General features: G+C 36.0%; 1 protein-coding gene across 1 annotated transcript; it reads left to right on the forward strand.

Moving 5' to 3' along the window:
- The first annotated feature begins 653 nt into the window (after positions 1-653).
- Positions 654-93,134, forward strand: LOC150093206 (aldehyde dehydrogenase 1A1-like). Its single transcript, XM_090413413.1, has 12 exons — positions 654-806; positions 17,225-17,329; positions 21,924-22,064; positions 23,945-24,071; positions 32,762-32,823; positions 47,109-47,351; positions 57,638-57,740; positions 69,957-70,141; positions 82,704-83,026; positions 87,292-87,366; positions 89,170-89,209; positions 92,935-93,134. The coding sequence occupies exons 1-12, from the start codon at positions 768-770 to the stop codon at positions 92,965-92,967; spliced, it is 1,476 nt and encodes a 491-aa protein (XP_090269539.1). The 5' UTR covers positions 654-767; the 3' UTR covers positions 92,968-93,134.
- Positions 93,135-144,179: the final 51,045 nt, after the last annotated feature.

Genomic DNA, 144,179 nt, shown 5'->3' on the forward strand with positions numbered 1-144,179 from the left:
CTTCTTTTACTGATAAATGATACGCGATATATAAGTATAACCATGGCTTATGTATTATATCAAAATCGCCAATACTCAATTATGTAATGAAAAAAATATACATATAAAGCAGTACAACCAATAATAAAGAACATGGGAAGTTTTTCTTTACGAATTCCACGAAAAACGAATGCTTATGAACGTTATACGGCCCACTTTTTACGAATAAATGATACCTCTAACCGCCAAGATTGAACCAAGATGGCGCCTGTAAGCGTACCTGTTATTTAGATCCATCCATCCTTCCAGAGCCTTAGTGCCAATGCAAGCTTTTTCAAAGTAGAATGTTTGTGAAACTTGGTATCCGTGAGGTTTAGCGTGACAGAAAGAAAAAAAAAATGCAGATAATAGCATCACCTCACATCCAATCATTAGCATTCAAATCAAATCTAATACAATGAAGAAATGAACACCGGAAGTTGGGGGTAGGGGAAGATTGTAAACCGTATTGTTATTATTATGACACCTCCAAGGACTCATCGCGGGAGGGCACTCTACTCCACTCCGCTACACACGTGTATTCGCCCCTCCCATTACTACTTAACTGGAACGTTTAATCGAAATTCCTGAGCGTACCATTCGAAAACCTCTTCTACCCGCAGTTATTGTAAAGGAGTTACGTAATCCTTGCGTGTTATCATCCAAACTTTGTATAAAACCCAGAGCAGCGGTCGCTGGCGTTCTTCTGGGTACAGTCTTCTCTAGGTATACAAGTGTAGACAACAGTGATGGCACCCAACCGAAAACCAGAAATTAAATATACCAAAGTAAGTAGTGCTTTCGTTAGTGTAGTGAAAAATATAATTTAAATTACTGGTGCGACCTTGAATGCGGTATACAAAACTCATGACGGCCTTTTAATGTTAAAAGCCTGAAGTTGTCAATCAAGTGTGATCATCCCACCTAAACGGCTGCTGTCGTTATGCGATCCTATTAATCAGTTAAGTCATTTGTAACTTTCAGCGTATTATTAATGAGCAAACACGCTTGAGTAATGCGCTTTCGGTCGTAAAATGAAATTGTCCGAAAGTAGCTATTATATTATATGTACAAGACGCATATGAAATGCCTATAAAAATAGAGATGTAATAAAAATATAACCACCCGAAGCGTTGTAATGGTACAGTTACATGGTGTAGGTTATTAATAAATCATTGCTATAGTGCTTTTGTATACGAATTTAACATAACCACCCGAAGCGTTGTAATGGTACAGTGACATGGTGTAGGTTATTAATAAATCATTGCTGTAGTGCTTTTGTATACGAATTTAACAATGATTTGAGAATGCATATTCTTCGGTCTTTCGACCAAAACTTGCACTTCTGAATAAGTGCTGAAGTCAGTATCATACTTTCAAGTATAAATATCTTGTAAATTTCTTAGCTGAAAGTAGGAATAAAAACAATTTCTGCCGATTTACGTGAAATGCCTAGTTTTAAACTTACTCTTATTTCCTGATATTAGAACGGTTTCGTACAAACCTGCGATTATTGGCATCAGCATCATTGCAATCAATATCGAAGAAAATGTACATGTTTATTTGCAAATAATTTTTTTTTTTGCGAATTTGGGAAAAAGTTTGGAATAGTATTTGATAGGAATGTTTTCTGAATCATGGAGCATATTTAACTCGCTCCAAGCTCAAACTGCAGTTAACCTTTTTTTTTTTTTTTTTTTTATCTGCCGTGAATAAACTCCATCCAAGCCAAGTAGTCTATAAAGAGCTATAGTATATGCAGGATGGATAATTGACAGTTTCCTTCACAGTTAAAGTGTTGGGAGTTAGTTTGAAAAGCAATAGTTTCTGCTCAAAGTTTGATGACTATTAAAACGATTTCTTAAACTTGAAGTCAAAAATAATGGGTATAACTTAGTTGCTACAGTCTTGGACTTTCTGCACTCTCACTATATCAGTAAATGATATTACTGACTTTGATTTATATATATCTCAATGTCAGTAATTGCTATGCAATACAATCTGGAAGAATAGTTGTTACAGCTTATTTTCTCAATTAAAAGAAATCCGTTTTTTTGAGGAAGTACAAGATGGTTTCTAGTGGATAGATGTGGAAAGAATATAAACTGCAGGCCAGAAGAAAAGTGGTAAGCAGAAAAAATAGAATAAGAGATTAGCAGGTCAAAGCAAGAGGAAAAATAATTATGACAAGTTGCACTGTTGGATAGTTATTGTAGTAGAGTAACCATAGCGATAATATAGCGGAATTATTTAACAAACACGTCATCTGCATAGCCAGCAAAGGTTGGTCAATTGGTAGAGCCTCTGCTACTAATGGCTCAAGCAAAAAGTTAAGCAAGTTTGAGCGCGGTTAGTAGTTGGAAGGGATCAATTGTTCGATGCTGTTGGCACACTCTCCCTCAATGAGCCTTGCGACTCCCTGGAGGTGTCGCATTATAATAATATAATAGTGGTGTGAATGATGCTGCGTAACATGTAGAGGGGAGTCTAGGATTAGGAGAGTTAAAGGCGAAAGAATCGGAGGTGTACCACATGTTGCTTGGGTTAGATGTTCAAGCTGTGGGAATTTATTATTATTATTAATGGAGGACATATCACCACCATCTATTTTTAAAGAATGTGGCAAAAGAGTTGGCCATGTTGTTGACCTGGCCTAAGAAGTGGAAAGAAGGCAAAATAATACCTCTTTACTGTGGCATAGCTGGAGGGAGGCGGTCTGCTCCGAGCGGTACTTTTCATGTGAGACACAATTTTATTTTTTGACGACTCTTATGTTAACTTAGTAATTTTTATTACTTAATTAGCTTTTTAACAACTATACTTACAACTAACATAAACATAGTGTTTTAATTTATTTCCCTATATGTTGTTTTGACTTTTTGTAGTATTTTTGGTGTGTATTGAGAAGGGTGGCAAACCTCAGGAACTGCCCCAGGCAGCAAAAGCTCTAGCTACACCAGTGCCTCTTTACAAGCATGGTTCTAGTACAGAAGTTTCCAATTAGAGACCTATAATATATAGGTCTATATCTGGTTGTGATCAAAGTGTTGGAAAAATTGGTTAGAAATAGAATACAAGATTGGGTTGATTGACACAAGATTCTCTATGATGGTCAGCATGGGTTTGTGAAGGGCAGGTCTTGTTTAGTAACCTGCTTATGTTTTATAATAAGGTGACGAATGTGTTGGATAAGGAAGAATCATGTATGATGATATTCTTGGACTTTGCAGAAGCATTCAATAGGCTACTACATGATAAGTTGGTGTACAAGCTGCAGAGGATAGAAATAAATAGTATATTGTTAGATGGATCGGAGATTGGTTCTCTGAACGATACTGGCAAGTTGTGTATGATGGAAGTGTCTCAGAAAAGGAAGGTGACCAGTGATATGTGCAAGGTTCTGTTCTGGGGCCCCATACTGTTTAGCTTATTTATTAATGATACTTCATGTGAATTGACTGGGAATCTTCAGATATTTGCTGATGGTGGTGGTGGTGGGCAGTAGATGGTGTAGTTGCTGTTTGTTTTAGTTGTGTGGGACAGCTGTGGAGTAGGTGCCCTCCCTCGATGTGTCTTTGGACTCCCTGGAAGTGTCACGTAATAATAATGATGCAAAATTAGGTAGAATTATTGGGAGTAGTGCTGATGTAAATTTTCTACATGAAAATTTGAATAGCCTTTTACCTGCCACATGAGTGGAGTTGCAGTGTTAATATTAATAAATGCAAGGTGTTACACTTTGGGATACAGAGTTATAAGGTTACGTACTGTATTGGAGCTATATTTCAAGTAATGGACGAGTTAGGCAAAAATGACATTAAAGCAATTGAAAAAGCTACAAGAAAGGAAATACAAGGATATAAGAATATAAGTTATCTACAAACTCTGCTATTAGCATGTTCTTTCTTGTGGTTATATACCAGTTTATTACTGTTATATAACACAAGTTTAAAAGAAATACCAATGGGCATTTTAGAATGAGCAAAAATAGTTTATTAGCTGGGGAAAAAATAATCTGCAAGGCTACATTTTGAAAACTGCACTTATGAGGGGGAGGAGGGGATCTGGAGGAACTACAACTAGTTTTGTTCTAGGTATTCTGATAAATACCTAGAACAAAAATGATATTAAAGCAACTGATGTATAACCACAAGAAAGAGCATGAGGATACAAGAACATAAATTACCTTCATAACTCTGATACTGGTATGTTCTTTCTTGTGGTTATCAGTTGCTTTAATATCATTTTTCATCTAGGTGTTTATCAGAACTTTCCACCCATCCCCTCCTCATACACCTCTGGAAATAATGAGTACTGATTCATTTAAGCATTAAATTACAGACTGGCATCTTTAAACAGGAATTGAGTAGAAGAAAGCCAGCTTAAGAATAGTGTCAGAGAATGGAATTGATGTAAAACCTTCATTACTTAAGTCTTTGAAAGTGATATTTTTGAAGTTTTTTTTTTAATTGGAATAATCAAATTTTAATAGACTCAAATATGACTCCCCCCCATTTTGGGATTCATGTTTTGAAGGAAGTTGTGGTGAGATTATTCTTTTGAATAAGAAAGCAGATGCTTAAAATACTAAGCCAGACTGGTTAGGGATGAAGCTGTGAGATTTTCTTGCATGATTGGTTGTTAAATGAATCTTGTGTGCACCAATGACCTCAAGAACTATGCTAGTAATAGTTAAGCTACTGGTAAGGCCTCCCTAGCTGGACAGGTTGAGAGGCAGGTGCTAGACTAAGATGCCCTGGTCCTCCAGTTTGGGGTTTTATAAGGCTGGTTACCTTTTTTTTATCATATAAAAAATTTCTGCAACTCGGACACTCAACTGGAAAATTTCATCAGACAGAAATAATGGAAAACGAAAGGATAATGGTAAAAGATTAGGAATCTTGGTCATTTTAAAATAGCCACATGGAATTTACAAAGCATGGCAACAAATTAATTAGAATTAACAAAACTAAAAATGTTTATATAGCTGTGAAAATGGAAGCAAAACAAATTTAAAGGGAACAAATATGTATAGGTAGTTTTACTTTTACTATGTGATATAGTAGAATGGACCAACATATCAGAACATCTGGTGGGGTGGAAATTTAATTGATAATAATAAATGGAACAATAGAATACAATGGTACAATTTTGAAATGATAGAATTATAACTGTTAAAAACAAATGAAGCTACTTAAATATCATAGGAGTATATTATCCTGAAGAAGGTAGAAAAGCAAACTCTGAACAATTTTATGAGGAACTACAAACAGTTAAATAAATGACTATATTAATAGCAGATCTTAATGCTAGAGTTTTTGAAATAATCCAATCCCAAATGTCGTGGAGAAATTTGCGTGAATAACAAATGGACAAAAACAGCTACTTCTGTATTTTCAGTAATTTTAAATTAACATTTAAAAAAAATAAATAAATATATACTTGGAATGGCAGAGGAACAAGATGTATAATTTACTGTATTATTATTATACAAACTCCTCGAGGGAGGCCATAGTAATACCTCATCTTAAACCTGTTCAATGCTTGTGCACTCACCTTCTCATTTGGCAATAAATTCTGCTCTCCATAGCAATTTATATTGCCCCTCTTTTGACTAGTGTCTGTAATTTATATTCTCTCAATCTGTCTTCATAGTCAGTATTCCACAATATAGATATTGCTTTTATTTGCCTCTGAACTTTTTCCACAGCTTTTTTTTTTTTTTACCTAGGAATGCAGATGACCAAATTGATACACAGTAGTCTAAATGTGTTCTAATCAAAGCCTTGTACAGCAGAATGACCACATCATTATCTATACTTGTCAGTGTTCTTCTTAGTATACTAGTATTTCTTTGCTGTTCTTATTATTTTTGCAATATGTCCCTTGAACTTCAATTCATTAATACAACCTCCTGTAATAAGTCTCCAATATGATAAGCAACTTTATTTATTTATTTATTTTTTTTTTGAGATCCAAAATGCAAAACCTTTTTCAATTTACTGGTATTAAATTGACATCCCACTTGTCTGCCCACATAGCTACTTTATTCTGAAGCACAAGTACATCTGCATCATCCCTACTAACTTTTCCCAGCTTAGCATCGTCTGCAACAGCTGAATATCAGCTTGTAAACCACTCGCAATATCATTAACAAACAAATTGAACAGCAGTGGCCTTAGAACAGGTCCCTGTGGGACCCCACTGGTAACTCTCCTCCTGAGAGGCATTGCACCTCTATATACTACTGTTTGATATTGATTAGAAAGCAGTTTGCTATCCAATCAACCGACTGATTTTCCAATCCCATTTGCCATAACTTATACACCAGTTTATTATGTGGTAGTCTGTCAAATGCCTTTTATAAAAATCCAGAAGTATCACTGTGTGTGAGTTGTTCCTATCCAGAACGGTAGTTATTATAAAATGTAAGCAAATTCGTAAAACAAGACCTCCCTTTAACAAACCCATGTTTACCTCTATACAAATTTTTTTTTCTTTTCTACCCAATCCTGTATTTATTCCTAACCAATCTCTTCAAGATCTTAACACCCACTCCAGAAATGCAAACTGGTCTGTAATTTGAAACATCTGTTTTGTTTCCACCTTTATGTAATGGAACAATCTTGCCCTCTTTCCACTGTTTAGGACACTAGACTCTCATTAAACAATAGTCAATGGAAGTGTCAGTTCCTTAGCACATTCTTTCATAAAGTGTGGTGCAATTCCATCTAGCCCAATAGCCTTATTCACATCAAGATGACTTAATCATAGCCTTCTACCTCATTCACCTTAAAGGAATTAAGTTGAAGTATTGATTCCTCAACTTCCTGTTTCCTTAGAATAATATCATTACCATCAGTGTGAAAAACCTTAGCAAAATGATCACTGAACAACTCCACAATAACCTCTTTCTTAGTCACTTTTGCACCATCTCTATCCAGCAGTTATCTTCCCATAATCATTCTTTCTTTTGCTGGCTGCATAACTGAAAAACTGGGATTTTTCTTAGCCTGTTTTACTAATCTTCTCCCACACTCTAATTTTGCCTTTCTTGTTATACTTGTCATGCCTGCACTTTAGATTTCATGCAACTGTTCACATTGTCAAAGTTTATATTTTCTCCATAATCTTCTTCTGCAATTCCTATTTAATTTCCCTATTCATCCATTTAATTCCTGTTTTGTTAATCCTTCTTGATTTAGGCATACAGTCCTGTTATTGCCATCAAATACTTCTTAACTATGACCCATGCTATATTAATTTCTTTTCCTTGAAGTTCTTTTTCCCATAAAACTCCTTCAAGTTTGTTTCCTGAGATTTTCCATAATCTTCTGCCTATAGTTCCACATGTACCCTTTTACTCTAGATGCCTCTGCATGCTTTCACACTTCCTAGGCCAGTACTACATTATCACAGCCACCAACGTGGCAATGTTGATATGTTGTTAATAATTATGTTATCCAACATTATTACTAAATCCAGTACATTTTGCTCACAGGTTCCTTCTATCACCAACTGTCTGAGATGGTGATCCCTTAAGAATTCAAGAAAATCTTTTTCCTTTCTCCCATTAGCTATTTCTTCTTTCCAATTTATATTTTGAAAATTGAAATACTATTAACATAACAATTTTCATTAGCTAAACTAATTAGCCTATACATTTTTCTCATCTCGTTCATTATTCCCAGGTCTGTAAACACATCCCAATTAAATATCTCTCTAGTAACACTTATTTCACACCACTTTCAAAATCAGTAATTTTTACTCCCTACTTCCACAGACCTACATGGACATAACTCATCTGCTATCATCAGTAATCCACCTTCCTCCTTTTATAATTCCTGTCTTCTCTAAAAAATACTATATCCATTGACTTCAATGCCAGTTAAGATATCATTTCCAGTCAAAAAATGTTTCAGATATTCCTATTATCTGAGGCTGGACTGTAATAACCAATGCTATAAACTCTTCTGACTTATTCCGTACTTTTAGCAGTACAGAGGAGGGTATTTTAAACTTTACCTTTGACTCTTCCTTTTTTCCTGCCTCCCTGATCTAATACCCACATTTTCATTAAACAGCAACTTTTGTAAACATTTATTCTCATACTCATTTAAATGCAGATCAGCAGCTAATTCCTTTCTCAGAAACTAGTTCTACATGAGAGAGATGTATGTGTTTACAAATGAAATTGGTTTTTTTTTTTTTTTTTCAAATCATTACATAATTTCTAAAATAGAAATACTAACAAAATTTAGGAAGGAAGTAAATAAGAATAAAAAAAATAGAAAAGTACAAGGGGAGAGACTGAAAAGTTTTGATAAACACTTGAACAACAAGGGGAAAATTTTTTTATTAGAGGATTGTAAATGATGCAGTAGCATTATAACAAGTGTATAACACTTAATGGGTATTATGTAGAATAATGTGTAAGTCACATGGTTCAACCTCCAATTCCTTCATGGTGATTATCACAACTTTTTTAGCACATGCATACAAAGTATATCTATTACAAGAAGAAAGCATTAGAATCAGGGGCGAATGCTGGTCTTGAAATTCATGCTTGCTCTTCTTATTATTCAGGGAGTGAGTGGTGCGATTGAAGTCTGATTAAGGAATAATGAATTACTGACCATTTAAAACTAAATATATTTAGAAATTTATGTACATTTATTTTACAAATTATATTCTATCTTTTTCAATTTAGCTACTCGAATACAAATTCTACCCTACGGTTCTTCTTTATGAACTGGTCAATGATGTCATAAAAAGTTGGTTGTAACTTAATTTTCCCAAACAACACTCGCACTCGTAAAGGCTGGCTGAAGCTTGCTGACTAGAGCTACATACTGTGTATGGCCTGTGTTTAAGTGACAGAGTGAGACTATGTGAAATGGCAACAGAAGCAAAGTATCTGAATTGCTGAGTGTTGGAGGCTTAATGGATTTTTTACAACACTCAAAGAATTAAAATAGAATTTAATACTTCCTATATTTCGTCCTAGTCACTAGGACATCTATGGGGATTACAAAAACAATTAATGTAACATATGCACAAATAACAAACAATACTAAGCCCAACCACGTGGGTGACACTAAAGTCCTATCTAGGTAGAGCGCCCTCTAAGGGCAGTAGTAGGTGACCTGGAATGTAAGGTGGGAACTCTGGTGATGAGTGTTTCCCAAATCTTCGGAAGCTTAATGCAACCATATTTATTGAGATTTGGTTGGTTTTTGAGAGCTGCTGCTGCTTCTAATTTGGCCTCATGGCCCAGACACGTTAGACTCCTTCCTCAGTCATCTCAATAGTCTACATCCAAGAATCCAGTTCACTATGGAAAAGGAAAAGAACAATTCTTACCCTTCCTAGACACCTTAGTCACACGCCTGCCTAATGATACACTTACCTTCACCGTATACAGAAAACCCACACACACAGGCAGATACATTCACAAACTCTCCCACCACCACCCCTCTCAACAATATGGCATTATTAAAACTCTTACCAAGAGAGCCCACAATCTTTGTTCCAGTGGAACCGCCCTCACTAATGAGCTTAACCACATACACAGCACTTTCCTCTCCAATGGCTACAGCGATCACAGTATCAAAAAAATAATCAACTCCTCCCCCATTCCCCTTCCTTCTCGTCAACAAGATTTTAAAAATGCCATCACCATACCCTACATCCGTGGCACATCTGAAAAAATAGCCAAGATACTAAAACAGTACAATCTACATACAGCATATAAGCCCCACCGCAAACTGGCTACCCTTATCCGTTCTATGAAAGATCAGCTCCCTCCTCTCTCTCTGCCTGGAGTTTACAAAGTACCCTGTTCCTGTAAGCTGGCGTACTTTGGACAGACAGGCAGATCAGCATCCATCCGTCTAGAGGAACACAAGTCTTACATCTTCAAACACAACTATGGCCATTCATGCTTGGCTGACCATGTTTTGGACACCACCCACAGAGTATCATGGAAGAAAACCACCATGCTCCACCACGGCAAATTCAAGAAAGAGAGACTTTTCTTAGAAGCAGCAGCAGCAACTCTCAAAAATCAACCAAATCTCAATAAATATGGTTGCATTAAGCTTCCAAAGATTTGGGAAACACTCATCACCAGAGTTCCCACCTTACATTCCAGACCACCTACTACTGCCCTTAGAGGGCACTCTACCTAGATAGGACTTTAGTGTCACCCATGTGGTTGGGCTTAGTATTGTTTGTTATTTGTGCATATGTTACATTAATTGTTTTTGTAATCCCCGTAGATGTCCTAGTGACTAGGACGAAATATAGGAAGTATTAAATTCTATTTTAATTCTTTTTGAGTGTTGTAAAAAATCCATTAAACCTCCAACATGATGTCCTCACAGCACTTAAGCCTCTACACACGAATTGCTGAGTGGTCATTTTGCCTAAGTAGTGATGTTACAATGCTAGATCTGACATTGACTGATAAGGAAAATACAAGTTAAAGAAATGGATATGCTTAGAATAATGCAATGCAAATACAGCTATGGGGTGGTTTATAGATGTGCAGAGTGAATTTGATGGGCATAAATACCTTTTTTATATGCCTGATGGATTGCACTTGAATGGTTTTGGAGTTAGATGCTTGGAGAAAGTGTTGTTCAGTGAGAGTATAGAAGTGCAAAACTAGAGATATTAAAGGGGAGGAAGCAATCAAGCATGTGTTTTAGGTGACTGTGGGACAGATGAGAGAATTCAGGAATGTACCTAGCTCTTTACAATCAATTTCTTTAGGTTTGGAATCTAAATAGGCAAGAAATAATTGTTATTATTACCTCATGGAATCAAAGACTCATCTGGTAGGTCCTTTTATCACACACACAGCTCATCATACCATGCCTTGAACACATGCAAACTCCTTGCAGACACACTCTCAGGCAAGGCATTCCAATCATTTACAACTCTGCACGAAAAAAACCTGCCCTCTCACACCCTCCATACAGTTTCCAGGGATGACCTCTGGTTCTCCCCGATCTTCCACTATTTTCTCTAGAACTTCTCCAGCATTGATCCTATAACAACCCCTTACCAACTTGTAGGTCTCTATCATATCTACCCTCTTCCTCCTGTCCACCAGACTCTGCAAATTACATCTTCTCAATCTTTCCTCATACTCGACATTCCAGAGGTCAGAAACTACTTTAGTCAGTCACCTTTTGGACCCTTTCCAACATCTCTTCATCCTTCTGAAAACCAGGTGACCAAATCTGGGCATAATAGTCCATGTGTGGCCTAATCAAAGCCTTATACAACAGAACAAGAATCTCCCTACTTCTACAAGTCGGTGTCCTCCACATCATTCCCAGAAGCCTTTGTGTTGTCTTCACAATTTTGGCTGTGTGTCCCCTAAATTTCAGATCCTTATCCACTATCACCCCCAGAACTCTTATTTCTTCCACCTCCAACAATATATCCTCACCAACCATAAATTCTGCATCCCATCTTTGTTTTCCAAATTTTAAAACCTTACATTTTGCAACATTGAACTCGCATCCCCATTCACTCAATTTATTCAAGTCTTCTTGTAAGGCCACACCATCTCTACTCTTCATGGTTCGTTCCAACTTTGCATTATCTACAAACAACTGAATATCCCCATCCAAATCTTCACCAATATCATTAATATACAAATTAAACAGTAATGGCCCTAAAACAGACCCACTCCACTAGTAACTTTCCTTTTCCTGGATATTGCTCCCCCATACACAACTTGTTGATACCTATCAGATAGCCAGTCTCCAATCCAATGCACTAATTAATATCAAACCCCATCTGCTCTAGTTTGACTATCAATTTATCATGAGGTACTCTCTGAAAAGCCTTTGCAAAATCTAAGTATATTACTGTGTATCCTTCTCTGTCCAAGGAAGCAGTCACCTTATTGTAATAAGGAAGTAGATTACTAAAACATGATCTCCATTTAGCAAATCCATGCTGTCCATCAAAGATAATACCATTGTTGTCAACCCAACTCCTTAGGAACTTGAGCGAGTGCAAGACTTGTATTAAAAAAATATGTCAAGGCAGGTGTCAACTCCCTGGCACATTCCTTCGGAATACATGGTGATATGTTATCAAGTCCCACAGCCTTATTAACATCTAGTTTACTCAACTCCCCATAAATCTCTTGCCCACTTACAGTCAATCTCTCCTCCCCATCATCAACTGCTTTCAATCTCTCCATGAAGTCACATTCACAAGATTGAAAGACCTTTTATGAACTGCTCATTAAGTATCTCCACCACACATTGTGCAACAGCTGTCTTTATACCATTTGTTCTCCTATCAATGTCATCCTTCCATTAATCATTCTTTCTTTTGCAGGCTACATATTGAAAGAACTCCTTAGGATTCTTTTTGACTTCATTAGCTAACTGCTGTTCATACCTCTCTTTAGCTACCCTCGCCAACCAAGTCACCCTCCTTGTCTGGTCTTTGTTGACCTCATGAAATTGGTTATTTCCACTTCTCTTATGCTGCCTCCACAATGCCCTTTTTCTGTGTATAGTATCGCATGCTTAATCTCTTTATTCATCTATCTCACACCTACCTTATTTAACCTTCTCACCCTTGGAATACATTTAGACATACTATCTACTAGATAGTTTTCAAAAACTGCCAAGCTGCATTGATCTCTTTTCCAGCTAACTTCTCATTCCATGCTACACCCACAAGCTGTCTCCTGAGCTCTTCACAATCACCCCACCCCCTGCAGTTCCACATATACCCTTTTCTCACAGAGGTCCTTGCACTGCTGGCAACCACCAAGGTAATCACCTCATGGTCACTCTCACCAATTGGTGGACGATTTGACACCCCATTTATAATTACATCCTCTGATGAGATGACCAAATCCAAGACCCTCAATCCTCGCGTGCCCTCTGTTATATACTATATGAGGTAGTTATTCCTCAAAAACCCGCTCATTTTCTTTACTTCCAGTTGCTATCTCATCATTCCAGTCTATATTGCCATAATTAAAACGCCTATAATGATCACCCTTTTCTTATTTGCTTGGCTAATTTGATTTATACATTTCATTATCAGTACCATCCAGATTACATTATGTAAGGGTAACTGTGGGCTTAAAGGGATGTTGAAATGTATTTACACAAATTCCCAAAGTATCAGAAATAAAGAAGAGTTTTGCCATTGGTCAACTTGGACTTGGCCCGAAATTATTGGCATCAGTGAGAGCTGGTTGTTGGAGAATGATGTTATAGGGATAGAATGTAATGGATCTTCTATTTTCAGAGAAGATAGAGGAAATAAACTTGAACCGACAAAAATAGAAGTTGAGGAACATTGTAGATCTGAGGGAAATGGTTCATATGAGCCTCTGTCACATTACCAGAGGCCAATAGGACAAAATATATTGTTACTTGTTGCTATTGACCTGAGGATCCAGAAGATTATGTATGACATGCATTGGCAGATCAGCATAATGAGTGTAGGTCAAGCAATTATCATGAGAGACTTCAACTTTGGGGTTATAGATTGGAAGGAGGAAAGGACACGTGGCAAAATGGAATTTATACAGTAACTAAGTGCCCCCTTTCCTCCTTCTAATCTATAACCCCAAGGTTGAAGTGTCTCATGATAATTGAAACAGCACATGATGGAGGAGACTAGGTGTTTTTGGATCTGGTAATAGCATCAGATTATAACTACAGTAGCAACTATCTGATTGGGGAAAGTGACCATGCAGTCTTCTTGGGAGGTTGCTCAACATGTGGAAATTTTAGTCATGAAAACATTTTTGGTCTACAAAGTTGGTGACTTGACAAACTTAGAAGGCAGTTTAGAGCAGTGCCATGGAATGATTGTCATTAGTGCGTGGGAAGTGGTCAGGGATTCTTGGAGTGAGGCTGTATCAAACTGCATATGTTTATCCTACTGGGTGTCAGGAAGATAAACGGTAAGGATTAAGTGGATGGGTAGCAGTATCAAGTAGGAGCTGCAAAAAAAGCAATGTGGAAGGAATATAAACAAAAAAAAAGTTGTCAGCATGCTCATGAGCAATATAAAGCACGAGCAAGAAGGGTAACAAGTATGGTAAAGAAGACTAAATCAGATTTTGAGAGAAAATTAGCTGCGTGGGTAAAATAAATATATAATTTTTTTTTTTTTCTATATAGCAAGTAAGAAAATGATTATGGAAAGATAACTTTACTCAGTGCTGATGGCAGGAAAGTACCAGAAGAAATAGTTCAGTTACCAAGTGATCACTTTGCTAAGGTATCATTCAGGTGGTGACCTTTGCAGTTACTCATGAGAATTGAGGTAGATGAACTAGAAGTACTCAGCATATTGAAAATTATCAATGTGAATATAGTAATAGTCCTGGATGAATTTCGGCTTGTGTTCTATGTGAATGTGAGAGTTATCTGACAGAGTCTCTGAAATTGTTTTTAATCTGTTTCATCTCTGGCAAGGCTCCAAGGAAGTTGAAAGAGAGCAAGATGGCTCCAAGACAGAAGTAGCAAATTACAGACCAATTAGTATCTCTGGAGTGGTGGTAAAAATAAAATTCAGGAATAGGTGGATCGAAATATGATCCTCTATAAGGGACAACATGGCTTTATAAAAGGAAGGTCCTGGCTCAGTAATTTAATCACCTTTTTATAATAAGGTGAGAGCAGAACTGGATAAAGGAAATGGCTACATTATGATACTGCTGGACTTTGCAAAGGCATTTGACACTATTTCACATAGTGCTCTGATAAATCAGAGCATTGGGGATAGATATTATTATTACTCAAGACCCCCATGGAGTCAGACTCATCTGGGAGGTCCTTTTATCAAACACACAGCTCATCATACCATGCTTTAAACACATTCAAATTCTCTGCAGACACCACACTCAGGCAAGGCATTCCAATCATTCACAACTCTGCTGAAAGAAACCTGCTTCTCACTCTCCTACTCACATCCTCCTTATACAGCTTCCAGGGATGACCTATGGTTCTCCCCTGATCTCCCACTATTTTCTGTAGAACCTCTCCAGCATTTATCCTATAACAACCCCTTAATAACTTGTAGGTCTCTATCATATCTCCCCTCCTTCTCCTGTCCACCAGACTCTGCAAGTTGCATCTTCTCAATCTTTCCTCATACTCAACATTCCAGAGGTCAGAAACTACCTTAGTCAGATGCTTCTGGACCCTCTCCAATATATGAATCTAGAGATTTGGATTAGAGGATGGATGATTGACATTATTTTTAACAGAGTAGATATTTGACAGTAGTTTATGGAGGAGTTCATGGCAGGTGACTAGTGGTGTATCATGGAGCTCAGTACTTAGTTCTCCTATTTAATTTATATATCAGTGGTATAGGAAATGATTTGACAGGAAATATTCTGTAGTTTCCCCGATGATTCTAAACTGGGAAGAGTGGTGGTAAATGAAGGTGATGCAGAAATCCTGCATGAAGACTTAGACAAGCAGTATAGCCAAAGGTGTAAATGGCAGCCAGTTTAATGTGGTGACTAAGTGTAAGGTGATGCAGTTTGGGAAGAGATCACAATCTGTGTATTATATTGATGGAACTGAATGTTTAGAGGGCATATTGCAAAAGTAGCCAAAACTATCAGATTATGTGGTGATTGAAGAACATCATAAGAAGCAGGGAGGCAGAAGTTATTCCTCCCCTTTTTTATTAGGCTTATAAGGGGGGGGGGCACCATCAGGACGTTAGGGAAAACGTTAGCTTCCTAGCTTCAGTCTCATTTGCTGTTATGTAGTACTTGTGTGCACTTGTCTTTATATTTAGTTCCCAAGAAGATGGCAACATGATGTTTGCCAAAATATCGGAAAGTATATATTAAAGTTTATTTAATTTATATTTCTAGTGTACGCTGTCAATTCCTTAAATATTAGTTAGCATAATTTATACCAACTTTTGTTGCTATAAATTAAAGATGCCAAAAAATTATATTCTTGGTTTCACCCTTTATCCAAGTATAACCAAACAAAGTTTGCATTTGCTCAGTCGTGAAGTCACTTCACAACTGGGCTAATGATTTCACATCAATTGCCTTAGTATCCAATAATGCAATGCACATGTCCTTAGACATATATAATGTGATGCATTACGGGAAGAGCCACTTCCCACACCAGTTTCTGCAATTCATGTGGTAATATAAGTATCCCAGTTGTGAAGTGACTTCTCATGAAAACTTTGTTTGCATACACTTAGATAAAGGATGAAACCAAGAATATAATTTCTTAGCATCGTTAATTTAGTATAACCAAGTGAAAACTTGGTTATACTAAATTAACGATGAAATTTAAAAGCAACTTTTGAACACAAAAGTTGCTTTTAAACACATCTAGTAAAGGTTCCAAATGTAGTAAATTGCATAACATTTGAATCCTTTTTTTTTTTAGGCACACTTGTAGGAGGTAGAAAAGAGGGTAAGAGTGTATGATAGTATAGTATATCTTAAGCAATGTATTTTTCCCCTCTAACACTAGATGAAACTTAAAAATTGGTAGCTATAGTATGCTCACAGATAGAAGATCCTTCGACACTTCTGTGCATGTCAGCAGAAGGAGAATCCATTCTGATAAAAGGGTAAGCAATCATCCCACAATCACTATTGTGGGATGAGTTGTTTATTATTACACGTCAGGAAAATTAACTTCTCTTTTATAATCATTGTAGTTTTTAAAGTGGTAACTATTTTGCTTGTATAACAGTTGGAAAATGTTACCTAATAAAGCATGTGATTTCGTGTGTTGTTGACGCATTTGTTCATTGCCTTATTTTTTTCTCCCCTTCAACATGAATTAACTCTTCTTGGCAGCCTGCCAACAAGCTCTCCCTTCTGTGGTCAGACTATATATGGCATATTACTTTCCTAAATAACAAGATTACCATGAGTTTTCAGAATGGCCGTACAAGAAATACAGAACAGGTATTGTACCTCAGGCCTCTGAGTTCCTGCATTTTCATCAGACAGACAAATAGTAATAGATTTCTGTCATGTCATTCCATTCCACATCACGGAATGTCAGTAGGATTTCGATCACTGGGGGAGGGGCATGTCTATTAAGGTAAAACCACTATCATATTCACTTTAATTCTTTTATTCTATGTATGTTCTGTTCAATCAAGTATATTAGATTCTTACATGCCTAATTTTTTTTTTTTGTTGCAGATATTTATTAATAATAATTGGGTTGATTCTATCAGTGGCAAAGTATTTCCAACTTTTAACCCTTGTACTGCAGAAAAGATATGTGATGTGCAGGAAGGTGATAAGGTAAGTAAGTATTTATTATTACTACTACTACTATTCAGGACTCCATGGAGTCAAAAGACTCATCGTGGGAGGTCCTTCCTAAGAAACAGTCTATCAAGACTCATCAAGGGGGAGGTCCCCCCCCCCTAAGAAACACAGTCTATCATACCATTCCTTGAACTCGTTGACCGTTCTCGCTCTCACCACTCCATCAGGCAATGCATTCCATGGTTCAGCCACCCTCTTGCTCACAGTTTCTTTTCGTAATTTCCAGGGATGGCCTCTTGTCATCACACCTTCCTACTGTTCAACCAAGCGAAAGAACTTCCCATTGTTAACCCTGTAACCACCTCTTAACAGTTTAAAGTCTCGATCATATCACCTCTCCTTCTTCTATCCACCAAACTCTGCAATCCACGCATTCCCTCAGCCAATCCTCATAACTATCATTGTACAGTCCTGAAACCATCTTTGTTATCTACCTTTGTACCCTTTCCACAATTAATTTATCCCCTTCAAATCCTGGGAACCAAATCTGAGAACAATAGTCTAAGTGTGGTCTGATCAGGGTCTTATACAACAGAATGATAACTGTTTTATCTCTGTAGGTCAGTGTCCTTCTCATTATTGCAGCAGTCCTCTGTGTTACCTTCACCAGCTTTTGCAATATGTCCTCTAAATATCAGGTTTCTATCAATCATCAACCCCCAGATCTCTTGTCTCCCCTACTTCCTCCAGTATAACTCCTCCCATAGAGTATGCAGTGTCCCATCGATGTTTCCCAAACCTCAAGACCTTACATTTTGCTGCATTAAACCGACACCCCATTCATTTGCTCATTTATCTAGCTTATTCAAATCCTCTCGCAGGGCTGCCACATCTGCACTATTACTAATAATCCTTCCCAGCTTCACATCATCCACAAACAACTGAATATTCCCTTGCAATCCACTGACAATGTCATTGATATAAAGGTTGAACATTGTAGGTCCCAGTACTTCCATGTGGGACCCCACTCGTAACCCTTTGCTTCCTTGAAACTGCCCCACCATACACAACTCTCTGATACCTATCTGACAGCCAATCCTGAATCCAGTTGACCAATCTAACATCTAGATCCATGTGCTGCAACTTAAATATCAGCTTATCATGTGGCACCCTGTCAAATGCTTTCGCTAAGTCTAAGAAAATGGCAGTATATGCCTTTCCCTCATCTAATGCTCTTGTAACTTTATCATAAAAGGCTAGCATCTTGCTAAAACAAGAGTGCCCCTTCGCAAATCCATATTGACTCTCACAGATAATATTCCCCTCATCTGCCCAGTGCTGTATACGGTCCTTCATTACTTTCTCCAAGATCTTACTAACTACTGATGACACACAAAATGGCTATAATTAGACACTTCCAGTCTGCTACCACCCTTCTGCAATGGCACTATCTTGCCTTCCTTCCATTCTGTGGACACCTTTCCCGCAGCAAGACGTTCATTGAAAACCCAGGTCAAAGGCACTGTCAGTTCCCTAGCACATTCTCTCAAAACTCGTGGTGAAATACCATCAAGTCCCACAGTTTTACTGACATCCAGAATACTCAGTATTTGAAACGCACTCTCCGCCTGTAACTCTAAACCTCGAACCTGCCTTATCCCTCTAGCATTAAAACTGATTCCTCCAGGATGAAATACTCCAATAAATTGTTCATTGAACAATTCCACTGTGTCCTCTGCATCAGTCACTCTATTCCCATTTTTATCCCAAATATCATTCTTCCACAGTAGTTTCTCCTCTTACTGGCCACATATCTAAAAAAAAATTCCTTAAGATTTTCTTTCGATTTTAGGGCTAATCTCCCATATATTCCAGTTTGGTCTTCCTTACAATACTAGTCACTCTTCTGGACTGTGTCTTATACTCTTCATGCATCTTCTCTTCACCTGTCTCCTTATCTCTTCCACAGCCTCTTTTTCACATGCAATTCCTGTTTAATATTGTTTGTCATCCACTTTACTCCAAATTGTGTCCTTGTTCACTCATGGTATACAACTTAACATTGCTGCTAACAAATATTCTTTCATAATTTCCCACGCACTAATGATATCCCAGCCTTCCAATTCCTCCCTCCATGAAACTTCCTCAAGTTGATGTCTTAGACTATTATAATCGCCTGCCTTATAATTCCACATACGTTCCTGTCTCTTTTGATACTCGTGCATGTCTATTTATTTTCCAAGTCAAAACCATATGGTCACTCTCTCTCCAACTGGTGGGATAGATGTCATCTCAGTTAGCATCAATTCTTTTGATGCTATAACCAAATCCAAAACTCTTGAACCTCTTGTTCTCTCTATTACATGTTGCCTAAGACATTTGTCCCTCAAGAATTCTAGAAATTCCATTCCCTTATTGCTACATGCATCTTCTTCTCCCCAGGTTATACTACTGTAGTTAAAATTTCCCATAACAATCGTTCTTCTTGCACTTGCCAAACTCAACTGTCTAAACATTTCCTGGTCCCCACCCTCTGTACTCCTGGGTCTGTAGCAACACCCCACTAAATATCCTGTCTTGCCCACCTCTACCTCACACCATATGCTTTCAAAAGCATTAGTGTCACTGCAAGCCTGAATGTTTACTTTTATTTTACTTATAAATGTTAGCATCTGTCATTGTTGGTATGAGTAGGAATGTAAATTTTAACGAGGGATTAGTCAGCAAGATTTGATGCACAGAATTAAGGACCCTAATTCTGTAAGACCAGACACATGAAAATATTTTATGTTCTTGAGGCAAGTGAATATGAATGACTAAAGCAGTAACTGTGTAGAGCGAATGACCTAGGTAGGTCTAAATATAGTGTACATGTGGGGGATAAATTCCTAAAATATTCAGAAAAAGAACATTGAATTATAGGCTACTGATTTGAACCAGAGAGATTACAGAAGATGCACAGCTGTACAAAAGCTTCAAAAAGTATGCATGCACTAATGTCCAATTCCTTGGAATAAGGAAGAAGAGTGTCTTGCATTGAGTACATTCTAGCCAAAATTGGTATTAGAAGAAAAACTTACATGAGTATACACACTACTTTTACCAACATGATATCCTTGCGACTGCTGAAAAATGGATTTGGTTTGGGAAACATCGATGGGATGCTGCATACTCTATGGGAGGAGTTATACTGGAGGAAGTAGGGGAGACAAGAGATCTGGGGTTGATGATTGATAGAAACCTAAAATTTAGGGGACATTGCAAAGGTGGTGAAGGTAACACAGAGGATTGCTGCAATAAGAGAAGGACGCTGACCTGCAGAGATAAAACAGTTATCATTCCGTTGTATATAACCCTGATCCGACCACACTTGGACTATTGTTCTCAGATTTGGTCCCCAGGATTTGAAGGGGATAAATTTATTGTGGAAAGGGTACAAAGGCGGATAACAAAGATGGTTTCAGGCCTGTACAATGATAGTTATTAGGATCGGCTGAGGGAATGTGGACTGCAGAGTTTCATGGATAGAAGGAGAGGTGATATGATCGAGACTTTTTTTTAACTGTTAAGAGGTGGTTTCAGGGTTGACACTGGGGAGTTCTTTCGCTTGATTGAACAGCAGGAAGGAGTCATGATAAGGGGCCATCCCTGGAAGTTACGAAAGGAAATTGTGAGAAAGAGGGCGAGGAGTGGTTTCTTTGCATGGAGAGTGGTTGAACCATGGAATGCATTGCCTGATGGAGTGGTGAGAGCCAGAACAGTTGATGAGTTTAAGGAGTGGTATGATAGACTTTGTTTCTTAGGAAGGACCTCCCACGATGAGTCTTGACTCCATGGAGGTCTGAATAATAACATGATCAGCAATAATGTAAAGGCTAGATTTTTTTATATCAAGTGCAGGTTGAATAAACTGTCTTTTAGATATGTGAGAAGAATAATTCTTTTTTTTTTTTTTTTTTTTTAACAAATTCTTGTATTCTTTAGTGTGGGTTCCCCACTTAATAGTAACTAATTAAATATTTAAGAAGAGCAAATACTTCAGCAGTTTTTGAGTAGTGACCCTAGTACAGAACTTTGAGGTACTCCTCTAGTCTCCCTCATTCTCTTTGGTCTCACTCCACCAGATATACTATCAAATATACTCTAAGATCCTGAATGTTTGTACACAAATGAGTCTTGAGTAATTCGGTAAACTTTTCTCACATTTTTTAAAATAATTTTCTGAATAAATTAATCTAATTATGCATTCTTCTAGAAGTTTAACATGCAAACTTCATGTACAGTATGTGAAGAAGCAACTATGATATATTTAAAACTCCATTTGATAAGCAAATGGAATTGCTGTCAAGTCAGCAAGTATTAAAACTAATGAAGCATCTACAAAACTTGACAGTAGCATTTTTTTTTATAAATGCTACATTTAATTCTAGTATTTGATTCAGTAGAGGTTCATTCTGGCATACAAAGAGCCACACGCCTTTTGCACACTAGTGCTAGGTCTAATGTGCTAGCACTCAGTGCTTTGTGGGAAGAGGTTATAGTATTTTCAGAATTACTGAATTGCTATGAAGATATGTATCAAGTAATTTTACTTTAGTTTCAATTTTATTTTGATTTTATCTTGTAGGCAGATGTGGATCTTGCAGTAAAAGCAGCCCGTGAAGCTTTCAAATTGGGGTCTCCATGGAGGACTATGGATGCTTCAAACAGAGGAGTTTTGCTCCATAAATTTGCAGATCTAATATTAAGGGATAAGGAATACTTAGCTGTGAGTAAATAGTTTATTGTTGAAACCTTTTTCTCCTTTGGAGGCCTTTTTTTTTATTTATAAGCACAGTACTTCTGTGAATGGTAAATGATTCTTGATTTATTATACTAGGTGATTCATATAGAACCAACCTCAAATTCATTTTATAAATCAGAAATGATACCATGATTTATCTTGAAGCGCTTCTGAAATTACCAAGCACTTAATGCTTAAACTATTAAAGGCATGAAACTAATCACTTTTTCTGTTCAGTTGTTTCCAATCTAGAACAAAAGCTTTGTTTTGTTCTATATGAATCTCCTTACATAAAAAAAAAAAAATCCTTGATTGTTAGTGGCACGTTTTGAGTAGCATTTTTACATGTACTCGCGTCCTTTTTTTTTTCCCATCATTAATGTTGGAAGCAGAGGATAATCAACATGGAAATTTCTTTTATTTCCATTTATTTTTTGACAAGTCTGTTCATGAAAAACTTAAGACTATCACTCTGGTTGAGTGCAAGATTTAGATATTTGAGAATTCTTCAAATCAATTTGATATTTGACTTCCAATATACATATTAACATTGGGAAATAAATTGCAAACCACTTAGTTTTGGGGTAGTAAATAACTGCCAGAAATTAATGAACTTTAAGAACACTTCAAATGGTAAAATTGGTCATAATGCAGCAAAGCTGAAGTGAGAAACATGCAAACTGAATCTTTTGAGACAGATATATTTTTTTTCTATTAATAATCCCTACAATCTATACTTCTCATATGTACATTTTGGAGATCAGATTATAATCCAGAAAATGAGGAACATGTACAATGTATCGTGGAATCGACGGTAGACTTGCTATAGCAAACTCATAAGCACAACAGAAATAGTTTGCAAATTTCATTTAGCATAACATTATACCTGTTAAGATTTTGGATTAATTGGTAAGAACTCATGCAGAGTTGGGTAGATGAGTTTAATATTTATGCAGGCCAGCATGGATTTGTTAAAGGCACTCTCATTTTAGTAATCTGGTTACCTTTTACAAGAGTGGTGGATGAAGGTAAGGCACACTGTCATAATTTGAATTTTTCCAAGTTATTTGTTATGGTGCCACATGACAAGTTGATTAAGTTGTATCATATGGATATCAGGTTTGTGGATTGTATTGATGATTTGACTCTGATAAATATCAGAGTTGTATATAGGGACAAAAGTTAAAAGTAGTTCTACAGGGTTCAGTCCTGGGATCATTAATGTTCAGTCTTTGTCATTAATATAGTCACAGGACCACAGGGAAATGTTCAGTTGTGCAGATGATGTGAAGCTTGGGAAGGTTATTAGTAACAGTGTTTGATATTTTTGGCTCTTCAAGAGAATTTGAATAAGCTGGAAGGGCATGGTGATGTCAGTTTAATGCACTAAATTTAAGGTTTAAAATTTGAAATCCAGAAAATCCTTGCAATCTTCTACATTGCAAGTTCCAAGGACACATTGTGAAGACATCTCAGAATTGGATCAGTGTTGAGGAGAACATTGACCATGAGAGATATGCTGGTCCCATTGTATAAACCTTTTGATCAGACCACCTCTGGATTTCTGTGTTCAGATCTGGTCACTGAGATTTGAAGGAGATGAACTAACTTTGGAGACAGTGCAGAGATGGATAACAAAAATGTCATGACTGTACAATGTTGATTATGAGAGAGATTATTATTAGTAGTAGTAAACTGATTTGGTTCAGAATATACTTTTTTTTTTTTTTTTTTGGAGTGGTACGTTGAATAATTTGAGTATTTCGTATATTAAATGTTTTTCTCCACTGACTTGCATAGAAAACTAATGCAATGTTAAAAAGACTATCAGATTTGCACACTTTAATAATGCCAGTTCTTTTCAGAGTCTAGAAGTTTTGGACAATGGAAAACCTTACAAAGAAGCTTTAGCAGAAACTGAATTTGCAGCTGCAGTTATTCGTTATTATGCAGGATACAGTGACAAGTTCCATGGAAAAACTATTCCTGCAGGTAAAGAATTTTCTAAAATTCTGAAAATTTTGCTTTGAGTAGTTCCCTGACAAAGGGTACCTTCAGTTTTGTCATATGGAAATTTTATCTTAAATTTTGCTCAGGTATAGGCCATAAAGTAATGTTACCATGCAGAATTTTAACTGCTAATACCAAATATATCTTGTTGAAAAAAATGCCAGAAGTGGAATTTTTGTAATGTGTAATAATGCAGCACTATGTGATGATATATATATATATCATCAATTTTTTTTTTTTTTTTTTTTTTTATCATATTTAGCTGAACAGTTTGTTTTGATGTTGATACTTCTAGTAATAGTAATTTTAGTATTAAGCTATAGAGTCTGAAGCTTCTAAAATTTTTTGACTTTTTTTTTCCTCTCCAGATAGCTGCATATTTTGAAAAAACAATAAAAAAAAATTTTTTTATAAATATGCTATAACTGAACAAAATAAAGATGGGATTTCAACGTGGTTTTGAGACCTAATGGAAAGCTTAAGTGTCTACTAAGAGAAAACGTGTTTTTAAGGTTAAATATAGTGTGGCTTTTTGTCACAAATTGTGCATCGGTTAGAAACAAGTGTCCTTCAGTGGTATTATTGTTTAGAACTGTGGTGTATATATTGTGTTTTCACTGCCGTTTGTATCACTATATCAATGTGTAAAGATGGCGTCCAACAAGAAACGTACGTCAGCGGCGCGCAGGACTTCTACTACTACACGAAAGGCTGGCTCATCGTTAGATTTTTCGCAATGGATGCGTTGCGGAAACTGCTACATGTATGCACCGAAAAACGTGAAGGATCTGTGGTCGGTCTGGCAAAATGAAAAGAAAGAAAATGTCGACGTATGTGAGAAGTGTCGGGATAGGCTGGAGCGTTTAGGAATGGAAGCTGACATCGGGACCGTAGCGGAAGAACTTCGGCGGGAGTTTATGAAAATGAAAAATGACCTTCATCTTCTTCATGAGGAAGTGGAAGTGATCGGTAAGGAGATACTGGAAGTTAAAGCTGAGTTTAATGTGTTAAACAGAGAAATTAGGACTATAGAGATTACTTTAGCTGAAGTAACTAGAACAGGATTACATATGGGTGAGTCTTTGGTGAATGATTCAGTAATAAATAGTATGGGAGTGATTGGGAGTCAACATAATAAAACCACAAGTAGCCAAGAAGAAATGAGATGTAGTGAGAGTGGGGGGGTAAGTAATAGAGAGTTGAGTAATGAAGCTGGGAGAGTCATGCTGAATAGTGTAGAGAATGAGTCCATGAGTGTGAACTTGAATGAAGTTAATAGTGGTAAAATATATGGTGATTCTATGATTAAGGGTATGGAGAGTGGTATGCATGAGGAGTGCTTGGCTGATGGTACAATAGAAAGAGTGGCTTTAGCAATAAAGAGAGGGCATGAAACAGACAAGATGATAGTTATGGTGGGTACAAATGACCTGAGAGGTAGTATAAATCGGGTAGGAAAAGATTTAAGAACATTATTAGATATTGTGAAGAGGAAAAGTGTCAATGGGAGAATAGTGTGTGTGCTGCCTCGTTTTGACAATTACGAGTTAAGTAGACGAGCAATGATAATGAATGATATGATTGCAAGAATGTGCAGAAAAAGAGGTCTGGAGTTTGTTGATGTTTGGAGTGTGTTTGAAGGAAAAAGGCAGTTGTATGCTAGAGATGGACTGCATCTTAACATGGAAGGACATAAGAGATTGAAGAAGTTATTGTTTTCTGAACAGGTTGAAGTTATTGGGCAGGGAAACTAATATTGAAAAGGTTGAGTGTAAGAGAGAGAAACTTTAGCACTGATTGTGTATTTATTGATCCTTATAGGCAGAATAAATTGCAGAAGAGAGGGGAAAAAAATCGGCATAGGACTACGGTAGTTAGTGACTTATATATCAGTTCTAAAGCCGGTACAAGATCTAGAGGGAATCTGCAATTTTTGTATACCAATGCTAGAAGCATTAGAAATAAGAGAGAAGAATTTTTGGCATTAGTCAGTGAAATCTCACCAAAAGTTGTAGGCATTAGTGAAACTTGGCTGTCAGCAGAAGATGTGGTCACTGGAATTGAATGTGATGGGTACAGTATTTTCAGGGAGGATAGAGAAGATAGAACAGGAGGAGGAGGAGTACTGTTGATGATAGCTGATGTGTTGCAGCCAAAGAAAGTAGTATATCATGATGATAGACATGTGAATGAGAGTTCATTTGAGGCAGTCTGGTGCGAAATAGTGACCAACGCAACCAAATATACAGTTGGATGCTGCTATAGGCCAGGGAGTACAGGGGGGAGATATTGAATTCATGCATCAGCAACTTAGTGCAATGAGTGAAGGCTTAGTGATTATTATGGGGGATTTTAATTATGGTGATATCAATTGGAAGGAGGAAATATCACGTAGCAAAAAGGAAATGGAGTTCATACATCTGCTACGAGATAATTACTTGAAACAGCACGTAACTGAAGGGACACGTGGTGTGAGAGTGTTGGACCTGGTTATTGGTTCAGAGGTTATATGCTTAAGTAAGGTGACCTCGTTACCTCCAGTTGGTGAAAGCGATCATGTGGTAGTGACTTGGGAGGTTGCAAAATCTGTGGATTTTTCTATTAAGAAGGGGTATGTACGAAACTACAGGTTAGGCAATTATAACAAGCTTCGGAGTGAGCTTGCAGCCATCCCATGGCAGAACATATTGCAAGGAAAGATGTTAGCAGTGCTTGGGATAAAATCAGCGGGTATCTGAGGAAAGCAATATCAGATTGTGTCCCCATGGTCAGGAGGTCAAACAAGGCAGGCATTAGATGGATGAGCAGTAGTATCAAGCTTGAACTACAAAAAAAGAAAATGTTATGGAGAATTTACAAGGAGAAGGGCGATCAGGACACCCATGAGCAGTACAAGGCTCAAGCTAGGAAGGTTACCAGCATAGTAAGAAAAGCTAAATCAGATTATGAGAAGACCTTAGCCAAAGAGATCAAGGGTAATCCCAAAGAGTTCTTCCGCTATGTGGCAAGTAAGAGGAAGAATGACTTCGGAAGGATAACCTTAGTGGGTGCTGATGGTATTGAGGTGACAAAATCAGATGTAATAGTCGAGTTACTGAGTGATCACTTCTCAAAAGTCTATCACCCAAGTGAGGATATCTCTATACCTATAGCAATACCTAATGTGAGAATTGAAGCTAAAGAATCGGAGGTATTAAATATATTGCGAAACTTAAATGCAAACACTGCGGTAGGCTTAGATGGAATATCAGCTCGGGTGTTGCGTGAATGTGCAAATGAATTGTCAACCCCTCTTACCTGGATATTTAATTTAAGTTTGAACTCTGGTATGGTCCCTAGGGAGTGGAAGTTAGGCAAAGTGGTTCCTTTGCATAAGGGTGGCTCTAAAACTGCAGTATTGAATTACAGACCAATCACCATCTCAGGAGTAGTGGTAAAAGTATTGGAAAAGTTGGTTAAAGACAAAATTCAAGAATGGGTGGATCAGGATATGATACTCTATAGAGGCCAACATGGTTTTGTTAAAGGTAGATCCTGCCTTAGCAATCTATTAACTATCCATAATAGAATAACATCAGAGTTGGACAAAGGAACTGGCTACACAGTGGTACTTCTGGATTTTGCTAAGGCTTTTGACAGGATACCCCATAGAACACTGTTACGCAAATTGGAGCAGATGGGAATGGATATTAAATTGGTGATATGGATAGGAGAATGGCTCAGGGAGAGATACCATAAGGTGGTGTATGGAGGAGCCGAGTCCAGAATGAGGCAGGTGACCAGTGGTGTGCCTCAGGGCTCTGTGCTTGGGCCAATGTTGTTTAATTTGTATATAAATGATATAGGAAACGGCTTAAAGGGAGATATTCAGTTGTTTGCTGATGATGCAAAGTTGTGTAGTGCAATAAAAAATCAAGCTGATGTTGAAAGTTTGCAGGAGGATTTAAATAAGCTGGTAAAATGGGCAAAAGAAAATGGATGTCAGTTCAATGTGGAAAAGTGTAAAGTCTTGCATTTTGGGATTAAAAGATTACCAGCTGTGTACTACATCGATGGAAAGGTACTCCAAGAGATTGATGAGGCTAGGGACTTAGGGGTATTGGTAGATAAGGAGATGAAGTTCAGAGGACACATTGCTAAGGTGTCCAAGATTGCACATAGGATTACTTGGTTGTTGAGGAACACACTGACATCCAGAGATAAAGAGGTTATTATTCCCCTTTATAAAGCATTGATACTTCCACATTTGGATTACTGTGCTCAGGTCTGGTCACCTGGATTCCTTGGAGATGAGGAGGCTGTGGAGAGGGTTCAGAGAAGAGTGACCAAGTTGGTGAGTGATATAAAAAATGCTCCCTACATTGATAGATTGAGAGCTTGTGGATTGCAGAGATTGGTTGATAGGCGAAGAAGAGGGGATATGATAGAAACATTCAAATTACTAAAAGGTTTTTATAGGATTGATGCAGGGGAAATGTTTCAGCTGTGTGATAGTGATGGAAGAACAAGAGGTCATCTCTGGAAATTAAAGAAGAGTGTGGTTAACAAAGGTGTCAGAACAAGGTTTTTTGCCTGGAGGGTGGTGAACGAGTGGAATTCATTGCCTGACTTTGTTGTGAGCTCTTCATCTGTAAATGAATTCAAGAAGAGATATGACAGATATTGTTTTGCTAGCTTGGGTCTCCCGCGATGAGTCTACTGACTCCATGGAGATACCCGTAATAATAATAATAATAATACTATTCATAACACCAGTATAAGCATCTAAAAAACAATGCATTAAGGTACTAATGTTATCTCTTCATCTTTTGTAGCTATTGGCTATAAAAAATGTGGAAAAGATGATGCATAACAATCCATATAAAACACTATATGCCCTCTCCTTATGTTTATCACACAATAATGCTAAAACTATTCCCATCTTTTTTTTTTTTATCTAGGTACATCTGAAAGGATAGCTCAAGATCTTGGCATCTATGCCTTTTTTTTTTTTTAAAAAAACAACAAATCCAACTAGGAACCTTAATCTGTTTTCTAGAAGACTAACTATCTTCATCCATTTCTATATCCTGCTGTGTATAAAATTTCTTGTGCACTTGTAGCATTTTTCCTTTGGACAGACTGGTAGTTTTTATGTTGAGCCCATACATGAGGTTGATTAACCAATTATATAGTACCGTATGTGGGTAGTGGGTTGGGAAAGGAGGAACTTGTTTACATGTGACTTAAAAGACTGTATATTGTATTCCTTGGGAAATGCATCACGGAGAAGACTGTTCCACAATGCAGCAGTAACAATGATGAAAGAGGAGGAAAAGAGACTTGCTCTGTTGGTTTCAGGGAGCACTGTGAAGGGATGTTGAGTAGCAACTGCATGTGTTCCAATGGGTTTGGTACTGAGTAGGAGAATTATTGAGGCTATCTCAGATGAACATTTCCCGTGAAAATATTTATAAGAATGCACATTGCAGAAATCAAATGTCTGTGCGAAAGTAGAAAGAGTGAGTTGGTAAGAGATGGGTCATTAATAAGTCTATTTGCTCTCCTCTGAATTGAGTGAAGCAATTTGATGGGTCTTTTAGGGACCCCACTCCAAATGTGAGAGCGATATTCAATAGCTGGGCAGATTTGAGATTTGTATAAGGTTCAGAGGTGAATGTCTTGAGTAAAAGAGAAATCGGTTTTTTAGAAGCTGAGGATGCAATGGTTGTGATGTGTTTATGCTAGGAGAGGCTTGATGTCAGGATAATTCAAGGAGAGAAGTACCACTTCTTCTTCTCTGTCTGAGAATTTGGGTGTTAAAAGTAATACTAGGAGAAAATTTTTGTGAGAAATAAGACAGAACTGAGTTTTATTAGCATTGAAATTGAAGAGGTTATCTGAACCCCCATTAGAGGATGGATTGGAGATCAGAATTTAGGGCAGTGGTGGTCGAGGTGAGTTGTGTAGAGTAAGGTTTATCAAATGAAAGGGAGGAATGCAATGTGTTGTCATCTGCAAAACTGTATTATTATTATTATTATTATTCAGGCCTCCATGGAGTCAAAAGACTCGTCGTGGGAGGTCCTTCCTAAGAAACAGTCTATCAAGACTCATCGAGGGGAGTTCCCCCTCCCCCCCTAAGAAACACAAAGTCGATCATACCACTCCTTAAACTCATTGACTGTTCTGGCTCTCACCACTCCATCAGGCAATGCATTCCATGGTTCAACCACCCTCCATGCAAAGAAGCCACTCCTCACCCTCTTGCTCACAGTTTCCTTTCGTAACTTCTAGGGATGGCCTCTTGTCATCACTCCTTTCCGCTGTTCAACCAAGCGAAAGAACTCTCCAGTGTCAACAATGAAACCACCACTCAACAGTTTAACAGTCTCAATCATATCACCTCTCCTTCTATCCACCAAACTCTGCAGTCCACATTCCCTCAGCCGATCCTCATAACTATCATTGTACAGTCCTGAAACCATCTTTATATCTGCCTTTGTACCTTTTTTCCACGGTTAATTTATCCCCTTCAAATCCTGGTAACCAAATCTGAGAACAATAGTCCAAGTGTGGTCTGATCGGGGGTTTTATGCAATGGAATGATAACTGTTTTATTTCTGCAGATCAGTGTAGCGTCGTTCTCATTATTGCAGAAATCCTCTGTCACGCTCGCCACCTTTTGCAATATGTCCCCTCAGGTTTCTATCAATCCCAGTAAACTTTTCCTGCTATATATATATATATATATATATATATATATATATTAGTACAGGGTAACATACTATATACCATGTTAATAGTTAATGCTTATTAACTGAATATCTAAAATGTCCATTTTTTATATTTTAATTCCATGCGGGAGATTGCATATCTTTATGTCATGTTGCTGTGTATGGATTAATGATTACTCAGCAAAAGTTACCGTGGTCCTACATATCAACACGTTCAAGAACAATTAAATCTTCAACGGGGTGATCACTTCAGAGCTATCCTTTCTTTTCATTTTTTCATAATGTATGACTTCAGAGCTATAATGCAATGCAAAATGGCTGACACAAAATGGTATATTATAACTCTTTCTTTGCCCTGCTCTTCAATACCCAGTAATCTCCAAAATCTGGCAGGGTTTAGCTAGAGAACATGTGTAGCTAACCACTCTGGTCTCAGTCTTGGTTATTTTGGCTGTAATTCAAAATGGCAACTCTTCATGGTGTGATCTTTAAATGTTTTTATAATGCAGCCTTCATCAAATTTCTTATAATACACCTGCAGCATATGCATGATATTGTGATAGTTTAGTGGATCTCTCACAGTGAGTTCTCCAGAATCTATGGAGATTCCATTAAAATTAATAATACTACATGAAAAGTTTGTCATTACCAACTTCCTTAAAATTAATCTGTTATACTGTCAAGACTCTAATCTTGTATTTTGAACTAAGACAATTTCCTATTGAATTAATCCACCAAGATCTTGGACTTCATCTCAGTCATTTTCTAACATCCTGGCAAATACTTGTTGCTAACCTCTCCTTGTCAATTTTAAGTGACAGTACTTCTTTAGATTACCTCTACTTTCACATTGTTGAATATTAGCATGTTAGCTTCCTATCTAATATCCTCATTTTTAATATAGTTCTGTCATTGATAGCCGACCTAGTATGCTGAATGGTTAATGTATCTGCTCTCCAACCAATAGACTGTGGATTCGAATCCCAACATGGATATTTGCAATTGCATTTAGATTCTGTTTTTCATGGGTCAGTGGTGTGATGGATAACATACCTGATTAGCTTAGATTTTTCTATCCTTACAAACAACTTCACCATATGCCTTCTTAGCTGAATTTTTTTTTTTTTTTTTTTTTTTTTTTTCAGTTTGCCAAGAAGTCTAAGGTTTGGTTTTTGTTCACACTTTATTTTTTTTTCTTGAATAATATTTGCATAGTTAAGTTTATAGTTCATTTCTGCATATCCCAACTTTAAATCATTTGAAGACATTCTTGCATCTTTTTTTTCTTTTCAGTGGGATATTGATTTTTATCCAGCTTAACTAAGTGATTACTTCAAATCCCTTGTATACGCTATCCTGAACCCATGTGACGATATCAGTGATAGTATAGTCGGCGACTTTACTTGTCTTTTCTTTTTTTGAATTTGTGCAGATATTTTTGTTAAAAAGTGGAATACCATCATGAACAGAAATCCATTATTAGTGTTGACCTTTCTCTAAATTTTCTTAGAACATTTTTGTATGCCTGGGATTCACTTCCTTCTTTGCTGTTTAGTTCTCAAAGAAAAATCGTCAGTTTTTACACTTTGTCAGCTGCTTTCTTTAGGGACTCAAAATTCTACTTCTTCCTCTGCAAGTCTTCTGCAAAAGTATAATTTAATGTTTCATTGTTCAGTTTCCCCATTTTGAAATTTCCTATATAATTTCTTCAGTGATAGACAATTTAAAGTTTCTGTAAATTTTTTCAGTTAATAAAAATATCTGTAATATTTTTCCACACAGTGTATAACTTCATACCTAAACATAAGTTTTGAGATTACTTCTGAGTTAACCACATATCTGCTTTCACTTTTTTAGAATTTAATGAAATATTTGACTGTTTTTGATGAATCATAAGTTCATTTAGATAGTACTTGAATTTAATTATTCACAACTACTTTTTTTTCTAAATTCTAGATGGAAATTTGTTTTCTTTCACGAGGCTAGAACCTAAAGGAGTCTGTGGTGGAATAATTCCTGTAAGTGTAAAAAAAAAAAAATTTTTTAAAGATATATTTACAGAATTAGTTAACTTTTTTTTTTAAATTGTGGAAGCAGGAGTGCTTCCATTTCCTTACTTCTCTTTCCTTGTTTTTGTTTTAATAGCTTTAAACATTTTCCTGTATATGAAAAAAGAATTTTGTTGAAATTTAGTGTCTTTTTACAATTGTAAAGGACAGGAAGTGGAAGATGGTGTTTGTGGTAAACTTTTCAATTTTCCTTTGAACTTATTAGTTTCTTGGCTAGCTTTTGAAATCATTAGAAGTCACTTTAGGGCTGTGCATTTTTCAAATGCACATCATTACTATCAAAAATCAACTATAGAAGTTTGACATATTAGATCTTACTTGATCCAAAAAGATTGGCCATTCTCAAAGCAAAATTGAAGATAAACTATGCTTGTTTTGGTTTGCATAGCAGTCATATCCTCAGTCGTGGAATGTTAGTACCAAACATGGACTAAAAATTAAACTTGGAATGCTGCTGGTAGTCACCACTTTTTTTAAATTGCTTCTGTATAGTGGTCTCATATAATAAACTGCTGGCTTCTCGGTTCACCTACTTCAGTAATATTCATTTAGACATGCAAAGGATAAAATGGTGCAATTTCTAGCAATATACAACTTACATTTGTTGATCATTTAGCATATTCATCTCATTTTGGTAATGTCCTCTTTCAAACATATGTGGTCTCCCTCCTCCCTAGAAAGATAAAAATCAAAAGAATCTTGTCCAAATAAGGATACCAGTCACCTGGTTCTGATGACTAATTGTTCTGAAGATGTGATTCTTGTTCTGTGTCACTTTATTCTCTCCCATTCCTAAGAAGGGCAACCTTTTTACTCACTTCAATTTCTTTTTAAAGCCAATAGAGGAAACCATTGAAAATCCATTTCTATTCTACTTAATCCCTCTCAATTAGCAAATTATTGCTATTATGGATTCTGCATCTCAACATGGAATATTCTTGTTTATTTTTCAACCACATTTGAGTAATTGCCAATGCAAAATTTGGGGAATTAATGTTGCCCTTGATCTGTAAAGCACTTGATAAGGTTTGATCTGACTTCTACATCTGGGTTGCCAGGTTTCTCTCTGGATACCTAATGGGAGATAGATCAGCATTCTTTTAATGCTAGTGTTAGCATTAGGCTCTGTTCTTTCATCTTGTTGATATATCAGTGACCTGCTGCAGTTGATTGCAAACCATAGTTTTGCTAATGTTAATGCACTACTCTCATTTGACAAACCTTCTACTACACAAATTATACATTCGAAATAGCAACTTCTGCATTCCTAATCTTATCTTCAACCCATTTTTGAAGAGTGCTGATAACCATGAGAATTTCATTTCTAGTAAAACTTCAGTCTTATTTCTCAACCTTCTTTTTCTTCTGGACTTGCTTTTGACAGCATCCACATCTCCATAGATCTGAAATTTCTTTGCTTGGGATGGCTAAGTGACTAAGAAGAAAAAACCCCTTGCTGATTTTTGAATAGCTAGAAGTTCTATTTCTTGAAAAACAGTTTGGGTAAAATCTTTTCTAAAGGATAAAGCTGGAATAAAAAGGAACTTCAGTAAATCTGAAGCTACTGCAAGTAGCTGGCCAGAGAGCAGATTATCACAAAAAAAAAAAAAAAAAAAAAGAGAGAGAGGGGGGGGGTAGGCAAAATGAGAAGACTGCCATGGTAAAATTTTGAAATATATAGGGTCCTCCTTCCTACACTAGAAGATATCAAGATGCGATTAGTCTTAAACATATTTGGTTATAGAAAATCTCTTAAATTCACAGTATTTTGTGCATTGAGTCTTCAAATGGAGAGAAATTTAGTGTGCTGCCATTGGAAACCGGATAGGATTTGATGTCAGTAAGAGGCCAATTTATTTATAGGAAAAAGAGTATGATGAAGTTGTAAAACTTGTTGGATACTCTTGCATTAATTTAGAGAGATTTGAGAAGCCATCTGGCAAGACATGTAATGAATGACAGAGCAAACTGACAGCCTAATTGCAACTGGTACAAGAAAGACCATATTCTAATTTATATTTCTTGCCTCTGCCAATTCCAACCAAACACATAAGTTTTAAAATTTAAGCTTCTGAAAATGTAAAGCACACTAAATAGAAACCAAGGAATGGTCCTTCACAGCAACCTCTTGAAGATGCTGTTTGCCATATAGACAGAGAAACATGTTGAAGAAATACACCTAGTATAAATTAATAAATAAAAAAAACATATATATGCACACAAGTTAAAACCTGGTTATCTGTTTATTGAAGCAAATCTACTCGTAGTCAATTGCATACAAACATATTATCTTGACAGGAAGACAAAGATACAGGTGTTTTCTTTAGAAAAGCTTAAATTGAAGAAGGTATTGCTTTCCAACAGACTTCATTTTTTGAGAAATTGCAGAGATAATTTCATAATTCCTGCATTTAAGTTTCAAAGAAAATGTACATTCTGCAAAAGCACGGAGGATATATAGAAGTGTAATTTTTGCTCTTTTTTTTTTTTTTTTTTTTTTTTTTTTTGCGAGATGAAATACAAAATGCTAGATCAGATTTGTCAAGCCTGTGTAGCTCAGTGGATGTGCCGTTTGGTACTCCACGGCGCTTGACCGCACGAAGGAAGACTTGCTTTCGAATCTAGTCAGTGACTAGAGGAAATTTTTCTAAGCCTTTTTTTTGAACAGTTCCCAAGTTAGTTGATCTCTGGCACAGGCAAGCGGGTTTTTTCTCCCAGAAACTCAGGTTTTTCGTCCCGTAAACTCAAGAAAATCGACCATAGAACCCACACTAATTTCAGACATTAAAAATATTGTGTTAGGGACCACGAGATGATGGCACTTGTTGAGCCACCTCTTCACTGCATGCTGTTTAATTAGTGATAGTCTTGGGTCAGCTATCTCTGATTGGCTACCAGTGGAGATTGAACTGCCCACTCAGTCTCCAAAAGTTAGATAGGGCAAAAAACGGCTTCTCCTACTCCCTATAAGGGAACAAAAAAGTATTAGCTGATTTTTTTTTAAATTTTTTTTTAGATCAGATTTGTTCTCAACTGAACAAAAAAGCATATCACTTCCATTGTATGCTAGCTAATTCAATATCTCCAAACATATGGAATGGTAAGGTCTGAAGAATAGACAGATTGTAAATATAAACTTCAGAAATATTCAAGCAACTATACAGTAGTTCACAAAAACAAAACCTTTCTGAATTCCAGTAAATTCATATTAAATTTTTCAAACTATAATCTTTCTAATATAGTAGCTTTATTTCTAAATAAGTAAGATGGAAAAATTATCTGGTTTATTCAAATATATTTACAAGAAATTTTTGTTACATATTACCACTAAAATGTATTAAAACAACTAAATGTCAGGAGAAATTTTGTTTTAAGACTTTGCACTGTTGATTTACCTTCAAACTTTTGTGTTGTAAATTTTTCAAACCAAAATCATCGCATGTAAAGAGCCCAATCTGTGTATCAGCACTTGGTTCTGTATGTATATGCTCAAGAACATACATATACGGGTATCCTTCAATTAATGCAGTTAATTAATCCCTCTATGTTACTGCGTATATCAAAATCACATTAATCAAATATAATAATCAATGGTTAAAATTAAAATTCGTCCATGATCGATTACTATATTAATAATTCGTTTTATATGGTATTCTTTTAGGAAAGATGAAAAAAAATGAATGCAAAATAAATGTTTATAAATACTTGTACCTACATTAGTTACTGCAATATTTTTTATCAAAAGAAGTTATCAAGAGTCGTTTGAACAGTTAGTTTTTTCTTATTGGCATAAATTGTACGATAACAAGCAAAATGACTCTCCAATCTCCTCGGCAAACAAGCATTCTTCGATTAACATCTGGATCCATATCCATTACTTGCTGCTTAAGCAATTCTAAACTAAGAAATATTCCACCCAGTTCTTTGATTGTTATCTCCTTTGGAACCTCATCTTCTCATTCCATTTGTTCGTTGTCTTTACATGCATGTTCTTCTTCAATTTCAAGAAGATCGTTGTCACTGAAATCTTTTGAATTTGAATCCAATAATTCTTTAACATCTTCTGCATTGAAACCAAGGTCTTCACCAATTGCAACAATTTCTTCAATCACGTTGTTCACAGGATTTTGAAAATAACCTACTCATTAACGCATTCTAGCAAAATGTTTTGACATGTAGCTAGAAGACACTTGCTCCCTCGAGTCACGAATGTTTTCAATTGCGTGTTTAATGTTAAATTTTTTCCGCAATTCTTGGAGCATAATTGTATTTTCTCCCATTGTTGTTTCTTACTGCCTTTTGAGAATGTCTTTTTATGAAAATAGGCTTTGAAAGTTGCGATGATGCTCAAGTCCATGTAGCAATGATGTCATATTTGATGGGGAAAATAAAACTTTCACATTCTCACACAGATCATTAAGAGAATTGAGATGACCTGGTGTGTGCTCTAAAAGCAAAAGAGCTTTGAAAGCTAAGTTATTTCTCTTGCAATAAGTTTCAACTGCCGGGCAAAAATAATACTTAAACCACTCTTCGAATAGACTTTGGGTAACCTAAGCCTTCTGATTCGCCCGCCAAATTGCAGGTGAAGAGCTCTTGTTAAATCCTTTTGAAGCCCCTGGGTTCTGAGTTCGATAGACAAGCAGCGGCTTCAATTTAAAATCTCTATTAGCATTCCCTCCAAGTGACAGTTAACCGATCTTTTGATACTTTATAGCCAGGCTGATTCTTTTTTTTTTTTTTGATATAAAAAGTTCGAGATGGCATTTTTTCCAGTAGAGGTTCCATCTACATTGAAAATTTGGTGGTAATTGTAATCATTTTCTTTGATAATTTTCTGCAGCTCAGCAGGAAATGTAGATGCAGCATCTTCATCAGCACTTGCAGCTTCTTTAGGTCCAGCCCTAGATTTAAAATTTTCAAGCCAGCCTTTACTAGCTGCAAATTTTGAATTGTCTTCATTATATTTAGTTCTTTAAGTCTTGAAAACAGGCTTAGAGCTTTGGCTGTGATATTATAGGCACTAATTGGAATTCTTTGATTGCAGTCTTCCAGCCAAATAATCAACAGATCTTCCATTTCAACCATTATAGCACTCTGGTTACGTGTGCATTGCATACTTACAGATGTAGATGCAATTTTACCTTACTCACAATACTCGTCAGCTTTGGATAAAATAGTCCATATTATAGAATTGTTAAAACCAAATTTGCTTCTAATCGTGCTTTTACTTTCACCACGTTTTAAATCTTTTAATTATATCAAGTTTTGTATCTAAGGTAATTGCTTTCTTCTTCTTTTTTTCACTTAATGACCCCGTTCCGAGATTGCTCTTATTCTTTGACATGATTAATGGGCTGTAAAATTTACGAAGAATGTAATTTGTAAAAATGTACAGCAGAACAACTGGAGCTTGTAATACACCCACTTTTAATGCTGGCAGCAAAGTAATTGGTTGGCACTCAGGCTCGTGGAGCATGGCTGCGTGGAAGAAATTACATCATCATGCTCATGCCACGAGGCTTGCATGTTTTTGCGTGGTAAATTTAAAGGCTCGTTAATCGAAACTCTTGCCATGTATATCAAGGGATTGTCGCAATTAATTTTCCCGCATTAAGTAAGGGATACCTGTACATATGCAGCAATGAGAAATTATAGTATTGTGAAATCCAAAGGTACTTTGATATTAAATTGAATCACTTCTCTTCATTTGGATTTTGTGAAGATGAATTTATTTTCTGGTGAAGGGATTCTACATTATATAACTGCTGTCAGCCATTTTTATATTAAAACTGTTATTTACATGACTGGCAAACTGATTTTGTCAGGGTTGATGTGATGTATTACTACCTCACACATGGGATCATAGAAAGGAGAAAACCACACTGTCCTTTTCCAGTTGATATATTCACACATCAGCACACCACCCCATGTAGAAATCTAGTATTACTAAATGCATTCTGTTAAGAGCCCATCCTATCTGTTCTTCATTCAAATTGTTTTAGAAAGAAATTTCAATCATTAACCAAACTATCTCCTTCCCAATAGGTACAAAATTATTAAAAGCTATTTTCTCCTGCTCGATTTAGTGATTTTCCTTCTGTCAGCTATTCTCCTGCTTCCACAATAAGAAATGACTCTTATATAATCTCCATCCCTTATATCAGAGGTATTTCTGAATGTATTTCTTGCATCCTTAGAAAATTTCTTCTTTCAATCATATTTAAACCTGTTAATCAAATCGGCTCTTTCTTGTTATCCCCAAAGGACAAATTCATGATAGCACTTTATAAACAATACCAAAAGGAGAAAAAAAAAATCAAAAACTTGCTAATATTTCACTGCCTTTCTACCCAGGATAAAGTACAGCCTTTGTTGCTACATAGTCTATTCATTTCTGTGTATTCCATATTTTTTGCCATTTAGCCCCACAGCTGTGAAACATTAAATACATTCCTAAGCCACCTGAACTAACAACAGAAACATCTATTTTATGGATATGTGTCTGAAGATTGAAAATAATAACTCTGTCTTTTTTAGACACACACGTCTTCCCTCAGGCTGCCTTTCATTCACGGTCTACTGCAAACCTACACACACAAGCCAATACATACAATAAAAATTCATACTACCATCTGGCACAAAAACTAGGCGTCATCATCACCCTCATACATAGAGCCCCCTAATAACAACTTGTTCCAATGAGCAGGTGCTGAATAAAGAATATGAAATTATTAGCCAAATTTTTTATAAAGTAAAAAAGAAAATGGCTACAACAAAAAAAGTTCACAATAATTCCATTAAAAGCAAAAAAAGATGACAAGAATGCCATACCATACATTAGGGGAATATCAGAAAAAATAGAACACTACATAAATACAACATTAAGGCAACCTACAAAATTAAAGTATACTCAGCTCATCCAAAGACCCCCTTCTCTACCTTACCCACCCAGGGGTTTACAAAATTCAGTGCACCTGCAACCTACCCTACATAGGGAAAATGGGGTGCACTATCCCAATAAGAGCAGACGAACATAAACACCACATTAAATTTTTCCACTATGGTGAAACAAGCCTTTCAGACCATGCACTTCAAACATGTCACAGAATCAACTGGAAAGGCACCAAGTCCCTACACTGCACCAAAACCTGGTGTGGAAGAAACTTCAAGGAAGTTTTGTGAGATGGTGAAACACCATCTGAATCTAAACAAGAATGACAGATTAGTAATTCCAACAATCTGGAGGACCCATCTGCAACCTATTTATCATCCAGAACATGACAACCCCAACACGAGAAAACCTTAATATAAGAGGACTATAGAGGTGTTTAATGTAATTCCATTATAAAACTTCATTTTTATTTGGAGATTTTTTTATCATCTGTATATTGTTATACTGATGTATAAAAAATTTATTTTATTTTGTTAAGTTATTTTTTGTATATATTTTATTTTTCACCAGTGGTCAGGCTAAGGTAAATGATTAATGCATTTAGATTTCTTACATTTTGTGTAATGTCATGTATCCTGTGCATGTGTGTGTATGTTTTAAGTTTTTAATAGTAGTAAGTAATTACTCCAATACATGTGGTTTTTCTCTCCATAAATTCTTCATTATGAATGACTTGCCAATATTAGCTGCAGGACCTTCTGGAATCATGCTAAATTTATCACAGGTGCTTGTACAAATTTGAACTTCTCTGCCACCCAAACCTCACCTTCAGTGACAATCTGTCTATTCTCCATATGCTTGCATTGCTGTCTTTTTGAATTTCCCATTTTTATTCCATTCTGTTGCACTGATGATTTAAGAAACTTCAATCAAATATTTTGGTTAAAGTTTCTTAAACCAAATATCTCTCCACTGTGTTCAAGTGTATTTTATGTTTTTATTCTATGAATTCAGCACAGTTTCTTCTTCATTGAAGTCTGTCTGATCAACTGCTTTATTTCTAACCCAGCTCTCTGAGATCTATAAACTAAAATTGGTTTGAACACTATCTTGTATATTACTCTGTTTGTGTTTTGGTGCATTTCTTTCTTAATTTACATACTGTTCTTTACATATTTACATAAGACTCCCCAGTACACTATTTTGTATAATATTTAATTTCCCATCTTCACTAAAAACTGTTAAGTTAAAATATTTTACTTATTATGTGGGTTTCTCATTTACAGTGCAGATGATGTTTTCAATATTTCTTCATATTTTCATAGTTTTGTCTGTTACTGCTGATTTTTCATACTAGATTTGTTATAGCAGTTATTCAATTTAGTTAATGAATCTTGGAGACTCCTGAGAATTAATTAAAAATTAATCGGGTTTTAAATTTCAAAAGGATGAATGTTGGAGAGGGTCCAGAGATGATTGACTAAGTTAGTCTCTGGAATGTGGAATATGAGGACAGATTGAGAGAATGCAAATTACAGAACTGCTAATAAAGCATTCATGCTCTTTGCTCTCTGCCTCTTTCATCACTCATACCTAGGCAACACACTGCCTACCTTTCTTATCACACTTATCCTATTATCCTTCTCAACAACCTGCTGATATCTAATTTTACGTGTTCCCAGTTAAGTCATTTGTCCTTATTACCACTACCAACTCTTTGGCTCACTTATTTCTCATATCCAATGCCTCAATCACTGTTCATCTTAACTCCAGGAAAACAAATCTTTTGCATCTTCTCGTTTGCCATACCTCTAATAATCGAATCCCTATAGAATGCTACTCACAGGTCTTTTGTTACCTCTTTCTTGCCAATATCATTCATTTTCTCCATTTTCAATCTTCCATACATATCTTGAATTCTTTTAGTTTCACTCCAGATTCGTTTCATCTTTTGCCTCATCATAACCAATGTAGCTTTCAAATCTTGTTAAATTTTGCTCATTCACTGTCTTAATTTTATTGCCAGCCATACACACCTTACGTTTTTAATTGCACTTTATTTTTTAACTTTTGCTACATTCATATCACTTTTATCTTTCTTACCTTTTTGATAAGTTTATCAGATTGCTCATTTGCTTTTTCAAAACTTTACCATTTTTTCACTCTCTTTTACACTGTCCCTCTTTTCTATCTAACGAGCACTCATCCTCATCATGGCATTCTTGCTACTAACACTTTCAGTTACCAACACATTACTACTCAAGTCCTCATTCAGATCACACTTTGCACATGCCCACCTTCCATCTGTCTTAAATATCTATAATTTATCTACATAATGGAAGGAATACATGTTGCACACCTCTCATTTCACGAAACGACTGAAATCGAAGTTCAATTCCTATAAAGTCACTGTCATCTTTCCTTTGCCAGTTATTATACTAAGCTCTAAGTTTAACAACTTTGTAAAAAAAAAAAAAATTAAACAAGCTTACACATTAGAAACACTGCAAATGCACTTTTACTTTTATAGCAACTCTTACTCATATATTTTCTTATTAAGTTTCTAACACTCTCCTATTCTAAGAGGTGAATTTTAAACTATTAGATGTAGATTCTTTTTTCTTTTGAAATATGCGGTTCTTTTTATGAATTCAAATCGGCTTTCAACTAGCATGTGATCATTATCAATTTTGCTCCCTCTAAAAACCCTTGTATTCTTGATTATTATTTAGTTTGTTAATAATAATGTAATCTATTATTGATTTAGTTCCTCTTGCTTCCCACATGTACTTATGTATATTTTTGGATTGTTAAATATGCAGAAGTCTCTTAATAAAATTCCATTGTTATTGATTCTCTCTCTGATCCAATGCATGCTGTTATTGGGTTACTTCCCACTCTAGCATTGAAATCTCCCATCAAGATTATTGCTTCATTTTTATTTGTTTCATCAATACATTCCTGAAGTTTTCTGTAAAAAAAAAATTCTTCTGTCTCTTCCTCTTTTCCATCTACTGGCACATAAATTCTGAAATGATGCATAATTTTCATTCTAACTTTGATATTTTAAGAATACTTGTGACATAAAGATTGTATAATATAAGTATGTACACACAAGAAAGATATTTAATTAGCCAAATATTTTGGTCTGAAAATTGCAGACCATCTTCAGTGGCAATAAGGAACAGTTTTAAAATACAAGGTGGAATATTAACAATAGATCATTTATAAATAGAACAAGCCACATGATGTTATATCACTAAGTATTAAAGAGAAATATTTTTAAGCAGACATGATTGAATTAAAAATATTAATTTAATTATTTCAATTTTAAATAACATAAAATTAATGAGTTATCCTGATTAGACTTGCCCAGATTTTTGATAGATATACAGTCATTCCGATTCAGGTTAGGACAATGGAGTAAGGCCTCTATGCTTTCTTTGAATAAACATTCAAATTTATAGCGGGATCTATGTAAGAGGAGAGTTTTTGACCAAAGGATGTTGTAGTTAGTTCCTATCCTGTGCTAAGCCAATTCAGATTTTTTGGGTTTGTTGTGATGAATGGAGAATTGATGTTTTTGGATTCTTTTTTCTAGAGAGCTTCCAGTTTGTCCAAAATAGGAGAAATCACAGTTGCAGGGAATTTGATGAACTCCAGGAAGAGACATAGTTGAGCATTTGTCTTTAGAAGAAGGAAAATGGGAAGATAATTTGTTAATAGGTGAATAAGCAGCTGTTAACTCGTATTTCTTCAGTATTCTTGAAATAGGTTCTGAAATCTCGGAGATGTATTGAATCTTTGTTTAGTGGTGGATTATAAGAATTGAAGATGTTGTGTACTCTTTTCGGAAAAGCCATTGAGTTTCATGTGTTGTTGGATAGTAGAAACTTCTTTCTGTAGAAAATTAGAAGTAGAACAATTAATTTTGGCTCCTCTGATTAGACATTTTATGATTCCTGTTTTTTGACAAGGATGATGGGCAGATTCTTTAAGAATATAATGACCTGTGAACGTTGGTTTCCTGTAAACTGTAATTGTAAGAGTATTGAAGGTGACCGGATGAGGAGATCGTCTAAAAATGATAACTAGTTGTTTTTTTCCATTTCCATAGTAAACTTTATACGATGATGTAAGGAATTGATTCTGTTTAAAAAAGAAGGTAAGGGGTCTTTGTTGTGAGGCTACAGTAAAGATGTCATCTATATATCTTACCCAAAAGGATGGTTGAGAGAATATAGATGAGGACTTTTTATAGATGTTCTAAATAAAAGTCGGCTAAAGCAAGAGAGAGAGAGAGGACTACCCATGGCTGTTCCTTCTACTTGGCTGTAAAATTTGTTTTGACATAAGAAATATCCAGAGTGTATTACGAAATCAGATAGTTTTATAATGTCTTCTGGAAAGATGTTTGCCAGTAATTTTAAAGTCTCTTTGAAAGGTACATTTGTATATAAAGATTCTATATCAAAGCTCATAAGATCTGTAGATTGCAATGAGATATTTTTCTAAGAAATCTGAGGAGTTTTTAAGAAAGGAACTAGAGTTGCCTATGTGAGATTTCAATAATTTAGCTAGATGTTTGGCTATACGGTAAGTAGGAGAATCAATAAAATCTACTATTGGACGAAGAGGAAAGTCAATCTTGTGTATTTTAGGAAGATCATAGGAGGTCTTGCAATATGAGTTTTAAGTCTTTCAATTGTGTCACTATCTAAACTGATGACTTCATCTAGGAGAGGATTTAATTTCTTTAGTTGTCTGTCGGTTGGATCATAATCAAGTTCTTGATACGTGGAGCGATCTCGAAGTAAAAGAGAAAGTTTTCTTCTGTAATTTGTGGAGTCCATAACTACTGTTGCTTTCCCCTTGTCAGCTTTGGTAATAATGAGGTGATTGTTTTTCTCAAGGACTGTAAAGATTTCATTTCAGAAGGAGATATGTTGGAAGGAGGAAGTTTGGCCTTAAGTAGAGAAGAAGCGACTTCTAGGCAAAGAGTATTAGCTTTATCACTAGTTAGATGACTGAGGTTCAATTCGATGTTAACTAGGAAATCTAGATATGATATCTTATTAGGAAAATAGAAAAATCGTGTCGTTTTGAAACGATGAGGGTTTCGCTATTAGTTAGAGGATGTCCGGATATGTTGATGATCCAATTATCTGGAGCTTTGAAGGGCTTGAATTGTTTAGAAGAAAGAGCTTCATATTTGCAGTTTAGATGTTGACTTAGTTTATTATATGCTCGTTGAGTAGAACATTTAGCTACATTTAGAACTATGTGTGAAAGATGTCGATCCAAGTTTGTGGAAATATAGGTGCGAAGATCAGAAATATGATGACTGTTAATAGCAAGATCATGTTTAGCAGCTTTAAGTTGATTGCAGATTAAAGATAAGCTGGTGTTCCAGTAAATATTATGAGCTCCACAAGATTTTATAGTTTCTTTAATCTTAGCGAAATTGGGAATAATCTTGTTATTGCGGCAATTTTTTAAAAAAATTGATCTTCGCTCGTAACCTACCTTGTATAACTGAAAGTTTTCCTAATTTACTGGTTATTTTGGTGGCATTTTCCCTGTGAAGGATTAAAATTTGATATTTTAAGGATACTTGTGACATAAAGATTGTATAATATAAGCACTGTTTTTAAAACTGTTCTTGCATTGCCACTGAAGATGGTCTGCAATTTTCAGACCGAAATATTTGGCTAATTAAATATCTTATGTGTACATGCTTATATTATATTATACATTCTAACTTTGATTATTCTGTCTGATACACAAGTGTAATCTAAAATTATGTTTTTCCATTGTTTATTAATCCAAATTGCAACCCCAGGTAAAGCCCATTTGTTTTCTGGAACTCTGGAGAAGATCATGACATAATCTTCCAGAATTAGATATCCCCTTTTCTCTTTTTGTCTTGGTTATTGCTACTATATCATTGTTTCTGTTTTTTAGTTCTTTGTTTAGCTCGTCAATTTTATGTGTGATTCCATGAACATTCCAAGTAGTTATTTTTCATTTTTCAAAAAGTCTCTGTCCATTAGCTGGGTCAATTCTGATTAAATCCATCCTATTTTTCTTCTTCAGAGCTTTGGGAGTAATTGTAAATTTCCCCTGGATAAGCTACCAATCTTTCACAGGGCGAGTTAGGTGGTGGGGCTGTCGCCTTAAGGCCTCTGAACCTGCCTTCTGAGAGAGAGAGAGAGAGCATACTTCTACTGTGTGAGATGGAAGAAAATAGTATAATAAGAAAGACTACTCTAATAGCATTGGGGGGGGGGCAAGAGGAGTAACGAGAAAGAAGAGTATGGACCAGTCTATAGATAATATACAGATGTATATTATGTGAAGCAAGTCATGGTCCAACATTAGGTACTTGGGTTCGTCGCTCCCATACCCACCAAAGTGAGCCCTTGAGGAACAATTAATTATTCCAAAAAATGTTATCCGAAATGGGAGTTGCCTTTTCACAAACATTCCAGCAAAACTCCATAATTGCAGAGCAATCAATTTTTTTCAACATATAACAAAGCATACATAAGTGTTCCCATAAGTATTCTTGGCACTGTTAAGTGCTTAATATCTGGTGAGAAAAAGATATAACCGAAAAAAATGCAAAGAAAAAAAAGTGTTTTAACATAAAATCCTCTTTTTGACCTGATTTTATTTGCTTCGTTAAACTTGATTGGCTGTAACAGTTTTAATCTTGATATGAAAACATTATTTTAAAATTGCTTTTGGCAAGAAGCATGTTCATTTGTATTTGGAGAAGCTGTAATTTTTATGGGAAGTAAACTTTAATAAAAGAAACTGTGGAATTTTGGTATTATGATGAAATAAAACTTCATAATGACTGCATATTGTGAAATCTTCCAAGGACAAATTTTTCCCCTCTCATTTAAACTGTTTTAATTACATTATATAGGCTTCTCAAGAGAGAACCTCCTCAAGATCAGTGTCTAAATAACTACTAAATCTTTGAAAACATTTAACAAAGATGTGCTTAACTTCTCCTGTAGCTCATTCCATATGCCATAAGAACCTATCTGATTTTTCTAATCATCTTGATTCAGTGTCCAATCAATTATAAAGTTTCTCCCAAACTTGCCTTTTGCTTATGATCAGTTATGCTCTTTCCAAAATAGTGTTTCTCTTAATAGGATTTTTTTTTCAGTTGGAGCTGTGTATGTGTGTTTATATGTATATATAAATTTCAGATCACTACTCGTAAAAACTTGTCACTTTACAGTTGTTAAAGTAGCATTTACTGTGTATTTGATAGAAATTTAGGCTCTTTAAGCTTATAAAACTAATCTTAACTTATTTACAGTGGAATTATCCTATACCAATGGCATCTTGGAAAATAGGTCCAGCTTTAGCTACAGGAAACACTCTTGTTTTGAAGCCTGCAGAACAGACTCCCTTGACTGCTCTCTACTGTGCCAGTTTGATTAAAGAAGCTGGCTTTCCTCCTGGTGTAGTTAATGTGGTGCCTGGATATGGACCTACAGCTGGTGCTGCTATTACAGAACATCCTAATGTCGATAAAGTTGCATTTACTGGATCAACTGAGGTAATCTTATTTTTGTAAGCCAAAATATAATCTCAGTATAAATTGCTTCATTTTTTTGTCTGTTTAATTTTATCATCAGATTATTTATTTCTTAAACTTTATTTTCATCCTCGCTCCACATTAACAGGTCTATAGCAACATCCAACAAGGGGGCAGTGGAATTTTATTTCCTCTTAGGACACTTAGACTTGCTATTTCTGAACTAATCTAAGTCTTAGAAATACTTGATAGTAATCATCTTAATTGGAGGAAAAGGTAAAGGCTTTGATTACTCTCAGTGCTATTGAGAAAGAAAAGAGAGAACACTTAGCCAGAAGTCATGCTGAAGTGCCTCAAGCTATAGTGAGAGATACATCAAGAATGTATCTCTCGCTACAGTTTTAGTTTAGAATGTCGTTTTAGTTTTCAATTGTTGATTAGTAGACATCCTAACATAGAAAGAAATACAGACATTTCTTTTACAGGCTGATATAGTATTTATGCTAAAATAAGTTCTTAATTTATAATGATCAGTTTCATTTTTATTCTTGAAAAATTGTAAATTATTTGATACAATTATCTTGAAAAAGAGGATTTGGATTTTTTTAAAAGAAAAGGAGCATGTGCTTTACATAATCTTATTTTTTGGAGAGTGGGGGAGGGTTACAGACCTATTCAGTCTGCAGATATTTCAGAGAATTTATTTTATAAATAGTTCGCAAGACAACTGTTACAAACATAATCACTTGGGAAACATGCCCATTTATTTTAATGTAAATAGTAGCAAAGGTTTTAGCTACTTCAATGCCACGTACTAGAAGAAAATGTCGTTATATCTGCTGATGTTAGAACTCTTACATAAATAATTTTTTCTGACATGATTTCTCTATAATAAATTTAGTTTAATCCTTTATCCAAGTATAAGCAAAACAAAGTTTGTGCCTGAAGTATCTTCAGGACTGAGGCAACTCGTGGTAAAGGTGAACCAAGCTCTCATCACTTCTTGTCTTAGTATCTCCCATAATCCTTGCAGACATGTATGATGCTGTGCATTAAGGGAAAGGCCACTACCCAGACTGGTTTCGACCTTTATTAAGGTCTAGTCAGTCGGAGCCAGACCCAGAGGTGGTGATACAAAGGTGGAAGCAATGGAGAAGTCATCTTTACCTGAGTTGCCTCAGTCCTGAAGATACTTCAGGCGCAAACTCTGTTTGCTTACACTTGGATAAAGGATTAAACTAAATTTATTATAGTCCAACCAAGTGGGGAAAAAAACTTCCAACATCTTTCTCTAAATCAAGAGTAATTTAATAATAAGGTGAGACCTTTTGGCAACTTGTACAGGTAAAGATGACGTCTCCATTGCTTCCACCTTCGTATCACCACCTCTGGGTCTGACTCCCACTGATGAGACCTCAATAAAAGTAGAAACCAGTCTGGGTAGTGGCCCTTCCCTTAATACATAGACATTATACATGTCTGCAAGGAGATGTGCTTTGCATTATGGGAGATACTAAGACAAGGGGTGATTAGAGCTTGGTCCACCTTTACAAGTTGCCTCAGTCTTGGAGATACTTCAGGTGCAAACTTTATTTGCTTACACTTGGATAAAGGATTAAACTAAATTTGTTATAGTCTAACCAAGTGGAAAAAAACTTCCAACATGATTTCTCTATTAGTTATAACGTAATCAATTTACAGATTTTTGCCTTCTAGCATTCTCCTATGTTATATGCAGTGATTTCTTCTTTGTACTATAAGAAAAAAAATCAGATACTACAAGAAAAATATGTAGTATTTTCTTTTTCATTGGGTAAATTTACAATGTTCTTTCTTTTTGAAAAGAAAGTACAAATGATTTTTTTCTTACTATTTTTGCTATTATAACATCTGATACAATTATAAGAGTGACATTTTACCGTTTTTCTCCCACTCGAGAAAAAGAAATATGACAATGTTGATTCTGTCGAACTTCATTGTAGCAGAAATTTTTATTACAAATAAGTAAAAGTATTACTTTCTGTAAAATTGGAGCATAATATCTGAACTAGCAGAAAATATATACGTATCAATTTGAATCGTAACTGTTACATTCATTTTGTAATGGCCAATTATACAGGGAAACCAAGAAGGTGAAAGTGCAAAGAACAGTAGATTACAATATAAGGGAAAAAAAATTAGTGATGTAATTAAAGAATTTAATGTTATTCTCTATAAATCAAAGTCGCTCAAGCACGTCCTTCAGGAAATCTGTGTAGTATTCTTAGAAATATGATTTTGAACAAAAATATAACATAATCTTGAATGTCGGCAGCCAGTTTTATTAAATAATATTTTAAATAATTATCGTGAATTAATTTCTTCGAGAACAAAAAAATATTTTGTGGAGTAAGCATTAGAAAAATTAACACAAAAAAAAATTAAAAATGAAATTGGTTCTCGAAGTAAGGCAATATTTAAGTGAAGAAACCATGCAAGGATCTTTTATTTTGTCCAGGCATTAAAATTTTATTGTACAATAAAAAGAGAAAATAAAAATAATTTCTATATTTTTAGTGTATCCAATATAATTAAGATTCAGTTATCCAGCATAGAACAAGAAACGGTGTCTCTTGTTATAGGATTATAGTGTTATAGATCTTGTTATGTTTCTTGAGATAATCTGATTAAGTGTTCTCTGCAGTGTGTGGGGGTTTATCACACCTTCTAAATGACATGATGGCCAAATTGCACTTCTTATCCATGTTCTTTCAACAGGTCCTCTGAATCATACCCAGATTTAGCTGGATGTCTATAGACATCCTCGCTGGTTGGGGGTTAATGTACTACAAATTTAGTCTTTTTGGATATTAACATCTCTACCAGCCAGGACCTGCATACAATCTGAAAGAACTTGGATAAGTGCAAGTTGACCCTTGTATCCATTACAAGGGTCAACTTGCACTTGTGATTAAGTGTTTACACTGAGGAAAACACTTAGAACCACTTAATGTGTTTATAGGCATAGATGTAACATTCATTGCTACGGCCTTATACCTAGAAAGAAATAACAAGAAATTCAGTTCCTCACTCTATGCTGGATAACTGGAATTTTAGACTAAATGTCTACAAATTATTTATTTAGTTTTTACTGCCAGGACAAAATAAGATCCTTTCATTCTTTCTTCAAATAGAATATTGTATCACATTTGAAAGGTAATAGCATTATCCATTTTTGTGCTAATTTTGTCTTATTTCTTAGTCGGCAACACGTTTGTTTATTCTTGAAGAACTTGATTCAAGATACTTTTTTTTGTCAAACAGCTAAGTTAATGAAAAATGTAAATTTTAAATGGGCCCCATACATTCCAAAATTTAGCTTGATTTTTATTCATAATCATAGTTTGAAATATACTTCACAGGTTTCTCAAAGGTCTGCTTTTAAGAATTCTCTTCTAGAGAACTACACAACAATCTCTAATCATATCGCAAAATGAATAATCTATATAATGTAATCTGCAGTATTCTTGTTATAAATTTAAATGATTTATGAAGTAAATTGTTGTGTGTGTGTGTATTTTCTATACCTAGTTTAGATATTATGCAACAATTTTGAAGTAGCAATACTTTCGCTATAGTTCATCATCAAATTCCTGCCATGTACCCTCAAGCGGTGTACAGGATATGACAGTACTACATGAAAAAATTACATCATTACTAACTTCCTATCTACAATTTTCCTCCAAATCAGTCTGTTACTTGTCAAGACTCCAACATTATCAGATCTTATATTTCTATCGTCTAAGGCACTTTGTACCATATCAATCCACCTATATCTTGGTCTTCCTCTGGGTCGTTTTCCTGCCAACTTGGCAGAGAACACTTGTTTTGCTAATCTTTCCTCTCCCATTCTATTTAAGTGACCATACCACCTGAGATTAGCTCTGCTAATGCATTCCTGGATGCTGACAATGTCAAGTTCTTTCCTAATATCCTCATTTTTAATATGATATTGCCATTGATGCCATCTGTTCATGCTACTAATCTTTCTCAGGACTCTCATATCTGCGGTCTCTAGTCTTTGGTCAAGTGTTTTACTTCTGACCCAGCTCTCAGATCCATAAGTTAAAACTGGTTTGAACACTGTCTTGTATACAGCTAATTTAGTGTTCCGACTAATTTCTCTCTTATTCCATATGAATTTATTCAATTGACTTCCCACCATACCAGCTTTGCTGATTCTGTTGTCTATTTCTATATTTAATTTAACATCTTCAGTAAAAATCGTGCTTAAGTAGCTGAAATGTTTTACTTGTTCCACAGGTTCTCCATTCACAACACAGTTGACATTTTCAATGATTCTGCTTATTTTCATTGTCTTTGTCTTTTTATTGCTGACCTTCATACCATATCTATTACAACAGCTATTCAATTTAGTCAGAGAATCTTGCAGACTTGTAGCGGATTTATTTAGAAGTATAACATCATCCGCATAAAGCAAAGAGCTGACATTAACATTTCCAATTTTGATATCAGGTTTAATACCACTTTCCTTCATAATGTGATCCATATAGATAATGAATAACAGAAAGGATAATGTACATCCTTGTCTCACACCAGATTTAACATTAAACCATCTTCCTGTACTTCCTTCAATTCTAACTGCTGACTTACAACTCAAATAAAGACTAAGTATCGCTTGATATAATGCCCCATTGACACCATATAACTGCAGCATATTGAATAGCTTCTCTCTTGGCACCTTGTCATATGCCTTTTCCAAATCGACAAAACTTAAAAACAGATCTTTGTTATATTCCCATGCTTTCTTGACTATTTGTCGTAAAGTGAAGATCTGATCCTGACAGCCTCTATTTGTCCTGAATCCAGCTTGTTCTTCACCAAGCTTTTCTTCCACAATTCTTCTCAACCATTTCTCAAGTATACTTGCATAGATCTTGCCAGGAACACTCAGTAGGGAAATACCTCTGTAATTCTCACATTCAGTTTTATTTCCCTTTTTTATATATGGGTACTATGAGAGCTCTACTCCAATCATTGGGAATTCGTCCCTCTGTCCAGGCTTTCTGAACTATGCAGTGCAGCCACTGTATGACTTTTATACCATCATACTTCAGCATTTCTGGTCGAATATCATCTACTCCTGCTGGCTTTGATGGCTTTTTCTACTTCAAGTATGGATATGTATTCCAGACTGCATGCCTGGTCAGTGTTTTTTACCACTGTGCTGTCATCACTGCTTCTTTCACTTAGTAGTTTTTCAAAGTAATTACTGCATACTTCAAGGATATCTTTTTCTTCTGTTTTCATGTCACCTTTATCATCTCTAACTCCTTTTACAGCACTCCTTCCTCCATTCCTAAGCTTCTTCAACAACCTCCAGAATATTTTGCCACCTTCTTGATATTTTTTTTTTCTATATTCTTGCCAAAGTCCTCCCATGACTTTTGTTTAGCTAGTTTTACACACTGTTTAGCTTTCTTACATTTGTCTCTGTATTCTGTAAGAGTAAAAGCTGACTTATTTGCCAGGAACTTTTGATATGCTTTCTTCTTTTCCTTCACTGCCTCTTTAACTTCCTTTGTCCACCAGGGAGTTGTGATTTTTTTATCCTTGCACACAACCTCACCACATGCCTCTCTGGCAGAATTGATCAATGTTTTCTTCAGAGTTTGCCACTGAATCTCCAAGGTTTGATTCCTGTTCTCAAACTCTTTCATTTTCTTTTCAATAATCTTTCTGTATTTTAGTCTACAGTTCACATCTGAGAGCTGCTCAACTTTTATTCGCTTTAAAACTTTCTTACATGTTATTCTTTTCGATATGAAATTCAATTTTATCCTGCTCAAGACTAAATAGTGATCATTTCCAATTTCAAATCCCCTGTACACTCTGGTGTCTTGCACCAGAGTGTACAGGGGATTTGAAATTGGAAGAAAACAGGGAGAAAACATCACTATCAACAATAACATAGTCAATGAGACTTTTCTTATTCCTAGCCTCTTCTCTCCATGTGAATTTGTGCACATTTTTATGTTGGAACATGGTGTTAGTAATAACCAGTCCATGTCCTGAGCAGAAATCCAACAGATATTTGGCATTATTATTATCTTTGCTCTTTTCTCCAAATTTTCCCAAAATATTTTTGTATGTCTCGCAATCATTTCCTACTCTGCTATTTAGATCCCCAACAAGGACCAACTTTTCCTTTTTCATTGTGTCAGTTGCTTTTTCTAAAGCCTCAAAAAATTCCTCCACTTCTACCTTAGTAGAACCTTCTGTGGGACCATGGGCACAAATAACTCATTGTCCAGTTCCCCATTCTCATACTCTACTTGAGACTGACTGCCATTCAAGAAGATTAGCCTCGTATTTTGTGTTGAATACTATGGCTACTCCTTATTTTCTTTGATTGTCATTGCCTGAATATAACATTTTGTATTTATTGCTCAGAAAGATCTCACCAGTTTTGGTCTTTTTTGTTTCAGTCACCCCTATTATTTTGATCTGGTACTTATCTAATTCCTCAGCTAGCTCCATTTCTTTGCCATTCAGACTTCTTACGTTGATAGTACCGATCTTTAACTCTGGTGATGTTGAGTTGGGGTTTATTTTCAGATTTATTCCAGTAGCTGACTTTTCGCTGTTCGCCCTGGTTCCCTGCCGAAAACAACGGGGGGCCTTGTTTAACCGGGCGACGCCCCAGCCGGCATGAAATTTTGTCATGTTGTACCAGCATTTTTTATTTTGGTTTAACCAATAAGAATACAATTTGATCGGCTAAATCCCAAATTGTTAGCCCATCCTCGTTCGTTCAGTATCCAAGTAGATACCCAACAGGGTGCACCACGAGAAGGTGAGGATTGGACATTAGGTCAGAAGCCCTGGTCGGTTTTCCGCATTCCTTTAAAGGCTATGTGGAGGTCTCCTCTCAGTTATACAGCTTTGACCCTTAAGCACCCCTTTCGCTATAGTTTATCATTCAAAATACATAAGTGCATATGTTCAAATAAATTCCAAATTTCTACACAATAGAACTATAGAAATGAGGGTTTTTTTTTTTTTTCCCCCAACCAGCAACTTATGGTTGGGAAAAACATAATTAATACTAGGTGGGTTTATAGGTCATAATAGTTATTTAATTAAGCCTACTAGGTTTGTAACATGTTCTAGTGGCTTTGTCTGGATTAAGAACAAATAAATATATGAAAGTGATAAATATGAATCGTTACATAACTAAAAACCAAATGTATAGGAACTGTCACACACACAAATTCATATTTATTGCTTATTGTATATTTGTTCTTCCTACCCCAGACATAGCCACTAAAATGTGACTTAACTAGTAGGTTTAATTAAATAATATTATGGACTATAAACCCAGTGTTAGTTATTTCTTTTGTTAGAACTATAGAATTGTTGGTAGTACTCGACTAAAAGTTGGATAAACATGTGGAATAGACGTTCTTTTATCTGTATGGAAATCGCTGGAATCAGTTGATTATCCATAATATTTTGTTTTACTGAGAAAGTAGGCATTTTACTCTTAAGAACTTGGTCTTTTTGACCATTAGGTAGATTGCAGCCATTTGTCATGAAGAAAATAAGAAATAGTTGGAACAATTTTGGACCTTACAGAGCATGCCATCACTTCTGCATGAGTACAGCAATCCTCTGATTAGTGTCATTTTTTTTTGATACCCAAATTCGATTAGTGCATCTATATACATCTTAAAAATAAATATTACAGATTTTAAAAGTTTTAGATCTATACATTTTTTATGGCTAACTATTTTAAAAAATCACTCGCCAGGATGAAATAATTTAGTTAGCGATTTGAAACATTTTACAAAGTTATTTTTTAATGGCGCACTACTCTATTTCCATATACACTATGTTCCAAATTTACCACCAAAATTGATGTCGTCTGCTTTGCATAGCATTTTGCTGATCATATCTTGTGCAATTGTTTTCCTTGCTTTTTTATTTTAAATTATTTTCCTAACGTTTAATCATGACTAAAAGAATTAGTGAGCAAAAAAGAGAAGTGTGAAAATGATTTGAAAAGTAATCTGATTGGAAGATAAACTTGAAATAATTAATAAAGAAAAATGAACAAGGAGAGTCCAGAGCAAAGATAGGACAAGAACACAAAAATGGGTGAATCAACTGCTGAATACAAAGAGAAAGGTAAGGCTGCTTCAAGTTCATCATGCATGCACTCGAAATCAAAGTATTATAATGATTGAATTAGAGTCTTCTTTTTACATCGATCGAAGATTATAACCAAAAACAGATCCTGCTAAACACTGACTTTATTAAATCAAAAGTCTCTTTGTAACCTGGAAAGAAAGGGCTATCAATGATGGAAAAGAACAATTCCATGTTTGTGCTAGGTGATTTGAGCATTTCAAAAAGAGAAATAGCCTACATATTGTTCTAATCACAGTCAGAGCTGCAAGTGCAGATAAGGAGATATCCAGAGATTTTGAAGAAAATTGTGTAAGGAGACTATTGTGATCAACAAATATTTAATGTCAATGTTTTTTTTTTTGAAGCGAATGCCTTCCAAGACTTTTCTCGCAAAATTAGAGAAATCTCAGCCTGGTTATAAAGTCACCAAGTCGAAGGAAATTATTGCTAGCAATATTTGAGCCATTTGGAAGCACATTCTTCTACATTGTGCAAATGATTTCAGAGGCTTTTCAAATTAATCTAATTAATTCTCATTCTGAGAAATGGGATGATTCCGACCTACTAAGATGCACACAGTGGGAAGATCCTGAAGAATATGAAAATTTAATCACTGACAAGCTCAAAGAGATTTCACAGAAACAATATGAAAATAGCAGAGATAAAAGAGCCAATAGGCTTCACTTCGGTGAAGTAAGTTTATTCAAATTAAGTGGATATTGAATCCAACCTTATTTCTTAGCCAAATAAGGAACTCAAAGATAGAAAATCTAAGGGTTTCATGCAGAATATAGAAAACTAAGTTCGGTGCGTCCAAGCATAAGCTAACACTTGGTACATGCTGGGGCAACTCGTAGTAAAGGTGGAGTAAGCTCCGATCACTGTCCTTAGTATTTTCCCATAATGTACAACACAACTCCTAGGAGATGTATGCTGTTATACATTATGAGAAGATCACTACCCAGACCGGTTTTGACCTTTTTTGAGGTTTCATCAGTGAGTAGGTAGACCCAGATGTAAATACTGAGGTTGCAGTAATGCAGAGCTTATTTCTTTACTGATGAGACCTCAGAAAAGATGGAAACCGATCTGGGTAGTGACCTTCTCTCATAATGTATAACAGCATACATCTCTTGGGAGTTATGTTGTACATTATGGGAATATACTAAGGACAGTGATCGGATCTTACTCCACCTTTACTACAAGTTGCCGCAGCATGTACCAGGTTGGCTTACGCTTGGACTCACCGACCTTTTATAGTTTTCTATATTCAGCATGAAACTCTTAGATTTTCTATCTTTGAGTTCCTTATTCAGCTAAGAAATAAGGATTCAATATCCACTTAATTTGAATAAATATGAAAATAGTTTTCGTACAATCAAAGTTCTTAAGTAGCAATGCTGAGAGACTGACTCTGGTGAAGAGAGAAAACCAGTAAAATTTGCAGAAGAGGCAATAGGGCCATACAGTCAGTTGTATGGGGAAAAAAATGAAACAGAATCCCACCAAACTATTAGCTTAATTCTTTGTTAAGAAGCAGAATAATAAATTTATATTCTGAATATGTTTTATTGTCTTTTAGCGTCATGGTTTTCCTTTAACTAGGCCCTGAGACATACCCTAATTCTTTTATAAAAAAAAGTAAGGTCAAAAAAGAAATCTGAAGAACAAATTATACTTTATCCCATATGTTTATTATATTCGATTAGTGCATTTTCGATTAATGTGCCTGTTTTAAAGAATGCATTAATCGAGGGATTGCTGTACTTTTTTCAAACACTATGTAAAAGTAGATTGCTTTATGAAAACAGTATCAAGTCATGAAACATTTTCATCCAACATTTCTCATTATTAATTCTTTTTTGATTTAGAATGTGCTGCTTTAGTATAGTCTGATACCATTTGCATTAAAAAGATGCTTGCCAAACAATGAAATAAAACGCTTAATCCATTTATAGTAACTTAACAATGGCATTTAAATAGGCACTGCAATAAGTCCTCTAATTTTAAATTCAGAGAATTTATTGAAAATTAACCCAAATGTTTATTGAACCACTTTAGTATATATATAGTCCTTTTTCCGTGTATTAAAAAAAAAAAAATTTTTTTTTTAGGTAGGAAAATTGATTCAGGAAGCAGCAGGCCGCAGTAATACCAAACGAATCACACTGGAAATGGGTGGAAAGAGTCCTCTGGTAGTTTTTGCTGATGCTAACTGTAGGTATTTCTCACTTTATTCTTTAAACTATTCTTCTAGAAATTCAAATAACTGGTTTAAAAAAAATAAAAGTTTCTGTTCCGAACTTTAAGTACAAGCATGTGTTCACCCAGGCCAACAAAACAAATTTTGGCTTTTGAATAATTACTTTCTGCCATATGAAAGCAATTAAGATGCAGATTAGTTAATTAAGATACATTAAGAGCTATACCAGCCATTTGAACTTTCAGTAAATTTTAAAGATCACTAGATCAAAATTGTGATGATAAAGAATACAAAACTTTCTTAAATTACAGGCCTCCATACTCTGGCATTTCGAACTGAGCTCTAACTCCTGATTGCTGGTTAATAAGCATTAATGCTGTAAAAAAAAAAAAAAAATTGCATGCAGTTGTCCTCTTCAAATGTTGAATTTTTTTCTGTAAATGTTATCATTTTATGTAAGGTTATTTACCAGTAATCCTATCTGGAAGTTTTGAATGTGGTTCAGTATGACACAAAATGCCACCTAACCCTGTAGCTAATAACCAAATTCTTATTTTGAAGCTTTCTATCATTTTGGTTTCCTTATGAGTTCTGTCAACTTGAGATTTGTGGAGAGAAGTTTTTCAATTATCTGTACTTTCACCTCTTAAACTCACTAAATTCAGCCAGTAGTAAGCAGGTGAAAAAAGACTTGGTTCTTTATTGGCCTGGTTGACCAATTGGTTTAGTATATTTGCTCTAAAATCAAGTTACGAACCCACCATAGGCATGGTCATAAGTTAAAAATGTCAAGAAATTATATTCTTGGTTTAATCCTTTATCCAAGTGTATTATAATTATGTGACATCTCCAGGGAGTCCAAAGACTCGTTGAGGGAAGACACCTACTCCACAATTGTCTCCACTCAGTACACCAACACCATCTACTGCCTGCCACCACCACTAATATTTCAGATAATCGCAAACATCCATGCCCACAGCAGGATTCAAACCCCACAGCCTTTTGGCTGGAGAGCAGATACACTAACTCCTCGGCCAACCAGACCGGCTAAAAATTGACAGTCTATTTTTCTACCCACTGCAGGGTGAAGGCCTCTCCCATTGTGGGAGGTTTTGGGTCTACTGCTACCATGGTGACCCAGTCCATATTGGGAGAAGACAATCGCAAGCATCCATGCTTACGTGGGATTCGAACCTGCAGCCTCTTGGCTAGAGAGCAAATACACTAACCATTCGACCAACCAGGCCTGCAACTTGTATATAGAGGCTAATGACTATCAGTTGCTTTAGTATCCTATAAAGCAAAGTAATTGATACTAAGGTAACTGATATGAAGTCATTAGCCTACAAATAGCCTGGTCATGAAGATACTTTATTCAAACTTTGTTTGCTTACACATGGATAAAGGATTTTTCTATGATCTGCAATTTTTTTTATACTAATGCAAGAAGCATTTGAAATAAGAGGGAAGAATTTTTGGCATTAGTGTGCAATCTCACCAAAAATTGTAGGCATTGGTGAAACTTGGCTGTCAGCAGAAGATCTGGTTACCAGATTGAATGTGATGGGTACAGTATTTTCAGGGAGGATAGAGAAGATGGAACGGGGGGGAGGAGTACTGTTGATGATTGATAGCAGAGTTGCAGCCAAAGAAAGTAGTATATCAAGAGATAGACACGTGAATGATAGTTCATTTGAAGCGGTCTGGTGTGAAATGGCGACCAACGCAACCAAATATACAGTTGGTTGCTGCTATAAGCCAGGTAGTACAGGGGGTGATATTGAATTCATGCATCAGCAATGAGTGCAGCGTTAGTGATTATTATGGGGCATTTTAATTATGGTAATATCAATTGGAAGGAGGAAATATCACGTGGCAAAAAGGAAATGGAATTCATACACCTTCTAAGAGATAATTACTTGAAACGGCACACAACTAAAGGGACTCGTGGTGTGAGAGTATTGGACCTGGTCATTGGTTCAGAGGACATATGCATAAGTAAGGTGTTCTCGTTCTCTCCAATTGGTGAGAGCGATCATCTGGTATTGACTTGGGAGGTTGCAAAATTTGTGGATTTCTCTTAAGAAGAGGTGTATATGGAACTACAGGTTAGGTAATTATAACAAGCTACAGAGTGAGCTTACAGCTGTCCCATGGCAGAACATCTTACTGGGGAAAGATGTTAGCAGTGTATGGGATAAAATCAGCATGTATCTGAGGAAAGCAATATCAGAATGTATCCCCATGGTCAGGAAGATAAACAAGGTAGGTGTTAGATGGATGAGTAGTAGTATTTAGCTTGATCTGCAAAAAAAAGAAAATGTTGTGGAAAATTTGATAGGTGATCAGTACACCCATGAGCAGTACAAGGTTCAAGTTTAGGAAAGTTACCAGCATAGTCTTCTTCTGGTTCCCATCTGCCATACGGCCACGGGAGGGTAGCTAAATGCTACCATTCTAGGGAGAGATGATTATGAGCAAGGTGGTTTCCCGTTGCCTTCCTTGCCGTAAGTATTTATGACTGTAACCTGTGTGTTCATGGGGCTGGTTTGCCTGCTTGCGGGATGAAAAACCCCAGATAAACTGGCAGAAAAAACCCTGCGGCCCACGCCCAAGACCGGCTAACTTGGCTATGGCTGAGGAAGATCCTTAAGCTCCTCACGTCGTGGACGGGAATCGAACCTAGGACACTCCTTCCCTAGGTATATGGTTGCGAAGCGCAAAACCACTAGGCTAACCACACGGACTTACCAGCATAGTAAGAAAAGCTAAATCAGATTATGAGATGACCTTACGCAAGGAGATCAAGGTTAATCAAAAAGAGTTCTTCTGCTATGTGGCAAGTAAAAGGAAGAATGGCTTTGGAAGGATAACTTTAGTGGGTGCTGATTACAGACCAAATGGTATTAAGGTGACAAATTCAGATGTAATAGTTGAGTAACGGAGTGATCACTTTTCAAAAGTTTATCATCCAAGTGCAGATATCCCTGTACCTGTAGCAATAACTAATGTATACTATGTTGCAGGTGCAGTAAATACAGTATATTGCAGGGTGGGCCTTTGGATGAGTTGAGTAAGCTTTTTAATTTTGCAGGAGGTTTAAAGGTGGCGTTTGAGGTTGTATTTTTGTAGTACTCTGTTTATTTTGTCTGATGTCCCTTTAATGTAGAGAATGGTTATAGTTTTACTGTAGTCTGGTTTGTCTTTGTTTTTTATTATCCTGTAGAGAATTTTGTTAATAGTGTTGTGGCTGTATCCATTTTTTTTTTTTTTTTGAAAAGTATTACTGATCACTTTAAATTAGTTTTTCAGTGCCTGTTCACTGGAGCAGATCTTCAGAGCCTTGTTTTTTAGGGTATTGATGACACCTAGTTTTTGTGTTGGGTGGTGGTAGGAGTTTATGTGTATATATTGGCCAGTATGTGTCTGTTTCCGGTTGGAAACAGACACATACAGACACATAAGGAAAGATTGAGAAGATGCAACTTGCAGAATTTGGTGGACAGGAGGAAGAGGGGAGATATGATAATGACCTACAAGTTAGTAAGGGGTTGTTATAGGATCAATGCTGGAGAAGTTCTACAGAAAATAGTGGGAGAACCAGAGGTCATCCCTGGAAACTGTATAAAGAGGGAGTGAGAAGCAGGTTTTTTCATGCAGAGTTGTGAATGATTTGGAATCATTGCCTGAGAGTGTGGTGTCTGCAGAGAATTTGAGTGCGTTTTAAAGCACGGTATGAGCTGTGTGTGATAAGAGGGCCTCCCAGATGAATCTGACTCCATGGGGTCTTGGATAATAATAATAATTATACATGTCTGTAAGGATATGTTCATTGCATTATGGGATACTAAGGCAATGTGGTCTAATATTAGCCTCTATATACAAATAACTCAGTTGAAGTGACTTCATGTGCTGACTTTGTTTGCTTACACTTGGATGAAAATGAGAATATAATTTCTTGGCATCTTTAATTTATAGTATAACCAAGTGGGGGAAAAAAAACTTTCAGCATAAATGAATCGGAGGAGTTTCCCTATTGAATGAATGTTCCTGGTAAGATTTATGCAAGTATACTTGAGAAATGGTTAAGAACAATTGTGGAAGGGCAGCTTGATGAAGAAAAAGCTGGATTTGGGCCAAATAGAAGTTCTCTGAATCAGATTTTCACTCTAAGACGAATAGCTGAGAAATCTTGGGAATATAACAAGGATTTGTATTTAAGTTTTATTGATCTGGAAAAAGCATATGACAAGGTACCAGAAGGTAAAAACTCTTCAAAATGTTATAGTTACATGGTGTAAATGAGACATTATATAGAGCAATATGTAGTCTCTATTTATGCCAGCAGTTAGAATTGGAGGAGGTACAGAACATGGTTTGAGGTTAAATCAGGTGTGTGACAAAGGCTACGTATTATCTCCACTTTTATCCATGATCTATATGGATCGCATTATGAAGAAAAGTGGTATTAAATCTGATATCAAAATTGGCAGTGTTAATCTTAGCTCTTCACTTTATGCAGATATTATACTTCTGAATAAATCAGCACAAGACTACAAGATTCGCTGACTAAATTGCATAACTGCTGTAATAAATTTGATATGAAAATCGGCAATAAAAAGACAATGAAAATAGGCAGAAACATTGAAAACCTCAACTGTATGTTGAATGGTGAACATACAGAACAAGTTTAGGCACAATTTTTAGTGCAGATGGCAAATTAAATATGGAAATTAACAACGGAATTAGTAAAGCTAATATGGTAGGAAGTCAGCTGAATAAAATTTTTTATGGAATAAAGAAATTTGTCAAAACACTACATTAGCTATATACAAGACTATGTTAAAGCCAATTTTAATTTATGGATCTGAGAGCTGGATTAGAAATAACACTTGACTCAAAGACTTGGAGACCTCAGATATGAATTTTGAGAAAGATTAGCAGAGTGAATAGATGGCATCAATTGCAGTATCACATTATAAATGAGGATAGGAAAGAACTTGCCATTGTTAATAGAGCTAATCTCAGGTGATATGGTCCTGAGAATTAAACAGAATGGGAGAGAAAAGATGAACAAAACAAGTTTTCTTTGCCAGTTTTGCAGAAAAACGACGAAGACCAAGATGTAGATGAATTGATACAGTAACAAGTGCTTTAAAAGACAAAGATAAAATCTGATAATGTTGGAATCTTGATGGACAACAGATTAATTTGAAGGAAATTTGTTGATCAGAAGTTAGTAATGGTTTAACTTCTTCATTGGAACTATCATATCGGGAATTTGAGGTTGACCTCTGTTTGTATAGAAAATAAGTAATCTCCGTTAACATTGAAATTTTCAGTTTGTCACTTTGTATTCTAATTGTTCTCAGAACCTATTAACTGTCATTCTTTTTTAGTATGCTTATTCTTTTGATTGTTAGATGTCTTTATCTAGTCTATTTTTTTTTTTTTACGCGAAATGGTCATATGATGCTATAAATCCATAGTAATGTTTTGGTTAACTATTAATCTAATAAAATTTAGCCAGTTCTTCTAACCTATGTTTTCAATTTGGTCGACATCTTTTTAAGATCATTTTTAAGCTAACCTGCACTCGCTAGCAACTCTCCACATTATCTACTCTTCACACCCTTCTTCACCACATCTTTATACAGCTTCCAGGGATGGCCTCTTGTTCTTCCTGTCTTAACATTCACTCTTTTTATAATTTCTTCTGTAGTAATCTTGATAGACCTTCAAGTTAAGTGATTCTATCATATCTCCTCTCTTCTTCCTATCCACCAACCTCTGTAATCTACATTCTCTCAAATTGTTCTTCATAACCAACACTCCAGAGTCCTGATATCACTTTGGTCATTCATCTTTGGACCTTCTCTAGTGTTTCCACATCACATTGAAAACCAGGTGACCAATGTAGATGCACCACCATCTCCTTATCCCTACATTCACTGTGCTTTTTATCATAGCAGCAATACGATGTGCAGTTTTTGCTACTTGTGCGATGTGCCCTCAGAACTTCAGGCCACTGTCTACCATCGCTCCAAGATCCCGAATCTCATCCACTTCCTGAAGTATAACTCCACCAATACAGTATGTAGCCTTATCTCTGTATCCCAAAGTTGTAACACTTAATTTATTAACATTAATAAATTTAAATTTGTCCAATCTAAAAATCTAATCAAATCTTCCTGTAGAGATTAACATGAGTACTACTGATTATTCTGCTTAACTTTGCATTATCAGCAAACATTTAAAAATCCAGTCAATCCACATGAAATATATCGAAACCGGTCTGGGTAGTGACCCTTCCCATAATGCATAGCATTATACATCTCTGCAAGGAGATAAGCTTTGCATTATAGGATATTAAGGAAAGTGATCAGAACTTAGTCCACCTTTGCCATGAGTTGCCCTAGTCCTGAAGATACTTCAGGCACAGACTTTGTTTGCTTATACGTGGATAAAGGATTAAACTAAATATCTAATTTATAGTCTAACCAAGTGGGGAAAAAACTTCCATCACTGCCTTCTATTTTTCACTTACTCTGCATTCATTAGCAACACTCTCCTGCTCTTCATATCCTGTGTATCCTCCATGGATCCACTGTACCCATCATACTAGTCCTGTAAGGATATCCTCTTTTGGTCCCATTTCATTTACTAACACTAAAAATTCACCACTTCTCTCTTCCCCTCCTCCAACGCTTCTGGAATTAGTGAGTGTGGCTGATAACATGCATCAGCCTAATTTGTTTGGTTCAAGTATCTGTTAAAATTTCACTGCTTCAAATAAGCAGCCAAACTTGATCAACTAAAATTCTTCCTCCAACTACTGCATTCACTGCTTTTCTTAGAAAAAAACTAGTTCCCCCCCCCATTCTAGGATCAAACAATCCTCTCTCTCTCTCTCTCTCTCTCTCACTTTAATGTATGTGTCCAAGCTCCTGGCATCTTGTCATACCTAGTTTTGCCCGACTGCCTATGTTCACTTTTACACTGAACCATTTCTCTAAGCATTTTATCATCAAAATCCAATGAAGAGCAATCCATCCTGCAATTAAAAAAAATTCCTTTCTCCAATCAAAAATGCTCTATATTATCCCATTTTCTCCTGCAGTCTTCATTTGAGATCATTAGGTCACTAATGATCTTCAAATGAAGACTGCAAACAGCTCTTAATCTCATCTTATGTCATACTTCGGCAACAAGTTCACAATCTTGATTCCTTTCCATTCAACAAATTCTTTATCTTTCCTCACACTGTACTTTAGTACAGGGTTTCCCAAACTGCCTTCCGAAGAAGGTGATTAAATGTTCCACGAGAAGTTCTCCTGGAATTTGTCATTTTAGTTTTCTTAGCATTTTTCATGAATAAATTTATGGTGGAAATATTCTGAGAAGAATAATATTCGTGAATATGTCAAAGCTCAGACTCTGAACGCCAATAACATCTGTGTAGCAAGCTAAACGTGGAAGTATTCATGAATTATCGTTAATTTTCACACATTGAAATCTTTCAACAATCGGGAAAGAGAATACCACTGTTTATGACCAATCATAAAAATTGCCTGCAAGCCAATTATAACAATGGCTGGCATATCCTATGTTCTCAAAACTGAAAGAAATAACATCTGTGTTGCAAATGTTAGTGACCAATCAGCAAGGAAGTATAAAGAAAATTTTTTCCACTAAAATTGAAGATCAAGGTAGTCTATATCCGGTTTTCAAATCTAGTAATACTGAATACTTTCTTCAGAAGTTCGTATTGTAATGTGAAAGTTTCAAAACCATAGTGCCATTATTTTTTTTTTAAAGTAATAAATAGGCTTGCAGATATTAAATTTTAATATGAATTGAGAAGAGTTGAGGGACTTTAATTTTGGTATTAAGAAATCTCTTATCGAAGGTGTTTTTGTGATGCAACAGATAGTGAGTCATCTGCCATCAGCCTACAAAGCGATCTCCAGGATGTACAAAAGGAGGGGAAAATTACCAGCACACAGGAGAAAAAGTCTGCATTCACATGTAAGTACTTATAATAATATAAATTTTTGGTGATCGGAATGGGATATGTCAATGAAAATCAGCACAAATCAATTTAATGATGTTTAATTAATTATTATTATTATTATTGTTCCGGGCAACTCCAAGGAGTCGACAGACTCATCGAGGGAGGCCCTAACATCATATCAAGAACAACTATTCAACATTCACACAGTATCTATCATACCTTGCCTTGAACTCATTCACGGTCGTAGCACCCACAACAGACTCTGGAAGCTTATTCCACTCATTCACTATTCTCCAAGTAAAAAACCTAGCTCTAACACCCTTGTCAACCATGCTCTTGCCCAGCTTCAATGCATGGCCCCTAGTCCTCCCACCACCAGTCATATTTTCAAAAATATCTTCTGGATCAATCTTATAGAAACCCTTCAGTAATTTGAATGTCTCAATCATATCACCCCTCCTTCGCCTATCGACCAATTTCTGCAACCCACAAATCTTCGACCTATTCTCATAAGGTTCATTCCACAGACCTGCTATCATCTTGGTCACTCGTCTCTGGATCCTCTCCACTTCCTCCTCATCACGAAGAAACCCTGGTGCCCATAACTGGGCACAGTAGTCCAGATGGGGTCTTATCAAGGCTCGATACAAAGGAACAACAACTTGATGTTGTTCCTTTGTATCGAGCCTTTACCGATTAATTAATGATCAATTATTAATTAATAATAAAAATCAGCTATATTAATTAATACATTACAAAATAACCAAGGTGTTCTGTGAAAATTTCAGGATTTATGAAGTTTTCCGTAGTAGAAAAGTTTAGGAAACAATGCTTTAGTCATTTGTTCTAACAGCTTGCATGTAGCCTCATTCCATGTCATGTCATTCCATATTTGCCCAGCTTGTATATTCCTGTACAAAAAATGCTATACATTACCATGTATAGAAATTTTAACTTTTTTTTTTTATGTTGAGACTTTTCTTGGCTTTGCTGATTAGCAGTTTTTTACAACCCTCATTTTGTACTGTGAAGCTCACTGGTACAATAAAATTGTCATGGTGCATTCCTTTTTCTCTCTTCTGTACTTCCATAATGCCTATTATGCTATCTGTTTCATTAGTTACTTAGTCATTTACCAAATCTTCCATGTTATCACTTATTTTAACTACCTTACCGTCCATTATGGATCAAATACGCATCCTCGTAAGCTTCGTATCCATCATATATTTCAATATAATATCAATTGAAAATTCAATATAATTATGAGTTCATGTCCTGGACGGGATTCAAACTTGGTTCTTTCAAAACCAGAGGGTACAATGGTGTTACAACTTTAATATGCACTTCGCATCCATGATAACCTTGACATCTAGAGACGTCTTGGCCGATAATGTGGTTAATTACGTTTATTCTCATCTGCACTCTGATGCTAGCATTTTTGCATCTGTTTTTAACAGGTGCAAAAACCACTTTTGCCACTCATTTATTCTTTTTCTCCAAATTTTCACAAACACTTCTGTATGCTGCCTGGTATTTAACAAGGACTTCTTTTTCAGCTGCCTTTTTTTTTTGACATCCTAAAAGCTATGGGACACCATAGGCACCAATAAATAATTTTCCATCTTGAAATTTGTCTATATCATCCTACGTTGGCTTCCATTCAAAAAGTTTATCTTCATGTTTAGTATTGAATATTTCAGTACTTTCCTTTCCTTTCCCTGATCACTATTGCCTGAATATATGTCTTTAGTTATTTAGTTGGAAATCAAAAACAGATGGAAAGAATACTGTGAGGAACTGTACAGCAGAGTGGATAAAGAAAATGTGGAGTCCTCCCACCAAGAAAATTTTGATTTGGAACCTTCTCCACTTAGGCATGAAGTTGAAAGAGCAGTTAAGCAGCTCAACAGCAATAAAGCCCCAGGTGCAGATGAAATCCCAGCAGAGTTAATTAAGGCCACAGGAGATGGAGAGATAAGAGTGTTTCATAGATTGATTACAAGGATATGGGAGACAGGATCATGGCCTAGACACTGGAAGAAGTCAGTTTTCATACCACTACACAAGAAAGGTGATATGAAGGCATGCAAGAATTATAGAACTATTAGTTTGATATCTCATGCAAGCAAAATTTTATTAAAGATCATGCTAAATAGGGTTGAGGCAGAAATGCCCGAGGAACAAGCAGGTTTTAGGAAAGGTAGGGGCACCAGAGATCAGATCCTTTGCCTTAGACAGATCATAGAAAAATATAAAGCATTCAGACTCCCTTTGGTAATGTTTCTTAGACTACTCTAAAGCTTTTGACTGTGTTGAGCATGTGAAACTGTGGGAGGTAATGAAAAGAATGGGTTTTCCTCAACACACTATCAGGTTGATAGCCAACTTGTATAAGGAGCAAGAAGCCACAGTAAAAACAGGTGTTGGATTGACTGACTGGCTTCAAGTTGGAAAAGGAGTTAGGCAAGGATGTTTACTTTCTCCTCACTTGTTTAGTATATATGCAGAGGACATCATGCGTGAAGCATTGGATGAGCTCAGGACAGGAATTACGATAGGAGGTAGATTGATCAGTAATCTGAAGTACGCTGATGATACAGTACTCCTTTGTAATGACATGGAAGAACTAGGACTAATTCTTGACAAAGTTAACAAGATCAGTAATAACAGAGGACTTCAACTCAATTCTAGCAAGACAAAGATCATAGTTCTCAAAGGAAAAACAAACAGAGAAGCTCTTGAGAAACAAATGTATCTTAATGGAGAAAGAATTGAGGAAGTCAGCAAGTTTGAGTACCTAGGATCCATTATTAATGTGAAAAATTGCTGTTCTGTTCAGAAGATGTCAGAAAAAGGTTAGGAATGGCTAAAACAACAGTCAGAGACCTGTCTAAAATCTGGAAGGATGGATCTATCTCTATGGGAACAAAGTTGAACGGGTAAAATATTAAACAAAGTTGAGGATTTTGGATGCAGTTGTTTTTCCAACAGCAACTTATGGATGTGAGACTTGGAACCTAAAGAAGTCAGATAAGAAATGGATATCTGCTTTTGAGATGTGGTGTTACTGAAGGCTGTTGAGGATATCATACACTGAAAGGTGTACAAATGAATGGGTGTTAGAAAAGATTAGTAGAACTTTAAGGATATTGACAGAAGAAAATTAAAATATTTTGGACACATAGAAAGGATGGAAGGAGGACTTCTCAGAACAGTAATAGAAGGTAAAGTTCCTGGAAAAAGAGGCAGGAGTAGACCATCAATGAGATGGATGGATGGTGTGTGTGGAGTGACTGATCTTCAGAGTTGAGGCTGCCAGAAGGGCAAACAACAGGACTACATGGCGAGGCCTAGTGTGGAACATCATCGAGCATCGGAGTGACCATACAGCGTCTGTAGATGCCCAGTGAACACAGTTATTTAGCAGCACTTATGTTCTGTAATTCTTCTTCTAGTTCCACTTATCATTGATTGATGCTTCTTACATTGACGTTTGTTCTAGTAGTTTCTCCTGGTTCTCTCACAAAAGCCACATGGACCTGTTTAACTGGAATTCCACCAGTCACTTTTTTTTTCACTGCTTTTCTTAGAAAAAACTAGTTCTCCCTCGCATTCTAGGATCAAGCAATTCTCTCTCTCTCTCACCTTAATGTATGTGTCTAAGCTCCTGTGCAGCTATCTTGTCATATCTAATTTCTCCTGAAATTGATCAGCTACTAATGAATGAATATGAAACACCAGCATTTTGTTCTCTTGGTATCCAGGTAAGTATGTGATAACAGGATGTACCATGAAAAAGGGTAATATTAAGTCAAAAACCCTGGTTGATTTTTCATATTTTGCAGGCTGTGTGGATGACCTCCACATAGCATGTAAGAAAATTCCTATCTGTATGATGAGATCTCAAAGGTTGCAGTACCCATCATGGCATTATACACATCTCAGGAAAGAATGTGCTGTGCATTATAGGATACTATGACAACCTTGTAAAGGCTGCTGCCTTTAGCCACAACTAGCCTAAGTCGGGTAAAATATTAAACAATATTACTTTCCTTCTCAGTGAGACTTTTACTAGGAGCACATTCTCTCCTAGTGAAAAAAAAAAAAAAAATCTGAATGTGCAATCTTTAGTTTCTTTCTAATTTTTTAGATTAAGTCTTAAAAGGACAATTTTATTGAAAAGAAAAAAAATCATGCTAGTGTTTCATGTTTGCAGTGGACGAAGCCGTAGCTGTTGCTCATGAAGCTGTATTCACTAACATGGGCCAGTGCTGTTGTGCTGGAACCCGTACTTTTGTTCAGGAAGAAATATATGATGAATTTATTAAAAGAAGTAGAGAACTTACAGCCAAGAGAGTTGTCGGAGATCCTTTCGATGCTAAAACTCAACAAGGACCCCAGGTAGGAATTCCTTACTTTTTTATTTTGATGTTTATCTCATTGAGGGAAGCAAAGCCAAAAAACTACATAAGCCAGGTTAAATTTTATTTAACCTGGCTTTTGTAGTCTTTATGGCTACATACCCTTTAAAGTATACTTATGTACCAGATATGACAGTCTAATACTGAGATTACATGACTAGTCCCAGTTCAAAATTATTGTTGAATTGGAACAACTGTGTTAAGTTTGGTTTTTACAAATTGAGAATTAGATCTGATTCTTAATTTTGTCAGGTCAAGGGAGCTGTCAGTTCTTTAGCACATTCTCTCAAAACCCATAGTGAAATCCCATCCAGTCCCATTGCTTTATTGACACCTAGAGTATTTATTTGGTATTTAAACTGCTCTTTCCTGCTTGTAAATCTCGAATCTGCTCTGTCCCTCTAATATTAAAATCTAATTCTCCTGGATAAAATGCCCCCAATAAAGTGTTCATCAAACAACTTCACTATGTGCTTTGCATTAGTCACTATTCCCATTTTTATTCAACAGTGTCATTTTATCATAATCATTTCTTCTCCTACTGGCTTCCTAACAAAAATTTCTTAGGATTTTCTTTGAATCTCAGGGCCAATCTCTTCTCATATTACAGTTTTGCCTTCCTTACCATGCTAGTCACTTTCCTAGCCTGAGTTTTATATTCTTCATGCTCTCCACCCCTCTCCTTATTTTTTCCATAACCTCTTTGCAGTTCCTGTTTTGATATTGTTTGTCATCCACTTTTTACTAAATTGTGTTCTTCACTCGCAGTGAAGAACACAAAAATCATAGTATACAACTTATTGCTGCTGCTAATAAATATTCCTTCACAAGTTCCCAAGTGCTGATATCTTTGTATATGTTAATCACCTGCCTTGTAATTCTGTATCAAAGAAAGGAGTGTATATGGAATTACAAGTAAAAACTACATGGTTGCTCTCTCCAGCCAGTGGCAAAGATGCAATCTCAATTATATTCAGATCTTCTGATGCTATGACCAATCTAAAACTCTTGAGCCTCATGTTCCTTCTACTACATGTAGAAGGCAACATTTCTGACAAATGTTGCCTTATACATTTTGTCAGAAATTCCATTCCCTTACTATTAAATGAAGTTTCCTCTTCCCAATTTATATTGCTGTATAATATAATATAACAATCTCTCTTTGCACTTGCTAAGCTCAACTGCCTAAACATCTGTTCTTCACTCTCTATGCTCCCTGGCTTATAGCAACATCCCACTAAATATTCTGTCCTGCTCACCTCTACCTTACACCATATGCTTTCGAAACCATTAGTGCCATTGCCTTCAAATCTTCTACTCTGAGAGAACATGTTATCAATTATCATAAGCAGTACTACACCTCTACATTTGCCCTCTTATCCTGTAGAAAAATACTATACCCCTGCTTCTTTTCCTTTTGAGTATGTCATCTTCTTTCACCCATGTCTCAGAGATCCCAATAATCTTTGGACAGACTGATGCTATCAGCTCCACCAATTCCACTTATTCTGGATACTCCTGGCATTGGTATAAACAATCAAGGCATTGTCACTGTTTCTATACCTGTCATAATCCCCTCTAAATTCCACTGGATTCAGCATTACGTGATTTATTTCCCCTTTTCCCCAAATGACTATTCTCACAAGAGGCTATCCCTGCTACCATCCACTCTGATAATTCTAGTTCCCCTGCATTGATATACTGACTTGTTCAGAGAAGAACATTCTCTCCAGATTCCTACATCCTTCCTCATTTAAATGTAAGCAGTCTCTAATATAAAGTTTCTTTCTGTCCTCAAATGCCCTCCAAACATCCATGGAATGCAATCCTATCTTTCAACATATTCTGGCTGTTCCTTATTGATGCTTTTTGCCATAGCTCTGCATTATCAGGCCAGGGTAACACACTTGCTATTTTTTTCTCTATCTTCTTCTGTACAGCTTGAAGCATGAACCTTAAATCTCTTACCACCCAATTCACACTACCTCTCAAGTCATTCATGCCTACCATCATAATCATCTCATCCACGCTTTCACCTCGCTTAATTGCCATAGTTGCACTTGTTCCTCCAGGCAAACACTCCTCTGGCATTCTATCTTGTACACCATGGATCAAGTCTTCATACATTGTATTCATCTAGCTTCCCACCATATACCAGGCTTTCCTCTTTTTTTTTTTTTTTCCCCCCTCCAAAAACTAAACTACCAAAGTAGCTAAAATGTATATCCAGTTCTATCACTTCAGTTGATTAAAGAGTGCAGTTTGATATTTTCTATTCGTTAATTTTCATACTAATTTTTCATCACATTGAATGAATTGCAACTGAAGACTTATACTAGGGTGGTCTGAAAAGTTCTTGCCCTCGACCATAGATAGCAACACTGTCGACAAGATTTCTTTGTTCTAAGTTTGTACATCTGTCATACACATCCATGTGAAATTGCAAGTCATTCTATCAAGTAGTTTGTTTTATATAGCTGTATGAAGCAAAAGTGTTTTCTGTATCCCTTGAAATGGATAAAATTGAGTATCATGCAGTTATAAAATTCTTTGTAAAAGGAGGTTTAATGCCAAAAGAAATTCATTCCAAGTTCATAAACGTTTATGGACACTCTTCTCCTTCATTTTTGAAAATTAAAAAATGGGAAACCTTGAAGATGATCCAGGTGAAGGACGTCCAAAAAGTAACACCAGAAATCGTTGATCAAGTGCACAATATGGTATTGGATGACCGGCGAGTCAAAGTGCATGAGACTATAGGCATTTCAAAAGAACGTGTAGGATATATTTTGCATGAAGAATTGCTTCAGACAGTTGTATAAAACAAACTACTTGATAGAATGACTTGCAATTTCACATTGATGCTTATTATTATTCAGGCCTAAATGGAGTCAAAAGACTCATCGTGGGAGGTCCCTTCTAAGAAACAAAAGTCTGTTAAGACTCGTCGAGGAAGGTCCCTCCTAGGAAACACAGTCTATCATACCTCCATCAGGCAATGCATTCCATGGTTCAACCACCCTCCATGCAAAGAAACTACTCCTCGCCCTCTTTCTCCCAGTTTCCTTTCGTAACTTCCAGGGATGGCCCCTTGTCATGACTCCTTCATGCTGTTCAACCACGCGAAACAACTCCTCAGTGTCAACCCTGTAACCACCTCTCAATAGTTTAAAAGTCTTAATTATATCACACCTCCTTCTTCTATCCACCAAACTCTGGAGTCCACACTCCCTCAGCCAATCCTCATAACTAACATTGTACAGTCCCAACACCATCTTTGTTATCTGCCTTTGTACCTGTTCCACAGTTAATTTATCCCCTTCAAATCCTGGGGACCAGATCTGAGAACAATAGTCTAAGTATGGTCTGATCAGTCTTATACAATGGTTGATAACCATTTTATCTCTGCAGGTCAGTGTTCTTCTCATTATTGCAGCAATCCTCTGTGTTACCTTCACTACCTCTGCAATATGTCCCCTAAATTTCAGGTTTCTATCAATCATCAAACCCAGATCTCTTGTCTCTTCTACTTCCTCCAATTTAACTCCTTCCATAAAGTATGCAGTGTCCCATCGATGTGTCCCAAACCTCAAGACCTTACATTTTGCTGCATTAAACCGACACCCCATTCATTTGCCCATCTATCTAGCTTATTCAAATACTCTTGCAGGGCTACCACATCTGCACTATTACTAATAACCCTTCCCAGCTTCGCATCATCCGCAAACAACCGAATATCCCCTTGCAATCCACAGACAATGTTATTGATATAAAGGTTAAACAATATAGGTCCCAGTACTGAGCCCTGTGGAACCCCACTTGTAACCTTCTGCCTCTTTGATATTGCTCCAACATACACAACTCTCTGATACCTACCGGGCAGCCAATCCTGAATCCAGTTCACCAATCTGACATCCAGACCCATTGTGCTGCAACTTGAATATCAGCTTATCATGTGGCACCCTGTCAAATGCCTTTTGCTAAGTCTAGGAAAATAGCATATATGCCTTTCCCTCATCTAATGCTCTTTTAACTTTATCATAAAAGATTAGCATATTGTTAAAACAAGAGTGTCCCTTCACAAATCCATGCTGATTCTCACAGATAACATTACCCTCATCTGCCCAATGCTGTATATGGTCCCTCACTACTTTCTCCAAGATCTTACTAACTACTGATGACACACCAACTGGCCTATAATTAGACACTTCCAGTCTGCTACTGCCCTTATGCAATGGCACTATCTTGCCTTCCTTCCGTTCCATGGGCACCTTTCTCACAGCCAGACTTTCATTGAAAAGCCAGGTCAAAGGCACTGTCAGTTCCTTAGTACATTCTCTCAAAACTCATGGTGAAATACCATCCAGTCCCACAGCTTTACTAACATCCAGAGTACTCAGTATGTGAAACACTCTCCTCCTACACCTCTAAATCTCAAACCTGCTCTATCCCTCTAGTATTCAAATTGACTCCTCCAGGATGAAATACTCCAATAAAGTGGTCATTGAACTTCCACTATGTTCTCTGCATCAGTCACTCTATTCCCATTTTTATCCCACAATGTCATTCTTCCATAGTCATTTCTCTTCCTACTGGCCACATAGCTAAAAAAATTGAAAAGGGGGACGACATCAGGTAAAGCTGAGCCCAGTTGAGTCTAGAAGGGATAATGCTGGGTATAGAAACAATGGCATTTTATGCTTTATACCAATGCCAATATGACAGATGTACCAACTTAGAGAAAAAAAAATCTTGCCAATACTACTACCAGAAATGGCACATGATAGAGGGGACTATGGGTTGGAGAGTGTTGAATCATCATTCAACAAGGTCTATAACTACAGTAGCAACTCTTGCCTGCAATCAGGGAAAGTGACTATGCAGTCTTGCCCTGGGAGGTTGTTCAATGTATGCAATTTTCAGTCAAAGGGTTTGTCAAACTACAAAGCTGTTGATTATGACAAACTTAAGAAGAAATTTTGGTGTAGAGCCATGGCATAAAGTACATGGAATGGCTGTCATTAGTGCATGGGAAGTGGTCAGGGTTTGTTTGAGTGAGGCTATATCAGACCATGCATGCCCAGGGTCATGAGGATAATGAGTAGAGATTAAGTGGATGAGTAGTGAAATAAAGTAAGAACTGGAACAGAGAAAAAAAAAACTTGTGAAAGGAATATAAACAAAAAGGTGATCAGCATGGAAGGGTAACAAGTATGATAAAGATGGTTAAATCAGATTTTGAGATGAACTTAGCTAAACAGGCCAAAATAAAGTTTTTCCTTGCACAGCAAGCAAGAGAATGTTTATGGAAAGATAACTTTGTGCAGTGCTGATGGTAGGAAAGTGACAGAAGCAGAAGAAATAGCTCAATTACTAAGTGATCACTTTGCAAGAATAAATCATCTAGATGGTGACCTTGCAGTTCTGACCTGGCAGACTGATGTAATAATGGAGGAGATGAACTGGAAGTATCTGGATATTGAAAAATATCATATGAATACAGCAGTGGGACTGGATGGCATGTTGGCTCATATGCTACAAGAATGTGCAAGTAAACTGGCGGTGCCTCTGAAGTTGTTTAATCTAAGTATCAGCTCTGACAAGGTTCCAAGGGAGTGGAAAGAGGGCAAATAGTTCCATTACATGAAGGTAGCTCCAAGACAAAAATAGCAAATTACAGACCAATTAGTATCTCTGGAGTGGTGGTTCAAGTATTGGAAAAGTTGGTTAAAAGTAAAATTCAGGAAAGAATGGATAGGAATATAATCTATAGGGAGGCAGCATGACTTTGTAAAAGAGAAATCCTGCCTCTAGTAATTTAGTCGCCTTTTATAATATGATGACAGAAGAACTGAGTAAAGGAAATGGCTACACTATGATATTGCTAGACTTTGCAAAGGCATTTGACAGAATACCCCATGGAACTATGTTACACAAATTAGAACAAATGGGGATGGATATTGTATTGGTTATATGAATAAGGTGACTGTTGGACAGATATCAAAAAGTGGTATGTGGAAGAACAGAATCCAGGTGAGAACTGACTAGCAGTGTGCTGCAGGATTCAGTGCTAGAACCACTACTGTGTAATTTGTGCATAAAGGATATGGGAAATAACCTGAAAGCAAATGTTCAGTTGTTTGCTGATGATGCAAACTTAGGTAGAGGAATAGTTAATCAAGGCAATATGAAAAACTTGCAGGACAACTTAAATAGGCTGTCAGTATGGGCAAAAGATAATGGGTGTCAGTTTAGTGTGGAGAAATGTCAAGGTTTGCATTTTTGCACTAGATTACAAGTTTGTGTATTGCATTGATGGCACTGTACTCCAGGAAATAGATGAAGCTAGAGATTTAGGAGTGGTGGTAGACAGAGTTTAGAGGATATTTGTTAAGGTTACCCTTGCAAATGTCCTTGGCTATTGAACATTCAGCAAGTAGAGATAAGGAAGTTGAAAATTTATTTATCACTAGGTTAGACTATAATAGATTTAGTTTAATCCGTTTATCCCAGTGAGAGCAAACAAAGTTTGCGCCTGAAAATATCTTCAGGACTAAATATAGTGTTGTACTATCTTATCCAGTAAGTAGTGCAACACCCCATAGGCACAGATGACTTGCTACTGCTTCTGCCTGGTATCTCCAGCTCTGGGCCTGGCTCCCACTGAAGAGACCTCAATAAAGGTCGAAACTAGTCTGGGTAGATGGCCAATCCCTTTAATGCATAACAGTATACATATCCACATAGGAAATGTGGTTTGCATTATGGGAGATACTGGGTTAGAAGTGCCTGGTAGCTTGCTCCACCTTTGCCACGAGTTGCCTTGGTGTTGCACTACTTACTGGATAAGATAGTACAACACTATATTTAGTCCTGAAGATATTTTCAGGCGCAAACTTTGTTTGCTCTCACTGGGATAAACGGATTAAACTAAATCTATTATAGAGATAAGGAAGTTTGTTATTTCCTTTATAAGGCCTTGGTATGTCCACATCTGGTCTTTTCACAAGTCTGGGTTCCTTGGGAGATGAAGTGGTGAAGAAGATTGAGGCAAGTGACCAAGGTGGTGAGTGATCTGTGGAATGTTTTCCTTATAAGGATAGATTGAAGGTGTATAGATTTTAGAAGTTGATTGATAGAAGAAAAAGAGGGAATATGAAGAAACTTTTAAGTTGCTTAAAAGGTTCTTAGGATTGATGCAGGAGAAATGATTCAGCACTTGGCTGGAGGGCCACAACAAGGGTTCATCCCTGGAAGTTGAATAAAAATATGGTTAGTAGGGGGTGTGAGAACTAGATTTTTTGCTGCGAGTGCTTTATTATTAATGGGCTCAAGGAGAGTATGATAGATTATGTGGATAGTTTGTGTCTCCTGCGATGAGTCTTCAGACTCCATGGAGGTGCCTGTATTATAATAATAATAATAATAATAATAAAACATTCACATCAGCCAAGGACAAATTCTCTTGCTGTGCTCTGCTTATGTATTTCTATATTTTAATTTCTTTATTGTTTTATTTTATTTTAAGCTGTAATATTTATTATGATCAGCATACGTGCTTTGACATAGTAGTAAATCACTACATCAATGATTTGTTGAAGATAACCAGACAATTTTTTACCTTCCTTTTGTAAAAGCTAATTTTGATATTTCTGATATGTTAACGACAGAAAAAAAAATTGTTTATTTGATTAGTTTCCTATTCTCTATGGCATACAGAAGTAATAAAGTGTAATTTGAAAAGGGAAAGGAGGAACTTTATGGTATACAGCAGGAATAAAGTTCCTCCTTTCCCTTTTCAAATTACACTTTATTACTTCTGTATGCCATAGAGAATAGGAAACTAATCAAATAAACAAAATTATCTTAGTGTTTTTTTTTTTTCCTCATTTATGATTGATTAGTAAAATGCCATATATAAAAATATCATTAAATTGATGGTGAATGTTGTGCTGAGATATCAAACATGGCTTGTTGTTGGGCTGCTGTTGAATTGGTTGGGGGAGGGGGAAAAAAACTCTGGTTCTTACTAGAAATATCAAACAATTCAAATCACAGAAGCTTAAGGCCAGATTCACCTTATTCACAGGAATATAGATTTTTACTCCAATCTGAAATAAAATGATAAATGAAAACAAACGTGACAAAGAACACTACATTTTGGATGCTGTGTGTAGATACAAGCAAAACAAGACTTGAATAAATTGAGTGAATGGACATGGAAGTGGGGATGCCAGTTCAATGTTGCAAAATGTATGGTTTTAAAATTTGAGAAGCAAAGATGGGATGTAGAATTTACACTTGGTGGGGATATATTGTTGGAAATGAAGGAAAGAGATCTTTGAGCAGTGGTTGATAAGGATCTAAAATTTAGAGGACAAATTGCCAAAATTGTAAGGACAACATAACGAATTCTGGAAATCCATGTGTGGAGGCTTAAGTGTTGTGAGGACATCATGTTGGAGGCTTAATGGATTGTATATAGCACTGAGAAAGAATTAAAACAGAATTTAATACTTCCTATATTTTGTCTCAGTCACTGAGACATCTTCAGGGATTACAGAAAAACTAATGTAACATAAACACAAATACCACACAATACTAAGCCCACATGGTTGACACTAAAGGCCTATCTAGGTGGAACACCCTCTAAGGGCGGTTGTAGGTGGTCTGGAATGTAAGGTGGGATCTCTGATAAGTGTTTCCCAAATCTTAGGAAGCTTAATGCTACTGTATTTATTAAGATTTGGTTGATTTCTGAGAGCTGCTGCTGATTCCAAAAAGTCTCTCTCTCTCTCTCTTTTTTGAATTTGCTGTGGTGGAGCATGGTGGTTTATTCCATGAAATCATGTGGGTTGTAGCCAAGACATGGTCAGCCAGGCCTGCCTGACCATGGTTGTGGTTGCAGATGCATGATTTGTGTTCCTCCAGGCAGATGGTTGCTGATCTTCCTGTCTGTCCAAAGTATGGGTATGGCAGCTTACAGAAACAGGGTACTTTATAAACTCCAGGCACTGAGAGAGGAGGGAGCTGGTCTTTTGTCAAACAGATAAGGGTAGCAAGTTTGTGGTGAGGCTTAAATGCTGTGTGTAGGTTATACTTTTTTAGAATCTTGGCTATTTTTTCAGATGTGCCACGAATGTAGGGTATGGTGATGGCATTTTTAAACTCTTTCTGAAGAGAAGACTGGGGAATGGGGGAAGAACTGATTATTTTTTTTGATACTGTGATCGCTATAGCCACTGGAGAGGAAAGTGTTGTGTATGTGGTCAAGCTCAGTTGTAAGGGCAGTTCCACTGGAACAAGGATTGTAGGCTCTCTTGGTTAGAGTTTTAATAATGCCATATTGTTGAGCAGGGTGGTGGTGGGAGAGTTTTTGAATGGATTTGCCTGTGTGCATGGGTTTTCTATATACAGTGAAGGCAAGTGTACCATTAGGAAGGGTAAACAATTGTTCTTTTCCACTCCTCCATGCCTTTCCTGGCCTTCGGATGTAACGAAAAAACTCGAACCTTTCTGTTCCTGTCTCCCCCAAATATACGTTTACCACAAAATCCACAAATCCAATTCCCCACTAAGACCTATAGTAGATGCCACTAATGCACCTTGCTACAAATTGTCAAAACAGCTGGCCAACTCTCTGACCCCTCCCCTCCCCACTGGACTTTCCACTTCCTATATAAAAAAAACTCTACCCATTTTAAAACTCATAGAAAATTTAACCTTAAACAACACAGACATATTGGTAAGCTTTGACATCTCCTCATTGTTTACCAATATTCCCTTAATTGATACCTTTTTAACACTCTTCAGAAACGTTTTTCCTTTTGACATCTTAGATCTCTTTTCCTTTGCCATCAATTCTGGTTATTTTTCTTGGAAGAACAAAATCTACAAGCAGATAGAGTGGAACCGCCATGGGTTCCCCCCCCCCCTTGCCAATTTTTATATGGAAGATTTTTAAAAACTAGCCATTGACTCAGCCCCTCGCAAACCTTCTATCTGGCTAAGATATGTAGATGTGTTCTCCCTTTGGCCTCATGGCCCAGACACATTAGACTCCTTTCTCAGTGACCTCAATACCCTACATCCAAGAATCCAATTTACAATAGAAAAGGAAAAGAACAATTATTTACCCTTCCTAGACACCTTAGTTACATACCTTCCTAACGGTACACTTGCCTTCACTGTATATAGAAAACCCATGCACATAATCAAATACATTCACAAACTCTCCCACCACCACCCTGCTCAACAATATGGCATTATTAAAACTCGAACCAAGAGAGCCCACAATCTTGGTTCCAGTGGAACCGCCCTTACAACTGAGCTTGACCACATACACAACACTTTCCTCTCCAGTGGCTACAGTGATCACGGTATCAAAAAAATAATCGGTTCTTCCCCCATTCCCCAGTCTTCTCTTCAGAAAGAGTTTAAAAATACCATACCCTACATCTGAAAAAATAGCCAAGATTCTAAAAAAGTATAACCTACACACAGCATTTAAGCCTCACCACAAACTTGCTACCCTTATCTGTTTGACAAAAGATCAGCTCCCTCCTCTCTCAGTGCCTGGAGTTTATAAAGTACCCTGTTTCTGTAAGCTGCCATACCCGTACTTTGGACAGACAGGAAGATCAGCAACCATCTGCCTGGAGGAACACAAGTCATATATCTGCAACCACAACTATGGTCAGGCAGGTTTGGCTGACCATGTTTTGGATACAGCCCACAGGATCTCATGGAAAAAAACCACCATGCTCCACCACAGCAAATTAAAAAAAAAAAAAGACTCTTTTTGGAATCAGCAGCAGCTCTCAGAAATCTACCAAATCTTAATAAATACGGTTGCATTAAGCTTCCTAAGATTTGGGAAATACTTATCAGAGATTCCACCTTGCATTCCAGGCCACCTACAACCACCCTTAGATGGTGCTCCACCTCGATAGGACTTTAATGTCATCCATGTGGTTGGGCTTAGTATTATGTGGTATTTGTGTTTGTTACATTAGTTTTTTTGTAATTGCTGAAGATGTCTCAGTGACTGAGACAAAATATAGAAAGTACTAAATTCTGTTTTAATCCCTTCTGAGTGTTGTATATAATCCATTAAGCCTCCAACATGAATTCTGGAAATGATGCAGAGGACACTGATCTGTAGGAGTAAGGAGATTCTTGTTCCATTGTGCACATATGGGCTACTGGTTTTCAGAAGGACAAAGATGTTAGAAAGTGTTCAGAAGTGACTAAGGTAATTTCTGATCTCTGGAATATTGAATATGAAGAAAGATTGAGAGGATTCAATTCATAGAATCTAATGGATAGGAGGGAGAAGGGTGATATGGTAGACTTAAAAGTTGGTAAGGGATTGTTTATTAGATCAGTGTTGTAGAGATTTTTCATAAAATGGTAGGAGATAGCAGAGAACAAGAGGTCATCCCTGGAAGATGTATAAGGAGGTGTGAACAGGAGAGGGAAGCAGGTTTTTTGTATGCAGAGTTATGAATGATTGGAATGCCTTGCCTGAGAGTTGTCTGCAGACGATTTGAATCTGTTTTAATGCATGGCTTGAGCTGTGTGTGACAAAGGGATTTCCTAAATGAGTCAGACTTCATAGGGTCTTAACACTAATAAAACTTTGTATTATTCTCTAAATACAGTATCTAACTAGTGTCCTGACAATCTATTTCAGATTTGCAGAAAATGTGGTCACACCTGTTCATATTATATGCAAAAAACCAGCAGATTTGTGTAAAGCAAAAAAAAAGGGGGGGGGGTAATCAGATTTTTTATACTATTAAAGATTTTCTTAAATGATAGTCCAAATACTAATTTTAAAAATAAAATTCTTTCAAGAAAAAAAAAAGAAATGCCACATAGAAAACACTGTGAAAATGCACCTGCCCTACACTGAAGGGACATAACATATTTTCACTCAAGTTCTCATATGATGTGTGCTAGATGGGACTTAGAAAGAATTAAAAAAAAAAACATAATAAATAAAACAAACTGTTCCAAACAAACCTGTCATTTCCAGTATTAGACAATAATCAACCTAGCAATTTGTGATATATAAAATATAGTATTTAGTTTGAGAGAATCATGACTTGCAATAAAATTTTTAAATGAAATTTTTAGATTTTAAGCATAATGAAATTTAATTCCAATGAAGTTTAAAATTTCTTTTTATTTATGGCAACTACTCATATCAATGGATTCCTTAGCTTATTTTCAGGATGCTAATTTTCAAACACACAAACTTGTGACTTACAAGTTTTCTCATTCCTTGTTTCCATTATTAAACACATTAAACCTGAATACATTTTTCTCTACAAATTAAAATGTGATGGGTTTAAATATAAAATGTTAAAATTTTATTTATATAAGTACAGGGAATATAAGGTTAGTCATTACCCCTAGACTTGGGTATTTGTTTTCTTTGTACATTCCCTCCCCCCCTTATTACTGCTTTTATTCTGTTTCATTTTATTATAATTACTTGACTTTGGATTCTGAATATTTCATTCTGTATTTATTAGATTGATGATGTACAGTTTAATAAAGTAATGGAACTTATTGAATCTGGCAAAAAAGAAGGTGCCAAACTTGAATTTGGAGGTAGCCGTGTTGGAACTAAAGGATACTTTATACAACCTACAATATTTTCCAATGTTACAGACAATCTTAGAATTGCCAAAGAAGAAATTTTTGGACCTGTCCAGCAAATTCTAAAATTCAAAACATTAGATGAAGTTATAGCTAGAGCTAACAATACTCATTATGGATTAGGAGCAGGGGTCTTCACAAGTAATATAGAAACTGCCCTGACATTTGCACAAGGTGTTCAATCTGGAAGTGTTTGGTAATGATTTTATTATTTTTATATTGGCTTTTTACAGATAACTTAGTTTTTTATATTTATAAAATATATTTTGATCCATTCATATTAATTTAATTCTAATAGTCTTTTTTTATTTAAAAAATTCACCTTAAATTAAAAATAAATTAAACTTTAGTCTAATACTCTAATTAATGTATCTGTTAAGATGCTTTTGATTTTTGCTTAAACAGAGCATTTTATTAACTCACTTTGTTTATTGCATGACTTGATGGGATTATACTGGTCTAAAGTATAGTGACCAGATTATCCAAGGACCAATGTTGGACACGTTCCATTGGTTGCATAACTTTTGTTTCCTGCTTTGCAGGTTTGCCTTCCCTCCAGGCTATATTCTAAAATTGCTGTATTTCTTCTTATCCAAATAGAAACATAATCCTACCTTTTTTTTCAATAAAATATTCTGCTTTTATTCTTGTTATTATTACTAATTAATAATATTGTTACTGCTAAACTATCTAAAGAAACTAAAGAAATTTTTATTTAAATTCTCAATGGATGCAAAAGTAAATATCCCAAACAACTTATTTATACAATGAATAGATATTTATTAAAAGCAACTTTTATTTAAATTCATAATGATATATGCAAAAGTAAATATCGCACAACTTATTTATCTTATACAATGAACATCTATTAAAACTCTCCAAATGAACAATTTAAACATTTTTCGCAAGAATTAATTCTTATAAATAATTCATCCTCTGATATTTCGCTCATAAAATTTTCACAGGAATCAACCATATTATATTTCACAATAAGAATGGCCTTTATTGTCTCAAGTTTTAATTGTGTTTTCTCTACAGTTCATAATTTATTCACAACTGAAAATACTCTTTCTGTAACAGCATTTGTCCCAGGAAGCAAAGGGCAAATTCCACAGTTTTTTTTTTATTACCATAAGGCACTTTTGTTTCTCAAAATACACAAATATCTCCTGTAAGAGTTTTTTTTTTCTCCTTCCATTTTTGAATCAATTATATACTTTCTTTAAACAAGAAACCTCATCAAAAAGGTTATTTTCATATTCCATGATTTTTTTCTAAAATTAGAATCTATATGCTCCAACAATGCCTCAAAATCATGCCATGATATCCTACTTTTAAGGTCCACCCATTTAAATGTTTTAATTTCCAGGAACTGGTATGACCACATGTCCAAATATCCCAAACAGTTACTATAAAAAGTTTTAACATGAAAAATGAGCAATATTTTTTAAAATTCTTAAATCTCTTAATCCAATAGGAACGCGATTTGATTCGAGACATTCTCTGTATTTTGCTTTTAGCTTATCAAGTTACTCTGAGACTTCCGTTATTGTACAATTATTTTCTTCAATGTTTCTGACTGCTGCCTCAAATACTGATGCCTGAGTATGAAGAAATGTTAACCACAACTGAGGTATTATCATTGAAAAAGAGTTCAATTATTCTTGGACACTTATCAAGGGATAAGAAATATGACTTCAATGGACTATATAATTTCAGAATCATGGGCATTAAAGCTAGCCATCTAGTTTTACTGTAGCCTAGTATTTTGTAATATTCAACTTCTGCTTCTTCACAGAGTTCTTTCAAAGATTCTACTGACAGTGTAAATGCCAAAATGGCTATGAATTTTTGTTACAATAGGCTCTATGTCTAGTGGTAAAAGATCAGCAGCAGTTTGAATGGCATTGTGAACTATATGAGCTGCACAACCTACTCGAATAATATTTTGCTCTAAACTTCTGCAAAGACATTGTTACCATTTTTAGCTACACTACCAAATTGGTATTTGCATTATCAGCACAATATGCAACAACCTTCTTAGATAAATTGTTTTTTTCAGGAACAGTTAAGATAGAATTGTTGATAAGCTCTGCAGTTTCCCCAGGTAGGGGACACAAAATCAATAATCTTATTCTTCGCACCATTTTTTGAATCAAAATAACGAATGGTAGTAGGAAAAAGTTTTATATCTTTATGGTTTGATGCATCAGAAAACACAGATATGAAGTTTATATTTTGTAATTCCTTACCAAGCTCTTTCAAAGTGTGTGGTGCTAATACATTCTTGATGATAACTTCTGCTTTTGTCCTTGCGCATGTGAATTTGCTGTCAAATAATTTGCAGATCAGTTTTGATGTACAGTCCATGGATCTAAAAGTTTGATTGTGATATATGGTATGGAAAGAAAACATGGCCTCTGCAATCGCTAATTCTTTCTCTTTTATCCCAAATTCAGTTTGACGAAGAAAATTGGTCATCTTTACAGATAAAGAAGCTGCCTGTAGAGCTTTTATGCTTATCAGAAGCTGAATATCTTGTGATATCGTGCTTTCCTCCAGAGGTCACAGAAAATTTTCCCAAACAGATTGTACATGAAACATATCCGTCCTGTTCATACTCCTTAATAAACGGATATTCTTTTTTTAAATTATCTGTCAGTTTGCAATCCCTTCATTTTCTTTTTACTGACATGGTTTAAACCTGATTATTAAAAAATAATTAAATATTTTAAAATAATTATAAACTTTCCAATTTTTAAACATAAAAAAAGATATAGCAAAGTATCACTTCTGCAAATACCTGGGATCTATGATATCAGAAACAATTGTAATTCTATATACTATATGTACAGGCAAAACTTTAATTTTGAAACGTACAACAAAATATCATTCTTTAAATTACCGTTACTATAACCATGGTCAATATATCGTTTCGTGGTTTCCTTTTGCTCCACAATGGATTTTGTATCGACATGAGTGAAGTACTGAAAGACCTCAAACTAACAATAACTTAAATTACCTTTTATTATTAAAAAAAAAAAAAGGAAAATGCAGCTTTTGTTGGCACATGTAATTGTTTTATTTTATGAATGAAATTTAAAACCAACGGATATCATATCTAAACTTTGTTTTATGATCCCAGTTACAATTTGTTACAGATGGTTGTGAATTGCACAGTAAAAATAGGTAATAGTTTTACAAATTACATGCAGTAAACATACACTATGTAAATTATAGTAGTAAAAACAGAACATAAAACATTGGTATTACATAAATTTAGATTACATTGATTGACGACGATAATTTTGTCTGACTTTAAAACTTTGGCATATAATAAAAAAATAATTTTACATAAAAAAGTTCCTCAGAATAAACAACTAATGTATGTTCGTAGTTTACTCTTTCTGTTAAGGCGAATAAAATATTTCAAATGCTGTACATCTGGTCACATAAGTCTAAAGGCATGCCTATATTACAAATTTAGTTTTTGGTTTCTGAATTAAAATTAAGTAGTTTCACTGATATTAATCTTTTCTGTTTTGTAAGTTTTAAATATTTGTCCCATTCATTGTATCTTGGATAAGAGTATCAGAGATACAATGAAATAAAACAGTCTCATCTTGGTATAAGAATGTCAGATGTGTGGAAGAATTTTAATATTTTACTGGATTTAGCAAGATATTTCAAGTAACAATGAGATTAAAAAAAAAAAATAAATGAAATAAGAAAGAACTAACACATTCTGAATTAGAGAAAAAAACATCTAGGCTATTGGACCAAAAAATCTTAGTCTCCCAAATTTTAAGCAACTTAATGCAGCTATACTTATTAAAATCAGAAAGTGCTACTGCCAACATAAAGCCTTTTTGAAACTAACTACATCTGTGCAGGATTTGTGACTGAGGAAATTCTAACCCTTCTGATTTTACATGATTTCAATGTACTTGCTTCAAGAAAGATGTTAACAGCCAAGCAAATTCCTCTGCATTGTCACTATGCTTGCTGTTTCATTCCAGGCATGTTAGATGCTTCTTATTTTAACAAAACCAAAATCTAAAAATATACTTAACCAGTTAAATTCATTTGTAACATATTCTGATGGCATCTCTCCATTTTCCTTGGAATTCTGATTAGGAATGAAAGTTGATCAAAGACCACAAACTTGTCTGAATTAGTTATATTAAACAGATATTTATTACTGCAAGTTTGGTGTTCTACTTTCTGTTTTATTATACATTCACTCATTCATCTGGATCCCATGATATTAGCATTCCTTATTTAAATTAAACTCTAATGTCACAGCATGGTTTCAGTGGTTATAGCATAATTTGTAATCTATTCTATAGATTCACTACTTGAATGAAGTTAATTTTCTACTTTCCTGCCTGTTTTACAGTTTGCTTATTTTTGTACCACGTTTTCATAGCAAATTAAGTTTTTGTGTGTGTGTTTTCTCAGGGTTAACTGTTATGATGCCGTAGTTGTGCAGACTCCATTTGGAGGCTTCAAGATGTCAGGACAAGGAAGAGAACTGTAAGTATTTTAACAATTAATCTAAATTTTGCTTAATTAATTGCTTTTTATCAATATGTATAATGTCTAGAATATTACTGTTTTATTCATCCTATTTGTTTTAGATGGGAAAAGATAAATCTTACATGTGCTGCTGAGCCTAAAATGGCCTACTACCACATTTGGTCACCAGTATCTTTTGTTATGAAGACCAGATGTGGCCTTTAGACTATTCTTCTGGCATTGCATTGGTGCCAAATGGGGATGACCTACATTGGTGATTTTTTTTCCTCTTACCATATCTGTTCTGCTGATCCAAACTATATAACAAAATAAATAATTGTCATTGGGATTGATGGCCATCTCCTATTCCATCCAGAATTCCCAACTACTATTAGAATTTTATTTCTCCAAAACCAAGCTACCTTTTTGGGATTGCCAGCTTTTTCCTGGTCATTCATTGTCATGGTAAATGGCTTCCTCTCCTTGGATTATTACACCGATCCTAGCATCACAAGCTCATTTGCTTCTTGAAAAGCTTTCTAACAAAAAAAAAAAAAAAAAAAATCAATTATCTAATCTTTTTCAATGGCTGCAATCCAAATAAATGAAATATAATGAATTGCTGGAGTGGGGCAGGGTGTATAGTTAAATACTATCAGCAAAAGATTTTATAAGGAGTGAGTGATAGGCATTCTGTGTAGGCTAATGAAGCTTCCCACATTGACCACCTCCACAGACCTAGAAAATAAAAATCGCCTGGAACCCATTTTGAAAATACAGCTTGTTTACATAAATGTATTAAATTTTCTCACACTGCTTTGTTTTGTGAGAACTGAATCCTCCAAAAATTTTATATTCTCTTCTGCATTGTTCCAAGAACTGGCATCCTTCATTTCTTCCCCACAACTTTTGTTGCAACACTAGTAGTAGTAGTTGTTCATTGTCTATATATTTAGTTCAAATGCAGCCCATCGAACCTGTTTCTCCTTTCTTCTGCTGTTATTTGGTAGGGGAAAAATGCCCATTAACATTGAAAGTTTATTTTTCACTTGGTTAGACTATAATAAATTTAGTTTAATCCTTTATCCATGTGTGAGCAAACAAAGTTTGCACCTGAAAGTATCTTCAGGACTGGGGTAAGGTGGTACAACACCAGGCAACTCGTTGCAAAGGTGGAGCCAGCTAACAATCACTCCTATCTCAGTATCTCCCATAATGCAAAACCCATCTCCTTGCAGATATGTCTAATGTTATGCATTAAGGGAAGGGCCACTACCCAGACTAGTTTAGACTTTTATCGAGGTCTCTTCAGTGAGAGCCAGGCAGAAGTTAGCAAGGTCATCTCTCTTTCAGGTGCAAACTTTGTTTACTCACACTTGGATAAAGGATTAAACTAAATTTATTATAACCCATTAACATTCCTTACTCCCAAACTGTCTTGTTTGGGAGTAAGTTTTAGTACTAAAACCACATTCAAGAAATTTGGCCTTGTTCTGATACCATATTTGGATAATATGCAAACATGAAATTTATTACATTCATGACACTTGATTACTGAGTGCAGATGCTACTATAAGTTGTTGAATATCTGCAGCTATGTAAGCCATCAATTTGCTTTTGATTTTAGATTCATCTTTTAATTTGCTGCAGTATGATTGTGTTGCTTCTTATGTTACAATATTGTTTTCTTTTTTATGCCACTACCTTGAATTAGCAATCTTATCATAATATAGTGCATGCGTGTTTTAAATTTTCACTAGTATTTAATTTGAATGACACTTAGAATGGAACTCTCAATAATTTGAATTATTTATTTTTTAGTGGAGAAGATTGTCTGCATGAATATCTAGAAATCAAAACGGTAAGCTTTGTTCTCTTTAGGTTTTAGTTCTGATCATCCAATATCTTAATCATTTTCAAGTTACATTGAGTACATGCTAGGCTCATCATTAAGTCAGCATAGATTAATAGTTGGTGTTTGATAAGTAGCTGACTATCATCAGTTATGATATTCAGTACATATTTCACAAAATAAATCGGCTTTTGTTACTGTCCACTTGTAATGAAAGCTACAAGCTCTTTTCATTGTTAGTGATAGGAAACACAATGTAGTTCTTTCATTCATAAAGACGAACTGTCAGCCAGCTCAGTAAGTAAATAAGAACTTTTAATATGGTTGCACAGGGAATATTTTATTTGAAAATTTCAATTCAGTTTGAATATGATCAGACTGCAAAGTTGTCATCCACAAAATAAACCAGAGATGAGGTTAAGGCAGCGATTTTCAAACTGGTGTGCTGTGAGATTTATGAAAATAAATTTAATTGAAAGAAATAATTTAATTTGCGCATTTATTTATTAGTGTCTGGTCTTCAATCCATACTTGACGCTCCCTTATTTATATTTTACGAAACTTATGGTTGGTGAATCGGTTTAAGTGTGTTAATTAGCTTTAATCTTTTGATAAATGTGTTCATAAATAACTTCATTTAATTATCTTATTTTTAAGATAACTGGTAAGAGTTTTTTTTCATTCAGTTAATTTTATCCCATAGTATTCCTTTAACATGGATATTATTCATTTGAAAAACGAATACAAATTTAAAAAAATAATTTTGAGTATTGTTTTTCTTACTCAATGTCAAAAATATAGCTTAAATTTTTTTGGAGCAAAAAAGGATAAGTATCTTGTGTGTGTAAATCAATCAAAAATATGCCTAATTTTTGCCAGATCGTCAAAAAAATTAAAAGAATATATTTTTAGTGTGCCAGAGAATCTTAATAATTAGTTTAGGTGTCCCATATTATGAAAAAGGTTGAAAAGCACTAGGTTAAGGGAATATGGTACTAATTTTTTTTTTTCCCTCTCTAAGGAAAAATAGTCTGCTAATACACAAGAGATTATTATTATTACGGGTATCTCCATGGAGTCAGTAGACTCATCGTGGGAGACCCAAGCTAGCAAAACAATATCTGTCATATCTCTTCTTGAATTCATTTACAGATGAAGAGCTCACAACAAAGTCAGGCAATGAATTCCACTCATTCACCACCCTCCAGGCAAAAAACCTTGTTCTGACACCTTTGTTAACCACACTCTTCTTTAATTTCCAGAGATGACCTCTTGTTCTTCCATCACTATCACACAGCTGAAACATTTCCCCTGCATCAATCCTATAAAAACCTTTTAGTAATTTGAATGTTTCTATCATATCCCCTCTTCTTCGCCTATCAACCAATCTCTGCAATCCACAAGCTCTCAATCTATCAATGTAGGGAGCATTTTTTATATCACTCACCAACTTGGTCACTCTTCTCTGAACCCTCTCCACAGCCTCCTCATCTCCAAGGAATCCAGGTGACCAGACCTGAGCACAGTAATCCAAATGTGGATTACTGTGCTCAGGTAACATCACTTGTAATTGTCCATTGAATTTGTATCTTTATTACTTGTTTTGTCAGATTTAAATGAGTTAACAATGTTTTCTGGGAAAGCTTTGCTGTAAGAATAATTGAATTTCTTGAAGGTAGTAAATTGGTGAATAAGAATACCATGTCAGAAGATCATTATTTTGGTGCCAACAAACAATTATTTTTGAAACTGGTGCTATTTTTAATGCATGATCTGGTGGAATAAGGTTATGAAGGAGATCGGAAAGAAATTTAGCTGGGTAATATGTGGGAGTCATTACAATCAACTATTGGACAGTAAGGGCACGTTTTTGTATATTTTAGGAAAACACATAAATAGGTGGAGCTCTAACCAGATAAATATATAGTCTACTATAAACATAAACCAAGACTAATTGGTCTAATAAATTAATTGGTTTGTGGTGGATCATCTGATTACAGTATGGGTGTCTATCCCAAAAACATTGTTTGTAGTTACTCAGTAGCAGCCTGTTTTGCTTGGCTACAAAAAAAATTTCCTCTTGATGTCCCTTATACACCAGCCTATTACTTCCAGAAACTTCATTTCTGACAATATCGATTTTTCTGAATGATGTTGCTAACCTTATTTAAACTTGTGATCAGTGCAGTCTATTTCACTTGACAGGTTTATATGATACTAACTGAAGGAAAAACTTTGAATGTTCCTATCCCTCTTGCATTAGACTGCTTTCTGGAACACTTGGAGAGGAGCCAACTTTTTAGTATCGTATTCCTCTAGCCAACATTCCTTCAGAAGAAAAGATATGTCATAATACCCAGACCTTTAGATGTTTTATCTGGAAGGCCACTCATCAAGAGCTAAACATCTTCCTTCAAAACATTAATTCACCTTTAGAATCAAGCAAGTATCCTTTCGTGATGTTATAAAATGAGAACAATTTGCTCACTACTTCTGTCAGATGCATTCTCTGGCTGCTATATCCATCAGATGTCTGCTTGGCATCCTTTGCAAAAATCATTATTACCAAAGGGTGGCATAGTCTGTTCTTCAGCAGCATCTTGTCAACAGGAAATCTTCCCCATCAAGAAAAACCTGCTTTTAAATGGCTACAGCAATTTTGAGAAATTAAGGAAATACTGTTTTCTGTAATCTGTCCGAGAGGTGTCTCTTAGAATTTCTATGTTCAGGGAACCTCTAAACATGTTGCTCATATCCTAAAGAAATTCCATCTTTTAGCTGTGTACAAACCCATTAACCAAATAAAAATTAATTTATACCTTCTCCAAAAGATAAAATATAACTGTCTGTTTCTAGAGAAACTGCAATTTATCCCATTTTGGATAAATGCCTTCACAAAGTATTTCTTGACACAATCCTATATTGAACTAAACAAGTCAAGTTTTCAGCCCTACAGAACATGGTATTAATAACATTAGCCATAGGATCCTTTGGTACTAAGCTCTTACGAATACATAGAAGCAACACTATAAATTTGAATGTGCATTTTCAAAGAAAATGTTGAAGCTTCTGATTCAAATATTAGTTTAAGTGATGGACTTGTGCCAAAAATACAGGAAATTAATTGTATTAAAAACTTATTTGTATGTAAGTGTGAATGAGTGAGCCTAATAGTGCAATAGTTCTTAATCTAGAACTCTTGACCTCACAAAGAACCATTCTCCATTTAAGCAAATGGCTGTTTTGAATTTTCAGTTATTCATTTGTTCATCTTTACCACTGATGGTTTAAGCAACTTATATATTTTGTATCTAATTTTTATGTTTAAGACTTCTTTACTATGAATTTCTTTTTGTTTTTAATAAGATAAGCAGTGTAGATTTGCAATAAATTTGAGGTAATGTTAGTGTCAAGTGTTTTTTCATGATGGGGAGGGGGGGGTCTTTTAAACAGTGTTTAAAATATTATGTTTATAAAATATAAACATAAATGCTTAACTAAATATATTTTAGACTAAAGAACTGAAAGTGGAAAGATGTGGTACCAGCACTTACGAAATTTGCTTAAGGCTTTAGTGGTTTTTCAAAAGTACAACCAAAAAAAAAAAAGTAGTGTTTGTATGGGAGATTAAGAAATGCCATGAATACTTAATTTTTTTTATATATATATTTTTATTTTTTTATGAATTCACTTGATTTAATATGTAATTGAACATTTGTTTTGGCTTTTTTTAGGTGACTATTAAAATGCCACAGAAGAACTCCTAAATCATGACTTCCATATTTGAATCTGAAGAAAGCGATTTCTATATTAAAGATAATTAAGAATTATTTTGTTACGTATTTTTTTAAATGCAAATTTGTTGTTGGATCATTATCATGGCATTCTGTTAAAAAAATAATTTTGGATCAAATAAAATAACATTAATTTTTGAGAGATTTTTTCCTTCTATGATTTCATGGAAGGAACCATAGCATGTTTACAATATTTGAGTAAGCGAAGAAGAAAACATTGCTCTTAAATTAAACAAAACACTGGAGCTGTATCATACAAGGTAACTGGAATCTAAGAGAAATGCTTGCCTCTCATGTCCCTTAATGAAAGAGCAAATAAACCTAATGCAAGTCTATTTGCATCAATTTAGATAAGTTTGTAAAAAAAAAAAAAAAAAAAAAAAAAAAGATCTTGACTACTTACTTTTCATAAGTGATGTGCAGTGAATGAAATTAAGTCAGGTTATGTTGCTTAAGGTATTATTTTATGAACATTAAATTACTTTTTATGCTAGAAAACTTTTCTAACCATGATGTTAGACTCAACTTCCATTAAATTAATTTTCTATACAAAAAAAAAAAAAGTTGACAAACATTTCGTTCTTACAGAATAGAAGGAATTCATTTTTATGAAGAGAGGCCTAATAGCAAAATAATTATGCTTTGCTTGGGAGCCTTATCCACCAATGCATCATAGTTCATTTTTTACTATCCTGCATTCATATCCCTGGAATGTAGATTAATAGTATCACACCAGTACAAAAAAAAGTAATATTACTACTACTTTTTTCTTCTTTTTTTTTTTTCTTTTTTGCTGAAAGTACAAGGATACCTTGAAAGCGTGAATTGTATCTTCTCTCCAACAAGTAGAATGTAGGTTCTAATCCTGCTGTGGATGTTTCAGATAGTGTCAAGTTTCGGCTACTACTTTACTTTTTTGAAGTCTAAAAAGTTCCATGTTTTGATTGCTGGAGCAGAATTTCCAGATTATCTAATCCTTACCCCACTCAGTCTTTATCTATTAAAGAAGATAACAGGTTATGCAATCATCATAACAATTTCCTAACTTAGTATAATTGGGAACTGGACTAAGACTTAAAAAGCAGTTAGACGAAAGCCACTGTTACCTCTGACCAAATAGATGTATTGAGGATAAAATTCCTCCCTTGTGCAGACAAGTGAAAAAAATAATTGAATAGAAACTCATTCAAGATTTTTAAATCTTGAAAGCCTTTAATGAAGTGCTGTGGAATGCACAGTGTAAAGCATTATGTGAAAGATATTTGTATCCATGGGGGACAAAACCTCTAAAGAAAATAGGAATTTGTGACAGGAGTGAGGTAAGACAGGGATGTGCTCTCAACCCACTTAATGTAATACATGATTGGATTTGAACCCATAGCATGTTGGAGTGGATGTGCTAACTGCTTAACTACCCAGACTGGCAATTTACTATACTGCTATCCACCAAAACTGGGGGAGAAAAGAGAGCTGCTACTATCTTATGGCCCTAAACTCTAATGGGTGCATCAGTTTGTTTTTTTAAGAATACTAGCATTTTTTTAAATGCTGAGGAGACAGTGGTTGTAATGTCTTTATAAGAGGTTTGACAGGATAATGCCAAGAAGAAAAATCTCATCTGAAGATTTAAATGTTTAACATAATACTAAAATTTTTTTTGTGTGCATGTGGGAAGGGAGGGGGATAAGTCGGGACTGTTTTGCTAGCATTTGAAATTTAAGAGGTTCTCTGATTCCAAAGAATGGCTTGGAGAGAAGAATTGAGGGGTAATCAGGTGGATACTCTTAAGTTGCAATTTGTGAAGAGCAAAGTTTGTCTGAAGATGAGTGCAATGTATTGTCATAAACAAAACTGTTCAGTTGGCAGTCAACTGGAGTAGTTCACTGATGCAGAAGGGAGTGGGTGAGAACAGAGCCTTGTGGAACCTCAGCATTAGTTGCACAGTTGGGAGATAAGGAGCCATCTCCCATCACATGTGCTATGAATTATTTGTATTTTTCAACATAATCTTCCTTAAGATAAATACATTTATTCCAGTGCCATTATCCTGTAGTGATTCTCAGTAAGATCTGCAAAATACATCTCTACAGCTGCAATCGCCTCTTGATTTGAAGAAAAACGCTGACCAGCGAGGAAGAGTTTTTTTAGTTTTGGGAAGAGATAGAAGTCAGAGGAAGCCAAATCTGGGGAATAGGGTAGATGTCCAACAATTCATAGTGCAGATTCCTTACTTTTTCCTTTGCCCAAAACACCTTTGTGGGCAGGTGTCCTGATGAAAGATGATTTTTTGCTGCATACCAGATCTTTACTCACAAATTTTTTCATCTAGTCTGGTTAAAAGATCGGATTAATATTCGCCAGTTATTGTTTTACCCTTTTCAAGATAATTAATAAACAAAATACCATTTTTTTAGCATCCCAAAACACAGATGCCATGACCTTTCCTGCTGATGGAACAGACTTTGTCTTCTTAGGCACTGAACAACCGGCTTCTGTCCACTGCTTTGACTGCTGTTTGGATTCTAGTGTGCAATGGTGAATCCAAGTTTCATCCATAGTAATAAATTGATGCATATCAGTTTTATTATTGTTAAAACACTCCAAACACTGTTCAGAGATTTTCATGCTAGTGCATTTTTGATCTGTGAACAAGCACAGCACCCATGTCTTCGGATATCGAAAAATGTATGCAGTAATAAACTTGTATTCAAATTTTGCATTGCAAGTTGATGAGTCAACAGACATTACCAACAAGGCGCAACTCTTAGCATTCATCTGTTTATTAATGAAGATCAAATAGTAAATCAGTTTCGTTTTTGCAAAGAATTAAGTGTGTCTACAAAAGGTGAGGACGTTTTTAACATTTTGAATAGTTATCTTGATAAATGGCAGTTAACATGGAAGTTGTGTGTAGGCATTTTGTACAGATGGAGCCCCATCCATGGTAGGCTGTGTTAAGGGCCTTACATCTTTTGTAAAAAAAACAAAATGAGAATGTTATCATAACTCACTGCTTTCTTCATAGGGAGGCCTTGATGGCAAAAACATTGGGAGAAAAATTAAGAGAAGTTTTAGATCAAGTTGTTCAGATGGTAAACTTTATTAAAACAAGACCTGTCAAATCGCGTTTATTCGAAAAGCTTTGTATCAATATGGATTCACAACACAGACTGCTGCTTTTACACACTGAGGTGAGGCGGCTGTCAAGGGGGAAAATACTTACCCATGTACATGAGCTACGACAAGGACTTCTTGCGTTATTTGACGAGATGAAATAATTGCATTTTTGTAACCTCCTTTGGTGCGAATTTTGGATTGCCAGGTTACAGTATTTGGCTGATATACTTCAGCAGCTCAATATTTTGAATACTAGCATGCAAGGGAAAGAAGAAAATATTCTCACATCCACTGACAAAATGAAAGTGTTTCAGAGAAAACTAGATTTGGAAAAGAAAAGCTGTTGAAGGCAATTTGGAAATGTTTCCATTGGTAAGTAACACTTGCCTAAATGAAACACTTCCAATAATAGTTGAACATTTAACAAGTTTAGAAGAAAAATTGAGTTCTTATTTTTCATCACTGAACAATACGATTAGATTAGAAACCCATTTATGGAAACTTCAAGTGATTTTGGTTTAACATTAACAGAAGAACTGGCAGCTGTATCCACTGATTGTGGATTGATGATTAAACATAAGGAATTGGGATGATTAGGAACATAAGGATGATTAAACATAAGGGGGTGCTTAAGGGTCAAAGCTGTATAACTGAGAGGAGACCTCCACATAGCCTTTAAAGGAATGCGGAGAACCGACCAGGGCTTCTGACCTAATGTCAAATCCTCACCTTCTCGTGGTGCACCCTGTTGGGTATCTACTTTGATACTGAACGGACGAGGATGGGCTGGCAATTTGGGATTTAGCCGACCAAATTGTATTCTTATTGGTTAAACCAAAATATAGAATGATGGTACAACATGACAAAATTTCATGCCGGCTGGGGCGTCGCCCCGGTTAAACAAGGCCCCCGTTGTTTTCGCCAGGGAACCAGGGCGAACAGCGAAAAGTCAGCTACTGGAACAAATCTGAAAACAAACCCCAACTCAACATCACCAGAGTTAAAGATCGGTACTATCAACGTAAGAAGCCTGAATGGCAAAGAAATGGAGCTAGCTGAGGAATTAGATAAGTACCAGATAGACATAATAGGGGTGACTGAAACAAAAAAGACCAAAACTGGTGAGCTCTTTCTGAGCAATAAATACAAAATGTTATATTCAGGCAATGACAATCAAGGAAAAGAAGGAGTAGCCATAGTATTCAACACAAAATACGAGGCTAATCTTCTTGAATGGCAGTCAGTCTCAAGTAGAGTAATGTGGGCAAATATGAGAATGGGGAACTGGACAATGAGACTTATTTGTGCCTATGGTCCCACAGAAGGTTCTACTAAGGTAGAAGTGGAGGAATTTTTTGAGGCTTTAGAAAAAGCAACTGACACAATGAAAAAGGAAAAGTTGGTCCTTGTTGGGATCTAAATAGTAGAGTACCACTCAAGTCAAAATCGGTCAGTATGCGACCAAAGTTGAGAAATGAGTACTGTTTCTGCAAAGAAAAGTAGATGATGTTTTGCTGACTGAAAATGGAAGTGAGCGATGGTATTGGAACTTGACTACATCTGAAGTGGATTTGGAAGGGTCATGCATGTTTTCTCATAGTGCTTGTATTTTAGCAAATGAACTTGTTAATTCGGAGGTTAAGCTCATTCAGTTCAGTCAATAAAGAACATCATTATTGATAACATTGATTTAATTTAAAGTCAATTGGGATTAGAAAAATACACATATTTCTAAAGCTTACATAAGCTTGAAATCGTTTGCTGGCGCCACTTAAATTAAAACATTTCCAACAGTGCAAAATTTTTACTGAAGGGTAAAGGTAGTAAACCACTTTAAATATTAAAAAAAATGAGCTAATGCCTTTTATTCCCTTACAGAGAATAGACAAGGCTGTTTTAGACCTAGTGGAGTTTGAACTACCCACTCGGTCTCCAAAGTTACATATCCCAATCAAAGATGCTGGCCCAAGACTATCACTAACTATGTCTACAGTTTACATAACATGAAACGTTTCCAGGAGAGAAAAAAATCCAATTGTCTGTGCCAGAGATGGACTAACTCATGAACCGTTTGAAGAAAGACTTAGAAAAAAAAATTTCTTTGGTCAGTAACTAAACTAGAACTTAAGTCTATCTTTGGGTGACCTAGAGTAGAGGATGCAAACGTCACTTCTACTGTGATGCACAAACAATACTTTTAAATAATTGAATCATAATTGGCAAAATTAAAGCTGGTTCCTAATCATGAGCTAATATGATCTAGAGATATACAAAGATAAAGGACTGGCCTTTAGTGAATTTTAGTATCTGTTAAACCTGTGTGTAATAAATTAATGCTATTGCATAACTGTGACCTACAACCCAAAGTAATGGCTATTTCAGTTCTTACATTCTTATCTATAAGGAGGGCGCTAGTGGGTCAAGCGCTACGAACGTGCTTTGAAGAGCTCCTGATTCAGATAAGTTTTACTAGGAATAATTAAGTATATATGCGTAATTGTTTAAGTAAGAGCGGCTGTAAACGTTGTACGCTACCGATATTATTAGTGTGGGGTTTTTTTTCTAGCTTAAACTAAATACGAAAACATTAATATTAGACCTAGTAACCTGCAGAGAAAAAAAAATGGCGGCTGCATTGTCATTCCATGATTTTAATTTGGATTTCAGTAGGTTCGTTAAGTGTGAGGTCTGTTATATGTATTCCTTCGATTACATAAATGATTTGTGGATGTTTAGTGCGGATGGAAGAAGGGTGTGTGCGAAATGTGACCTGAACGAGGAATTGATGAATGCGAATATGAAGTTGATGACAGAAAGTGCTAGTACCGATTGTGTCATGAGTGCATGTTTGAAAGAGGATGGCGGGAAAGACAGGCGAAAAAATGTTAAAAAATCAGGAAAAAAGAAAAAGAGCGATTTAACAAATGTAATGGATGTTAAAAGGGACGAAAGTGAGGCGGAAAGAAACGAAATTGAGAGAACGAATGAAAGTAGAAATGGCGTGGTGCAGAAATCGCAAGTAAAAAAAATCGAAAGAATGAATGATAGCGAAAAAAGAATGACTGATGGCGAAAGTTGGACGCATGTTGGAACGAAAGTACTGAACCAAAGAAAGATGAATGACAGTAAAAGTGAGAAGAATGATAGCGAAAGTTGGACGCAAAGAAAGATATGTGAGAGTGAAAGTGAGAAGAATGACAGTGAAAGTTGGACGTATGTTGGACCGAAAGTACGGAAACAAAGAAGGATGAATGAGAGGGAAAATGAGAAGAGAGGGTCGAGAGTTAGAAAGATTTAATGATAGAGTGAATGTGTGGCGAGGTTCAGAAGGTGAATTGGATTGGATGAAGCAAGAAATGAAATGGATGCGGAATGAAATTAAGAGAATGCAGGTCAGAACTATTAAAATAAATCATGATGGCATGAAAGAGTTAACAAAAGATGAGCGAGTGGCGTTGTATGGCGACTCCATTATTAAAGGTGTGCTAGAGGATAAAATGCACAAGGTATGTTTTCCAGGCGGTAAAATGAGTAGAGTGATTGAGGCATTGAACATGAGGCGGGAACGAGCAAAAGAGTTAATTGTATTAATTGGTACAAATGATTTGAGAGAACAAAGAGCATGTCAAAATGAATGTCAGGAGACTGCTTGGAAAGATAAAGGAGAATAGTGTGACAGGAAGGGTGGTCAGTGTGTTGCCTAGGTATGATTGTGGTGAAATGAGGCGGAGAGCAAGGATTATGAACGATATTCTGGCTGAAATGTGTGAGGAGATGGGAGTACAGTTTGTTAATGTGTGGAATGAGTTTGAGGGACGAAGTGAGCTGTATGGGAGCGATGGACTGCATTTGAGTGGTTATGGTGTGAGTCGCTTGGAGAGACTGCTGCTGGAAGGTAGAGAAGTGAATAGAGAGAATGAATCAGATCGAGAGGGGAGTGATGTGGAAGAGCAGGAGAGTAAGACAGGAGAGATTGAAGGAGTGGAAATGAATGTGGAAGTGAGTGGTATGAGTATAGATAATGAGAGAATGGGTGTGCAAGAGGAGCAGGGAAACGGGGAGGCTCAGGGTGGACAGGGATACACAGCGTGAGAAAGGTGGATGCTCCAAGAGGAGGTGAGAGAATGTGTAGGCAGGAAAGTAATGGGATGATCAGGGATCAAAAGGAAACAGATGGAATTGCAAAGGGTTCTAAAATGAAGAAGCAGAAAGGGAAATGGCCCCAGTCCAGCATGGAGAGATCACATCGAGTGAGTGGTATCAGTGGAACTAGCTGTAGATCCAGAAATGAGTTGTGTTTGTATTACAATGCTAGAAGTATAAGAAACAAGGCGGATGAAATGGTTGCACTAATTGCGTCTGTGCACCCAGAGATTGTCGGAATAAGTGAGACATGGTTAGATGAGGATGTCAGGATGACATCCTGATTCCTGTTAGGATGTCAGGATGACATCCTGACAGGAATAGAGATGGAAAGGTATGATGTGTTTCGTGAGGACAGAAGGGGTAAAAAGGGAGGGGGAGTGCTATTGATGATAGAGAAAGAGTTATGTCCATACAAGGTAGAGATGCAAGGGGGAAATGGGGCCAGTGGTTTTGAGGCAGTATGGTGTGAGATAGAGGTGAATAGAATCAAATACTTGGTGGGATGTTGTTATAGACCTGGTAATGTGGATGGTGGTGATAGTGAAATGTATAGTCAAATAAGCCAAGTAAATAAGAAAAGGGTGATCATTATGGGTGATTTTAATTATGGCAATATAGACTGGAATGAAGAGATAGCAACTGGAAGTAAAGAAAATGAGTTTTTGAGGGATAACTACCTCAGACAGTATGTAACAGAGGGCAAAAGAGGATTAAGGGTCTTGGATTTGGTCATCTCATCGGAGGATGTAATTATCAATGAGGTATCAAATCATCCACCAATTGGCGAAAGTGACCATGAGGTGATTACTTGGGTGGTTGCCAGCAGTGCAAGGACCCCTGTGAAAAAAGGGTATATGTGGAACTACAAGGGGGGTGATTATGAAGAGCTCAGGAGACAGCTTGCAGGTGTAGCATGGAATGAGGAGTTAGCTGGAAAAGAGATCAATGCAGCTTGGGGGATTTTCAAAAAATATTTAGTGGATGCAATGTCTAAATGTATACCACGGGTGAGAAGGTTAAATAAGTTAGGTGTGAGATGAATGAATAAAGAGATTAAGCATGCAATACAGAGAAAAAGGGCATTGTGGAGGCAGCATAAGAGAAGTGGAAGTAACCAATTTCATGAGTTCTACAAAGACCAGGCAAGGAGAGTGGCTTGGTTGGTGAGAGTAGCTAAAGAGAGGTATGAACAGCAGTTCGCTAATGAAGCTAAAAAGAATCCTAGGGAGTTCTTTCGATATGTAGCCAGCAAAAGAAAGAATGATTATGGAAGGATGACACTGATTGGAGGAAATGGTATAAAGACAGCTGTTGCGGAATGTGTGGTGGAGATACTTAATGAGCAGTTCATAAAGATCTTTCAATCTTGTGAATGTGACTTCATGGAGAGATTAAGAGCAGTTGATGATGGGGAGGAGAGACTGGCTGTAAGTGAGCAAGAGGTGTTTGGGGAGTTGAGTAAACTAGATGTTAATAAGGCTGTGGGACTTGATAATATATCACCACATATTCTGAAGGAATGTGCCAGAGAGTTGACACCTGCCTTGACATATTTTTTTAATACGAGTCTTGCACTTGGTCAAGTCCCTAAAGAGTGGAAGGAGGGCAAGATTGTGCCACTTCATAAAGGAGGTGATCGAACTCAAGCATCAAACTATAGGCCTATCTGTGTGTGTGTCAGGTGTTGTGGTTAAGTTGTTGGAGAAGCTTGTGAGAACTAGGATCCAGAGTTGGGTTGACAACAATGGTATAATCTTTGATGGACAGCATGGATTTGCTAAAGGGAGGTCGTGTTTTAGTAATCTACTTACTTATTACAATAAAGTGACTGCTTCCTTGGACAGAGGAGAAGGATACACAGTAATATACTTGGATTTCGCAATAGCTTTTGATAGTGCCTCATGATAAGTTGACAGTCAAACTAGAGCAGATGGGGTTGGATATTAGATTAGTGCATTGGATTGGAGACTGGCTATCTGATAGGTATCAACAAGTTTTGTATGGGGGGTGCAATATCCAGGAAAAGGAAAAGTCACTAGTGGAGTGCCTCAGGGATCTGTTTTAGGGCCATTACTATTTAACTTGTATATTAATGATATTGGCGAAGATTTGGATGGAGATATTCAGTTGTTTGCAGATGATGCAAAGTTGGGACGAACCATAAAGAGTAGTGAAGATGTTGTGGCCTTGCAAGAAGACTTGAATAAATTGAGTGATTGGGCAAGCAAATGGGGATGTGAGTTCAATGTTGCAAAATGTAAGGTTTTAAAATTTGGAAAACAAAGATGGGATGCAGAATTTATGCTTGGTGAAAATATATTGTTGGAAGTAGAGGAAATAAGAGATCTGGGAGTGATAGTGGATAAGGATCTAAAATTTAGGGGTCACATCGCCAAAATTGTGAAGACAACACAAAGACTTCTGGGAATGATGAGGAGGACACTGACGTGTAGAAGTAGGGAGATTCTTGTTCCATTGTATAAGGCTTTGATTAGGCCACACATGGACTATTGTGCCCAGATTTGGTCACCTGGTTTTCAGAAGGATGAAGAGATGTTGGAAAGGGTCCAAAGGCGACTGACTAAGGTAGTTTCTGACCTCTGGAATGTCGAGTATGAGGAAAGATTGAAAAGATGTAAATTGCAGAGACTAGTGGAGAGAAGGAAGAGGGGAGATATGATAGAGACCTACAAGTTGGTAAGGGGTTGCTATAGGATCAATGGTGGAGAAGTTCTACAGCGAATAGTGGGAGATCAGGGGAGAACCAGAGGTCATCCCTGGAAACTGTATAAAGAGGGTGTGAGTAGGGGAGTGAGAGGCAGGTTTTTTTCGTGCAGAGTTGTGAATGATTGGAATGCCTTGCCTGAGAGTGTGGTGTCTGCAAGGAGTTTGAATGTGTTTAAGACCCGGTATGATGAGATGTGTGTGAGATAAACGGACCTCCTAGATGAGTCTTTGACTCCATGAGGTCTTGCTTAATAATAATAATAATAAATAATAATAATAATAACACTAAGTAACACCTCTTAGGACTCATTCAGGGAGGTCACTCTACAATTGACTGTAGAGTGACCTCTCATCACCACTAGAAGAATTTGCAAATTGCATCGTGTCTTTTCTAGCTGATTTGCTTGGATGTAAATGTTTGACATATTTGATAACATTTTACAGTTATTACATAAAGTAATCTTTTTGTTCAGGGTCATTTCTTATTGGCCCATCTCACACAAAGTTCTTATATATATATATATATATATATATATATATATATATATATATGGGGTGCTTAAGGGTCAAAGCTGTATAACTGAGAGGAGACCTCCACATAGTCTTTTAAGGAATGCGGAGAACCGACCAGGGCTTCTGACCTAATGTCCAATTCTCACCTTCTCGTGGTGCACCCTGTTGGGTATCTACTTTGATACTGAACGAACGAGGATGGGCTGGCAATTTGGGATTTAGCTGACCAAATTGTATTCTTATTGGTTAAACCAAAATAAAAAATGATGGTACAACATGACAAAATTTCATGCCGGCTGGGGCGTCGCCCGGTTAAACAAGGCCCCCGTTGTTTTCGCCAGGGAACCAGGGCGAACAGCGAAAAGTCAGCTACTGGAACAAATCTGAAAACAAACCCCAACTCAACATCACCAGAGTTAAAGATCGGTACTATCAACGTAAGAAGCCTGAATGGCAAAGAAATGGAGCTAGCTGAGGAATTAGATAAGTACCAGATCGACATAATAGGGGTGACTGAAACAAAAAAGACCAAAACTGGTGAGATCTTTCTGAGCAATAAATACAAAATGTTATATTCAGGCAATAACAATCAAGGAAAAGAAGGAGTAGCCATAGTATTCAACACAAAATATGAGGCTAATCTTCTTGAATGGCAGTCAGTCTCAAGTAGAGTAATGTGGGCAAATATGAGAATGGGGAACTGGACAATGAGACTTATTTGTGCCTATGGTCCCACAGAAGGTTCTACTAAGGTAGAAGTGGAGGAATTTTTTGAGGCTTTAGAAAAAGCAACTGACACAATGAAAAAGGAAAAGTTGGTCCTTGTTGGGATCTAAATAGTAGAGTAGGAAATGATTGTGAGACATACAAAAATATTTTGGGAAAATTTGGAGAAAAGAGCAAAGCTAATAATAATGGCAAATATCTGTTGGATTTCTGCTCAGGACATGGACTGGTTATTACTAACACCATGTTCCAACATAAAAATGTGTACAAATTCACATGGAGAGAAGAGGCTAGGAATAAGAAAAGTCTCATTGACTATGTTATTGTTGATAGTGATGTTTTCTCCCTTGTGCAGGACACCAGAGTGTACAGAGGATTTGAAATTGGAAGTGATCGCTATTTAGTCTTAAGCAGGATAAAATTGAATTTCATATTGAAAAGAATAACATGTAAGAAAGTTTTAAAGCGAATAAAAGTTGAGCAGCTCTCAGATGTAAACTGTAGACTAAAATACAGAAATATTATTGAAAAGAAAATGAAAGATTTTGAGAACAGGAATCAAACCTTGGAGATTCAGTGGCAAACTCTGAAGGAAACATTGATTGATTCTGTCAGAGAGGCATGTGGTGAGGTTGTGTGCAAAGATAAAAAAAATCAGAACTCCCTGGTGGACACAGGAAGTTAAAGAGGCAGTGAAGGAAAAGAAGAAAGCATATCAAAAGTTCCTGGCAAATAAGTCAGCTTTAACTCTTACAGAATACAGAGACAAATGTAAGAAAGCTAAACAGTGTGTAAAACTAGCTAAACAAAAGTCATGGGAGGACTTTGGCAAGAATATAGAAAATAAATATCAAGAAGGTGGCAAAATATTCTGGAGGTTGTTGAAGAAGCTTAGGAATGGAGGAAAGAATGTTGTAAAAGGAATTAGAGATGATAAAGGTGACATGAAAACAGGAGAAAAAGATATCCTTGAAGTATGGAGTAATTACTTTGAAAAACTGCTAAATGAAACAAGCAGTGATGACTGCACAGTGATAAAAAGCACTGACCAGGCATGCAGTCAGGAATACATATCCATACTTGAAGTAGAAAAAGCCAACAAAGGCTTGAAATGTGGAAAGGCAGCAGGAGTAGATGATATTCGACCAGAAATGCTGAAGTATGGTGGTATAAAAGTCTTACAGTGGCTGCACTGCATAGTTCAGAAAGCCTGGACAGAGGGACGAATTCCCGATGAGGGGAGTAGAGCTCTCATAGTACCCATATATAAAAAGGGAAATAAAACTGAATGTGAGAATTACAGAGGTATTTCCCTATTGAGTGTTCCTGGCAAGATCTATGCAAGTATACTTGAGAAACGGTTGAGAAGAATTGTGGAAAAAAAGCTTGGTGAAGAACAAGCTGGATTCAGGCCAAATAGAGGCTGTCAGGATCAGATCTTCACTTTACGACATATAGTCGAGAAAGCATGGGAATATAACAAAGATCTGTATTTAAGTTTTGTCGATTTGGAAAAGGCATATGACAAGGTGCCAAGAGAGAAGCTATTCAATACGCTGCAGTTATATGGTGTCAATGGGGCATTATATCAAGCAATACTTCGTCTTTATTTGAGTTGTGAGTCAGCAGTTAGAATTGAAGGAAGTACAGGAAGATGGTTTAATGTTAAATCTGGTGTGAGACAAGGATGTACATTATCCCCTCTGTTATTCATTATCTATATGGATCACATTATGAAGGAATGTGGTATTAAACCTGATATCAAAATTGGAGATGTTAATGTCAGCTCTTTGCTTTATGCGGATGATGTTATACTTCTAAATATATCCGCTACAAGTCTGCAAGATTCTCTGACTAAATTGAATAGCTGTTGTAATAGATATGGTATGAAGGTCAGCAATAAAAAGACAAAGACAATGAAAATAGGCAGAATCATTGAAAATGTCAACTGTGTTGTGAATGGAGAACCTGTGGAACAAGCAAAACATTTCAGCTACTTAGGCACAATTTTTACTGAAGATGGTAAACTAAATATAGAAATAGACAACAGAATCAGCAAAGCTGGTATCGTGGGAAGTCAATTGAATAAATTCATATGGAATAAGAAAGAAATTAGTCGGAACACTAAATTAGCTGTATACAAGACTGTGTTCAAACCAATTTTAACTTATGGATCTGAGAGCTGGGTCAGAAGTAAAACACTTGACCAAAGACTAGAGACCGCAGATATGAGAGTCCTGAGAAAGATTAGAGGCGTGAACAGATGGCATCAATGGCAATATCATATTAAAAATGAGGATATTAGGAAAGAACTTGACATTGTCAGCATCCAGGAATGCGTTAGCAGAGCTAATCTCAGATGGTATGGTCACTTAAATAGAATGGGAGAGGAAAGATTAGCAAAACAAGTGTTCTCTGCCAGGTTGGCAGGAAAACGACCCAGAGGAAGACCAAGATATAGGTGGATTGATACGGTACAAAGTGCCTTAGACGATAGAAATATAAGATCTGATAATGTTGGAGCCCTGACAAGTAACAGACTGATTTGGAGGAAAATTGTAGATAGGAAGTTAGTAATGATGTAATTTTTTCATGTAGTACTGTCATATCCTGTACACCCCTTGAGGGTACATGGCAGGAATTTGATGATGATATATATATCCCGAACACCCTGTATATATACACTGTATATATATATATATATATATATATATATATATATATTAAGAGGAATCATGCCTGAAACCCTTATCTTTATCTTTAACCTCTTTGCTTATGTATTAGCAGACCAGATTTATACTATTTTATTTATTTATTTTTTGAATTGGACTGTGCAATCTATTGTGTCGTATACACCGCCACTCATGCATAATAATAAACATATGAATTGCAGTTTTCTTAATCATATTGAAAATTGAAAGGCTGTCTAGGTTGAAAGCATGGCAATAAAATGGGACTAATTTTGCTTTATATATTTATATTTCTATTTGTTTGTCTTCTCAAGAGTATCCTACATAACTTTTTGGCTTTAAAAAAATTATAAAAGAAAGAATTTTTTTTTTTTTTTGGCGAATGTATAGATTTTCTACAAGTAAAATCACAGAAGGAATAATTTTAGATTTTGGCCGTTTTAATATAAATTAAATCAACCAGTTTAGCACATATACTTATGACTTTATTTAGGTTAGGAATATGAACGAAAAATTACAATGAAAGGCTAATGTGAACCTTAACATTACTAAAATACGCTTAGGAACAGTTAAGGCCACATCTGGTCACCTGCATTCCTTGATGAAGTGGTGGAAAGAATTCAGGTGTGAGTGACAAAAAGATTGTGACAGGTCTGTGGAATGCTTCCTATCAGAATAGATTGAAAGTCTGCACACTCCAAAAACTAGCTGACAGGTGTAAGAAAGGAGATATGATAGAAGTATCAAAGATATTAAAGGGGGTTTTATTTTATATGCTTGAGACTGACTTCTTACAGTTCGTTGCAGGAGGGGAGAGAACGAGAGGTGACAGCTGGAAATAGTGACAGTGTGGTTGACAGCGTTATGGCTGGATTTATTTTGTCTGGAGGACGGTGAATGGATGGAGTGAATTGCCAGAGGTGGTTGTGAGGGCTTCGTCTGTGCATGAGCTTAAGGAGAAGTATGATTGGTACTGTGGATAATGGCTAGTGTCAATATAGCATTTCCTCTGATGAATCTTTTGACTTCATGGAGACACCCGTTGTAGTAGTAATAAAAGTTCCAAAGAGAAAACGCATGGAAGCTGGCACACATCACTGAACAATAACTGTCCCTTCCCAGCTTCCATGCTCCACTCGTTTTCTGATTGTAACAGTTCCTACATGCAGGACCAGCTCTAGACTTGAGCACAACAGGCACTGGCAGTAGTAGGGTAGCCACTAGTGACAAGATCAAGATAAGATAAGGAATCGTGACTTCATTGGTTGATAAGAAGATGACGACATTGTGGGGGTGACGTCATGAGATTGGAATGTTAGGAATTTCCCTGTGACGTCACGTTGTTTGTTTCGTTCGCGAATGGGATTATGGGTGATGGTAGAGATAAGGATTCGTGTTGTAATTGGTGGTGCACTGGTGACAAGATGAACATTAAGATAAGGAATTGTGATGTGAATGTTTGTTGTTATCAGATGTAGATAAGTGACGTTATTATTTTGAATGGAATAGGGAGATATATTAGTGGATAAGGAATCATGTCGTCATTGGTGGGACACTAGTAACAAGATAAGGAATCGTGGCGTGGATGTGTGTTATAGAGTTTGGAATTTTGCTGGAGCCCTCGTCTGTAAGGGACATCATGTGTTGTGTTTGGTTCGGTTATATTTGTGGGTGATATTTAGAGATAAGAATTGTGATGTTATGTGTTTGGAAATTTATGGGGAACATATGTCTCTCTGTGATATCACATGGTGTTTTGGTTTGGCTATGGAATAGTGGGCGATGTTTTTGAGATAAGATATCTTGGAATTTTCCCAGGGTGACACACATCCGTCATGTTTTGTTTTTTTTGTCTATATAGATGGGTGTACTAATTTTCCAATACATTTTGGGGTATTTCTTTCCTGTTAAAGGGTGGGAATTCTAAGAGTAGAGTCGCGATGGTGGCACTATTTCGAGATTTTCTGAATAATTTAATTATATGCTGGTGTCCCTCAACACACACACACATAAGACATGAAAAGTCGCTAATGTATCCATGTTGATACTCGAATATGTACCCTATGATTATTCTTATGAAAAAAAAACTATTCAGTATTAGAATTATGCCTACCAAAAACATACGAACAGTGATTATTGAAATTACAATTATCAATTGTTATGTTTAAGTTAAAAAAAAATTAACTTGCATTTCTTTCCAGAATGAGAACATCTTGGTACTATCTAGGTTTTCTGAATATTCCAAATTGTTGATTTTTAACATATATTCACAGCACAGAACACAAACACAAGTCTGAAAATCCATTTGACTTTTTCATTATAGGTTTTACTTTAAAAATTCAGTTAACTACATATTATAACCAGAATAACTGATTAAAATAAATAAATAAATTGTGTGTGAATTATTTTCCCACACTGTTAATTTTCATTAGACTTGTAGATAACTGAGTGACTCATTTCTGATCAGTCATCGTTCTTTTCATAGACTTATTGCGGTTTTTTCAAAGGTAAAATTTTCCCAGTGTTGTGTATTAGTCAAGCTTTCTGATGTGACTAATGTTTACACTAGTGTTAGGTAGCAAAGGTTGCAATTGACCTCATGCGATAATGAGAACTAAGTTGTTCGAATCACTTCCTTTCCTAGATGTATCGTGGTTTCTTCAAAGGTAAATTTTCCCAGGATTATGTATTACTCAAGCTTTCTGTTGTGACTAATTGTTTTCAAGGTGATACAGGAATTGATTACGCTACTGATGAGTAGCAAAAGTTCGCAATTTGACTTCGTAAGATCGACGAGAACTAAGTTATTCAATGTCACATGTTGTCGTTATTGGTTTTCCATTGGTTCGGATTTTTTATAAATAGACTAATGGGCTCACTGCTTCCATTGTCTTTCTAGTATTTGTAATAGTTGTATGCATTCAGAAGTTTGTAGTTCCAAAATGAGTTTTTCTGGAGAAAAGGTAAGTTAATTTTATGTCATTTTGAAAAATTTAACATTAGTTGAATTTTTAGTGACTACATTAACAAATTTTGTCTATAAAGTTATAAGGTGGTTTTTGCAATGGAAAATTAAAAATCATGTTCATGATTTTCAATCTGTTTTGTGTTAAGTGAAATCCCATAAGTCATTATATATATTATTTTTTTTATTGGGAAAAGATATTGAGTGTGGTTATTTAGTAATATTGTGTTAGTGAAACCATCGCGTAGTGTCGAAATTGCAAAAAACATTATGATGAGTAACATTTCATGAAAATACTTCAAACTGTTTCATGTTAAGTGAAATGTCCATAAAACATTTTTTATTTTTATTTTTTTGGTTGTTAGGATTTTGGGGAAAAATTTTGAGGGCTGACGTTCAGTAAAAGTGTGTTAGTGAAAGCTGTGTAGTGTCGAAATTGCAAAAATCGCTTTAAGATGACATTGAGTTTTTTATTTCTAAATGATATTTCTGAAATCTAGAAAGTAATTTTTATTTTTTATTTTATTTATTTTTTTTAATAGTGATCATCTGTTATTCGTTTTGTTGATGGTGATGGGAATATTTTTAATCATCAACCCATTTTTGTAGAGGTCGATTTGACAGGAGAAAATGAACAAAGCACAGGACATGGTATTAATCCTCATGTAACAATCGCTGGTGTGGCTGAAGGAAGTCGCAACCCCCCCCCCACAAAATTAATATAATTTACATTCAGTTTCTGGATGTGAAAGTAAACTCTACTTCTACTACTATTGAACCCTCACTCTACAGGGACTTTTATACTGTTTTGGTGGCCTGATCACGTAATTTTATCAAGTATCAAACTCTTCAATTGAAGTATCAAGTTCGATTTCATGATCTTGAACTCTTTTCACCAGAGTGTTTTTTTGAAATATTTCAAGATATGCTTAATGAGGTCATTCAGTGTTTATCGAGTTAAGGAACTTTTTCTCACGTTTGGTTGGGAGTTAGTGCATCCAGTTTAGAAAGCAACATTAACTTACCATTCATGTTGCTTTCTGAACTAACTATCCAAAGGATAGTTGATGCTTTTTATGCTCGCCCAATCGAAACGCGAGTTTCTTTTGGCAAATGATCTTGTTATCGATATCTTACTGATTAACATCTGTAACAATGGTGGTGGAAGAACCAATGTAAAAAGAAGAACGCTGCTTAGCCTGGATGAATTTGTGAAAATCAAAAGAGCTGTTGTGGAAATTAACAACAAAGACAATCTTTGGATGGTCCAAGCACTTGTTCTGGGTGTTTCTGCACACACTGATGATGCCCAGACATACAGACAACTGCAGTTAGATTGTAAAAAGTTACAAACAAAGAGGGCTTTAACTCTCCACAAAATTGAAGGGGTTCTGCTCATTTCTTGTGGTATTCCAGAAGCAACTCTCTTTCAAAAACATTTGATTCTGGAATACCAAATCGTAATTTTTTCAGCAGATGCTGATTTTTCTGTGGTGTTTCAGGGACCAAATGCAAGTAAACAGATTTGTCTTTTATACTGCAACTCTCATTATGATTTTGTGTGTAGTGTGCCAACTCTGTTTGGGAATAACTATTATTGCCCCAGTTGTTTGAAAACATTCAAACAATCTATCAAATTGCAAATGCTTAAATGCAAAAATGTGTGCATCCGCTGTCACACATACGCCAATCATAGTGTGCGGGACCTTCTTTTGTGCAAGTCATGCAATAGATTTTTCTACGGCAACGAATGTCTGAATTTGCACATACAAAATAATATTTGTTCAAAACTCCATTGTTGCAGACAGTGTTTGGCTACTTTCTCTACAGATAAAAGCCCCGTCTGTCCACCTGAAAATTTCTGTACCCACTGCAAATTACTTCACACAAAACAGATGTGCTTCGTGCAAAAATCGGAAGTCTCAAATAAACAAGTTTCTATTATTTTTTTTCACACAGAAACTATAGCTAAAAATCATTGTCATGTACCAGTCTCATGTATAGCTGATTTTGGTAGTCATGCATGGGAGTTCTAGGGTATAAACTGTGTGGGTCAATTCCTAGACGAGCTGTTTTCTGTCGAGAATATCATGAAAAGAGATCAAAATGGTAAGATCCTTTGGCCTGTCAAACCAAAATACAAAAATATTCGTGTAATTGCACATAATTATCGTGGTTTTGACGGGTATTTTATTTTGGAATATCTTTTTCAAAAAATTTCCAACCCCATGTGGTGTTTGACAGATCGACAATACTTGCTATCTATTATGACCCTTTAAACATCATATTTCTTGATAGTTTTTCCCTACATTAGTGTCACTCTTAGGAAACTGCCTGCCATGTTCAATCTCCCAGAAGTTTGTAAGGGTGTCTTTCCTCATAAGTTTCATACATCCGATTCTCTGGATTATCGTGGAGCCATCCCCCAAAAAAGCATATTTCCAGCCGGAATTTATGAACAAAGAAACTCATACAGAGTTCAAGACTTGGTACGAAAATTGGCTAGACACTGAATACTGTCTGAAAGCAGAACTTTTAGCTTATACGAAAGATGACGTGCATGTTTTGCATGACAGTTGCAACACTTTTCGCACTCTCTTCATACAGCTCACCTTTTCTCCATGACATTACAATTGCAGGAGTATGTTTGAGAGTATTTCTCCAAAACGTTTTGAAACCTAACACATTGGCCATACTTCCTGCTCGGGTTACATAGGGGCAAACGTACAAAGTCCAAAGGCTTTGGCTTGGCTCAAATGGCAAGAACAACAGAACAACATAGCCATACAACATGTACGTTCTCTGGGGGAGAAGTCCGAATCGGACCTTATTTTGTCGATGGGAAATGTGGAAGCTTAATTTTTGAATATTACGGTTGCTTCTTCCATGGTTGTCAAAAGTGCTACAGACCAAGTACATTCCAACCATACAGAAACACAGACATGATTTCCCTTTTTGAGCAAACGAAGGATCGCAAAAACTATTTTCGTAGCAAAGGATTCGACGTTATCTCAATTTGGGAATGCCAATTTAATGCAGAAATTTCTGAAAACACAGCCTTGAAAAACTTTATTGCTGTTCTTAATATTCCAGATCCCATTTTATCTCATAGTATTCTGCATGGTCGCAGAACCGACTGCTACAAAATGTATCACAAAATACAGTCAGAAGGGGAAGTTTTTCGCTATTTGGACTTCAATAGCTGTTATCCATGAGTAACAAAATACCAGGTATTTCTTATGGGGCATCCTGAAGTTATTATCGATAATTTCGACTATTCTCCTGGGGTATACTTTGGCATTTGCCATGCAAAAGGGAAGCACCTACCGATCTCTTTTTACTGGTTATACCCATCACATTTAATGAAAAATTAATCTTCCCCTTATGTGGAAAGTGTGCTTCTGAAATAACCCCATTATGCTCTCATATGGACTGCTCATTTACAGGTTATTGGTGCACTCCAGAATTAGATTTAGGACATGCTCGCGCTTATAAAGTAATAGAATTTTATGAGGTGTGGCATTTTTCTCAAAAATTTGAAGGTGAAGAAAACTTCTTTGCTCACTACATTGATACCTTTCTGAAGCTGAAACAGGAAGCATCTGGATTGCCTGAAGGTCAAAACTGACAGTCTTATCTGGACGAGTTTTTGCTAAGGGAAGGTGTTATGTTAAATAGTGAACACATTAGTAAAAACCCTGGTAAACGTTCATTTGCTAAGCTTTGTTTGAATTCTCTATGGGGAAGGCTTGGCATGAGAATGTTAAGAACTCAGACCCAGGTGATTTCCTCTTATGAAGACCTCATAGAACTTTTTTTAGATAACAGTAAAGTTATCCAAGATGCCAGGTTAGTTTCAGAAGAGCAGATAATGGTTGCCTACTCTCCTATTGAAGGCACTGAGCCTTAAAATAGGAAAGGGAATGCTGTCATCTCCTCATTTGTAGCTGTCTACAGTAGGATAAAGTTATGAGGTCATGGAACTTTGCAAAGACGGCTTTTATACACAGATACTGATTCTGTCCTTTTCAGTGAAAAACCAGGTGATTACTCGCCGTTCACTGGTCACTGCCTTGGGGGAGCTAGGCGACGAACTCGACGGTGACTTTATTGTTGAGTTCTTGTTGAGTTTGTTACCACAGGCCCCAAATCTTATTCGTACAGAACGCGAGGGGGTAAGATTGTGACCAAATGCAAAGGCATTACTTTAAATTCTCGCGTGGCCGCTGAGATTAATCTGGAATCTATGATAGCAGCAGTAAGGGGTAAGCCACAAACCATCCAAATTCCTGTACCATTTTCTCTCCATAGAGACAAATGGAGCTGTCAACTCAAAACGACCTCTGTAACAAAAAGATTTGGATACACTTTTGTGAAGTGCATAGTGTCAACAGACACATGCACTTTTCCCTATGGGTATTTTAAAGGATACGTCCTTACACTCACTGTGTTTGAGGGACACCAGCATATAATTAAATTATTCAGAAAACCTCGAAACAGTGCTGCCATCACGATTCTACTCTTAGAATTCCCACCCTTAACAGGAAAGAAATACCCCAAAATGTATTGGAAAATTAGTACTCATCTATAAACACAAAACATTACGGATGTGTGTCACCCTGGGAAAATTCCAAGATATCTTATCTCAAAAACATTGCCCACAATTCCATAGCCAAACTAAAACACCATGTGATATCACAGAGAGACATATGTTCCCCAGAAATTTCCAAACATATAACATCACGATTCTTATCTCTAAATATCACCCACAATGCTTTAAACGAACCAAACACAACATGTGATGTCACTGACAGACGAGTGCCCCAGCGAAATTCCAAACTGTATAACAACACACATCCATGTCATGATTCCTTATCTTGATCTTATCACTAGTGTACCACCGAACGATTCCTTATCCACTAATATATCTCCCTATTCCACTTAAAAGAATAACGTCACTTATTTACAACTAACAAATGACGTCACTTATCAACATCTGATAACAACAAACATTCACGTCACGATTCTTTATCTTATCTTGATGTTCATCTTGCCACTAGTGCACCACCAATCACAACACGAATCCTTATCTCTAGCCGATTTCATATGTGGTAGCAGGGTTTTTTCCATCTCTCAGCAGTGGTAGTAAGCCTTATGTCGTTGTGTATTGATGGTACTAAATGTAGTTATTAGTAGTTGGGAGATGGTAAGTTGTGTAGAATGCCCTTGCGCGCCGCGTCTCTGCACTCCTTGGAGGCTTCACGTCAGTAGCACACTCAGGATTTAATCTTGGGGGGGGGGGGCGAGTTGAGTAGATGATTTGAGAATACACACTACACATCGCATACGACCTATGACTAAGCATCTGCAGTGGTCGCTAATGCATAAGTAGTATAGAAATAGAAGACACGACACAACATAAAAAAAAAAAAGAAAAGATTTTAATTAGGAAAAGATTTTTGGAAAAATTTCCAGTGTTTTTTTCTTTGCGGGGGGGACAGGGCCCCTTACCCACCCTCTGGGTGCGCCACTGCACACGTAATAATGAAGTACACAACTTGATCACTAAGATGACAATAAAAATTTTCAATGAAACTTTCGGCACCCTAAGAAACGACTATATTCGAAAATTAGATATAAACACATAGTTAAAACGATTAGTTACAAAAGCTCGCCTGTTTACTGGAAAAAGTGCTCAAGCCCTACTTCACAGATCAAATCTAAACCGTAATGACGTTCTTGCTATTCCTAAAGTATGGGAAATTGTCATACAAAATTGTGTAAAATAATTTTTATATATGGTATCTTATTTTAATGTTTTTTTTTCAGATATATTTTAATTTAATTCTATAACACGCTACTGCACGCATATTGGGATTCCATTGTAATCATGCGCCCTAACTATGTTATTCCTAGCATTGTTTGAATTGACTGTACTGACGATGTCCTAAGATACTTAGGTTGAAATATTTACTTATTAAAACTTATTAGTGTGGTTATTACGTGTGTTTGTTTAGTTACAATACGATATTTTGTAGAGAAGGATAAAATTAGTAGTACCTTTTACGTTAAATATTTATCCTATGAGGAAAAATAAAACAAAGAAACAAATCGTGTTCAAGAGCAACTTTTGGTATTTTCACTTTCTGATTATGTGTACTGAAGGAATGCAGATCACAGAAGTCTTTCTAAAAAACGTCACCGGGTGGCGATCAAACGTAAGATGTCACTTAGGGAGGAAGGGATAAATATGTTCCAGAAATTTTAAAAAATAAATATTCAGTGGTCTGCTTGCACTAAATCAGAATTTTAAAATAAAATATAATTTAGCATACTTAGCAAGTCCACACACTCAGAACCTTTTTAAATTTTTATTTTAAAAAATACTACGGGTTACAACGAATAATAGTTTTTACAAAGAATACGGAAAGCGGTCTACATGCAGCATTTTGGGCGTAATTGTCGCAATTAAAAGTTTATTACTGTTAGTTAAAATTTCACTTCACAAAGATAAAATTTTCGAATATATTTTATGCGTTGTTTTGGCAGGTATTATTGAAATATACAATTTCTATGTCTCTGCATTTCCAATATCGGCTTTCACGATTCCAGTTATAACTGTATTCAAAGTCATATATCATTTCTTAAAAATTAACTGACTTATTTTATGTTTATTATATAAGAATAAATTTTGTGTGAGTACATAAATTGAAATAGAAAAGGATATAAGAGGATTTGACAGGAGACATACAGTTATTTGCTGATGATGCAAAAATAGGTAGGGTAATCAGGAATGCTGCTAATGTGCATGCAGAATTATTTGAATAGGCTGGAATTGTGGACATGGGAAAATGAATGTTAGTAAATGTAAAGTCATGCACTTTGGTGTGATTAGATATCCAATGTTATATTATATTGGTGGGATTATGCGAAAAGAAATTGATCAGGCTGGGATCTTGGAGTGTTAGTTAGTAGATAGGAAGTTGAAGTTTCAACGGTCATATAGCAAAAATTGTAAATACAGTTCAGAGAATAATGACAATGCTGAAACGAACCTTGACATGTAAAGATAAGGAAGTCATTTTGTCTATTTACAATGCCTTGTTGAGATTTCACTTGGACTGCTGTGTGCAGATGTGGGTTCCTAGTTTCCGTGGTGGGTGATGCACTAGAGAGAGAGAGAGATGCAAAGGAGAGTGTTAAAATTATATCAGGATTGTAGAATACCGAGTCTTCTTCCTCTTTATAACGTTTTTATCCCGCTTGTTGCAGGGTTCTCTATGAATATGCGACTGTGGGAAAAAACCAACCAGCTTGTCGAAGAGGCTGGTGTTGGGGACATGGAACAATTTTTATTACCGTAGATGTTTTCACTGGGTTGCGTGTTTTGGGGGACGAAAAACCCTAATTTCCTGGATAAAAAAACTTACCCCGTATGAGACTGGCTCACTCACCCTCAGTCACAACAGAAGGGAGATAAGTCATCCATTGCCTTTACCTCAGTTGTCTTGATAACAGTGAAGACCATCAACAACTAATTTCTGCACCTGTAGGCTCACCAATTGTTATTTGTCTTATTATTATTACAGGTAACTCCAAAGAGTCCTTAGACTCATCGAGGGAGGCTCTAAACATCATAAGATCAACTATTCGGCATTCGCACAGTATCTATCATACCTTGCTTTGAACCCATTTACATTCGTGGCACCCACAACAAACTCCATCAGCATATTCCACTCATTCACCTCTCTCCAAGTAAAAAACCTTCTTCTAACACCCTTGCTAACCACACTCTGGCTCAGTTTCCATGGATGGCTCTAGGTTCTCCCATCACCAGATCTGTTCTGAAAAATTTCCTCTGAATTAATCTCGTAAAAACCTTGGAGTAATTTGAATGACTCAAAATCCCTTTTCTGCCTATCAACCAATTTCTGTAATCCACAGATCTTCAGCCTGTTCTCGTAAGGTTCATTCCATAGACCAGCTATCATCTTGGTCACTCAGCTGGATGCTCTCTACCTCCTTCCCATCAAGAAGGAGGTACAGTACACAGTAATCAAGATGGGGTCTTATCAAGGCTCGATAAAGGGGAACAACAACTTGCTTATCTCTGCTCGTTAATGTATTCTTCAGTAACCAAGTGAGCTGATTTAGCCACTTTTGCTGTGTCCCCTAAAACTTCAACTCCCTATTCACCATTGCTACTAATTTATTCATTCCAAGGATGCAAAACCTTACATTTTGCTACATTAAACTGACATCCATTCTCATTAGCCCAGACTGCCAATCTATCCAAATCATCCTGCAAAATTTTGACATCGTGCATTCACTATTGCTCTACCCAACTTTGCATCATCAGCAAATAAATGAACAGTCCTTCAGATCCTTTCTATATCAATAAAGAACAAATTAAATAGCAGGGGTCCAAGAACAGAACCCTGAGGCACACCACTAGTAACAGGCCTTCTTTTGGACTCCACTCCTGAATAAACTACTCTCTGATATCTCTCCATGAACCAACCTCTTATCCATCTCACCAATCCTATATTCATCCCCATGTACTGCAGTTTACTGATTAGAATTCCATGTGGTATCTTCTCAAATGCATTAGCAAAGTCTAGCAGTATCATATCATAGTTATTATATACGATATATATATATATATATATATATATATATATATATATATATATGGGCACCTCCATGGAGTCTTTAGACTCATCCTGGAAGGACCAGAATTAAATTGATTAGTGATGATCAATATACATTTAATCGTTCTCTCGCATAGTAGATCTAGCCAACACATAAGCCATGAAGAGGTTTGCAGAAACTGGTGTGCTTGCTTTTGCCATCTGCATAGCATTTAATCGGATCTTGCATAAAATACCACACTTAACCACTATTTTATGGTTAGCCGTCTTCCTTTTACAATTTGGTCGCTAGCTTGTTCTGTGGTCATACAATGTATCATAAAGCATTATAGGTTTGTCAAGACTCATTCTTTCTATATTTTAACGACTATTCATCAAGCATACACAGCATACTATGCAAAACCATACACAGTTTTGCACACAATATCGCACTATCACTTCTCATCCATAAATGGTGTCCTCTTAAACATTGTTCTCCATGCCATTCCAGAGAAGTGAGGAGAAATTAGTAAACTTCAGTACTACCAAAAAAAAAATCTTAATATCTCATATCTGTAGGTCGAGATTGATTGCCACTCAGTCTCCAAAAGTTGGATAGGACTAAAACGCCTTTGGGAAATAAAAGCCGCTAGCCGATTATTTTTTTAAAAAAATTATTTATATTATATTATAGCTAAAATGTGAATGTGTAGTTTTTAATTAAGTATAAATTCAAACACTTAATTTGAAGAGTGAAAAATATCCGTATCGTGTTTTGGGGGAGCATAATAACGACATATGGGTTTCTACATTCCCACTTTGCGCGAAAAAAAAAAAAAAAAAAACGACTCAGCTATATACCATTCATACCGTCATCCAATCAGCGGCATTGTAATCAAACACAACCAGGAAACTTAGAGCGCATGAATGGAGAGAAAATAACTGTTTAGTTTAATATGAGAACCATCCTGTAACTAGGTTTGTTATGTGTTTTCTCAGCTTAACATAAAATTAATAACATAACATAATAACAATCAGCTTAACGGACGTTTGACACTGAATATAGATCAAGTGCGGAGTGTGCATTTATCAGTGACAACAATGACACCAAACCTCAATCCAGAAATAAAATACACCAAAGTAAGTAGCGATTTTGAGTTTCTATTTCTTTGAAAAAATAAAAATAATAAATAAAATAGGTGCATAAATAATTATGTTTACTAAGTGTTAGAGGCACTCGAAATTGCGATAGAAATATATTTAAATAAACTCACCACAGAATGAATTCTTGATTATTTTCCAACATACGAGTACTTACCAAACTTTTTAATGTTTTGGTGAATTTGAAACTTTTTATGTAGTTCTTTGTATCCGATGTCCAGTGAACCAAAACTATCTCAACGAGTATCGTATGTATAATGTCTAGAGATAATATAGCCATTTTACCAAATTTTGAGGACTATAACGTGGGGAAGAGGTATTTAGATATCTTTCAGTGTGTGTGTGAGCTTTCGAAATATAAGAGACTTCTAATTTACTCGATTCCTTAGTCAAAAAATCCAGAAATGGGAGTGAAGTTGATCTCATATTCTCGCTTTTAATTTCAAGACATGTTTTCCATTCTCATGGAGGATAAAATAATTGACCGATTTAAAAAAAAGTCCAGTTATCTAACAAGAAACACTTCAATTCATTTCTCGGCTGCGGGTGATCTGCTAAGTAGAACTACATCTGTGCTGGTGAGAGCCTGCACATCTTTAACCTCCCAACTGACCAAAGTGGATGAAATACGTAGACCATTTATGATTTTTCATGAATCAAAACATTACCGGCATTCCGCTTTTTTTTTTTATCATGTAATTACTCTACTCTGCAGTTAATCCTTCAACGGTGATTGCAGAGCCATTAATAGATTGACTGTAATGAAAGGGTTACAATTCGGGTCCTAGAGGTCTCCGTTACTAAGACCTGTATTGTTTAATCTTTATATCAATTGAATTACATACATACACTATGTTGACAAAAGTATTTGAACACCTAGGTGTCACAAACAAATGCATTTAAATTACATTTCTAGTACCGAATGGGACTTTGGCCTGAATGACAGCAGCTAACCTTTGGGGTATGCTTTCAACTAATTTTTGATACATTACAACAGAAATATTCTTCCATTCCTTGCGTAAAGTCACTCCCATTGCTTATGTTAATGATAGCCGATGTGGTCCGAGCAAAATCTGCGTTCTAATTCGTCCCAGAGATGTACAATGCGGTTCAGGTCTGGGCCACTGAGCCGGTCAGTCCAACACTTCGACGTTGTTTTGTGGAAACTAGTCTTGGACACGCAGTACAACATTGCAAGGTTCACTGCCAAAGTACTTCCACAGCTTCGGAAGAAAGAAGATACCCAGGTAGCTATCGGACATCAGGGTTTTGGGAACGGCAACTAATGGATGTGCCCAAAGTCCTATCCAACTGAAACACCCCATACCATTACCAAGCCTCCACCAAATTTGACATAGAATGATGTAGTCCTGCCCGAACCGTTTCTTGGGTAATCTCCAGATTCAAGCACGACCATCAGAGTAAAAATATGGAAGCATGGTTCGTCACTCTACAGAACCCTTATCCAATCGACGGTCTAGGAACAGTGTGAAAGACATAAGTCCAAACGTCGTTTGGCTTTGAGGGGGATGATATGTGTCTTCTTTGCAGAAGCTCTACCATCGTAATTTAAGGCATTGTAGCTCCCTGCAGGCAGCTGTTTATACTGCTAACAGATGTCTCTGCAGAATTTTATAGATTGACTGCCAGATTGTGCGGGATGCTCGAACATTCCGAAACAGAGCTCGTCGATCTCGGTCAATTGTAGTACCATCGACTTTCCATCTACGTATAACATAAGCAACAGTGGATTTCAGTATGCTGAGACGGGTAGCAATGTCATAGATAGAAAGATTACCGATGTGATACCCAGCTACTATCCTTGTCAGGTTTTCCCCTTTCACTCGCTTCCGACCGTAGGTGACTTTGAAGGCATCGGCCACAAAATACTCATAGTGAGATTTTTACAGGGTAAAAATTAAGAATAAACCATTTTCACTTTGATAAAAAAAATTTTGGAACCCTGACAATTTTTACTGATGATAAATTTATTAAAAAACAACAACAACAAAAAAAAAACAGATTAATAATGGAAAAGCAAATATTATCAATTCAAACTGGTAATTAATGTGGAGAATTAAACTTCTTTTCAAAATCAGCTAACGTCTTTTTATTCCCGGGAATAGGGGAGGCTGCTTTAGCCCTATCTACCATTTTGGAGACTGAGTGGACGGTTCAAAATTCTTTCAAAATTTGGTTTAATTGTGGCCAGTTTAATTTTTGATATCAGATGTGACGTCCAATTGACTTCTGTATTTTGTTTTTGTCGCAGTGTAAAGTGATAATCCGCTTTCCCACAAATAGATGGCACTAAACGGCAACAAACAACGAATTGGCTTTTTGAATAAATTTGGATATTCTTCTTTTAAGTCACACAAAAACTCGTTTAATGAAACTTCATTAAATTTAACTTTTATTCGGCTATTTGATGTAAGGTCGATGAGATTTTCATATTCTGAAGGCGATAGTTCCTCTGATTTTCTTTAATATTGAAATGATTGAAACCCTGATAGTTATTGTCATCTTTTAGTACAAGAAAGTATTGATTTAATGACAAATTTATTGATTTTAAATGACAAATAATTTCTTTTCGAATTGCCTCGTCAATTTCATAGTAATTTATCGTAATGATCGTAATTTATGTTTTGTGTTGAAAATATTTACGTTTTTTCCTTGAAGGGAGAGAGAGAGAGAGAGAAAAACATCATTCAATTTTGTGAATGTATTCGCCAGAGAAGCAATTTGACTAGCCTCCATCGCTCAGTCGTGTAGGGGAAGCCCTTTGGTCGGAAAGACCTGGGTTCGATTCCCGTCCATGATGAGAGGAACCTTCATCTGTTCTATTTCGACTAAAGGTGAGTTAGCCGGTCTTATACGGAAGTCGAGAATTGTTTCACTCGGAAACTCGGGTTTTTCGTCCCTTAAAACAGGCAAACCGGCCCATGAACGTACACGGATCTACAGTCAAAAAATACACACTTAAAAAAAGAAAAAAAAAATCTTTCATTGGAGGGCTCAACCAATCCTAAGGGACGGTGATAGAAAATCGTGGAGAAATCTCACATGAAAACAACAACAAACAATTTGACTCAACCACGAAACGTTTCTAAAGCGATCTGCTAATAGAACTTTGTGTGAGACCATGACTGGCTCTTCTCGTAATTGAAACAATCTGACAACAACTTGTCACATGATAGCCATCTAATGTCAGTATGTACCAGCAAAGATGTGTGTTAGCTGCACATATGTTACATATAATTTTGAATAATCTTGTTTTTAAGGTTATGTTTTCACAAAGTAAACAATTTTCACTGCTTCATCTACAATACATTTTAAAAATGAAGAGACATTTTGAATAACAGTGCGTGTCTATGAAGAACGCAGTGAATACTCGTACACATTTAAGTAACTTTTTAATTCGTGTTACTGCCTCTTTTACAGGTCCTATCATTGACTTTGCACCATCGTTACATACATCGACACATTTCTGCCAACTTATTCCACGAGCCTTCATAAAATTCTCGATACATTTCAATATAATTTCTCCTGTTGTATTGGATTGTAAATTTTCACAGAGCAACGTGCCTTCTTCAATAGAATTACCGTAGTAATAACGAACGAAAACTAATAAAATGGATAGGTTTGCAACGTCCATTGTCTCATCTAATTGTAAAGATTGCTCATCACATAACTAATTGAAGTCTTAAAATAAGTCCTGCTCAATACTCTCAGTTATACCATGAATTTTGCGTGCAACTGTATTATTTGAGAAAGAAAACTTCATGAATTTCTTGACAGGATTTCTCATTAAGCATACACTGAACAACATATTTGCCTCACAGTTTTATGAGAGTTTCAGATTGTATGCGCTTCACCTGCGATCACTATACGGCAGCTTACTTTGTAGGAAGCCATTGTTGCCCTTTCTTAATCCGCAAAACGCAAAACATTAGTGTTTATAAGGGTGAAGCAAAATGCTTTTATAATCCCTGCTGTCTGATAAGGTTAGTTCCTGTGTAGAGGAAAGTTTATGAGCTATGCTCTGCCCGAGTGGGTGCGAGTTAAAGATCCTCGTTAGGAATTAGGATGGCCTTAAGCCTCCTATATTTGGAGAAATCCGATTCATCATAGTTTGCTGCTTGTTGTACTAGGATCTGGAAAGGGCATGTGATAAGGTGCCAAGAGAAGCTATTCGAAATGCTACAGTTATATGGTGTCAATGGGGCATCATATCAAGCAAAACTTAGTCTTTATTTGAGTTGTAAGTCAGCAGTTAGAACTAAAGGATGTACAGGAAGGTGGTTTAATGTTAAATCTAGTGTCAGACAAGGATGCACATTATCCCCACTGCTACTCATTATCTATATGGATCACATTCTGAAGGAAAGTGGTATTAAACATGATATCAGAATTGGAGATGTTAATGTCAGCTCTTTGCTTTATGCAGACGGTGTTATACTTCTAAATAAATCCACTACAAGTCTGCATGATTCTCTGACTAAATTGAATAACTGTTGTAATAGATATGATATGAGGTCAGCAATAACAAGACAAAGATAGTGAAAATAGGCAGAAGCATTGAAAATATCAACTGCAATGTGAATGGAGACCTTATAGAATACGTAAAACATTTCAGCTACTTTGGGCACGATTGTTAGTGAAGATGGTACATTAAATATAGAAATAGACAACAGAATCAACAAAGCTGGTATGGTGGGAAGTCAATTGAATAAATTCATATGGAATAAGAGAGCAATTAGTCATTAAATTAGCTGTATACAAGACAGTGTTCAAACCAGTTTTAACTTATGGATCTGAGAACTGGGTTAGAAATAAAACACTTGACCAAAGACTAGAGCCCGCAGATATGAGAGCCCAGAGAAAGATTAGGTACGTGATATGACATTAATGGCAATATCATATTAAAACGAGGATATTAGGAAAAAACTTGACATCGTTAGCATCCAGGAATGTCTTTGCAGAATAATCTCATGTGGTATGGTCGCTTAAACAGAATGGGAGAGGAAAGATTAGCAAAACAGGAGTTCTCTGCCAGGTTGGCAGGAAAAAGACCAAGATATAGATGGATTGATATAATAAAAAGTGCCTTAGAAGATAGAAATATATGATCTGATAATGTTGGAGTCTTGATAGGTAACAGATTGATTTGGAGGAAAATTGTAGATAGGAAGTTAGTAGGGACGTAAGTTTCATGTAGTACTATCATATCCTGTACACTCCTTGAGGGTACATGTCAGGAATTTGATGATGATGATGATGATGGGATTGTAAGCATGGGAAAATGGATGACAGTTCAACTTCAGTAACTGCAAAGTCATGCACTTTGGTGTGAATATCCAATCTTTGTATTATATTGGTGGGATTATGCAAGAAGAAACAGATCAGATTAGGCATCTTGGAGTGTTAGTAGACAGCAAGTTGAAGTCGAGGAACCATGTTGGAAAGATTGCAAATTCAATTCAAAAGATAATTGCAATGCTGAAACGAACTTTCACATGTAAAGATAAGGATGTCATTTTACCTCTTTACAAGGCCTTGATAAAATCTCACTTGGAGTATTGTGGGCAGGTCTGGTCTCGTGGTTTCTGTTGTGATTCGGATATAGTTGAGAGAGAGAGAGTGCAAAGGAGAGTGTTAAAATGATATCAGGATTGTGGAATACTGATTATCAATGGCAGTAGTGTTTGCACTACTCAGCACTAAACGGCCTGAAGATAGACTTATAGTACTGGTTGGCTGAGTGGTTAGTGTATCCTCTCTCCAGCAAAATATTGCGGGTTGGAATCCCACCATGGGCATGGATGTTTGTGACTGTCTGTGAAAATACTAGTGGTGGCGGGCAGTAGATAGCGTTGGTGTAGACGATGCGGTTTGCTGTAGATAGTGGATTGAGTGGTGGAAACGGAGAGTTTAGAGTAAGTGCCTTCTCTTGATAAGTCATTGGACTCCTTGGAGGTGTCACATAATAATAATAATTAAGTCTGAGCCTAGTCGTCGACTAGAGGAACTTTTTCTAAGCCTTTTTTCGATGGGTTCCCGAGTTAATCGATCTCTGGCACGGATAAGTGGCTTTTTTTCTCCCGGAAACTCGGGTTTTTTGTCGCACAAATTCAAAAAAAAAAAAAAAACGACCGTAGAACCCACACTATTTCAGACACTAAAAATATCGTGTTAAGGTCAGGGAGCACGAGATGGCGACACTTATTGAGCAGTCTTTTCAATGCAGTTCATTGCAGCCTAAGCCGTCTCTTCAGGCTGCTTAAAATTAGTGATAGCCTTCGGCCAGCTATTTTTGATTGTTACCAGTGGAGATTGAACTGTGCACTCAGTTTACAAAAGTTAGATAGAACTAAAACAAACTTGCCTATTCGGGAATAAAAGGCGTTAGCTGATATTTTTTAAAACTTCTTAAAGGGTTATACAAGATTTCAGATGATGGAATTTTTCATTTCATTGAGGATCGGAAAAGGATAAGAGGGCATCCTTGGAAGCTCAGAATGAATGTAGTAGCTAAGAAGGGGTGAGGGCTAGAATTTTCTCTAATAGGAGTTGCATGATTGGAATGGATTGCCATTGGATATTGTGTGTGTGTGTGTGTGTGTATGCAAGCGGTGTGAATAAATTCAAGAATAAGTATGATAGATGGGGCGTGTAGTATGTAGTCTCCCTCGATGAGTCCTCGACTCCCTGGAGGTCTCTCTTAATAATAATAATAACTGAAAAGAGTTTGAAAAGTTCCGAATGGAGGCAACACTGTAACATCAGTCAATACGTGGGCTATCCCTATAATCAGATACACAGTACGGATAATTGACTGGACCAAAGCCGTTTTGGATGAACTTGATCGTAAAACACAAAAATTAATGACAATGAATCATGCGTTGCACACACCAGTGATGTTGATTGGTTATATGTATCCAGGAAAAGTGGAGAATGTGGTATTTTACAATTCAAACAAACAGTAGAAAATGAAAAGCAAATGTTGAATTATTACATCAAGGAAAGCATGGAAAATAGCAATAAGATCAGAAAGCTGGGAAAATAAATTGCTTAGTAGTCAATATTTGAAAGGTATTGAAGGAGAAGTTGGCAGTTTGCTTAACTTGGCAATGGCTTCAGCAGGACAAAATCAAGAAATGAACAGATGGTCTGATACCTCTGCTCAAGAAGAAGCACTGCAAATGAATGCAATAAAGGAAGATTGAAGCAAATTCCTACTGTGCAGAGATAAAGAAGAGAAAGTGAGCCATCTAATTAGTCCTTGCAGCAAAAGATTGCTCATACAAGCTATAAACAAAGGCATCATTGGGTAGCAAAATTTGTGCACTAGAGTTTGTGTAGGAAATATAGTTTTGCCAAGATATTAAAATTCAGACAAATAGACATCTTGAACATAATATACCGAACAAGAACAACATGTGGGGTTTATTGATGTGGCAATACCAGGGGGTAGTAGAGCAGATGCAAAAGTGCATGAAAAACTGACCAAGTATAGGAATCTGGAGATTGAAATTCAACGAGTTGAGAGAAAGAAAGCAAGAACTGTTTGAACTGTCATAGGAGTGATAGGAGCAACACCAAGACCATATATGAAACATCTGGAAAATTTGAGCTTCCCAGGTATAACAATATCACAACTACAGAAAACTTTACTTTTCAGGACATTTCGAGCTACTTTTAGAGACATTTTAAGACGATATCTAGTCTATTTCTAGGCCTTTGGATAAGGCCCGAATTGGATTAATTTACCAATCAAAGATTTCATAATAATAATAATAAACTGCCAGTCAGGTCATCCTTGAAAAATCGGACAGCAGTCAACTATTTCATTCGGCTGGGTGTTAATTAATAGTATCTCTAGAGATGTAGCTGGAAATTGATGTGTGTGGACAAAAATTATCAGGGAACAACTATACAGAAAATATGCATGGAGGATAAGCGCATCACATTTATTCCAATAATGACCAAAAAATTACTTGGATATCGTAAGATGCTGCTGGTCACTTATATCAGGGAAAAACAAACAAACAAACAAAGATTTGATTGATTGAGATATGATTTTGTGGACATTAAGTCCACAATAATCATATCTCAGTTTACAATTAATTAACAAAGAAATCATTAATTTTTTTTACTCATTTTATTATTTTTCATATATTCTAAGAAATGTATAAAAATTGCATTTACTTATCATTATTTTTTATTATTTATTAATAATAATTGGGTTGATTCTGTCAGTGGCAAAACTTTCCCTGTCTTTAATCCTTGCACTGCAGAAAAGATATGCAATGTGCAGAAAGGTGATAAAGTAAGTACAGTATTTATTTAATAAAGTTTTATTGCAGTATTTAATCTGTTATTATTTTAGTAGTAAAATAGTTTAGTGAAAAATATTACATAATGCCTTTTATTTCCTTATAGGGAGTAGCCAGGCCGATTTAGTCCTATATAACTTTTGGAGACTGAGTAGCCAGTTTAATCTCCACTGGTAGCTAATCAGATATAACTGGTCCAAGGTTATCACTAATTTAAGTGGCCTGCATGGAAGAGATCACTCAACAAGTGATGCAATCTCGTAGTCCCTCATCCTAACATAATTCAGTAATATATTATTATTATTGCCTTGCCTACTCCCTATACGGGAATAAAAAGGCGTTATCTGATTTTTTTTTTTTTTTTTGATATTATTATTACTACATGACACTTCCAAGGACTGATCGAGAGAGGGCAGTCTACTCTACAACTCTCTGTCTCCACCATTTAATTAACCAGTTACTACTGCTGCTAATATCATCATCTACTCACAATGCCATCTACTGCCCACCACCACTAATATTTTTTTGTCTGTAATTTGATGTTTTCTCAAGGCCAATTTACCTATGCGCAGGAGAAAAACAACTTGCTATCCCCATATGAGATCGGCTAACTCACCTTCAATTTAAAAAAACCATGTAAAGATTTCTCTCACCACTACAAGAATCAAACTTAAGCCTTTTCCACTGAAGAGTGCAATGTATTGTATAGATAAACATTTGTATTTGTATCAACATAAAAAAATAGTCTGTATCAGTATGATAAAAAAAAAAACATCAGTTTGCGTCAGTATAATGAAAAACATTACTATTGAATTTATTTTATTTAATATTAATTTGCGTATGTGTGTGTGTGAGTTTTCGTTTCTTTGCAGATATGCAGTATACAGTGTGATCAAATAACCAGCTTTTTCATCTTCTTCAGCTAGCTGCACCTCTAATGATTTTTGCTGCATGTTCTTCCATTCCAGTTCTAGATTTCAATGTCAGCTAAGTCTTTTTGGATATTATTTTCCCAATGCAGCTACTTATTAAAAATTGAACATTGATTTTTTTCCCCAAAAGCTTGTATGGGATGCAAATCTACACAGTTTTACTCTATGAGTATTGTTTCTCTCGCAGCATGCTATTTCTTCGGTTATTCTATTCACAGTATGCATAATTCTGAACGGCATATTTATCCAAATGTTTTTGTTTGACACAACTGATCATCTAAAGGGGAGTTGGTAAAGTGGTCGATGTGGCTACTATCTAAGGGGTCGATAAATGTCTAGGGTTCAAAAGGGGGTCAATAAACATCTAAAACGATTTTGAGTAACACCTAGTAAACATGCAACATGAACTGGCTGATCGGCTGAGCCAACGAGGGGGAAAGCATGCTCTCTCCGATGAAGATATGTAGAACAGAGACAATCAGTGCTAGGGCGTATTTATTGCCCATAGCTATCAGAGTGATGTTCAGTGATCTGATAACTTTGAATTTACTGTGCAATTATTTTTTAAATATAGTGCCCATAATGGTTGTCCCTGATAGTGAGAAGAAGTGCCGACAGTATTCGTAAAAGCATTTTAAATTTGGATTTATACCATCATTTACCAATGAAACAGTGCCTATGTAACTATTATGTGAATTATTGTTATTATTATTATTATTTATTTATTATTATATGTCCACGCGGTTAGCCTAGTGGCTGCTCTTCGCAACCATATGCCTGGGGAAGGAGTGTCCTAGGTTCGACTCGTCGGTGACATGAGGAGCTGAAGGATCTTCCTCAGCCATAGCCAAGTTAGCCAGTCTTGGGGGTAGCCAGTAGGGTTTTTTCCCCAGTTTATCCTGGGGGGCTTCATCCTGAAAAGCCGGCAAACCAGCTTTGAGAACTCAACACTACAGACATACGATACACCGGGGCATAGTGCTGACCACTTTATCCTCTGAACGGTTTGAGGTCCGATGATTAATAAACCCTCGACCCCGCAACGTAAAAGAGGGAAAGGAAGATGAGATGAGATTATTATTATGCCTATTAAAGGAATTCTTATTTTTAAATTGAGAAATTTCTTATTGATAACATTTATTCATTTATTTAACATGATGGGGTCGATGAGGGATCAAGTATTCAATGAAGGGGTCAATGGTCTAAACAGTTTGTCGACTCCTGATGTAAAGGATATATACCTCCTAAAATAAGTTAAATTCAAGATGACACACTCACAAAAACTTGCTATCAGCTAACATGCATGCAATAGTTATGGTCAACTCTTACAGCATCAGGAGCCATATGGTTTCTTCTTGGAAGGAATATCCTAGCAAAATAATTGCTCAATAATTCAGGTGTTTTTGCTACATTCATTACCATTCACACTGTCTAATGATCATGCTTCTTTTCACTTGCCTTTTTTATAATTTTCAGAACTTCTTTTTGTAGATAACATTACCATCATTAACATGAATATGTCTGTCTGTCTTTTTGCCTATGGTTTTTGCTGCTCCTAGAACTACTCATCATGCTTCTCCTCTGGAATTCCATCCACAGCATTTACTTTTTATGCAAATCTTGCATTATGAGCAGGACCATTGTTAGGGTGTATGCTGCTCCTAGGGAAGCACTATTTTGTTACCCCTAAATTAAAGAAAATATGTAACATTAAAAACAAAAATGATATTTTTATGGTTGAGATATAATTTTGTTGGTTTTTGCCATCCTCCAAACTTGCTACTCCTAGGCATTGCCTTAGCTGTTGAGTGGATTACAACAGCCCTGTTTATGAGTGTGCATGATTTACCTGTAGGCTGACCATATTTCCTTGAGACAAAAACGGGACATTGGGATGGCAAAAACGGGACGGACGGGGGTTATGTAATATTCTGTATTCATGAAAAAGTAAGACGATTAAAAAACGTTTTACCTTGCCCAATATGTATGGTGATAAAACGCTGGTAATTATTGCTTCTGATTTGGAACGTGCTGAAGAAAATTTTGGATCATAACTTTTATTGACCAATGTCGACAAGCAGTCATTTGCGCGTAAACTTTGGCCCTCACCCATAGTATGATAAGACAAGAGCTTCACTTGCTGCAATTTTATCACTTTCGCTATCACCATCACATCTCAGCATAAACGAGCTAATGTTTTTAACTGAAGCCAGAGTCTTTTCAGCATCCTTATGTTTCTGGCTATGTAGATGTCGCTTCTACCTCCATGAGCAAGGAAAAATGGACATTACAATGTTAGCATTCCACTTTTGTTCCATCACTACACAGCTTGTCCAGTTTAATAAATTTGAATTCTTTCTAGAGATCGTCATTAAAACTGCAGTTTTGTCTCTTTATCCTTGCAATGTCAAAGAGACAAAACTGCAGTTTTGTCTCTTTGACATTGCAAGGATAGACTTAAAGCGTTAAAAAAAATAAAACTTTAAAAATGATGAAATTTAAACCACCTGCATTGAATAACAAAGTCAGCGCCCTGGTGAGCATATAGACAAAACAAAAACTAAAGCTACAGCAAAACATACACCGCGTCTGAGACCCAAGTGTTGCCAAAATGTATTTATTACTTTCTCTGAATAAATCACTGCAGATATCGATATTTAGTATCGAACAATGCGACTCTATGGTTATACAAATTACTGGTATCCATGATATTGATATACGATTATAGGTTATGAATAATTATTTATTCTGGACGGTGGACCAATATTAAAGTATATTCATAGGTTTTATTAAAAACGGGACAAAATTTGACAGTTTTATTAAAACGACGGGAAATATGAAAAAACGGTACTGTCCCGTTCAAACTGATAGGTATGGTCAGCCTATTTAACTGCCATAAGGAGTAGGATGCAGTCTAAAATATTATCACGAGACCTTTGTGAAATTCAAAAGACTTGTTGTGGAAGGTTCAAACTATCAAATGTAATAATCCTTAAACTGTGTCTCAAATTGTTTACTGTGTCTTCACTCACAACATTCTCTAGCATCGGTGGCTCGTGCATAGGCACTGCGGAACTACAGCACCCCTAATTTTTCTCGATATATAAATACATTTATTAATTTATTTATATTTGCTTGTAATATTTAATTTTATCATCAACAATCCTATACAATAATAAAAATCCATCCTTTAGCAGCAAAGGTTGGTCGATTGGTAGAGCCTCTGCTACTAATGGCTCGCAAAAAGTTAAGCAAGTTTAAGCGTGGTTAGTAGTTGGAGGGAGATAATCGTTCGATGCTGTTGGCACACTCTCCCTCAATGAGTCTTTGGACTCGCTGGAGGCGTCACATAATAACAATAATAATAACTTAGGAGGGTGAGGAACGCTGGCAGCATTGTTTACCATTGTGTTCATATTGCTATGCGCACAAGCATATGCACGTCATAGTGAGATGCAAGCTATTAGTGTAATGCGGCACTGTCCGTCGCGCAGTTCCACTGTTGTTTATATGCAGTTTGCGCCAGTAGTAGAGTGTTCGTAGGGCTTATCGTGTTTACTCCATAAACACGGTGTATCCCATGATCAACAAAGAAAAACTTGAAACTGAACTTCGAGTATTCTACAGTAGACCCGACATGCAGGATTATTGTAAATTAATTGAGTTGTTAAAATTTATTATAACAGAAAATAATTTAGCTTGTGTTCTTAGTGAAATTACTGTACCGATAAAAATTCTCTTGAGAATTCCTATGACTACATCAGAGACTGAATGCCGTTATTCAACAATAAAAAGAATAAAAACATTTCCGAGGAGCACTATGAATCAGGATAGGTTAAATGCACTTGCGATGATTTCAAAAAAAAAAAAAAAAAAAAAAAAAAAAAAAAATCAGCTAATGCCTTTTTTTTTTTTTTATTCCCGTATACGAGAGTAGGCGAGGCCATTTAGCCCTATCTAACTTTTGGAGAGTGGGCAGTTCAATCTCCACTGGTACCCAATCAGAGATAGATGGCCCAAGGCTATCACTAATTAAGCAGTATGCAGTGAAGAGAGATGGCTCAAATGTGCCGCCATCTCATGGTCCCTAACCCTAACACAATATATTTAATGTCTGAAATAATGTGGGTTCTACGGTCGATTTTCTTGAGTTTACAGGACGAAAATCCCGAGTTTCCGGGAGGAAAAACCCACTTGCCCGTGCCAGAGATCGACTAACTCGGGAACCGGTCGAAAAAAGGCTTAGAAAAATTTCCTCTAGTCGCCGACTAGACTCGAAACCAAGGCTTCCTTCATGCGGCCAAGCGCCGTGGTATGCAAACGCCACATCCACTGAGCTGATTTCAATGGAGAAAAAAGTTTTCACCAGTCACACAAACATCAAGGAAAAAGTTGACCTTTTCGCTCGAAACAAAATAAGAAGAATGGATTTTATTTTTAAGTAATTCTAAATTATACTAAACTGTATAATTTTATCGATAATAAACAGAACCAGTGTGAGGGACTTTGTTGCCCGCATGCAATTTCTATCTAAGCACCCCTGTAACGATCCGGGCGCATGTGGTTCTTTTACGATAACAAAAATTTAAATTATTTGAAATTTCTTAAATAAATTTTGACAGAACAGCCACACGTTGGTTCGCTAAATGTAACAAACTGGGGTGTTGACTAGGCAGGATAATCATTAAAAACCCTATTATTCAAAAAATTCCCAAAAGTTAAAGCAAATTTTGATAAAGCCACTTTACTTTAATCATTGAATATAATGATACAGTGATTATAGCCTTCTCACCAACCCTTTATTTTAGCACCTAATGTTTGTGCTTCATGCTGTGTTTCTTTATTAAAAATTTCATTATTTAAAATTTCAAAAAGTGCATCATAAATTTCTCCTAACTGATATCATAGAGGGTGTATTGCATTAATTTTACTTTCCCATCGTGTTTCTGACGGCTGTTTCAATCCTTTTACGAACTTTAAAAGGATTGCCCAACGTTTGTAAGAGAATGAAAAGAAATTGTATATTTCTTGAATAATTGCAAAGAAACTAATTGTATCTGCATTCACTTTGGCAGCATCGTTAATGATTAAATCTAGAGTATGAGAAGCACATGGCACGTAAAAAGCTCAAGGATTTTTGTTCAAAAGCAAATTTTGGAGCCCATATTTTTTACCTTGCATATTTGCCCCATTGTCATACCCTTGACCTCGCATTTCTTCAATGGGAATATTCCATTTTTCCAGTTGTTCCACTATTGTTGCACATAAACCACATTATGTGGAATCTGATATATCTGCAAAACCTAAAAAGTTTTCTCTGATCTTGAAAATGCCATTGTCACAGGAAACAAAGCGAATAATAATGGTCATTTGTTCTGTTTTACTTACATCAGGTGTGCAGTCTAAAATTATGGAATAATATTTAGATTTTCGAATTGATAATAAAATTGTATCCCTGATTGTGTTACTTAAAGTTTTCAATATTTCATTTTGACTGTTTTTACTCAAATAGTGTACTCTATTGTTTTGTTGTAGGGCCCTTTCAACATGATTTTCCATAACGGGATCAAACTTCGCAAACAGTTCGACTAATTTTAAAAAATTGCCGTTATTCCTTTCATATAATTTATCAGATGATCCGCGAAAAGCTAAATTTTGGCTAGCAAGGAATTTTATAATTTCAATCAAGCTTTGTATAACACTCGTTCAATGTTTCTTTTCCATTTCATACATACTTTGAGTCTGGCAATCAATAGTAGTTTTGTTTTTTAAATTTTTATCAAGTTCCTTCATTTTAAGAAAATTTTCATGTGAGTTAAACTAGTCTCATGTCTATGCAAAGTTGTACTTACATTTCTCCAATCGTTATAACTTTCTACAAGACTAATTGATTCAGTAGGTGCGAAAAGTTTGCAACAAAAGCAAAAAAACAGAATTTAAAGTTTCGGAATAAATGAGCCATGTTCTTGGCACGAGCTCCCCGTTTTCCATTTTTCTATTATAATATATGTCGCCAAATTTACGACCACATGTATCTCTGGGATATATTATATTTTTGTTTTGAGCGGGCCCGATTTCAATTAAAACAAATCGTAATTTTTCATCAATATTTCCCCATTCATCTGGATCTTCTAAATTTACAGACTAAAGTAACACAACAATGTGTTAATTTCGTGATCAACTACAACTAAATCTTCTCCTAACCGTTTTTCACTTAAATCATGTGTCTTGTTATCTTGTTCAATAGTTGAAATAGTACTTTCATGCAAACTGGGTGATGTGCGCGGTTCTTCAACTCTGATGATTTTTGATGTATCGAGTTGGTTACAATCTGCATCACAATATTTTAACAAATTTATTAAGAGTCCCAGTTTGTTTCTTTCGCAGCATGACGCTTACGATTTTGTGCATGGCAAATATTTTTTTAATTTTTGATTCCATTTCTATTTTATACCCACAATCATTATTACACAACACGACACAGAGACGAAATAATAGTCCGCACTGCACTATTGTCAGTAGCCTAGCCTACTGAGATGCATACCATATGACTGGTTAACTAGCAACAAATATTTTGTACGAAAATTCGTTTCTGCACATAAAAACCATTCACTGTTTCACTGTAGATAGACTGCAGTAGACACAACATTCTGCAGATAAGCATTTAGCCTGCTCTCGCTGCAAAATTGTAAACAGCCGGCTGATCAAAGAGGTGGCAATATACAATTTTTTTAAATTTTTATTTGGTCTATCCGGCCTTATTTATTTTAATATTGATCATTCTAAGAATTTTTTGTTTTTATGATAAAAATTTTGTTTCTTAAAAATGGACTTATGAACCGTGCCCTGCAGGCGGCGCCCCTTTTGTAGTGGTGCCCACATGCACCGCATGCTCTACATGCCTGCTTCCATCGGCCCTGATAATAAACAATATTTTTTCATGAAACAAAACAAGAATATATTTTATTTTTAAGTAATTTTGAATTATACCAAACTATAATTTTATCGATAATAAACCATATTTTTTCATGTTTATTTTTTTAAAAATTTTTACCATAATTTTGATATTTTATTCAAACACGTATACACTGTACTTACAGTGTGTATGTATATTTCGAAAGTTGCAGCACCCCCCACGATTGCGAGCTACGAGCCGCCACTGTTCTCTAGCAATGCATTTCACCCTTCAAGCAAAAAATACTTGTTCTTCATTCCTTTACCTGCACCCTGCTTATACAATTTCCAGGAATAGTCTTTTGTGCTGTCCACCTTTTCCTTCTCTTGAACATTAGTTTGGTACTAATTCATTATCAACTGATATTGTTTCAAACGTTTTTATTATTTTTAACACCTGACTGCCATGCCATGGGGTCAAAAGACTCATCAAAGGAGGTTTACACTCTCGTAAAAAAAAAAGATCGTTACACCATGCCTTAAACCCATTCACAGTTTCTGCATTCCACTCACGAACCACTCTCTATGCAAAGAAACTGCTCCTCACCCCTTGCTTACAGCTTTCAGGGATGACATCTTGTTCTACCCTTATTTCCCTCCCCCCTATGAAAAATCAAATTTCTTCACATTAACGGGTAATAACTCCTCACTAACTTATGTCTCAATCATATCCCCTCTCCTTCTATTCACAAGCTCTACAAGTTGCATTCCCTTAATCTGTCCTCATATTCCACATTCCATATCCTGATCGAGGCCTTATACAAGAGAACAATAACTTCTTTGCTTCTGCATGTCAAGGTCCTCCTCATCATTGCCATAATCCATGGTGATGTTCTTATAATTGTAGCAGTGATCCCTAAATCTGAAGTTTCTGTTGCCCATCAATCCTCCCGGATGTCTTATCTCTTCCACCTCCTTCAAAATTTTCCCATTAATTGTATACTCTGCATCCCAGCCTTAACTGCCAAATTTCAAGACCACTTTGCAGCATAAACTGACAGCTCTGTTAACTTGCCCACTCACTTAGTCTATTGAGATCCTCCTGCAAGACCACAACATCTGCTCTGCTACTCATAGTTCATCCCAACTTTGCATCATTGGCAAACTGAACAAGTTCCATATTTGGTCTCGAGAGCAGAGTTTTTGGACTATGCAAAAACATAGTCCAAATACCTTTCATGGGTGAGGACCAAATAATAAAATCAAATAAAAAAGCTGCATATTTCCAGTTAACCTTATTCCAATATCATTAACATATAAATTAAACAACAATGGCCCCCAAACAGGGGGCCCTTGTGGCACTCTGAAAATAATATACCCCATACAATATACCCCATAAAATCCTCTCTGAAAATAATATACCCCATACATCATCCCTCACAGTGGCGGCTGGTGACAATAGAAACAGGTGGGGCCAGGGGCCAAAAAACAACTTAATTTTTTTTATATTTATATAGTGGTTCTATTATTGATTTATAGTTATTATTTCTATTACAATAATGTTTAGTCAGACTCCACTGATGCATTGAGCTATTAATTAATTTTTTTTTAAATTGGAAAAACGAGAAACGTTTTTCCAATAAACTATCGATTTTGTTCATAGTTAAAATATATTGTTTATGGATGTAATAAAAATTTAAACTTTAAAATAAATTATAACAAAAAATGACAACAGTATTAAATACACTAAAAACAATACAACAGAACAACAACGAGAATAAATAATAAGACAATGAAAGAACCACGAGCTATTTACGTACAAACGCAGTGATTGGGCCAGACTAAACGGGCCCCAAGATAAGCATTTCACACCTATTTTATAGGTGTAGAACACAGGGCATGTACCTCATACATGCCCTGTGTTCTACACCTATAAAATAGGGCCAGCTGTGGCTGGCCCCAGAGACCGTACTGAGTCGCATTATACAATATTGCCAAAACTCTTCAGTAATTTTTTTATTAAACAATGAAACAGATCAACAACAAGAATAAATAATAAGACAATGAAAGAATTGTGCGCTATTTACATACAAGCGCAGTGATTGGGTAGCAGGCTAAACGGGCCCCAAAATAAGCGTTGTGCCTGGTAAACAAACACGATTGCTAGTGCACGTGGTTCACAATCACAGAATCGCGTGCTATGTACGTACGTGCAACACAGTGACTGGGCAAGACTAAACTGGTCCCAAGATAAGTGTTGCACCTGGTAAACAAATACAATCGCTAGTGTATGTGCTCATACATGCCCTGTGTTCTACACGTATAAAATAGGGCCAACCGTGGCTGGCCCCAGAGAGACCGTACTAAGTGTCATTATACAATATTGCCACAAAATACTACAGTATTTTTTTTTATTAATCAATAAAACGTGTTGGAAATAGATCAAAAAATAATAATTACAAGAAACATATTCTTTAAAACTATAATTATTGGGCTACTTATAAAAATATAGGTGGGGCCTGGTCCCTATAGACGAGCCACCCCTGATCCTTCATCAACCAAGTCTTACTAATGCCTATACATTTCAGCCAAGTTGAACCAACCAATGCCAAAAACTCCTCTCCATTATTTCAGATACTTCTGGCATTAGTTTATATGGTATTAACTGTAATACCTCATTCATCTCTCAACCTCCCTTGCACCTTGAGTTGATTTTCCCCACTAAAGAACCTGGGAAGTAACATTCAGCATCACTGATCATTTTCCCACTTTACTCATTTCCAGGTTGCACACACCCACTTGTATCTGCGTAAACACTAATTCCCTGATTCTGTACTACAAAAGTGTGAGGTTATTTTACATTCCATGAAATGACAAAAGAATTCTAGGAGAAACCAAAACAGCAAGACATGATCCAAAATAAAAAATGTTTTCTGCTTAAGGGACTTCTTTTCATTATGCAAAAATAAGCAGTGTACTAATGCATTACTCTCAGCTATTCTACTTAAAATGCTGTAGAATTATTTATTTATAGAGTAAAGGAAACAAGAAAAGGAAACCATTTTAGTATAAATCATTTAGAAATAAGGAATATTATATTCCTCAAATATTTTTTTAGAATGTTTGATGAATAATAAAAAATAACAAAATAATTTTATTCTCTTTTTAAATTATATAACTAGTTATATTTATTTTTAATTTAATTAAAATTTTTTTGGTTTACTTCTTCTAGGTGACAATTAAAATGCCACAGAAGAACTCCTAAACCATGACTTCCCTAAAGTGAAGTTTGCTGCTGTTTGGTATACAAAGAATTAGTCTGTTACTGCTTTTCTGTATGCTGGATAACTAACATATCATAGTGCTAGAAAGATATTTTTGTAAAATAAAATTCCATAATTCTTGTTTGAGCGAACCTTGATTTTGTAATTGTTTCCTCCATGATTATAATCTGTGAATTCATTTGCTATCAAATAATATGTATGTTAGTTAAGTATTTGGCATTCACGTGTCTTTCTTATTAAATATTATCTCTATGCTAACACAGTTTTCAAGTATGATCATTGCCAGCACAACATAACCAATACTATAAGCTAATTGCTTACCTCATGCTACCTCAATATTATTATTATTTTCTTGACTTCCATGGAGTAAAAAAAAAAAAATTCATTATGGGAGGTTACTTAAAATGAATAGAGAAATTCAGAGACTTGAGAGATTAACTAGTGCAAGAAGTACGATAGTATTAGCAAGAGAAAGAAACAAATGCGAGAGTGAGCAAAGGGCTAGAGAATAGGAGGAGGGACAGGGAAAGAAAAATGGAAGGAAATCAAGAGATTATGGGGACAAGGAAAAATGAGAGAAAGAAGGAAAAGTGGGACATAGAGAGAGAGAGAGAGAATGAAAGAATGAAGAATCGGTGAATGAATGAATGAATGAATGAATAGAGCTATAAGGAGTGTGATGTATGGAGATTCCATGATTTGGGGGTATGCTGAGGAGATTATTAAAGGAGTGCTTGCCTGTAGGAATGATAGATATTATGTGTTGGTAATGAAGATGTGATGGTAATGAAGACAGGTGAAAATTTGATGAGATGATAAAGATGGTTGGTATGAATGACCTAAGAGGTGGTAGCAAGAGATTTGAAGTCAATGTTAGAAATTGTTTAGCTGCAAAGTGTGAGACGGAAGTTGGTGAGTACATTTTCCATATGTGATAATGCAGAGTTGAGGAGAAGAGCAGTGATAATGAATGAAATGATAGTGAGAGCATGTAAGAGCCGACCTGGTTAGTGTATCCGCTCTCCAGCCAAAAAGCTGTAGGTTTGAATCCCGGCGTGAACATGGATGTTTGTGATTGTCTGTGAAAATACATGGTGGTCGACAGTAGATGGCATTGGTGTAGATGATGATAGTTGGTGGAGACGGAGAGTTGTAGAGTAGGTGTCCTCCCTCGATGAGTCTTTGGACTCCCTGGGGGTGGTACGTAATAATAATAATAATGTAGGCAGAGAGTTCTGGAATATGCAGATGCTTATTAGAGTACATTTGATGATAGAAGAAAGCCTATATGCAACAGATGGATTACAATCATGGAAGGACGTAGGTATTTGAAGGGGCTGTTATTTACCAGGTAGTGAGTGTATTAGGGCAGAGCAACTAGAGTTCCAGTGCAGCAATTAGCTGGGAAAGTTTAGTGGAAAGAGAGCTTGGAAGATGAGAGAGTGTACAGTATATTATAAAGTTGAGTAGAGTCTGAGTAATATGGGGAATATAGACAGCAAACTGTTTTCTATATACAAATAATGCCAGGAGTTTTAGGTTTTAGGAATAAAGTGAAAGCATTTGTGACATTGATTGATTCAGTTGGTCTCTATCAACCAAGCTGACAGAGCTAAACTTTGAAATCCATAAACATTTAGTCAGTCCTCACTAGGAGCACTCTACAAACTATTTTGGTCACTCACCTCTGACTATAATATAATACCCAATCTTATCCCATTCCATTTTCCCCTGAGTATCAAGCTTAATGGTTTGCGAAGATCAAGTGACTTGGCTTCTTTGAAACATGATTAATGCTTAGCACGGCAGTTAATCCTATCTGCATAGTATATTATGGCTGTCAACTGTGTGTGTTGTAGACTGGCTAACTCACCAACTAAAAATCCCTGATATACTTGTAGGTTCTTCACATCCCCCAAAGAGATTCCTTGGTTCTGAAAGGGCATCACTGAAACAGATTGAGCTACTGAGGTGCTATAATATATTATATATAACTGAACATAATACAGCTTTCTACCATTCATTTTAGCTTTTTATTTAATGTAGCTCAATTATTTTTATTTCATGGTCTTGTTTGATCTCATAACCTTTTCAAATAATCTAGTATGATACAACTTTTTAATCACTGTAAATGTGCACCCTTATCTTGAGATTTCCTGTTTGATTACATCTATTTAAAAAATATACACAACAAACAGAAGCTAAAGCAAAATAAGAAAAATAAAATTGAGCACCACAGGTTGAGAAACTGCCATAACCATCTGAAATTATGTAAACTAGTCTTTTTACTGCACAAAACTGACTACTGCAAAAAACAAGTATTTTTCCCCTTTCATTTATTTTGCCGTTATAATCAGTCAGCCAAAATAATAGGTATAAACAAATGAACTACAAACTTCTGTCAACCATAATCCCCAGATCTCATATCTTACACTGCTGCACTCAAGTGCAACATCTCACTCACATGCATCCATTCATGGCAAAAATATATTTAAAAAGTGTTCCCAAGTAGCAAAGACAAGAAGATAGTTATTTTGGTTATGCCATCCAAAGCATAATGCAGATGCTTTGGATGGCATCCAACAAGTGCATCCTCCTTGCTAGAACCTGACACTCTGAAAGTCTTGAATAATCTAGCATTAATAGAAAAGGATAAGCGACTGGTGACCGGAGCCAACATAGGACCATGGCACGAGCACTCATGGGATATCAGAACTATATCTGTTACTGTGGACTGCACCATTCTTAAATTTAGGATTATCACACAGTAATGACATATCAGCTGCCACCATATTCTGTACATGGAACAAACTCCTGAGTTATAGTTTGATGCTCACTTGACTGACAAACATAACACTGAGTTTGTGAACAAGTTGTTGCTGATAACATCCACCTAAATTCACTAATACTCAACCTTACTTCTTACTAATATCTTCAAATAATGATGAGACAAAGACTCTTGATTAATTCTGCTGCACAGATATGAATTACAACTAATGAATCTCAAGTGGCTGAGGGGCCCATGCTGTTCAGCACAATATGACCCACATGAATGCATGGCTGACAGAATTAGGTGCATTTAGACATTCTAATTTTCATTACTATATTTCATACAGGATGAGATGATATTTGCTTGTTTGCAAATGCCATTCTACAATTATTTCATGTGATTTGATTCTGAATATTTTATTTTATTTTATCCATTATTTAACGATTTTGTTAAATAATGGGTAAAAGTGTTTGTGATTTACAGGATTCCCTAAAGCTCAAACTCCCAGCCAGGAGTTTGAGCTTTAGGGAATCCTGAAGACCTGAGAAAGATGGGAATCCAGGCCCCATCTTTCTCAGGTCTAAGGGCAGCGCTGCGTTGGTGTGAGAGGAAACTCTTACCTTCTTGATAGTGAAGCAGTTTTTGCACCGTAGAGGGGAGGGTCATTTCTGTAAGATGAGATATAAACAAAGATATCACAAGTTTCAGGCATCACATTAGTAGTAGCATGACGGTATAGGACAAGCGTAGTGTATAGGGAGCAGTGGCACACCTTCCCCCCAAAAAAAAAAGAAAAAGGGGGAAAGCACTAGAAAATTTTCCAAAAATCTTTTCCTAATTAAAATTCATTTTTTTTTATTTATGTTGTGTCGTGTCTTCTATTTCTCTACTAATGAAGTCATGAGGTCATAGGCGACGCGTACTGTGTATTCTCAAATCGTCTACTCAACTCTGTCCCCCCCCCCCCGAAAATTAAATCCTGAATGCGCCACTGATGGAGAATAACGAATAAAGCTATGTCTATGAGGACGTGAAGACGTCAACGTTATTCTATTTATTACATTTATTTACCGATATGGGTAAAACAGCGCAAGTTTTTTATTATTTATTATTATTATTATTTTATTTATTTATTTATTTTTTAAAGAAGACAGAAGTTAGTGGTTCTGCTGACTGCCGAAGAGGCATTCACCATTGAATAGTCGAAGCATGAATTACTGTAGTAGAAAGTGCGGAAGAACAGAACGTATGCTACCGCTAAGACTGAAGTTGAAAAGGAAAGAAACCAAATACCTATGTAGCATAGGGAGTCATTTTTTTATTAACAGATTTATTTCTAGAACATTCATGTACCTTTATTATTTCTGAAAACTGTCATTTTCTTGAATAAAATCTTTTTCACGTAACCGTTCATTATCATAATTTGCTTTATAATTTATGCATTTTTACAGCGTTTCTATGAAAAGCCGGCCTTGATTGGCCGAGTGGTTGTAGAGGAAATGGGATTTGGGCCAAAATTTAGGAACTGGCTGCAAACTTTCTACGAGAATGCAGAAAGCCAAGTAATCGTGAACAGGAAGCTATCCGCATCTTTTAAAATGAAATGCTCAGTGAGACAAGGAGACCCACGGATATGCAATAGCATTCCTACAGAAATGCCTTCCACACAGAATAATCAGCACAATGCCAGAGATTCGCGGAAGAGTTCCCAGAATGTTTACAGAGATGGCGGAGGGATACGTATTTGTAACAGAGCGCATCAACACTGAAACCTTAATAGTCAAAAAACAAAAGCAACATACTACAAACTAAGCAGAACAACCATTCCCATACCACAACATAGAGAATTAAGAAGAGGACAAATCACACTCAGTCCGGTATTAAACAATATCTTCAAGCTCCCAATACATCCAAGGTATAAAACCTTCTTCTTTAAAGTGCACCATGCCTGCCTACCAACCAAGATGTGGATAGTGGCTAAAGGTATACCCCTTGAAGGGCATGCAACATGTCAGTTTTGCCAGGAACCGGAAACACTATACCACCTAATATTATATTGCAAGGAAGCAGAAGTAACTTGGAAAGCTGTTAAAAGATGGCTTCCCGAAATCAAAGTAATCGATGAAAAAAATGTTATTCTGGCTAAAAGGAAAACATATAAACAGGGTGCAAACAAGTGTTCTAATCCTAACGATGTACGCAATTTGGGCTCACAGGTGCGACCAAGCGTATGGAAGGGAAGACAGTCCCGGAACAATATCGAAATTACATCACTACATCCAGGAGGAGATCAC

The sequence above is a fragment of the Typopeltis vanoorti genome, chromosome 24 (genome assembly GCF_054136105.1).
Source record: "Typopeltis vanoorti isolate ZY-2024b chromosome 24, IOZ_Tvanoo_1.0, whole genome shotgun sequence".
Classification (NCBI taxonomy): Eukaryota; Metazoa; Arthropoda; class Arachnida; order Uropygi; family Thelyphonidae; genus Typopeltis; species Typopeltis vanoorti.

What these genes read in the sequence shown, in the direction of transcription:
- LOC150093206 (XM_090413413.1), top strand. Translation starts at nt 768, where the DNA reads ATGGCACCCAACCGAAAACCAGAAATTAAATATACCAAA. An exon ending in CAGAAATTAAATATACCAAA is followed by an intron (nt 807 to 17,224) that starts GTAAGTAGTGCT and finishes TTTTTGTTGCAG; the next exon opens with ATATTTATTAATAATAATTG. An exon ending in GGGATAAGGAATACTTAGCT is followed by an intron (nt 22,065 to 23,944) that starts GTGAGTAAATAG and finishes AGTTCTTTTCAG; the next exon opens with AGTCTAGAAGTTTTGGACAA.